Raw genomic sequence first — 138,275 nt, 5'->3', positions numbered from 1 at the left:
ATTGACTGCTTGCAGGCAAAAAAGGAATGTACGGCTTTCAATCTTGATGAGGAAGTGCTTTAATATCATGTCATTCACTTTGCATGTCCAGGAGATGAGTGGAAGGCACAGGAACGAGTGCATCCCCGGTGGAACCTCAGGGGTAGAAAGGTTATCGGGAATTTGGTCCAGCTGCTTTTCGACAAGTTTTTTGCCCCTAAGGGTCACATCCAGGGTCAAACACACACAGACTTTTCTGTGAGTTATCTGTCTCAGTATGTATGGAGAACACATGACAGGAATTCAGTTCTCTCCGATGACGGGGGTGTGATAGGCAATGGGTAATGTTAATTAAAACATCTTTAAAAGGTAATTTATGTGTGCTGGTTGGCATGCTGTTTGTGTAATATATTTGCTATTTTTCAGCAAATGCAGACTGATTATTGACGTGCTCCATATAGATTTCCTGAATGGAGACATGAATAATGCCATTTCAGGTGTCGACTTTTTATATTCAAGACTTTCTAATGCAACCCTCCTTTTTAATTACTTCACAGCACTAGTGAATCAAATCATAAAGCTGTCAGCCTCCACTAAGAACGCAGACCTGCTGCGATAATGATACCTGACTCAAATGACAGCTCCGTGCTGTGTTATTCCTGGGGTTAAGGGTGTGTAACTCCAGGCTCTTCAGCATTGTCTTTGCTCCCAGTCTTAATACAGCCTTGTTTCTGTCGCCCTTAAGAACGAGGCGTTCCACTCTCTATGCATATGCAGCGAGCTGACAGCCGCTCTTTTTCCTCCTCAAGGATAAACTCGACCATTCGACGCCATTAGCCTTGTAACATAAGTAAAACTCTGCTGAAGTGAATGGGAGGAATAAAAGACAGTGGGAAGGGTTTATGGTCATGTAAGGCCATTTTGCAATCCTGTTATGAGCCACATCTGTGTGAATAATTTATTCCTAAAACGCTTGTTTCCAGCAGTCTCAGTCAAATCACTTCATTGTGGAAGTGAAATGAATTTACTTGCATGGCTCCACAAGAAGTGCCTAATAATAGACTTTTAATATTATGCCCCTATTGTTGTCACACTATTCAGTGTCAAATCTACAAAAGGGACGGGATTTAATTAAACAACTACTTGTGGATTTCATCTCCATAGCTATGGCAACATCCTAACATCCCTTGCCAGACTGCAGGTTTGTTCTGCATCACGTTTCATTCATCTCCACTCAAACTGCTGCCGCAGAGATCACAGAGAAGCTGGTTTCAGTTAGAAGCTAGCGCATTTATGTGGCTAATGATATGCTGTTGACAGGAAAACAGCTAAGAAGTTCATCCTCATTACTGTGTCCACGTTAAAGAAGCACTGGGCTTCAGATGCTGCTGGCTCTCAAAATGAAGCCAACAGTTTCACAGCATTTAGATTAGTAAATATGTCTGTGTGTGCGGGAGGTTCTCCACAAATTACTAGAGTGAACCTATAGGTCACCGCTTTGCCATGGTAAACATAAGCCGCTAGAATTGAGCTCAGGAGCTTTCCCACCATCTCTCCGAGGTGGCAAAGGCTCAGCCACCGCTGCATTCTTGTGTGTCTTACCATTAAAACCCAGTGAATACCCCGGCGACAATGGTCATGTGGTCAATGTGGAGGCGGCGGTGTAAGCGGCTCAGACTTGGGCAAAGGGTGATCACTGGAATGGACTCATTAAGTCACAGCTGTTGTGTTTTGAACAATGAGGCCAGGGTGCTTCTCAAACCTCTCCGGCACCCAAACATTGAAACCTCAGCTGAGGATGTTCTGCGGGGTGGGGGGGAGAGTCGACAATAGAGGGAGGCCTGAGTAAAAGCAATTGCATCTTTGTCTCTGAGAGCTTAGTAAATATTTATGTGTTTTCTGTCCATTCTGTGTCTGGAAACGAGTGTGAGGACATAGGAAGGTCTTATTTGAATAGGCTTCCACTTGTGTGTCCTTGTTCACAGACACCAAAATAACATGACGACCATCAATGGAGGAAAGCCTGCTCAAACAAAATGAAATATTTTATTTATTTGCCCCATTCTCTGTGCGGATATCTCATCTGGCTCAAAGTGAGAGTTGCCTTTGAATACACAGGGACAGTTCATCTGATGCTGCATGTCGCCACAGTAAGAGGAAGCCAGAAAAGCAAAGCCAGTGACCTCTCTAAGGTTTGGGGGTCTCAAACTATAACACCCTTCCTCTCCTAACAAAGCAGTCCCCTGCTGCTGCAGCCCTAGTAGTGAGGTGCCAGCACCATTGCAGTAGATTGGATTAGAAAGATGGCTAACTGTGAGATGGAGCCTAAGCTCACCACCAGTCCCATTTCTCATGTAAATGCCACAACAGTTCACGGCGCTCGATATAATAGAATGGATACAACACGGTTAAAAGTTCCTTTGTCTGAAAAATTACTAGCTGTGACACCGGTTGGCCGAGATCTTTTTCTTTTTTAAGTTCTCCACTCTGAAGCACTGGGAGTGCCTGGGAAACAACCAGAGAAATGAGTCCTCGACTCATGTCATACTGTATTAATCTGCTAGTGTTTTCTTAGAGTAGAGGACTCTTGATTTGTTCTGTTTCCTTTTCCCTTTCGTTGGAGTCGGCAGTGTTTGTTTTGGAGCTGACAGCTGACGTTTTAGGATTCCGGAAGCAAGCCCACCAGCAGTCATGAAATCTTAACCTGTAACAACAAAGTTACTTCAACACAGCGTTTATACTACTGGCAACAATGACAGTTAAAAACACGCTGGCAAGTTTAAGTGTAAACTTCTGTTTTATTCTAGCCTCTCACGTACGGTTGAAAGGATGTGGAAAGCAAAGCGTGAAAAAGAGGCTACATAAACAGAGAGAGTGGGTGCTGGAAGAGCCAGAGAGGCTCAGGTTCAGGTCACCAAATCAAAGAATTCACACCTTGTCACCTCGGAAGCATGAGTAAAGAAACCGAGTCTCCAGATGACAGAGGAGCTAACTCCCACTTAAATATTTATTTGTGTTTAGCGGATACCCTCTGCTTCTTCCCAGGTGAGATCTGGCGTGTGAGATCCCCACTGCATGTCTTCACATGACCTCTCTTCACTCAAGATCTGTGTCATATTTTCCCGAGTTCGACCTGGATCCGATCACCAGAAGCCGGCAGAGCGGTTAGTCCTGTGAAAAAATAATTAAACTCAGGGGTTTCACATGTAATTGTCAAAACAAATTAAGGGGCCTTGTGCGTCTCACTATGTTATTTAAAAAAAGAGACAGAGAGCGAGACCATTGTGTGTGCTCTTTCTTTTCTAACTTACTTTAAAACAAAACTGGATCGCTCTTTTTGTTTTTTTAAGTAATCGCAAATGTTCTCCACCACATGCCCTCGTGCTTCCTCATATTCCCATGCTGAAACCTTTCTAAATCCCCTCAAACTTGTAGTTTGTTTAAAGTGAGGAGCAATGTGATAAGACCTCTCCTGAGAGGCGAGAGCCATTTCAGTCAGCTGCCGTTTCAGTTAGGTGCACTGGTGTGTATTGGTTAAGCTGGTATTGGACCATCTCAAATTTGCCCCTTGGTGTCAGATAAGCGCACGCCCCCTTCTACCCACTCTCTAGACTGATCCCCCCCACTCAACCCCCTGCCAATCCAACCCTCGTACATAGACACAAAAGCACACATGCACACACGCACTCCCAGCTGTTTCCCTCCTCTGGGGGACTGTCAGGGCCAACTGTGCAGCCACTGAAATGAGCTGCTAATCCCTGTACAGACTCCCGAGCATATTACAATGCGCCAAGCCATCGGTCCATCCGCCACTGTGCGAGCACGAGCGATTAGTCGCTATGCATGCATGTATATGTTTAGGCGTGTGTCAATCCGTTTGAGTGCCAGCTGCATAAAGCAGCGTTTCTTCACGAGAGGCTGAAAATGATTGTTGTTCTTCTCCTATGTGACCTTGGTAATAGCTATATATCTGCTTGCCGCAGTCTCTAAGAGCACAACCAATTGCCATTTCAGGAAGAAGATTCCACTTCTTCCCAACAAGTGTTTCAGCCTCCGCTCTTTCCCTTTCATTGGAGCAAAGTCATTATTGGTGCTTATGAAAGTGAAATGAATGCGAGCGTAAGGGGATGGATGTGAGGTCATGGCCTCGGGGTCTGTGGGGAGTGAGGATGCATAAACTCATCACCTCGCGCTGATGGAAGCCCGCTCACCTCAAACGACACGTTTGTTCCTCTCCGCTCATTGCTTCTTTTGGTTTTTGTCCTCACCGCACACCCGAGCGCAAAAGTATGAGCAATCTAGCCTCAAATGGTGTTCACAAAAAGCCATAAATAGAACATTTGAAGAAAATTCAGTGTGATTACCCGAAATCAATATTATAAGGAAGTGGAAACGCAGTCTGAATATCAAAGGCCAGAACAGCATGCCTTCCCTTTAACATTTCTCGGGTTTAATTGCAAAGGTGAACATTTCTTTGAATCTGTTAACATTGTTATCGTGGAACTTTTGTGAAATCATGCATTTTTAAAAAGGAGAGCTGATTTAAATCCCCAAATAAGAACTGAAATATTCATCAGTTTGATTATGCTTGCCCTTCGATGAGCTAATCAAACTGATAGACTGAGGAGTCTAAGGAGCCTCTGCATTAACTCCATAGGTGCAGCAGTTTTACATCAAGTTGGCCAAGCTTCGTGGATCTTTGATTGACTGTCCTGTACCAAAAATGATGCAAGACAAATCTAAAAAAATATTACATACACGATTCCATTAATCAATATCACTTATCGATAGATTCCCTATTGATTCTCTTACAGATTCTGACTGGTTCCACTTTGGCTTTGTGCAAATGAATCCCATGCTGTGTGGACAAATGTTTGTGCTAAGGTACTTATTATACATGCTACACACTTAAAAGTAATCCAGTACATTACTTCATTACTCCCAGGAGAAAGTAATTAGTTGCACTACTCGTTACATTACTGTCGCGACACAAAGCAAATTGTCTTATAATTAGCAGTTAATAGTGTAAACCTGTAGGCTACAGCCCCACGCACCAACACAAATCCCTATCCTGATGAGGACACATGGTCTTTCTATCTTTAGTAGTTGGGCATGAACACAAAGCTGAACAAAACTAGCACTAAGAGACTTTAAACCGATCGCCATGGTGATTCTACGGTAGGAAAATGAACAGGTAGAGATGGAGGCTGCAGCCGACAGCTCATCAGTTTGGGATCTGTTGAAGTTCAGGTTCTGGCTGCTGGGCTGAGGTCAGCGTTAACTCAGCTTTCATGTCACTCTGGGTTCTTGATCAGCTGAGCATTAGCACGCTGTACAGCTTGCAAAGGAGTTGTATTAGCAGTATAAAGACTGCACCATTATATTGTATATGACTGACATCATATCCAAGCATCAGTGTTTCCTCAGTCTAAATGGATTTTTAGAATAATGGACATTTTTTTAAAAACTATCTCCCAAACATCAGGTGCTACTTTTCTCACTCAAAAAACAAAACAAAAAAAAATTGGTCTGCTAGTGGAGAGTAACACTAGAGTGCACTAGACTGGAGACTAGTATTACTAGTAGTGGATTAAATAAAAATAAATACACCCAACTTTACCTGACATATTGAACATTACATAATTTTCCAGTACACTGTTAAAAAAAACATCTTAAAAAGACGGTAATATTCTGGCAGCTGGGGCACCAAAATACTACCGTAAAATAACAGAAAATAACTTTCTCATGAAAATAAAGTTATTTTCGCTAATGAAAATAGAGTTATTTTTCATGGGATTCTGCCTTTTCCAAGTGCTTTTAGACATTAAATTAGGAACATTTTAACGTGATCAAACAATGAAATTACCTATAAACAAAGTGAATACGTAAATGTACAGAAATATACAGTTAAATAATAATGGATTGCATGCCCTGGGACAGAGGCGAGGCTGCCATATCACACCATCGGCCCCTCTGGCCATCACCAGTAGGCAGTAGGTGAAGAGTCTTGACCACGGACACAATACCGAGAGTGTCCAAGCCGGGGGTCGAACCGGCAACCTTCTGACCACAAGGCGAACTGCCAACTCTTGAGCCACGATCGCCCTGAAGAGCAATGATAATAATACTTATGTGATGTAACACAAGCTTATAGGAATCATGTTATATACTTTTCCATAGCATTACATTTGAATTCAACAGTTCGATCTTTCAAATAACGGACAGATATTTGTGAAACCATGATACATTTGTGAATCTGTATCTAAATATGCATATGTACAGACAGATACATTTAATAATCATGAAAATTATGTTTTATTAAGTTACAGTGATTTAACGTTAATTTACATTTGAAATGTGAAATCAGTCTATTTACGTAACTTTAATGATATTCTAGAAGAACAGAGCAAAACTGTAAAATGCAGTAAAATACTTTCATATTAGGATGTTTTCCTACAGTGCAGCCGCGACCTTGTGGTTGTTAGTTCACATTCATTGGCCGATGCTTAGCATCATGTTATTATGTGTCCCAACATCCAATGGCATGTCACATTGTTTTCATGGCCACACCCTCACCCCAGGTGCAGAGGCCTATTTCTTTGTTGTGAATACTTTGAGATTTGTATTAATTGCAAGTCCTACCTCTACATTTATTTTTTAAAATATATAATTAGCACAGCGTGCAATGTTTTATGTTTTTATTCCTATTAATTATATTTTCACTTGTTACCTCTGAATTATTGAATCAGACCTAGATGACATGAAATTTTCAGCAAAATTATAATTCAAATACTCCTTTAATTATTCATTATTCTCATTAATTTCCGATCATTTTATATATTTTTCCATAGTATTACATTTGAATTTAACAGATTATTCTCTCACATAACAGACAAATATTTGTGAAATTATGATACATTTCTGAATGTATTTTTACAATCTAAATATGCATATGTACAAAAATATATTTAAAAAACAAGTAAATTGTGTTTTACTATATTTACAGTGATGTTATGTTATTTTACCTTTGACATGTAAAATCACAGTCTACTTATGTAAATGTAATGATATTCTAGAAAGACAGTAAACTGTAAAATATACAGTAAGATACTTTGACATTACTATTTTCTGGAACACTGTATATTAACAGGACGTTGACCCCTTTCTTTCAGTCGTCTCCATAACTTTCATCCTCTCACTGCTCACTCCAAGATTCAGACTGAGGCTGCTGGCTCGTGGTTGGCTCTGACTTTAATCACTTAACCTTTGTTAGCTTATTTCGATTATCTATATTCAGCAGGGTGATGGTCATTTAAGTGTCTGATTATGTATGTTAGGAACGTGTTTGATGTCGTGAACTTTGTGTCTTTGTTCCACACAAACACACTAGCATGTGTTTGTGTGTATTCTTTATTTTCTGTATTTCATGACGACCCCTCTGCATCCTATGGTGGTGTTTTCCTACATCCTGCAATGAAGAAACAAAAGAAAGAAAAGTAACAGAAAATTTAATAAGAAGCAAAAAATAATACGGAAAACAACATTTCGTAACATTTCTTTGCACTCATGGTGAACTTAGATTAATTTTGTATTATTCAAATGTTGCATGAAAACACTGGGTGGTTTTGTCCAGTATAAGCAGGTTAGTTTGCACTAATGTGGAGAATTCCCAGTAAAGCGCTGTGTTGGTCCGGTGCACAGTGACCGTGGTGCTCACGGTCACATTTAGGTTAGATTCAAATTGAGCACATTCATTAGAATTAGAATTTAGATTTGAATAGTATTTCTGTTAATATCATTTTATTATTATATTAATAAAGCAAAAGGTTCAATTATCTTTGTAATTTTTCAGTTTTACTTGAGTAAAAACGTTGCTTCAGCACTTCAACTTTTACTGGAGCATTTTTCTACCCTGGTATTTGTACTTTGACTTGAGTAAAGAAAGTCTGTATTTTTGCCACCTGTGGATTTGGTTTGTGTTCATCAGCAACGTGCACAAAATACGTCCTTTCTTATTTAACATAAGGGTCTCTGCAGAGTCCTACAAATCAAAATAACTGCATTATTTTAATTTTATTGGGCAGGAAATCTTCAGTTCTGACTTTTTCCCCAATAAACAAACTGTAAAAGTCAATGAAAGCTCGGCTGTACACGTTTTAAAAATGTTTCAGGTAGAAAGCATTCAACTTAACATAGAAATAGAACCGTAACCAGGTGTTATTGTGCTAATTCCCTGACAGTTAAAATATTAACGCTTCAAACAGAAAAAATGAAGAATGAACCCAATACATGCTTTTGTTACTTCCACTGAGGACCGACTGTCAAACTACTTTGAAGGAATTTCAGTACCTTGAATTCCACAGATAGCAGACTGTCTACAGGCATAACAAGTGCAATTTTTCACAGCTACCTGTCTGTAACACATTGTCCACTTATCCATCGTCAGGCCTCAAAACTAAAGCATTCAAGTTTCCACCCTGCGCCTGTGACGTCCGGCCAGCCATGACTCATGTAATCCTTTCCTCTATAAGACAAGGAAGGGTGCAAATATTATGAATATTATACATTCGACTGCTTTAATCACAACATCTTCAATCCAAAAAAAGAGAGAAGAAAATCCACATGACTTGACAAAGACATACTCTGTCAGAGAAGCAGAAAGTCAAGATTCCTAACAATTGTTACAAATTAAAGAAAACCTATTTGTCGATTGACATGTGTCTGGCAGACGTAGGTGAGAAAATTGTGTGTGTAATCGGCAATTACTCTAATAACAGTGCTGACATGCACTGGAGGGTAGGGTTTGGGGGCTGTGTGTCAAGTGGTTGGTGAGGGGAGAAGAGCCAGTAAGGTCTGCTGAAAGCCCTGTCAGGGTTTCCAAGTGATGGTTTGTCAACGAAACACTCCTGTTTCAGACAGCGTCAAGGCTCAGGTGGCTCCAGTGGGCCTTTCTACCTCCACATGGTGTGTCTCAGGTCACGCCTGTCCAGAGTGCTGGCCTTTTTCCACCCTTCCTCCATCTGCAGGACATTCCTTCTTTTCCCTGTGTTTACTAAGCTTTTTAGTCTGCTTACTTTACCACCTGAACTCCCGAGCTATATTATTTTCCTTGAAACATTCCTGAATAAATTTCAAATATGACTACCCAAGGCTTCCATTTAGCTTGTTGGTTACACTTCCTCCATTACACAGCTACGCTGGGTTATATTTAGTTGTGGATAAAGGACTCCAGCCCTTTACTGGAGGAGCAATAACAAAGGAAAAGTAAAAGGAAATCATTAGCAAATGTTTGCAAAGGTTCAAAAGCAACACAGACACTGAAAAATGGCATCTGTGTCTTTTTTTCCCCAAATGGTAAAATTTGGTGATATATGAGATATTTACAGATGCATCAATTTGTATGTACCTCACTGTAGTGAGGCTTCAGCAATCCAACTGTATAGTTGGGATCAGTGGTTTCTCACGTAGGGGTCGTTCCCTCCTCAAGAGGTCATGCGAGATGTCTGTCATCTGAGTCATGAAAGGATTAATGGGGCGGGAGGAAAGAAAAACCAAGTTCTTGTGTACAAATCTGTGTCTGAGTTTTTTAATGTTTGCTTTTTGTGAGAAATGTTTAGCAGTTTGACCTCTTTGATCCTGAGGAATATTAGTTATATTTGAAGTTCAGATTAATGTAGTGGAATAAAACCTCCAATATTTTCTCATGAAACACAGTGGAATAGAAAATGGAAGAATAGTAGTTACTTTCAACCAGCAGATGTATTTACTTTTGGGTTTTTTCACCAGAGGTAGTTTGGGAGAAGTTTGCCTTCAGGGTTTACTGAGACACAATACGAGATCCACAGTGATAAAAAAAAGTTAGCAGAACTGGTCTATCTCGAATTTGCCAGATTTCTCTCAGGGCATCTTTTCATGCACTCAAAGGACAAAGCTACTGGGTCCCCTGTATATTATAGTTGATGGACCTTTGTTCATGTGGATATTTTTTATGTAGGAACAAGGATCTAACAGGAAGTGTACCACACACCACAGCCTTTATAGCCTAAGCTACTGTACACTAGATGGATAAAGGCATTGAGACACACCTCTTACTTGTTGAATTCAAGTCTTTCACTGTTATTGCCTCAGAGGTATAAAGCACCTAGCCGTACAGTCTGCCTTTACAAGCATTTGTAAAAGAATGAGTCGCTCTCAGTGAATCGGATTTCAACAAATCCGTTTGTGAAGTTTTTTTTTCTAGATATTCCATAATCAACTGTAAGTTGTATTATTGGAAAGCGGAAGCATTTAGTGTCTCACCCAGGAAGTGGCAGAGCACGTAATGTTGCAGAGCGGGGTCCCCGAGTGCCGAGGCAAACAGTCGCCAACACTCTGCTGAATCAATAACCGCAGAGCTACAAACCTCCTCTGGCGTTAACATCAACACAAAAACCGTGCACTGTAAACTTTATGGCATGGGTCTCCACGGTTGAGCAGCTCCTCTAGGTGCAATGTGTAGATGGCCCAGTACTTTTTTCATGTTGTGGAATTTGCAATGTCAGTTTCAGCTAGTGAAAGAAAGGGACTTCCAATGAACAATTTAAAAATAGCAGCCACGGACAGCGAAAAACAACCTTGAAGGAAAAACTGGTTAATTTCAAAACAGGAAATTGTCTTTTTGAGTTTCTGAATCTTTTTGATCACAGCTCAGATTTTAGTACAAATAATCATCTTACCTCAAACCTAAAATACACCAAGATTTGTAGAAACTCCCACCCTCATCAATAAACTGACCTTCTGAGTCTACACTCACCTGACTTTGTTAAGCTTAATGCCAAAAAGTCATTTGTGGAAGACAAACTATGAAATATGTCACATAGACAAGAAGAAAAGAGGAAGACTTTAGTGCTGATGAGTCACATCCTGTAGGATTTGGTTGCTGTAAGGTGACAAATGCACTTTGATCTACGTCTGGATTATGTTGATGATGTTTTTCTTTTTTTTAAAATGGTAATAAAGTGCACGTTTTGCACTGTACTTGAAGCTGCTATTATTATTTTTCATATTTAATCAGGGTCACAGATTTTTCCAATCCTTAACCAAGTGCTGAGTACTGAAACATAACCATGAAAACATTTAATCAATCTTTGGCTGGAGGAAAAAAGTTTAAGACCGTTCTCATTTGTTGCCTTTTTCTTTCACACAGAATGTAAAAGTTGTGTGAAAACTAAAGCTTGTTAAACTACGATGTTTGTTTTGACTACGATGACCTGGATGACTGAGAACCTTCACAGACATAAAGCTTGTTAAACTACATGTTTTACTGTTTTGCTACATTGTAATTTTTTAAAGCATTTTCTCACTTGAACTTCATCTACTGCTTACGTAACGCACACTGAATTCAATCCATGTGAAATGTTGTGAAAGAAACAAAAACTGGACAAAAAGCTCATTTATTGCTGATACTTGGCACGTGCTAATGTGAATCAAACGCTCTCCGCTAATCAGATCGTTAAGCACATACATATAAAAACACAACATGCGAGAGCTCTGTTGGCCATTATATGCACTTGACAGCTTAAGCATAACTATTATTATACAGGCATGTACGAAGCAGTCGTTCCAATTAGGACATGTAAATGAAAGGGCCTAATAACCTCCTATGAATAATTCAGATGTAACACTGGTGTCACATTGATTTGCTTATACGAAGAGTTGTGTTAAAAACAGCCTCTTCATTATAAATGACCACTGAATTACTCATTTGTGTCATGGCCTGAAGAGTGATGTGGGTTTCAGCATAGTAAGTGCTCATCAAATTATATTCGGCAGGCCATAGCCTTGAAATTATATTCAGTAGGGCAGAGGCTGAAGTTTATTTACTACCTCACAAAGAAAAATATTTGAATATCAAACAAAAAAATCCCAGACTGTATGCTTTCAGGTAGATGCAATGTGCTTTGTTAAACATACAAGCAATCTTTTGAGCTGTGCATACTCGTAAGCTCATCCTACTGTGCATGCATTCATGTCACCTTTGGAAAAATAAGAATAGGTTTGTGGTTGTTTGCCTAGCTTTATGCTCATTGCATTTCATATTGAATTTAACCTGCTGAGTTGGAGCCCATTCAAAAATGCAGTGTGCTGTGCTGCAACTGGAAAGAGGCGATATTGAACCAAGCTAATGTGCATTTCTATTGGCAAACCAATGCACTGTAGAAGTCTCTGACTTGATAACATCATTCTTCTTTCAGTGTTACACAAAAGAATCTGCATGCTTCAAGGTACCCAATCCAAGAAGATCATTCTTTAGAGATGGTGTTAACCAGGCAGAACCCGACAGAAAAAACGGATGAGTTGTTTAACACAAAATGATGTCATCACCAAATTCCCCCTGTCACTTTTAAAAAAAAAAGAAATATTCAGCCGCTGCTTATTCTGCTGCCTCACAAAGATGTCTCTCTGTGCTGATGTGTGTAAGCAGTGCCTATGGGAGGGAAGCTGTCAAGCTTTGATTGTGACAGAATTTAAATAACAGTTGTTGCTGACCTAATTATGGTACTTCTGCATTTGAGGTAATGTGCCTGAACCAGTTGAATGATAAATTAGGAGTCTGTGCATTGAACATCTATCGCGTCTGAAAGCAAACCGAGAAAGTGACGCTGGTCCAAACAGCGCCGGCTTTGCTAACTAGTCTGTGCATTTCAGTTTAAAGCAAAAAACACTTGTGGATCGCGCTGTTACACGACAGGACAATGTGCTTGACTGTGCAACTTTCAAACCTGAAAAAAAGAGGATGAAATTGGAATAAAAACCAGCAAACACAGTGACCGACACACGGAAATAAACAAACATCAACATCAATTCAGCAAAAAAAAGAAGAAAGAGACAGACCAGAGGTGAGAACTGAAGAGAGAGGAATACAATGAGAAGGGGAGCAAGGTTCAGCAAAACCTTCCAGCATGAAAGACCCTAACCACTATATCTCCTCCCTGATAAGACTCAAGAAGCTTATCAGCCAGTAGGTAATTTCAATTAAAAGGGGTTTTGCAAGACAAGTGGTTAAATACCTCAGAGGGAACCTGTCACCACAGGAGAGGTGGCAGGCTGCCTTCACTAGACAGTGAAAGAGTAGGAGAGGAAGAGGAACAGAGTGCTGCATGAATGGCTGGACTTGGCCCCGGTAGCGGCACGTGATGAGCGTTATTGCATTAGCTCCTCGCCAATCACATAATGAACTCTCTGTCAGACGAGACAAAAGTCCGGCCACACCCCTGCAGCACAGCAAAAAGCTAGAAGAATGCGATCGGTAGGATTAACAATGAAGGAACCCTGAAGGGAGGCAGAGAGAGGCCTTTTGCCAGGGAGAGATAGGAAGATTCAGGAGCTTAGTGTTGTCAAATGTTTTATTCAGCCATGACCGTGAGTGCTGCCAAACAGATTAGCCTGTTTACCAAAGGTTCTCATTTAAGAGATAAATCTTTAAATGTTGGATTTGGTAGTGGTGGGAGATGGGGAGGGGCAGCATCTATGTCACACTAAGTGGGGGTAGGTGGGCGGGTGGCTTGGGGTGGGGGAAGGACATCTAACGCCAGGGAGTAACAAAGCAACTGAGAGGTAGAAATAAAACTTCTCATTAAGCTCCGAGTTGTCTGAATTAATGACAGCTGTAAGGAGACTATGATCAATATGCCTCAGAATATCTCTCTCCCCGGGTAAGATGAGGATCGAGCTATCTTCACACCAAGCAGGTTGAATGGCCGATGTAGATGGTGTGCTGGGATGGGTGGGGTGGGGGTGGTGGTGGTAAAGATTTGACTGTTTTCTTTGTTGTAGCTCAGTGGAATTCTTGCCTCTCTCCTCTCCTTCCCTCTTCACTCCTTTTGTTCTTGTCTATTACAGCGGGGGTGATGAGGCTCCCCTGGGCGTGTTCAGCTACAGAAGCCCAATCTCAGAGGATAATCATCTTCAAGATACATCAACAGGGCAGTTGTAATTTTGAACGACTGGGAAAAAGAGAAGCAGAAAAACGGCGAAGACAAAGGAAAAGATCAGAAAGGAAAAAAACAACACGAGTTAGCCACCGTAGGTAGAATTAAAACACCTTTCCTATATAAAATGTTCCCCATTTTTTTTTATCTACATGGCACACTCCCATCACATTTGCTTTCCTCCCTACTGGTTGTGTGCTGAACGCACCCACAGTTTGGCTGTGAAAGCTTCAATTCTCAGTCAACTTGTTAGAAAAGGACCATGCCAAGCATTCCACTCCATTTCCAATTAATGATGCTGCTCTTGGCAGGAAAGTAGTAAATGACTACCAAGAGGGTTGTTTTATTTCCCAAGATGAAGCATACACAGCTTCCGTTTCTCAGTCAAGAATTGATAACTACCTAGATCCTATATGACCCACTTTCTTACTAATGAGAGGTCATCACACACTGGGTATAAATGTCAGGGGAAAATGCTGTCATTTCTGTTGGGCAGTTCTTTAGTGCTTTATTGACCTTAAGGGACAGGCCAGGTATTCCTGGCAAGTGGCAGGTGTGTGAGTTAGGGACCGAAAAGGACAAACTACTGTAGGGCAACTTTTAATGGAACCAATGGGACCTATGTGTGTTTTTGTGAATGTGAGAATGCTATGGCCCCTGCATGTGCACACACACACACACACACACGCGCGCATTACAATAAAAGTGAGCTGGCATTTGGCTAACGATAACACCGTAATAGATTGCAGTGCTGAGGAGCTGCTGACCATTATATTTCAGAATATTCAAGTATTGTCTGTCATTTCTCCACTGACACGAGAAATGGAGCCAACTCTATCTGCGTGCAATGTGACAGCTTTCTCTGGAAATCTCATTGGCCACCTGGCTATCTCGTTCAAATCAATAACAACTCAGCCTACCACAGCTGTAGAGTGAGCCACTTCCAAAATGGCAGCCATATGTCCAGTAAAAGCAAATAAATAACTTGCTCAAATCTACACCAAACCTGGATGTTATTCAATAAGTCTTGCACAGAACAATATTTTCTGCTCTGAAAGGCTACAGTTGTCAAACTGGCTCTAAGAGTGCTCAAAATTCGAGGTAGTGTAGTTACAGAGTTTCAAGTAGGTTCAAATGTGCAAATCTGTGAATTAACATAGGTCTTGACATGGAATAGTGGGGAGTTGTCATAGAGGATCATGAATATTCAAGCTTGTGACCTAGTTTGAAATGCTAGAGCAGGACAGTGGGGTGCAGGGTAAAAATCCATCTGAACTCAAATGTACCACAGCAATGTGGTAATAGGAATCAATGTGGGAGGGATTTAATCGTAATTACTCAATCAACTGTTGAGCTACCTTCTGCTTTGCAAAAAGAGAGGTTTACTCTCCTCTCACGTCTTTGTGATGCGAGCGTGCCGTAAAAAGCAGGAAAGTAACACGCTTAAAATAAATATTTCGATTCGACAATCGAGCCACAAGATGCTGAGCCTCTCACGCTGGTACCCCATCACAGATCCCTCCAAGACAAAGTGTGAACACCCTTCCTCTGAATCATGAAGCAACATACTGAAGTACACAAATGAAAAGTGTTTCATTCTTCCCAGACCATAAGTTAATAAAAAATCCACTCTGTTGGCACCAGACTGTCTGACACAAACTCAAATTGATTCATAATTGAGTTTGTATAGATTTTTATCCAGCTTTTGCTGGTTACATTAGGGCTTGACTAGTCTCATTTTGCAGTGGAGTGTAGAGCAAATGCAACCCATGCTCTGGGCTCACTGTGCACCGTGCATTGCAATAACTTGCTCAAATAATAACGGCCTTTGAAGGACAATTTTGCTCCTCTCTACTCACCAGCGTGCAGCCACTGAAAGATGTATTTAGGGTCATCTTTTCCCCCTGACACAAGGCTGTTTTATTCCTATTAAGGTTTACATTTTGCATTTTGTTAAATGGAGCGTATAATAACATAAGGATTTTTACATCAAATCCAATTCTTGAAAAGACAATTTTTATTTCTTTTAAATTAGTGCAGCTGTCAAAAGCACGTTTGCGTCATCAAAGGTAGATGAGCCATCTGAATCGGTGACAGCTGTGAGGTCACAAATCAAACACGAGAGCCTACGGTCCTATCTGAACACCATCACGTGACATCCCACATTTGTCCTAAGATGACGATGACGCTGATGATTATGCTGAGCAAAATGAGTGACAGGCTCCGCCCACTGATTGCTTAGCAACTGGGAGAGGACCTCAAAAATGGGAGCACTTCTGATCAGAGCGAGTTCAAACTTGACACTGACACTCAGGTCCCCAGCAATATACCCACCAAGACTGAAGTAGATCAGATGATGCTGATGAGACAGATGAAGGAAGCGCAGACAGACATAAAGAGGCTGCTGGTTTTATTAGACATGTTTATTATTGTCTAACACAAAATGAGCTTACAGAAAAGGTTTGAAGAGCATCCTTTTAGTTCTTTCAGGTTTAGATTTTTAGGTTTTTGCTTTTACTGGATTTGTGGGGTCGTTCAAACTACAGAGGATACTGGCACAGAAGCTGAGCAATTACTGCTTTGCAGGAAAACATATTTTAACCATTTCCACCTACAAGTTTGCAGTATCACTTGCATACAAGTACTTTACCTCACTTTCCAATAGGGAGCGTACACATCTATGCGCTCCTGAAAACTGCTGCTCCTTTGATGAAAACAGTCATTTTACTTCACAGAACAAGGGAGCTGCTGGTCTGCCGCTGCCTCAAATGGTTAGTTTGTTTGTGTTATTGTGTAACTTTGGTGTTTAAAGGGTTAGCTTAGAACGTGTTAAAACACCAAAGGCGTCTGGTGGCTTTGAAAAGGGCAATATAATGGCTTCAGTTCCCTTTAGAAAAGAGCCGGTCTGACAGCAAGATAAATATTTTAAGTGTACGCTTGACTGATACAGATAAAATAAATGTTGTTGCTAACAGTGTCCACAGCAATACATTGCTTAGATCTGCGATCTATAGACTGTGACTAAGTGGCTCATTCAAACCCACAGTAGGGACCCTGCTACAATCTGTAGCGATAAAGAGATTAATAATAATAAAAATGTCTTTTTTGGTTCTTTTGTACCTCCATCTGCTAAATTTCCCTTTCTCCCACCTTCTCCTCGAAGACCTCCTCGAGTGTTGTTATAGATTGCAAGAGGCAAGGCTGTTCCTGGTGCCACTAGCTTCTTTGATAATTCAGGATCTCTAGTGCCTGGATTACAAGCCCATTGACTAAGCAACACCACTCATTAAAGAAGTCTTACACAGATAAACCAAACAAAAGTAACCAAAGACACACTGAGATCCCTGAAATTGCCCAGTACAACCACACTTGCCTTTGTTGAAGTCTTACTTGTAGTGAGTGCTTTGTGATTAAGAAAGAGGCAGGCCATTCATCAGACACTGCTGTCCATTCAGTCCTCAGTGGGGCCTGTCATATAGGTCTCTACCCAGCCCTGAGACATGGTCAATCTTCAGCCAGACAGCCACCTCCCACTGCGATAAAAAAAGACTAAGTTTGGGATTTATGGCCGATCTGCCACAGGCCTCAACATCTCCTTAGGGAGGACATAAAACACTGAGGAAAACAGAATGTAAGCAGTAACACACACATTTGTCTTTTATGGCTCGATGTACTGATAATGATGTTTGAGTTTCCATTATGTTCCAATGAAAGGTGAGAGAAATCAAGCCCGGTACCTTGATCTCCTGACCCACGGCGGTAAAAGTTCACGTCTGTAATGTAAACCTTTCCCGCCGGTTCCGATGGGATTAGGCACCAAGGTGCTCATTACGTGCGCCTGCTGAACAATATCATGATAATAAAAAGCATGCCCCGAATCTCGCTTATACAGTGAGGTTGTTTTTCTCATAAGGAGGGACCCAAGGTGGCTCAAAGCAGCTCTTCGGTTGTAAAAGGAAAGTCAGCTACCATCACTTACCCATCCTTTGTATAATATGTCTTTGAAGGATCTTGTGCATATTTAAATAAGGGTATATGTGGTGTGCATTGACAGTGCTTCATTAAAAGACTGAAATATTCCCATTTCATTTGGCAGAATCCCCAGTGCCGTATTTATTGGTTGTCCCTGGCAATACCGTGGAACATTAATAAAGCACACCAATATTATTCAGCTTGGGGGATAATTAGGCACCCCATCCAAGAAGATGGTATATGGCACATAAATTCTATTAATAAGCCATATATTGGTTTAAGATCTAGAGGTCCTGGGTCTAAACTTGTCATGAGAATAGCAGAACATTATAGCACCTTGGTTCTGCCGGGACAAGGACTAATGGATTTTGTCCTCAATTAAAGCTGAGATAGGTAAACATTCCCCTCCTCGCTGCTTCGTTAGACCACATTTGTTTATGAAGGAAAATAGATGACTTCTTTAATATTAATTAAACTTTGCAACGTTTAGCTAGATTTTCTTTAACTGCAACTAAATGCAAATAAGTCACAGATAGAAAATTCTTGGTGTGATTTGGTTAAATTTAAGAAAAGAAGGGTGCTTTTACTGACACTTTTCCCTCACAGATATTTGCTGCTCTGCCTGCATGTCCACCACGAACCTCACCATCCACTTCTCACATAAAAATGCATAAACTCTAAATATTAATGTATGGATATAAATCACGACAAAACGTACATTTCCATAATACCCTCGGGCTAAACGCACAAATCATAATTCGTGACATTTTCAAGTCAGTTAATTTAGCGATGATTTATCCAAAGAAATACACGAACAACTTTACATTCATGTTTCCAGTTAATGAAAAGTATCTCTTAGAATAACTGCTCAATGATGCGCTTGTTTCTTTTTACTAATTGTTTTCGGACTAGGCAAGGAAAATCTTTGCCTGCAAAAAGAAATAAAAAATAAACAAATCCGTACACACATGAAAATACAGAAAAAACACACCTCAAGTTTTAAGCATCACAAGTTTCATGAAATTCGAAATGTTTATTCTCAACATGTTTGTTTAAACGTGAAATTTTAGGGTGACAGCAAAGCTCATTTTTGGGCTGGTTCCATTGTTTGATCACGTGAAGATGAATGAATGAACGAATGAATGAATGAATGAATGATGTTTACCCCTGCGGTACAGACTCTCTCCAAACCTCTGCTTATTGAGGATGGCAGTAGAGCTGGAGCAGAGACACGCCCATGCAAAATCACACAATCCGAGTCAATGTCCGCTCTTTATTTGACCATTCGGGTTATGTTGCGTATTTGCTATGCAGACATTTGCATGTATTGTGTGGCTGTGATTGACTTTCTAAACATCGCTCCCTGGACCAATAATCCTCCAATCTGCAGCCTACACAGAACCAAACTAATCATAGTGGCAAACAGTACTGCTTTACTCACACTGTTGCTTATAAACAGGGGCTGCCCACAAATTGTTAAGCAAACACTGTGCTGACTGCATCCTCAGAGGAAACTGCTGCCACTTCCAGGAAAAATTCAAAAAAGTCTATTGATTAGTGGTCACTGGTTGAAAATAAGTGGGAATTAAAATGAGATGTACTTTGCTAGATTGAGGGTGTAAACCAAGCGAGTAGTTCAGGACATTATTGTCTTCAAAATGCATCCATGTGAAATGCAGCCTTCACCAGAACCTTAATGCTCACCTTAATCTATCTAACACATTTTGATCATTTCATTATTTTTATTGTGGGACATACACATGTATGTTTTACAGCTTTTGTATTTTTCTATTATCCGTGTCATTATTTTCTCCAGCTAATTCCTGGTAAATGGAAAAACACATCATTCATGCTGCTCCGTCTGTGGAGTTGATCTGTTTATAGCAGATCTGATTATGTCACAAATAACAGCCTCTCATCACTGAAGGCTAGATGAGTGCACAGTAGCACATGTGCAGACTGGATCACCTCTGGAGAGCGAGCGGAGTTTCAAAAGTAACAGATATCACTGAAGATGCAGCAAACACAGCAGCAGGTCTGCTTTCATGAGCACGATCATGCTCAGTTTTCCAGTTTCCCTGAAAACAAATGCAGGAAAAAATAGATAAATATGAGAGAAAAGAGATCATTTATTTGGTGACAGGATAAAGAAAAGGTATATTAAAAGGAAAGTTGGGCCTGAGCCCGTCTGTTATTCTAAATTTTGACAAGAAGACTTTATTAATTTTGTATAATTAGCAACATTTACTGTGAAAGATCAAAAGGACAAAACTAAAAGCATACAACTAATTTCCACGCTGGCGGATGAATACACTTTCATTCACTGAGATCTATAAAAATAAAATATGAATGATCTGAGTCATTCGTTACCTTTACAGTATTTGCTGGATGGATCTTTGATGCATGCGATTTGCATGATACAACTGCAGACATCACATCCAATGATTAACATTACATCTGTTTCTACTACTGTTTCACACTTTATTAAGTAACACTGACTTTATTATAATGGGTTCAAAGAGAAAGCTTATTTTATATACTTGTCAGGTCCACCTAATCCTAAATAGCTAGGAGAAATTACAAATGCATCCCAAACACGAGCTCGGGTCTCAGGAGGTTAAATTGATTAACAACAATCGAGTGATCTGTTACGCATACTGATAATTCTGTCAACGAGTGAATGATATGCTTTATCTATGACCAAGTTGTACTTTAGAAAGCTATTCACATCTTGTCGGCTTGTTAGCCACAAACTGCCACATATCTGGGCAGAAATTACAAGTATGGCAGCAAAACTCATCCTTTTTGTGTCAGATTGAGAGATAATATATGCTGACTTATGTGATATCAAAATGATCTGATTAACTGCTCTTCATTGTATACGTGAAAACACTGCTGGTCTGTATTCAGGTTTGGTGTAATGCTCAGGTATCTGAGAGAGCAGTACTTCCGTTTAAATGTTTACTCTGGTTGCATTTAATATGTTTTTGTCCATTAAAATTCTAAATTCTGTGCCTCATTACAGAGCACAGATTCTTTTAGCTATATTTGGTACAGTATATGCATTGCATTTTGCTCTTGCTAGATAAATAAAATAAAAAGCTGACTTTTCTTTCTATATTCTGCACTTTATGTTGTAGTGCATCCATTTATTTACAACTTTTAGAAATCTACACGCAGGATTTGAGCAAATACACGAGGGGAATCTGGGGGGATTAGGCTGACAGTTTTGTTTTATGAAAGACTGTCTACAGTGACAGCGACAGCTCCCTGCAACAGCAAGAGAGCCCTGTTGCACTGTCCTTCACTGAAGCCTTTTATATTATGAGTATGCAGCGTTCCCAATAATCATAGCTTTTGATCCCTGTTTGAAAAGAATGGATCTAAGTGAGAGATGGGTTTTATCTCTTTGAAACTATACGGTGAATGAGGCGCTCACACAACATTCCTAAAATGACTGCAATGAAGTTCACAATGACTGGATTTGCTTACTCCATCCACCTAAGCCCACCACCAGACAGCTGAGTCATGCCTGGCTGCCAAATGGGTTACTATCAGCAACAGTGAAGTGGCAGGACCCACTCAAACACAGGCTGAGCCAAGAAACCGATCTCCTGTGAGAAGAATGCCTGGCTGTCTTCCCGTGTCATGTAGTGGTGCTGATGGGCTGATAAAGATTTTGCCAACTTGATTCTTCGCTTCCTGTGACACTTATGATCAGTCAAAGGTCTCGGAGATGCCGTTTTTTTCCCAGTGTGGACCCAAAGGATCTAAAGGGTAATTGTGACGAGCTGCTGACCCCTGAGCTCGGGTCAAATTTCTTCAGAAAACAAACTATCCAGTGAGGAATCAAAACTATTTCAGCTCCTTAACACTATCTAAGGACTCGTTCCCATGAGACTTATTTTCTTATCCGTTTCCTCAGTCAGATAAACTGTGATGGTCTTACTGACAGCCAGTGATATGGCAGGATGTGCTCCTGGGAGATTTGTTTGCTGATCTTCATGTTGTTAAGACGTTTTTCATATTATTGGAAGACAGTTACTGCTCTAAATGAGAATTTTAACTACGGCTTTATGGCAATGTCAAGCTCAAACGGGTCCTATCAAATCAGGAAATGAGGAGGTAAATGAGAGATCATTTACTGCAAAACTATTTCCGCAGTCGTGCAGTAGATGAAGAATACAGACATATTTGGCAGAGAACAAACTGCTTTCCTTAAACAGTTAAGAATAATGATGGTCACCGATTGATTTAACAGCAGAGTGCCCTCTGACACTAACTGCACAAATACATTCTTACCAAACGCATTAAGTTAACAGATGATTTCCCATGGAACTCTTTGTTTATGGGTCTAATTTATCTGAGATATGTCAACAGCTAGTTTCTCATGTCTGCAGCGTTGTATATTTAAACGTTTTCACACCTTTGATTGATACGAGTGATGAGTGAAATGCGAAGCTTTAATATATGCAGTCTTTATTTCAGATGTCAAAACACACAGATTTCCACAGTGCATGTGGAACATAAGATGGACTGTAGAAAAATATAAATGTATATATATATATAGGAAAAAAAACTTTTTCCAGCATGAGCTGTTTGCACTGTAATTAGTATTCGTTTTAGTCAGTGGTTCTGCTCTTCACACAAACGTAACCTTCCCACTCTCATTTTAAAGTTGATTTCCACAAAATATTCTCACGATGGAACGGCAGCGATGACCTGGCCTGCTGGTTGGCACAGAAGGGGTGAAAGCAATTTTACACTTGTCCCACAGTCTTGTCTTTTATTTAAAAAATATTCTTCTTGTTATTATTATTGCTCCATTCATTTGAAAAAAGCACACATTGTTGATTGTGCCACAGATCGTGCATCTTAAGGTAGTTCCATTTTCAGGGAGTTAGTGTAAAATGACGTGCTAATGGGAGGATAGCACCAGCACTGTCCACAGTTGAATTTCTAGTCTGTATGATGATGGGCATAGCCAGTGTGATGTAATCCAAGTCATGTGAGTTTATTTCTATAGCAGATTTAAACAGACCAAATTAATTTAATAATTAATAAAGTGTTTTTGGGGACTGCACCACACAGCAGGCTGCATTATTTGTCACCAACACGTGTAACCAGATGTCCTTCTTTATGCAGGACTGCACAACATTTTTATCCCTCGTCCCGCCGTCCTGCATGTTGAGACAGTGCTCTACATTTTGATTGGCTCTGCAAGACAAAGACTTTTCTGAAGTTTGCCTTTTATTTAATACATGTGAAGTGAATGCTTTTTTATCCCATAAGTCACAAGATTTTGTTGAACATGATGATAACTACCACAAAGGGTGGGCTTATTTTTCAATTTCACACGGGAGAAAATATGGTGACACAGATAAGTGATTGGATATAGCTCAAGGAAGAGCACACATATATAAAGACTATCACACGAGACCATTAGCACAAACTTCAGCTTCTTTTTAATTCCTACAATATTCACTTAGCAGTGAATAATGCTTGCTAAGTGATTGCTAATTAATCCCACTTAGTCCCATGGAAATATTGCCCCACATTTAGTTTGTCTGGACTTGGTCACCCTACCCACAGCACAAAGAGGTCCAGTTCAGTGACTCCACTTAGCAAAGGTGAGGTCTAGCAGACACTAATCAGCTGCACATCTATTAATCAATGCAGGGTAAACCCTAACGTCACTGTCCAGATGGACGAGTAAGTCCTCCAGAGTTTTTATGAAGCAAAAATGATTCAGATAGATAGAAACCGTTTTTGCACACAAGCTTAATGCAGTGACGTTGGGCACATTATATGCTAAAACAAATTCTGCCCACATGTACATGTGCTTTTTTCGTGCATTTTCTACACATAAATGACATTTTAGGTCACTGAAAAAAGAGCTCCTGAAAGCCTCATTGCAGAATTAAGACCTTCCTTTTCATTTGGAAAAGAAAAACAAAGATTTTGTGTACCTTTAATCTCCTTTATTCTTTTTTGACATGAGGCTGTTGATTATTGTGTGCATTCGGCATTTTTCTGCAATATCAGATATAAACAAAATATTATTGCTGTTAATCTTACTATTTGGAATTTTTACACAATTACATGTACACAAACAGCTACTGGGTCTTTTCTACAGCTACTGGGGGAACATTTCCCCCCTTATCTGATTGGCTAATATTTCAGTAAGGTTAGGCTTATATCACCACCTGTTACTTTACTCTTGACAGTATGGCCAGATATTTTTCAAAAATGATGCTCATGTGGATGTGGCTCTGTAGAAAAAAAAGCCCATCCGTCCATCCATCCATCCATCCATCCATCCATCCATCCATCCATCCATCCATCCATCCATCCATCCATCCATCCATCCATCCATCCAACCAACCAATTCAGGGTTGCAGTTAAGCTGGAGCCTATCCCAGCTATCATAGTGCAGGAGGCATGGTACAGCCTGGGCACATCGCCAGTCTCAGGGCTGGCAAAACCCCTCTTTAAAAAAATGCCTGTGTATGTGTGGACACACAGAGGTTGTTGCTAGGTTAAAACCCACGATAACTGATTACACCATAACCATGTGTAACTAGTTACCTAGCCATGCAACCTGCAAGAAGGTGTAGTTTTTTATGTCCACCTTGAATTAAGTCTGTAGCATATTAGGCATAAATGCCAAACACAAAGCTTCTTGCCTCCTTCCACTGATGAATAGCACTACAGGGCTGCACGGTCTCTCTCAGTGTTATGATTGTGAGTGTGGTGTAATTTAAAATTTTAAATATTAAATTTGTTTCAGTAATGTTTCCAATTACTTTTGTATACAGCATGTCATAAAATAATTCCTCATGCTGGACGCAGGCTATGAGAGTTATGTGCAGCTAAGGTAACTCTTTTTTTATATTTTGTGTATTTGTGCGGGTGACTAATTGTGGCAGATGGTAAAAAAAACATCTTTCCACTGCTGCAGTGGTGTCACGACGGCTTTGAAGGTCTTGGTTTATTTACAATTTCTCTGTTTGCCTCTACGCATTTTGATTTTTTACAGTACCAATGCTACCTTCTTTTATTTTAATCTTTGGATTTGTAGATGTTTTATTGTCAGCTGTGTATTTTTAACAACACCTAACCAGTTCCATGCCTCTCGTTTAAGTGTCTTGGTTTCCTTTGCTGTTGCACTGATTCAATAAATAGAATCATTGACAAATTAGTTTAATTTGTCTTATTTACATATTGCCAAATCACAACAATCGTTACCTCAAGTCGCTTTATATTTTAAGGTAGAGGCGTTAAGACCCCCTATGAGCAAATTCTTTGGCAACAGTGGGAAGCAAAAACCCCCTTTTAACAGGAAGGAGCAGAACCAGGCTCAGGGAGGGGCGGGGCCATCTGCTGAGAGCGGTGAAGAAAGGACAAAGACACGGTGTGGAGGAGAGCCAGAGCCACTCTGGTCTTGTCATTAACATAAAACATAAAACATCATGCAGGCTCATTTCCTAGTCCAGTTATATAATACAGCACAGTCACCATAGACCTAATTATGATATGTATTGTATGTATAGGAGTGTAGTTGGATGGACGTTCACACGCACAGGCAGAAAACTAACAGGAAGGTCCCGTCTGAATTGAAGCTTGCTCAGGTGCCCAGTTGCTCCAGTGCATCACACTCTTGGGTCTTATCGTCGCTATTTTGTAGATTATTTAGAATGTGGTTAATCTTTAAAGTCTTTGAAGGATTACTAAATAATTCACAGACAGGCCTGCATAAATGTAACACCACAACAAATTTTAAAGTCACAGTAAAATAATAACTAGTGGAACAGAATATGTGGGTGAGAAATACAGTTGTTATAAATACAATGTTATGAATGTACAAAACATTTTTAAAAAACTCACCAAGTGACTTGTAAAGTCAAATCATTTGCAATCTTCCAACTCTGTAGTTCCTCTCGGAGGTTTTTGGAGGAAGCTCGAGCTCTTCTTTGCCTTTTTACGCAACCTAATCACCTTAATACTTTCCTAGCAGCAGCAGCCTGACGGAGCGAAGATGAGCTGATGAAAGTAATAAAGTTGACTCCAATTTTCAATCAGAAGTAAGTGGACACAGAATCTGTGATGAACGATTCTTGCCTTAAATTTATTTACAACCCTAAAAAATGAGGACATGTTATAGAGAATTATCTTCATTAACAAGAGCAGCAAAGTATCCAACATACAACAGATGATCGGAGCGCACGGTGTAGTTCTCAGACAGACCATGTAAGTACACATCTGAAGCAGATCTTTCAAGATGTTAAAAAGTGTATGAACAAATTGCTTTACATAAATTAATACCAAGATGTATATAAAATGAACAACAAGGACCTTCAAATTCAGAATTATTCTGGAACAAAAATACAGTGAAACACAACTACACTGAAAATGATCAAATATTTAATCCAAGAAGGCAGAGCAAAATGAAATATGATGAAAAATGAACATGTAGTACACCGCAGTGTTCTTGGATTTACTGCTTGTTAAAGCTTCCACTGAGGATTAGATCTTTTCTTTTTTTAAAGATGGTTGTTTGTACATTTTCTAAAACTTGAGTCGGTGCAAACACAAAGCAATTCTCCTAAACATTTGAAGCAGAACAGATGGGCCTCAATCCAAAGGTCATGTTGTCATATCACAAATGGACTTATGATGCAGACATATGTGGCAGCTCTTTAGAGCTTATGAGTCATGTTGTCTGGGGTGGCAGCTAAACGCTAGCCTTGCTTGTAATCCAGAGTGCTCAGCCTCCTTTGGGAGAAACTGCAAACAGCACCTTGTCAGAGCACATAAGCAGTAACCTCAGCCACACACAGAGCTTGTTAACTGTAATCTAAAGGAAACATATTCATGCAATATGTGATTTAGAAAGAGAATTTATGCTGAGTGAAATCTATTCTTATGCTGAGCCACATTTGTAAAGCTAACACACTTACACATTCAATATTCTTAAAGGAAAATTCCTGAGTAGGTACAGAGATTAAAGTTAATATTCTGTGCTTAGTTTTCATGTTTGATTAGTATTTAATAACTTTAACCTCAATAAGGAATGTTTAACGCCCAGTATCAAAATGATCAAACACTGATTCATGTGAACTAATATTTCTGGCGGGGCAGGGCGCTTTCCTGTAATTACCACAAGTAGTTGTCACTTTTCCATATGTTATATATATATGTTTTGCATGTAAAATTCACAAAGTGCCACAGACGCTCTCGCTATAAAATGCACTGACTCCCAACACGAGCCTCTTCAGGCCCAACCTCCTCCTGAGCATCTAAAATTCAGGGTTTAATCATAGTCTACAAATATCCTTAATCCCTTCCACAAGATCATTCTATAATCTGCAAAAGAAGGACAAAAAGTCTACTTCAAGATGAATTCAGTTGTAATCCTAGCATATTGTGATGTATTAGAACATAGCATCAGACAAAATATTCCTCCTTTATTATGTAAAGCCCCCCTCTTCCCTTCTTATCAATAACACAATGCACCGTTAGAGTAAATATAACCAAAAGTCACTTTTTGGGTTTTTTGATTTTAATGAATGAGCTCCACTCTGAATGTTTCCTTACACGTGGCCTCCTACTCGTCCTTTTCCATCTAACGGTTGCACCTGTTTTTAGGCAGGCATTAACAAATCCCATAATTTGTGCATAAGCACAGAATCTCAGTGCGCTCTGCGTAGCTGCTGCTGTAAAATATCAGCATTAGCCTGGATTTCACTGGGGAAGCCACAGGGTTTAGTACCACTGTCACTTTATAGCAGAGAGGTTCACATATTTGTCCCCGTGTCTGTGCATATTTCCTCCAGGTGCTCCAGTTTCTCCCCACAGTCCAAAGACATGCAGCTCAGGTTAACTGGAGACAATAAACTGCCTGTAGCACAAATGTGGATCTGTCTACTGCAGGGTAGCACAGTGATGGATTGGCAGGTGCTTTTCTCCTTTCATCCAGGGACAGGCTTCAGCCTTTCCACAAAATAGGAATTAGGTACATGGTGGATGACTTTCAATAGCAAGTATTGTTTGACACATGATGGTATAATGGTGTAAGTCACGTTTAGTAAGAATTGGGCTCAGGACAGAACCTTTGCATGTTGTACTTTGTGTTTTTAATGTGGACACAGAAAAAAATATAAAGATAAATGTTTAATAAGTTGAATAAATTAAAGGTTTGGTTAGAATCCTTGCTCCTATATTCTGAAGTAAAAGATCTGCTCATGTTGTGTAGCTACAAATGTTTTTTTAAAGTATGCTTGTAGGAAACAAAGCACACAACACAAACAACACAAAGAAGAAAATATCTTCCTGCTTGTAATTGGACTGACTGTTCTGGAAACTTTCTGCTCCCAAGAGTAATGTCGATTTTATTTCAAACAATTTTTTGAGCACCCTGGATTCATGTTTTTCATAATAATGGATAGTATGTGTATTCCTCATGTACATGTTTCAAACTATTTGGTTTGTTAATTTATGCTGATTAACTGATTCCTCGGTAATTATGCTCAAGTAATTACAACATAAATCTTTTGTGTGTGAATTCCCTGCACAAAACTTCAAGCATAGATTCAGTGACAAAGATGACACATTAAAAAAACAGATGAATAATGTTTAATTTTGAGCAGTACATGTAAATCAGAAATGTTTCTGGGCAACAGAAACATGAGGGGTTGAAAAAAGCCTCAGCCTCGCTTGAACCGTCTATGATGAGGAGCTCAGATGGTCATTTTTAGAGCAAGGATAAAGGGTCCCGCTGGGGGTCTGAGTGCACAAGAACCCATCTGCAGGTCTATTGGAAAAAAAAATGGCAAAAAAGAGTCTGCTGAGGTGGGCTCATCTACATTCCCCTGACACTGTGCAGGAGCCCTGGAGGACTGGCCAGGACATAGGAAGTCATAAATGATTTTCTTACCACCGCAGGTCCTTACTGTTTCAAGAAAATGACCAGAACGTATGAGATAAAAAGGAAACGTGTTTTGAAGCCCCAAGAGTCAGGAGAACGTGCACGACAATGGAGAGCACAAAGAAGCAAGAAGTTATAAGTGCAATTATTGTAGTTCTTATTATTCTTTCTCAGTGTCTGGAAGCTTATGTTAACCATGAAGCTATGCAGTTCTCTATTGAAAAATTACCAAACTGCTTTTTGTAATTTTGGTGTTAATTATTAACCCAGGTCATCAACCTATTACTTTGCAAGGTATTGACAAAGCCTGCTGTGCGCCCCCTCCTCCTTCTATCCCAACAAACCCAAATTGAAGAATCATTGAACAAACTTTTTCATGTAATCATATGCATATTTTATTCATGTAATGATATGCAATCATAGCTAAATCTTTCCGTGTCAGCAGTTCCTGTATGCATGGCCCAAACAGAGTTTCCTGTAACAGAATAGATAAACAGCGTTTGCCAATAAATATCAGAATAAGTGGCTTAATTTAGGACGCTCAAAAATGCACATTTCCCCTTCGTTAAATCCACGGTGCATTTCCACCAACTTAATTACACAGAATCCTGTGCCCTACTTATATCTACACACTATGGTTCCTTCTCACAGGGGGTCCCAAGCAGGCAGTTGTAATAAATATCAGACTCCCCGTGAAAAACAGCTTACCCAACTATGAAGGCAGTAGCTCCAAGATGGCTAAGCTGCTCCCAAAACAGTAAAAGCTGTCACGTATGACTTGTGTGTGGTGATGAATCAGCTGGAAACTAAATCAGAACTGCTAAAAAAGAGAAATTCACATCCACTGTATCATATTCTAATAAACCACATACCCTACCAGTTGGGGGGGATTATGACTGTCCATTTGTCTAGGCCAGGCCACCACTGTTAGGGAGGAATTCTCTCTTTGTGTCTGCACCATGCAAAGTTAAAAGCGATGGTGGTGACTGCTGTAAGTCATTTGTCTCTGGTAACACTGGTTTGTAGGAAGCTGGGACCTCAGCTCTGGTGGATGATACATTATTGCTATCACTTGGCCTTGTTTAATTACATCCATGTATGGGGTCTGGTATCATATTCTTCAAAGCATATCAATCATGGGAAACTTTAACCAAGGTCCAAGTTATTGTGTCATATAATCCGGTGTTTGACAGAATATGTGAAAGAATATTTCAGCAATAACTTAAGAAACAGTATGGTATCTCGGCAGCTAATCCATTAATACGGTTTATCGCAGCCGCAGAATATAAAATGAATTCTCTGGCTTTTTCTTGAACTGCAAATGAATAATGAACAGCATATGAATGTAGATATTCCTTGAAAAGCTTTTGAAGAACATCTACTTTTTCTTCGAGTGTGCAGTTTAATTTTAGCCTCATGTTGTTTATTAATCACACTTCCTTTCATAGTTATCACCGTTAATTTCGCCGCACAGCATTTATGTAAAAAACAAAAATGCATTGAAGCACCTATAGATAATCCCAAAGACATAATGCGTTTCTTTGGGCTCACAGAAATTGTTACAGCCATATATGTTTATTTAGGACAGTAACTTCAAATAGATGCATGTGGATTCACGAGCTTGATAGATTTAAGTGCATTATTAACTTTGACACAAACAGACATATTTATATACCTAAACCTTGTGATAGATGCAAAGAAAATATTCTCCTTGTACCTACCAATTAATACTTAATTAGTACTTTTACATTTTATTTATAGTGATTTTTATTGTGCAATGGACCTAAATTCCCTGCTATGCTTTACGTGCACAGAGTGTGGCTTATTACATTGCTAGCTATGTAATCATTTTGTATTCACTCAACCTTTGTGCCTTTATATTTATATATATAATATTTACAGGTTAAATGCATTATAATTGCTGTGGTGTCATCCAAATATGACTTTACTGGGATCAGATGACAAGATCAAAGCAATTCTTCAAACTGAATTTGCCAAACTGTGTTGTACAGCCATTTGTGTTTGTGCTTATTTTGCCCCCTGTAGCCAATCCAGAGACACATAAACAAACTGAAATGAGCTCTGCATGGAGGCTGATACGTCTCGCTATAACCCAACGCTACACAACAACTTAATGGGTATTTGATAGACTTAATAGACTCATATCTGGTCTGAATTTATGACTAATGTGTTGTAGCTTCATTACTAAGTTTGCTGAAGAAAAGCTGAAACTCGGATCAAACCAAATATTTTTCTGACATGGCAGCACTCTGGGGAACAGCCGGTGTGTGATTGTTGGCTTCTCTGTAGTTTACATATTGTAAATCTAAGAAATTCAAGCATCTCCCTCTGTTAACACAGTGTGCAGTTATGTTGGGAGAGTTGTCCTGCAAATGTTTCCTTCTATTCACGCGGGCCATTTTTCACACGCAACGAGATCCTTGTGTATTTGTGCAACAGTTCTCTTGTCTACATTCGGCAGCTGCAATCTTAAGTCAATGATTTTTTCTCTTCCTTTCCCCAGTTGATGAATTGAATAGGAAAATCCCTCTATGTTTATCCAGGGAGAATATCTCTCAGAGTGGCAAAAATGCAACAAATCCACAATGAAAAGTAAACCGAACCAATCTTTCCCTAATCTCTGCTTGAGAGTAAAATAAAAACTAGATTTTGAGTCTACGTCCTGAGTCAATCGCTCCCCGGATGACTAATGTGTTGCTGGGATAGAAGCTTTGCAATGTGCGATGAAATCTCGCAGGGCCTTTGTGGCTCTCACTTGCTGGACATCCCCATTGAGACAGTAAAGAATAGGTGGTCACAAGGTATGGGCACAATGAAACAGAACTCAGGGACTAGAACAATTGCTTAAGCTGTCAGAGGGTGACAGAAACTGTAATTAATGATATTTTCTATTTTCACGGAAGAGAATGAGCAGCTGACAGAAGCATTATTAATGAGAGCTGCCTTGTTGAAGGGAATAATGGCAGTTTATTAGAAGCAAGACAGATTTAACGGATCTCTCTCAAACAAAGGCTTTAGACACATTGAAAAATGGAGACAATCTGCCTTAAAGATCTAATGGGAGAAAATGTTCAATACAACAGAAATGTCTGTATTGTGATCATATTCTTTTTCCCCTCGAAACCATCTGTTAGGCACGTCAAGAATAAAAGAATTCATTTTTGTTTTTTTCCCTTGATTTTAAAAGAAGTCGCTTATAGCAAAGTCTAACAAAAGTATTTTATTTTTACTATCGCTGCAATTAATCTACAGAAACAATAGCTTGACAGGTACATAGATGGATATTCTTAGTGTTAAATGCAAAACTATAGCTCAATGTCTAGTGAAACTGTCACCTATTAAATCAGAATTATGCTGTTAGAGTGGTTTCCACTCTATATCGAGGATTTCCAACATGATTTAGTATCAACAACTTTGTAAAAGTATACTGCAGAATTTATACATGTGACACAAAGGTATCGCACTTTTGGAAGATTTATTGCGTTCTACTGAATAACATTAGCTTTCTGTTTTTTTCTATTTAGACAGATGTTGTTTAATAGACTGACACAAGTAGGGCAATAGTTTCTATTCACCAATCCAACCAATCACTTTGAGAAAGCATGATGATCCCATTATTCCTCACAGTGTCTCGCGGATTTAGGCAAGATATAAGTATTTTTGAAGTAAAGCAGATAATGGCAATATTACCACGGGGTGAAAAAGATTTGTGTAACATATTCTGGCAGTGTTTCAACAGATCCTCCACTGCTTCATTCATTTCACTGGACTGAAATATGGCTTCGATGTGATACTACAGGCATATTCCACTGAATAGACGTATTAGATGATTTCCAGAAATGAAATGATATCTCCCCCCCGAACCTATATTCAGTTCATGTAATTGATTCTCATCCAGCAAGTTTGACTGTATTATGTTTGTTTGAAAAGTTAAAAGAATTCGGCTAATTTCTCCCCAACCAGGCAATACTTAACCAGATTAGAGTGGCCACTTCAAGCTTTGTTGATGCATCCAAGTGAGGCAGGGCAGCCCAGCTGCAAAAGCTGATCAAAAGAGAGAGGGGGAATGTGATATTAGCATCAAGTGCTTCAGCGAGTGACTCAGACAAAAACATTGAAAAAAACATCATTATTAGACACTTCCTTTACCCATGTTTGGAAGTGAATATATCTGTTTGTCAAGCAGCTGTGTGCATCCATACATGGCATTGATTCGTACTTTAACCAGCATTATAAGGCAATTCCTCTTTTCCTTTTTGCAACCCCTTATTGGTAATATGCTAATGACATCCGCTGTGATTAGTGATTTTCTTCTAATCTTTATTCCACGGTGGCCTGAGCAATCACAGAGGTAGAGCTTCGAGATTTCGAGCAGTGAGCTTCTTCTGACTGCTCTTCCCGTCTGCCCCGACTTGATTTAATCTGAATAATAACTAAAAATTTGGATTCAAAGGCCACTGTGGTGCACCGATGCGCTTTTGCGGATTCAGGAAACACACTCAGAGGGAGACACTTTTTGGCTGTCTTAACCCAACCTGTTCTGATTAAAAGGTGTTTAAAAGAGGAAATCCTGATATATTGCTACAATAATGCTTAAAAGGCAATGTGTGGCATTTTAAAAAATCCTTTGGGAAACATTTATTGGACCATCTTTTCATCCTACAGCCCATGTGTCAAAGTATCCTTGGGCAAAATACTGAATGCCGAGCTGCCCAAGGAGTCCGTCAGACAGTGTGAATGTTAGATAAAAGGGCTTAGGTGCAGACAAAAGCGTTGCACTTTTAGTAGGATGCACTAGTTAATTTTACACCGAGCACTAAATAGGAAACAAAATTAAACACAGCCTGGTAAGACATGTAACCACTGTAAACTTTGGTTATTTAAACTCAGAGACATCTGTACAGAGACATCGTGAACGCAAGAAAAAACGTCCTGTGGGGATTGTGGGGGTACTCTAAATATTTCTGTGGTCTCACACTGTTTCAGGCGTTTCAAGCCTTGTCCATCAAGAACACAGAAAAAAGGATTATATGAATTTTCCAGTTAACTCACACCGTTAACCAAAGAGAAAGTCAGTTTAAACTCCAGCTTAGAACATTTAGGAAGACATCATTACAAAGTTCACCCCTTCCCCAAAGCCAAGTATTGAAATGAGGTCTGCCATTTATTCTAGTAATTGAAATACTTTCAGAAGTTTCTGTTGAAGTCTACCTGTAATAAAGTGTCTTTGAATGGAAAAGACTACAGGGTGCACTTACCAGTGCGCGTTTGCATTGAAATGCACTTGGAAGCCCTCCCTAATTGGCAGCCATCTCATTTGGCTTTGATATTGCACACCATCATCTGCATGAGCAGAACAGGCCATTGTCTGGGGGATGAAGTACAGGTGAGTAACAGGCTAATCGTCAAAGACAGCGCAGGCAATGCTGGGTTCAACATGAAGCCATAAAGTAACTCCAAAGTAGTGTCAATTACAGCTTATATTCATAATAAACTGTTCATCCCGGCGATGTTTCGACTCAGCTCGGGATGAACTGTGTTATATAAAGTGGTAATGTGGGCAGTAAAATGTGACTTTAGACAGCGAGATCCAAGGACCTTCTAATTAAGAGCGCCATCTTCGAGACATCATGTGGAGTGATCTAATGGTGAGTGGCCATGCATGCTTTTACCTGGAGTGTGCTTTATCTACCAGTGCCTCGCAACGGGACCTTAGACCAACCCGTCTCCTGCTTTAGTGCTGAGGTATGAACTGCACGGGTCCTAGCAGCCATTCAAGGACCATTACAACCTGAGTGAAACGAATGGGCAAAGTGTTTATGCCATGTAGTACAAACAGCATCGCCAGTGTGAGCTATCATAGGTGTATCTCAGCTTTGGATACAGCCATGCTGCTCCAGAAGGTGTGGCGATAGAATTCACACCACCTGCAGGAGTGAAAAAGACTTCATGCATCGTTTCGTGATAGGGTGAATTCATGCTATTACAGTCATGCAGGTTTCATCCTCTCTTTAGCAGTCAACTATAACCCATCTCAGAGACGCTAGGTGCTAATTACAAAAGGAAGAACTTGGAAAGAGAAAGCAAACAACAGAATCCAAGATAAAGGATTAAGACAGGTGCCTAATCTTCTGTTTTGGATGTTTTGGGCTTGACAGGCTCAGAGCTGCACATCCTCCTACTTGTAGGTTCATACATTTCACTCTGAACCTGTTGCTAAAAGCAGTGATTAATCATTTAACTTTCCCACAGTCATCCTCGGAGCTTCACAGTGTATGAAAAGCATTAAGAAAAGAGTCGCTGCTGGTGGGATGTGACAAAGCAACGGCCCACTGACTTAACTGAAATTAAATGGACAATTTAAAGCGAGCAGAAACAGAGGAGGAGACCGTGGATTGCTATTTTCATATTTTGATATAATTATTTTCAGTCCACTAGAGAATAAAAGCAGAGAAACCTAAATTAACTCCACGGTAAGCCCCCTTTCTATTCACCTTTAACCCCTTTATATTCCATGCTCTAAAATATCTCCGTAAACAGCTTTAAATAAGCACTGCTTTATTATTTTCTTTGCAAAGGTTTGTCAGACATTTACACAACTATGTATTGGTGTGTCATAACTCTACTGAGGGTTGAAAAATGGATTTAGTTAAGTGCAGGAAGTATTATGTTTAGCTCAGGGCAAAGTGTTCTGTTGAGTTATAGCAGCCGATTACCCACAGCTCTGGTCCGAGGACTACATGGGGTATTTGTTTACACCAAAGGAAATGAAACTATTTCCATTTAACTGCCCTGATTATTGGCCTCCTTTGCTTCATTCCTCAATACATGTGAAATGTTTCCTACTGTTACAATGGGTATCTTTGCTCTGACCACAGCAAATAGAGGAAAAAAAAAAAACCCCTCTGAGCGAGGAAATAAAAAAGGTGTGTATTACGTGAAGCATTGCGGACGAATCCTGTTTTCCATTATGTCTTCGTAACCGAATGAGTTTTTATGCAGAGGTGCTGATGCAATTAGCTGTTCCCCTCCTCACCGTGTGCCAGATCGTGCTTTGGTTTCAAAGAGTCAAAGAAACACTATCTTGCTCCAATTTCTGGAGACCTGTGCTTAATTTGGCCTCCTTTATCTAACAGAGTTTTTCTTTTTCAAACACCATGTGGTTTGATTTTGGTTGAATCCAAATAATGGACCACAATGGTGAGCAACCGGGGGCTAAGAGACTGATGTTTTAACTGTGATACATCCACATTTTTATCTCCCACTTTAACAAGTATATCCTTAAGAAACCCCACTGCTGCAGAGACCATTATCTATGTTTCATGAATAGAAAAATATCAATGCTGGAAGCAGAGAGAAAAATAGAAATGTGGCCCTTGGTTTTTGAAAAGAGCCGAGCATTAGGTTGAGCTTCTGCGACGTGCGTTGGAAACACATATTTTAGCCACGTTTATCTCCATTGCTTGACAAAAGTACTGACAAAAGCTCCATATCTTGATTTCCAAGTGCATATACAGTATTTCGGCATAATCCCTACCAGGAGTGAGTGCCGCGCAGAGAGATAGAGGGAAGGTTGTGGGCAGTGGAAAAAACGATGAGGTTGATCCCTCGTAAGCTGGCCCATGGCCTCAACCCTGCAGCATTTATCTGAGCAGCAATGGTAGTGAATCCATCACCAATCGCACAGATAAAAAGACACCCCTGCTGTCCCTGATTCTACTGCCCCCTTGAGGAAACAAAATGACAAAGGTAATAAATGCATCCAAATGCATCATTACACTCTGCGTTCAAGGTGGTTGTAGGTATCAGTCATTTTTATGAGGCTCTTGTAAAGCACACACTTCAGCTATAAGTGAAATGCTCTTCTCTGCTATTTTGCAACACAGATTATGTGACACGAGTAAAAAGGCAGGCACAGTTTATTCAAAGAAAACAGACCCTGTGCCTTTAATTTTACACACACAGTGAAGTAAAGACAGAAAAAGTGTAAGAAATACACCCCCGAAATCGGTGTTTCGTTTTTTATTGCTGTGGCCATTGTCTTACAGCTTCGGAACAAATCTGCGGAGCAAATCTACAATCTACTGTCTCCTCAATATTAAATTGTTACCCACCAATTACGCGAAGCACAGATGCTTCATCCAATCGGCAGCTGGTGTGCTGTATATTTCCGTTAATATTTCACATTAGCCTGTAGCGCTACATAATACCAGATGATTGCTTGTCTGTTATGGTATACGATGAGAAGTGTTCGGGGCTGCTAATGTGAGACGTCTCTGTTTACCACTTTGATGGATGGCCTCCCTGATAGGACCTGAGTTACGTTCAGGGGTGTCACAGGAAAAAGATGACAGATGGGCCCAGCTGTTTAAGATATCGACACTTTGACCAGACCATGAAGACATTAATCACAGCATGACTAAGCAGCACGGTGGGAGAACGGGTGACTTCTCTTATTAAGACACAAGTCGTGATGGTGGGAAAACCCTGCGTAACACACCGTTCAGTGATCAGAAGTTATAAATATTATGGCGAAGACAATGCAGAAGCGACCCAAGGAACTTGTAACATGATTAACCGTCACCAGAGATTAGGGGCCAGTAATAAAGATAAACGGGGGGCTGTTGATGCTGTAATATGATATCAAGGGATGGCAGCTATCCAAGAAGTCAGTGTCACAATGAAAAACAGGGCACTAATGGCTCTTTGGGATCTGAAGACTCACTCGCACCACGTTGTCTCGTTGATAAAACACAACTGGTACTAGTCTCGCCGGAAAAGATGCTGCCATGTTATTTCTATATTGTGCCTCTCGATTAAATATTTATCCACCTTGAGAGCATCACCTTGTAGTTTAGTTCAAAGACATTTATCCCTGCTACGGTGATTTCTATGATGATCCTCTTTGATACTGACAATTATTTGAGACGATAGTTTCTGTGTTGATATGTTTCTTATACATGTGATAATTACAAGACAGTGATTGGCTGTGTTTTAGCTAAATATTAAGATGCACAAGTCATATTTAAAGTTTATTTAAACTTAAAAATATTTTGGGATTATTTTACTGCAGATTGATTACAGTGCAAAACTTTTCTTCTCCTGTCGTAATTGATGTTAATTTCAATGCCTCCCAACCTGCACAAAAAAGTGACAGAAAAGACAACAGAAGTCTGGCTGACAAATTAGACTTGAAATCGTTCATTAACATAATGTCTAGAAGTTCATTAATAACGCCGTTTTAAATTATTCATGGTCTTGTTTCACTAGATACAGCATGTTTCCTCCTGCTGAGCTCCACATCTCAATTGGCTAAAAATGGTATAAAAAAAAAAAGAGAAGTGAGAGAACGAGGGGATGAAAATAAAGGAAAAAAATGAGAGAGAGAGAGATCACAATGCACACAAAGACGGGTCATTATTTCAGCACTGCGGGGAAGACAGTTAGACACTACTTTGTTCTGTTCAATTTGACTCTGTGCGACACAACATGCAACCACAAGCGTAAACCAGCGTATACCTTATTTTAAAAAACAAACAAACAACTATGCATGTCATAAGTATGACTGTTTGACTACCCACGGAGCTGTGTATTTGCTGCACAGCTTGGTATACTATGGATATCCCACTGTTGTGATCAAATAGTTACTTGGCTAGCATTCGTGAAACTATGGTTTCACACCAGCTGTACCGCCGTTTCAGACATTACAAACTTTGAAGCAGCTCCTAGCTGTTTGTGCTAGCCTACTTTGCCTTTCACCTTTTTTCTCACAGTGCTTTCTACATGAAATGAACATCCTCACTGGTGCACGTTTCACTTACCCAGTAAAGCACAACCCCCCCCAAAGTGATCAGTTTGCTCAGATCTTACAAATGCTTCATTCTATAGAAAAGCACTTTGATGCTACAGAACCCAGTGTCATCAAGGACGGCACTAACATAGTAAACAGCAAGAAACACAATGTTTCTTTCCTCTTCCTGAACTGGAATAAAAGGGGATCTCATTTTTCTTACCATAAATATTATCTCTGGTAAGTAATTTTGTGACTACAATTTGATCAGACATGCTTAATATTCTATTGAAATGCCACAGGCTTTGGCAAGCGCCCACTCAACATACCTGTGCAAAGGAAAGCCATCTTATATTTGAAATGCTGAATAGTGATGAATGAATGGAAAACATATCTGCATGATTTTTCTCTCAAACATAGTTTCATACCGGGTGCTTAGCAACATTGCAGCTGAGCAGATAAAGGAGGAGGCGAGAGAAATCCTCGCTGACAGCTGCTTTCTCCAAGCTTCTCCATGTTGTAAAGATGTACCCTCAGAACTGTATTGAAACAACTGACCCCATTGTTCCCAGTGTAATTAAAGAGACCACAGCTGAAAACGCTGGGCCACATGGCCAAAAGGGGCTTTCCACACTTTTTCAGCATGCTGTCCACTGTAACGTTATGAAGAGCGACGAACAAAAGCTTCTTAAAATCAAAGACTCCGTAACATTTTAATTTATGCATATATGACCTTTTGTGTTGATTTCAAATTCTGCTGCATAAAGAAAAAGAGGTCCATCTTTCACGTTGAAACAATGTCTCAATAAATTTGCACTTGGGACACTAGGCAATTGAAAATGGCCCATTTTTTCTAATCATAAGCACTGCATGAGACTACTTGGTTTTTGTGTTTAGATTTGGTTTTAAAAATGCTAAAGCAGATTACTTGTATTTTTCTCTTTTGTCAAGCTTAGGGAAATTTGGAAATTTGAATAAACAGTGAGCAACTCTTGCAACATACAAATTTGTGCTGCCATAAAGGCTCATTTTCAATTAAACTTCCAATCTCATTTATCATCGTGAAGGCATTTCTCCCTGATTTAACTGATAAATCTCAACAACTGTAACACAGCTGTGTTATGGTGCTGCACAAAATTTCAGTGCCTGCAATCACGTTCCACTCACTCGTCCATGAGCCTCTGTCTGCAGCAGCTGTAAATCGAGTAATTTCACAGTAGCATGAAAAGTTGAAGACAAGCTTAGCAACAATGTCAAGCGAGACACGGAATCACATTCATCTGCCGCTGTGACTATTTGATACATATCTGCTTATGCTTTGAAAACAGACACTATATTCCTTCTACAACCTGAAATACAGAATGTCCTCATTCTGTTAGCCAGATAATGACCCGTCCGACTTCAAAACAGTCTGTTCTAATTAAAGTCCTGGTCCAAAGCGACGCTACATTCCAGGGGCAGCAATCTGATGGAGCGCATGGATTCACATGAACCAGGCACCATCACAGCAGTCTTTGATCTCCAAGGGATTCATTGGATGTCAATCATTCAGCTAAGCTGGTTTTGATTTTTGGTGCACATTTGTTTTTGCAAATTGCGAATGTTTTGTTATTTCCACTAAAGACAAACAGTATGGCATAAATTAGAACGATACAAATTGTGCATGTGTTTATTTGGAAAATTAAAATGAAACACTGAATATTTTGGCTTCACCAGTGGGAAGAATGGTTTATTGCAAAAAGTCACTGATGAGATGATTCACATTGTTTCTGTTCCCATAAGCTTATAATAGTCTTTATTGGAGCTTTTATTGTTCTAGGGCCATGCATGAGGCACCTAATACAAATAACAAGTCTATAATCCAATAGACATGTAATACATATTGTGAACAATACAAAGACAAATACGAGTTGGAGTGACAGCACTGTACGTCCTTCCAGCTGTGGCCTAGCTGCAGCTACTGTTAGCATCTATTAGTCGTGTTTCTGGAGCAGGAATGTAGCATCAAAAAGAGGCACTGCACACTTGTCTCTCACATACTGCAGTGGATTTGTCCTCCTGCTACTTTCAGTTTGAACTGACTTTTTACACTATTTGCAGGTCACAGTGGTTTGTTCACACTGGGACAATGGGGAAAACTGGAATAACACCAGTGCCTTCAGTTATCATTGGCTGTTTCTCTCAAAGTGTGATTGACAGACAAAATAACACATGGGGCATCTTCAAGAAAACAGCAATAGCTTGCGTTACTGTTTTGACTCCAAAGAAGTATGCTAGCATCGGACTGTTTGAAAGACGTATCACAATTTAGCGACTGTTTTTTTTAACACTGTCGAAAAGAAGTTGACAGGTTTTTAGGATTCAGTTAAGGTTCTGCAAAGAAAGACATTAAAGCACAGAAAGTACAAACAACAGATCTACATACCAAAAGCCCAAAGCACATTTGCCAAAATGTTTGGGCTTGGTTTTTGTTTGGGAATGTTTCACATGCCATTTTGCACATTATAAGAAGATTTGATGGAGGATTTGGTCATGAGTGAAAAGGTAATTGCACCATTTTTGGTATGGATCCGACTTCAAGACCACCGCAGACATGGCAGTTTAATTTCAGACTGTTCCAAATTACATTTTGCACATTAAAAGAAAATATGATGGAGAGTTTGGTCATGAGTGAAAACAGGTGCATAGTTTCTTGGATTTGGCTTCACCGCCGATGTGGGAGTTTAAGAAAACTTTACGCTTGGGATTTTAACCGCCATGGTAGTTTCAAGAGTATAATTGCAAAATCTGATAGCATTTTGCCAACATGATGCTTCTGCAATATAATAAAACGGTGATCAGTCTGACTTGAAATTTGGCACAACTCATCCATGTGCTTTCCCAGGAAGGATAAAAGCAGCAATCAGCTGAGCAGGTGTGCGCTGATAAATATCTGGACCAGATGCAGTTTTCTAAATTTGTCCTGTTTAAATAAAATAATGAATTTAGAGGGCTGTGCTGTTTTGGTAGATGTATGTACTTTGGTTATTAAACTTGAGTTCATCTGCTGCTTTCGAACAAGTAAGGTGGTGCTGCTTAAAACCCATTATTGTCGCCCTGTATCTGCAGACACAGTGGTAAAATGTTCTTTTTAAAGGCGGTTGCATACTCGAGCCCGTCATCTTTCACTTCAAGGAAAGGCTATGAAAACAGCTTCATAAATGAGCAGTTAAGGTTCTTAACAGCTTTACAGCACACGTTAAGATGTTTGCCACATAATTACATACTGCGGTGATTTGAAAATAGTACACAGCGAAATTATAATTTTTATCGCCTGTCCCCTCCATTCCTCAGAGGGTTTGTCATTCCGTTAAAAGAAATGATACCAAATCCCTCCAGAAGAAAAACAACCGACTGTGAACCATTATCAGACAAAAGAATTGCTTTGACCAGTGCATGAAACGCCACAAGTTTAGTTCTCCTGTCTCCTGCACACACAGACGTGCTCCTATGCAAACACCAGTTTGAAAACTAAAATCTATATATTCCATAAATTAATGGAATATATAGAGATGAATGCTTCTGAAATTCTAATGACCATTAAGAGTCCAAGAGGTGCTACTATTTTCTTTTGGGAGGTTTGAATCCCTGAAGCATAAAAAATGAACATAACTGCTTAAATGTGTTTTGTTGATTTTCAATGAATCAACCAGCTGTGCCTCTGTGCCCAACTCACCACCCAGATGCCAGAAACTGTTACGAGGTGGACAATACTTCACTGTTCTGTGATTAGCCGATACATCAAAGTTTATAACCTACCACATCAATTTTACTTGGGTAGATAAAAAAAAAGGAAACTGACAAAAGCACATAGTTGCCACGCATTTATCACATCTATTATTAATCAGCTACATTTTCATGTTCACTTATCTTTAGTGGAACATTTTAGTTTTCCAAACCATATATTTCCCATTCTGTTATAATCAAACCATCCTGTTTAATCATAACTTACTTTAAGTTGGTGTTTTTTCGTTGTTGTGTTTCTTGGATGTGGACAGAATGCATGGTGGGCCTATGATGTTTGTATTCACCTCCAGCACCGGTTAGGACGCAAATCATACCCATCACATTATGGAAAAGTGCTCTGAGCTAGTTTTGATCTTTCGATATTTAGCCAAGGTTATCTTTGGCCAAATGAGACTAAAGTGGAGACGCTACATTCGGAGAAAACCAAATGCAGCATATCAGCACATCTCACAGTGGAGGGCCAATGATTTGGGCTTGTTTTGCACCCACAGGAGCTGCGTACTTTGCAGTCATTGATTTAACAGTCAACCATGAACTCCTCTACACCAAAAGATTCTAGAGTCACTGCGAGGCCATCTGTCCGGCAGCTAAAGCTCGGCCCGATTCGGGTCATGCAGCTGGACAGTGACCCCAAGCACAGCAGCAAATCTGCAACAGAATAGCTGAAAATAAAGGAATCAAGCAGTTGTAATTCCCCAAAGTCAAACTTTAAATCGGACAGGATGTTGTTTTATTAACTGCATAATCACCAACGTACCTATAGTTACGCTTTAAGCCAAGCAATTTTGGACCCCGAACTAACCATCCAGTGATCTTCCAAAACCACGATGTGAACAGAATTTAACAATTGTGATTATTTCACAAGTTAAACCCTTCACTATCATCACACCTGTCCATGCGTTTTCATTTATTGTACTCCTCATAAAAAGTTGTATTAAATGTTTGTGTCAAATTTTGCAGGTATTTGAATCAGCCGGAGATCAAATTTGAAGATGTGCCAGCAAGTGTGAAAAAAAATGTTTCTTCCAGCGTTGCTTCACTTTGGAAAAGTCAGTTTCAGCCACCTGACAACCTAAAGTACATTTCTGTACAACAGCACACAGACAGGCTCTTATATGTGTGTGAAACAGACAGATATGTCTTAATATTAACACTAAGGAAGCCACCTTTACAATATGGACTCCCACGTGCTAATGAGATCACTTCCTCCTGCCCAAACTCCAAATTATCACCGTGTCACTGCAATTGATTTGAAATAATGTTATTCATAATGTTACAGCAAGGATTGATAATTTCAGCAGGTAATAGACCTCTGCTACAACAACCCACACATTTCATTATTTTTAATTAGACCCACCTTTTTAGTCCATTAGCACCAGCTGCTACACCAGTGCGTTCAACTTGTGAACCTCTTTGCTGCTGATTAACATTACCATCCTCAGACTAAAGGCCATCCTGTTTTTCAGCATTTTCCAATTCAGGAATAATAGAGAGATTTCAGCCTTTCTCCCCTTCACAGCATACTAGATGGGCTGCCAGTACACCAAGGGACTAATAGAGACACAATTCTGGGCAATTTGCGGTACCCCCTTACCTGAATCTTCGCAACAGGAAACAAAACTATAACTCCCAAGCAACTCCTAAACAGAGAACATTCATTGTCAACACAGTTGGGCTATGAGTCAACCAGGGACTATTTGCTGTAGGCCAGCTCTTGCCATCCAATAAGTAAGCATCGATAGCAAAATCACCTCTGCATTAAACAGTGCAAGGGGATCTGGTGATGTTTTTTTATTTATTTATTTTTTCCCACACGGTGAGAAAGTTGCTGAAAGGCTGTAAGAACAGAGTGTACTTTCAGCTAAAGAAAAAAGATGGGACGTACAGACAATTGTTGTGAAAATTATGATAGTTTGTGATATAATCACAAAAAAGGAATGGTTCCTTTCAAGCTTTGGACACAAAATCCCACATTTAGGAAATATTTTTGAGTCCAAAGCATGTACTTTTGAAGTGAAAGCAGGTAGGTGTCACCATAGCAACCAGAAAAGCATAATTTTTAACAGACTGGCAAGCTCTGTATTTTATTCCAAACCATATTTTTTCTAAACTAAACCAAGTAGCTGTTGATGGCGAAACCAAGCCAAGCAACATCATAGAAATACAAAAATCATGTAAACGATGAGTATAAAATATTTGATGTGCATGAATAGGGCTCGGGTCTGATGCCTAGCTCCCCCGCCATCGCTCCAGCCTCAAAAAACTTTTTCCTCTCTCTCTTGTCAATACATATTAAAGCAAACTGATGGAAAGTTGTGTTGCTGGACATGAAATTCTGTTGGGAATTTTATGCCCAGCAACACAAATCAATAGATTAAAGGTTGAGACTATTTCACAAACTACCCCGCGGCGGGGTTACATACACAGTGGTAGCCTGGCCATCAACAGTTACTGATTCCCAAAACATTACAATGATTAGGCAGAAAAGCAAAATGCAACTACACAAAAAACTGTAACATGCCAAGAGACCTGTGCTATGAAGCAGGGTTTAGGCTTAGTGGGGTAACTTTAGGGTTAACATCCTATCCTGCTGTGGCGCAGGTTATGTTCGTGAATAGTGATCGACTGAAACAGGTATGACTCAACAGTTCTTTGGAAAACTGGAAGACTTCTTGGGCCGCAGTGTGCAGATAGGTGACGATTTTAAATAGTGATTAAATTCTTTATCTTTCCCTGATAACATTCATTGATTTTTTTAATCATTTTTGTCCTTGGCTGACAGCATGTTTATTGTTCTATAACCATTAATATGTGACTGTAAAAACAGGGCACCATCAGGCCTTAATATCAATAGACTCTCTTACCCACGTCTAAACATCAATTTAACCTCCCAAGACCCGAACTCTTCCACGGCATTTTTAATTTCTCTTTCATATTTGGGCTGATTGGGACCTGATGAATGTAAAAACAAAGAATTACCGGATTTTTTTTTTTTAACCTAATTTTTGTTTCTAAGAAAAATAATAGCCACATATGACAATATTAGTTTAAAATTTTGATACAACAGTAGCAGCATAATGTCCTCGTAAGTGCATATCAGGCCCTTGTAGAGCAAAATTGAGTATTTTGGTCTAAATAACCCAAAATGTGATGTCCACATATGTGGACGCAGGTCCTAGGAGGTTAATGGAATAACAGTATAATCCATCATATTCTTTTGTGTCTTAATGATAAACCTCTAATACTAATACTATCCTTGTTTTAAAAGGTTAACACTTTATTAATATACTAGGCCTTTTCTGGTCTCATTGACCAAAACACTTAAATTGCACACACATGCAGTACACAAACTCACACCGCTCCTTTGGCTTCAGCAGCAAATTAGCTTTAGGCCTTTACTATGTGTTTAACGTCTTCATATTTCTATAATTTTATAGTTTTGTCTTAGTAAAATCAGTTGGTCAGCTGCCACTGTACTAATCAGCATTTCCAGTTAGGCACATGAATGCACATTTAGGTAGTTTTTATATATGTTTTATTTATCAAAAAAATAAAACAGCCCTCCAAAAAAATAAATAAGTTAAAAACCCTGAATTTTACGGATTATATGTCATCTACTGGACAGCATCTTTAGTTCGTTTTTTGTTTTGTTTTTTTGTTTTTGTTTTTTACAACATTTCATAAGCTGACAAATTATCCTGGTTATGGCACCGCATTTTCCCCTCACATCCGTACTTCTTGTGTTTCAAAGAAAACAGACATACATTTCTGGTTTTAGTCTAAACAAACCGATTCAAGAAGAATGTAAGCATTCATTGTCAAAAGTGGCATCTGTTTGCTGTACGTAGGCTGCAAAACCCAATAGTGTGACTGCTGCTCTATGTCCGGGTGAGGTCAGCGGAACAATCAGCTTCACCTCGGGGAACGGCCTGTCATCACCTGTGTAGTTTCTGCAGCACTAAGAAGCAATGATGTTTTAACAGCAACTGCAGTGGGACGTATGGATCTGGCAGACAGCAGGTCACTGTGACTCTAAGGGAGGTGACGGACCGATTTCTGCGGTGCTGGATGGAGTATTTCGCCAAAACAAAAGCCACCACTGCTTATGTTGGAATGAGTCTTGTGGTAGCAGCGTGTAATATCCTCAAGTTGTCTCTTTTTTAAGGCTTCCTCTGTTATATTGTTTATTGCATTATTTCCAAGACAGTGATGGCATTAATTTGCTTTTCTACTTGGCCCTGTGAAGTTAAGCAGTTTAATTTCTTTCCATTTTTAGGTCCGACCCTTCTTTCATCTTTGGAAAGCCCCCCAGGGAGATGTGTCTCTGCTACTGACCTCTCTCCTGTCTTGAACATGAAAAATCTTTCTGCATACAGGCCTGATTATGCAAACACTGAGTCCGTTCCTCAAATGGGAGATGACTTGAACCTGCATAATTTCCTGAATATGTATTTTTTTTTTTTTGGTTGGATGATGAATAGGGAAACATGTTGTTGCTCATACCTGCCCAACTGTAGCTCATCCTTCTTCCTGTTACCTTGGGCCTAATTTAATAACCAAAAACTCACTCAGCCAACTGTGATCCTACTGTGCACCCTGATGGCAGAAATATGTGTAAACACCTGCACTAATTACCTTCTCAGGCAGATTATTTATGAAATGCATTAAAGCATGTGTAAAACGATTCATTGGTCAGAATTCGGAGCAATTTTTCACTCGACCATCCAAATATCTTCCAGCCCAAGGGAGGCAGAGCACGTTTCCAATGAAACTAAACGGCATTATCACTTCGTGACTGTTTATTTTCAGGATTGTTTGCGCTGTGGAGACTAAACACGATTATCAAATAGACAAAGATGAGGATTGCTGTGTGCTTTAAATCAGACCACACTGATTGTTTATGTTAGATGCAATCTCCTTAATGTGTTTATCATCCTGTGGACATTGGAGGCTTTTTCTTTTATGAATTTGACTAAATTCAGTTCAGACAATACCTATTTCTTAGGATCTGTATCTCTCGTTAATAACCTTCGCCTAGATATGCTTCTTAAATATTTTCTTTCATGAAGTTTGTCAGACTGTATTGACTGCACTGCAGGTGCTGGGTAGAGGACAAAATTAGCACGGCACTCAGCCTTGAGTGTTCAGGAGGACTAATTGAGCCAAAACTTCTCCGAGATAGACATCTCTGATTACATTACATCAGTGAAATATTCTTGTCTCACAAGTGTGCTGATACTGCAACGACAATGAACGAGACAAACTTCCATAATGATTAACAGTGGGTAATGATTTTACATATCTACTAATTTTCCATGTTTGGTTATCTTGTACCAGAAGTTACTGGGAGGCAGCCAAATTGATCGCGAAAATTTGTATTAATTTTCAAGCGTAATGATGAATGAATCAAATTTGAAGAGTCTAGTCAAATCCATTACTATCTCATCAGTGAAAATGACAACAGATAATAGATTTCCAGACCCCGCCGTTCAATTGGTGAATCATTTAATATAGTTTATACAGTTTAATTAGATCCACTGATAGCCTTTCAACAGACACAGAACGGTAGCAAAATCTCGCATCACGCCCAGCTAAAAATGTAAAATCTCAAACGAGCGCTTCACTTAAGCTACTGAAGGTTTTGCTTTACTAGAAAAGGTTTAAAGACATTTAATGACAAACAGACAAACCTCAGCACAGCTTCCTAAAAGGAAGGAGATTTAGCCACAATCTAAGCCTCTGACTGCGAAGATGGTGGCGAGACTCAAGTTTGATGCCACTGTGCGAGAAACACTTTTTATTTCTTCAATGAGATGAAAAGAGCTGGTTATCTCAAGCCGATCTACGGGAATGAGATCAGATCGATTCACATACTTTTTCTGGTGCATGATATCAGCACACTTCCAATCAGTTTATGATAGGCTACTACTGTTTGCCATGTGCACCAACCCACTGCCGTGCATCCCTAAATGCTGGAGCCACACTGCTAAGAACTGCTGAGCATTCAAAACAAATAAACAGCAGCCGGCAGTTTCGGTTAATGACAGCACGCTTTAGCAAACCTTGTGAGCAGAGTCGCGTTGAGTTGTTTTTTTTCTAAATTGTGCTTTATTTTTTTTACATTTGAATATCAGGGCTGATTGAACAATAAACTGATGTTTCGCTCAACTGATAAAATCAGAAAACTGCAAAATCAAAAAGTCCTGTGACAACTGAGCCGCTCTGATGTGTGCCAAATATATTTAAATTGCTCTACTTCTTTTAATGTTGGTCTACTTTATGCTAAGACCTCGGTGCTGTGTGTAGGGGAGGGGGGATTTTAAAGTATTGGGTCAGCCTTGGTTGTGGTAGATACTCTGGTAGAGTGCTAATGGACTGTGATCGGGATTGGGGGCAAAAGTTGGGCTGGGAAATCCCTAAAATCAATTTTATACTCAAGGGCAATCCAAAAATGTATGCAGCACCCAATTATTTAATATCTGAATGTTGTAGAATCTTAAAGTCCCATTTCCTGCTAAGGGCAGCAGTTACTGTACTGCAAATCATGAAAATGTGTTTGCCTTGACTTTGCATTTATTAGCTGGGTTTATTCGTGCTCTAGCAGGTGACAGCTAGTCGGATGTGACAGAGTGCAATATTATCCCTCAGACACAATCTCCGCAATTTCAGACAGCTACATCATGAGAGGATGATGTCTTTGAATTATTGATGCATTGTCAAGGTTGAGTGCATCATGCTTTTTAAGGGACTGCGAATACAAGGAAAGGGCTTTTTTTAAGAAAAGGAATACTTCAAAGTCTAACATCCCACAATTAGAGAGATATTAGTACACTAGAACTATATAATGATTACCCCATCTGAGCACAGCGAGGCTAAGAGATGTAGCTTTTGATGACCGCAGAGAGCCGAAGAAGGCGACTTCTGACGGATCCTTCTATCTTCGCCTTGCAGTTGTAGCATTTGATTCATGAACGCTGTGGCTCATGCACAGGAGAAGTGTTATAATTAACTATGAGGGATAAATGCATCACACGGCGATTATCCTAATTACTTGAGATATTCTGGAAGTTCACTATAGCATCAGAGCTCTTCTCTGTGTATTTGTTTCATATGGGTCCCTTGGAGACACTAAAACACAACCGCTGTTTTATTTAAATGCAGAGCACCTGAAGTTGAAGTAATTTATTGCATCCACAACTTCATTTACAAGAGGAAAACATCAGTTTCTGCTTGCACAGTTTAAAGAGTTGTGTCACTTAGTGGAGACTCTATTTATTTAAAAATCTATCTAATTGCTCTCACACAATTCGCCCTGTATTTTTAGCGCTTGTAACCCAATCATCACTCCCTGTTCACCTGGCCCGTAGACGAGCCTGCAGGCAAGAAGTCATTTGAAATGTGATTTAAAAATCTGTGAACTTATCCTTCAAAGTGACTCTTTATATTGAACTCACAACAACTCAAAGTTGCGAGCATAATGTGTCTGTGTTGTCAGCCATATTAACAAAGTGAACACACCATTAAACAATGTCATTAACCACCGACTCATGCTAATGTCTTCGTTTAACTATCAATGACGCTTAGCTTACTGGTCTGAAAGGGAAATCTGTTTTCTGGATTATTAGTCCAAAATAGAAATTCAGTGAGCACTTCGAATGTTGTTGTGGTGCTTGAGAGGGTGGGGCACTGCAGTTAAATTGAATTGAAATAATTCAAATGGCAAGGATGGGCAGTGTAGGACTACTTGTGATTGTGTTTATTGATGTATTTGTGAGTGGTTAGCACGGAGTCAATGAATTGGGTGTTGCTTTTATACTATGTTCTTTGCAATATCCCATTTAGCATGCCCATCTAAATGCTAATAAGAAAAAGGCTGTTTTGGAATTGCTCAGTATAACTGATGTGGTAATTCACTGATTGCTAACTAACTGTAACTTTGTGGCAAGTTAAACTTAACATGACACCTGTAACGCTTTGTTTTTATGAAGATACTTTTGCAGCAACTATCATCGCTGTATTTTGAGGCATATATCAGACCAAAACCTTGTCATTCATCTCTTTTGAAGCTTCTCCACACTTCTTTCTCACCACATCGCTCAGATACCTCCCCACAGAGGCGACAGGATGCTCAACAAATATGACCCTGAAAACAACCAAAGAATATTTTTAACACGTTTTTGTTGGCACTGTAGTGACACATGTCATTATGACCTCAGGTCACGCTGTTCTTGCGCGTTCTTGACTCTACCCAGGTGAAGGATCAAAATCATAATGCTTAGTCGGAGGCCTTAAATCCTTCAGCTAGTTTAAAAAACATTGTTGTCGGCTCCTGTGACTTTAGTTTCTTTGTGACATTCTCATTCAGTGGCTATATTAATCAGCCTCAGCCCGTAGGCCCAAACAGATGGCTTTGATAACTCGCTTAAAGCGGTCCAAAACTCTGCAGATAGCGCTACAGTAAACTAAACATCCATCTTTGGCTCTACGCGTTCCATTCCCCATGCAAACAGAGTCATTATACTCACGGCTTGGGGGAAAGATTCCCTGTCACACAGCCTAACCCTCTTCTCTCAAGGATTTGGATCCTTGTCAGCTGTATTTCTTAAACTAGTCAAGTGACACTAATGTTAAGTGAGCGTTACTGGCTCCAGCCACCTTGAATATACAGACATTTAACCCGACTTTTTTTGTCATCTGTTCAAAGTGACATTAAAGCAAACTTTCAAAATCTGTTTCATTTATTCATTTATATTTTAAATTGTTTATTTCCTTTAAAGCGTCGCCTATCGGACTTGAATAACGACGCAGTGCTTTTTACGCCTCTGTCAGCCTGCATTTATTTTAGCACGTTTGCTCAAGGTAAGAGGAAATACAATCACTGCATGGCACAAAATTTTTTTTCTTTTCCTTTAGTCACAGCCTGTTTTATCTTGAAGAATTAGAGTAAAAATAGATACACAAAGTGAGCTCCTAATTAATTTAGGGCCTTTTTGGCTGTGTACGCCTCGTTCGTTGGGTTTCCACTGATGACTTTAAAGTACAGTCAGTTTAATTTAATGCTTTGCTCATCCATTTCATAAGAACAATTACACATCTATAGCACTTTTGATAGATAGCCATCTCATTTCAAGGTGACTCGAGTATTTGAGAAGTAATACTGTATTTAATGTAGCTTCACAAATGACACTTCCAAATTGCTAAAATGTATGCAGTGGCTTAAGACAGCCGGCAGTCCTTAGTCACCGTGAAGTATGTCTTAAATTTAGCTGGTCCTGTATTCAAGGATAAAATTATTTTGGCATTTAGAAGCGAGTGGTTCTGCTCAGAGTTTTGAAGCATGTTTATTGTTATTTTTGTGTATTTTGAGAATGTGGGTAATGACTCAGCAGCCTGGAGCCCAGCTACAGTCAGTGCTGATTAAGCTTAGATTACTTCGTCGTACGGACACACTTGAATGTTTCCATCTGTATGTCTAAGATTCACCGGAACATCTGCCTAAACTCTTTATATGTCATTGCCTTCTCTTGGCTAACATTCATTTTCTTTATTTAATAAACGGCTGTTGTTTATCACACACTGATTCATTGTCATTCAAGTGCTATCCTGTGCAGCAGTCTTCACTCAAAACCCCCCAAATAAAGTCTGTGATTCATTTATTCATCTCATCCTTAATAACTCTTTTTTTTAGCTTGTTTCCTCTGTTTCCTGTAAAACACTCTTTATAAATAATTCTGGATGAACTTGAGTTGACCCTCTCGAAACACAGGTTTACAGTGTACTGTACAAAGAACACATTTCATCGTTACTCATTTCTCTTTGAAGAATCTGAATGTGAAACAAACAAAAATCACAATCAAAATGTAAAATCAGTATAACGCCGCCACCACTGAGCACCGGGGTCTTCAGCAGACCCTAACTGTCACAGTGTGTTAAGCATATGCACACCAGACGCTTATGTGTCCCGTTACAGCAAATAGTCTAAAACACAGGAGAGCAAAATATAATTAGTGATTTTTCTTGTTTCTGAGGTTTTGCCAATATTTTGCAAAGTACTGCATTTTGTGAGTCTTGTCTGTGTTTGTTCATGACAAAAGATGCCATGTAATATTAAGTATAAAGAAATATAGTTGAGAAAGTGAGCATAACAAGAGAGGATGAGATGAAAGCATTGCTCTGATGCTTCAGCCACCCCCAAGTCCTCATTTAACTTCATCAGTCTGTCTGCTTTTCTTACTTTTTGGTAAAAGGCAGCTTACACAACACAGTCTTTATGCACCATCTTTGTTTGGTCAGACTCACATACACTCTTTTGAAAAGGAAAATGCACCTTTTTCAGTTTCAGGGTTTTTCAGGGTTTATAATCTTCAAACAACCTCAGTAGAACAACATATAACATGTTACACGGTGTCATTATTCTTTTAACAAAAGCCAAACCAAACTGAAGAAGCAGTGTGTGAAAAACTAAGCATAGCCCATGCTTCACCGGCACCTTTAGGACCAATAATAAATTTGCTGTATTACTTTATCAGTCTCTCACATCACTGTGGAGGAATTTTGGTCCGCTCTTCTTTACAGCCTTGCTCGAGCTCTCAGAAAGGACTGCTGCAGCATTTCAATCGGGTTGAGGTCTGCACTTTGAGCCACTGGAACACCTTGATTCTTTTCTTTTTCAGCCATTCTGTTGTAGATTTGCTGCTGTGCATGGGATTTATTGTCCCGTTGCATGACCCAATTTAGGCCAAGCTTTAGCTGTTGGACACATTTCACTCTAGAACACTTTGTTATACAGAGGAGTTCATGGTCGACTCTGACTGAAAGGGGCCCACGTTTTGCGGCTGCAAAACAAGCCTGAATCCTCATCCCCCCACCACCATGACTGACAGTTGGTTTGAAGTGTTTGCACTGATATGCTGGGTTTGGTTTTTGCCTAATACAGAGCTGTGCATTATATGGTCTCCACATTGGTCTGTTATGTCCAAAGGACATTGTTCCAGAGGTCTTGTAGTTTGTTCAGGTGCAACTTTTCAAGCCATAGCTATGCTGCCAGGTTCTTTTTGGAGAGAAGAGGCTTTCTCCTGGCACCTCTTCCAAACAAGCCATACTTTTTCAGTCTTTTTTATCTGTACTGCCATGAACTTAAACATTTAGGATGCTAACTGAGGCCTGCAGAGCCACAGTTGTAGCTCTTGGGGTTTTTTTGCAATTTGTCTGAGTATTGCATGAGCTGACCTTGGGATGAATTTGCTGTAATGCCTAATCCTGGGAAGATTGGCAACTGTCTTTAACATTTCTCACTTGTAAATAACCTTTTTTCACTTTCAGAACAGTGTAGTGAATTCCACATTTTACTAACAAACAAAAAATCCCAAGTCCGATCCCAGGAGGAGATGCAAATCCCTTTGTGGCTGCGTCAGGAAGGGAATCTGGAATAAAAAAACCTGCCAAACCAAACATGCATAGCAACCCACTGTGACGACCCGTAGTGAATAAGGGACCAGCCAAAGGTAGCAGTGGGACTGTAGAATAAGGAACTTAAGTTTGTTTAAAAATGGCCTCATAACCCTTCATGGGTTGATGGGCAGCAACAATGGCTCCTCTAAGATCAATGCTGATGTCTTTCCTCCTTGGCTTTACATTAACACACAACTGAATGCTCTGGACCCGAAAACTCAAACCTTCTCCTCTTACAGAGGTGCTCACACTTGCTGATAATCAGTTCATCAAGTGCATTTAGCAGCACCTGGCTGCCTGTTTATCCTCTGAATTCCTTACGGGTGTAATGCTTTGTACATTGTGGCTTCGTTTTTGTTGAATAAATAACATCACGGTGTAAAATATAAATATCTCATGTTCTAGACCAGGTTATATCTTATTATATCCTGATATGTTAAAATGATCGAAATGAAAGAGTGTGTACTTTCTCGTTCACGTGACTCTATTGGTACACTATCAAATTCTCACAAAGACAGTAAAACATTTGCACCTCAGAAAAGTTCACAACCACAACCAACTTCAGAAAAAAAACAGCGTTACAGAATTACGAAAAGCACCGAAAAGATGTCTGACGTAAAAGATTTGGCTGTGCACCTTTAAAAGCAATTCCTTTTTCTCTGTTGATTGTGAGGAGCTATACACCCACATAATAAAACTGCACTTACACCCATATTTTAAAAGATTTTTACATGCGCAATTTGTTTTTCATGGCAAAAGCTGCAGCTATTAGGCCAGTATTCAAATGAGGCATTTGGCAACAAACCATATTTCTCTCACAAGACACTTGCGTTGTTTTTCCCCGACCTAGCTGTATACAACTATTACAAGTACAAATTGGACACAGCTTCATGGAATCCTGAAAACTGGGCAGAGAGTGACTGGTGGGCAGATGGGCAGTGGATAAAGTCTTTTATTTCCACCATTGAGCAGCTCTACACCTTGGATAATAGGAGCCAATTCAGTTCAGCCCATAAAAAGGTTTATCAGTTCCTGTCAGCATGCCCTGCAGGGGTGAGGCGACAAATAACAAGGTAGTGAAAAAGAAAAGTGGTAGGAGTCCAGCTCCCTAACCTGTTCCCCTGTGCCAATGGCCATCTGCATTTTCAAAAAACTCTCATTTCCGCTCATGACTCGAGATAGGAGATTGGAGAGTTAAAAGTCATGTTTGAGCAGCATTAGAAGGAGATACTGAGGTCACGTGATGTGAAGATGCTGCACTCCGTGCATCTTAGCAACGTCACAAAATGTCAAGCACTTTGTAGGCTGCCTGGCAAAAGAGGACTCGCTGTGAGCGTTACGTTTCACCGGATGGTCGATTTTAGAAAATGATTCAATTAAAATTAACATCGTATTTACTGATGTATACAAAAAATAAAGATACAGAGTTACAAGTTGTGTGTTTTAATCATTTGACTGAAAAACTGCTTTGGCAACAAGGTTAATGTTCTTTTGATATTTATATTGCTAAAATAAAATGAGCGTATTTAAAATGTTTAATGATTCGGTCAAAGAGGTACACATAGTCTTCTGCACTTCAGAATATTTATTTCTGGGAAATGATTCTATTCAAGTGCAGGACGATGAACAAACCGTGTCAAATTACAGCCCTCATCCTGATTTGACAAGCTTGTCAGATCTAAACTAAATTTCTGTCTCTACCTGTATATATATTTTTAAAGTGACCTCAAACCCAAATAAACCTGGAGGTTCTCTCCAAAAGCCAAAAATAAGGTTTCACTATAACAGACTAGATTTAAGGAATTACTCAGTTTGAAAAGAAATGTTTTTTTCTGTCAAAATGTAGGCGACTTTCACATGATGCAAAACTTTGATGATGGAGAAGAAGAAATGAGACAAAGTTTGTTTTGTTTTTTTTAATTCTACATTGCATTTTATGTACAGCAAATAGTAATTATATATATATATATATATATATATATATATATATATATATATATAAATTGTATCTATCTGTATATATATATATATACACACATATATATGTGTGTGTGTGAGAGAGTATTATTTTTTCCCCCCTTTTGAGAAGTGTTGGGAGCACAGTCGTGAGAGCTCCTCCACTGCGTTTGCCTTATGCTTGCTGGAATAAATTGGTACCATATGGCACGATGACAGGATCACTCAATCTTCTGTGTACCTGAACACCACATTAATCATTTTTTGGGGGATATTCTTTCCCTTTCATCACACAGGAATTTCCAAATAGCCCCTGCCTTTATTTCTCTCACACATGTAGTGAATTTACATAAACAGAGTACACTCTGCCCTTGTTATAAGCCAGACTATTTGCCCAAGTTGGAGCAGGAGCAAAACAAAATGTTAAGGTTGGGTGTCAGGTGAGACTTTCTTCCTCCTAAACATCTTGACTTACTTTGATTGTGAAACGTTTAGAACGAGGCGCATTTTTTAAATAAATCTTTTCAGATAAACCATAAAATTATCCACATGTGTGTATGCAAATAAATCTCACACATCGCTTTTTTATACAAGTAAATAAATAATAAGTGAATTTTTAAAAGATTTCCACAGATGATCAAATGTTTGCACAGATTTTTTTTTTTTATCAAAGTAATAATCATAACTGTTACTTTAAATGTAATTATTTGCACCTACCTTTATTGAATTGCTATGATGAAATTCCACATGTATGAACATAAAGCTCCTTCCACTAATTCAGCCTAAGAGTTTATAGACAGAGAAAGGTGAAGTGAGTAAAAAAAGGGTGGAGTGGCCCAGAGGTGAGAGAGACGAGAGAGAGAGAAATGGAGAGAATGAAAGAGGGAGAAGTGGGACAAAAGAGAAAGAGTGGTCTTTATAGCAATGTCCGCTTGATGAATCAGACATGTCTTATTTGTTGGCTGCACTGCCAGGGAATTTGCATTGATTATTTTCCCCTCAACAGATACATTTAAATCAATGTGGCACAGCACAGCCAGAATAGTGTGAGAAAATGTGCTAGGCACACAGTGAAGCCCGGAGCTTTAACCTTGGTCAGACAGGAGGAGCCACAGCTCCCCCTTCATGCCAAACAGATGAGATCAGGACTGAAAGCAGGACAGCACCATCTCTGATCTCCCAGTGAAAAAACAATCCCCCTCCTTCCACCCGTAATAATATTTCTACGGGCCAATATGTCTTCATTACACTGCAATTTTTCATATGCAGATGTGCCAACTAGTGTTTTCCCCTAGTTTTACAAAAGGATATATTTTGCTTTACACATCACAGTTTTGCTTTTGTTCTGCTTTTTTCCCTCTCAACACTTCTTAGAGGTTGCTTATGAAATCATGTTTTTATTGCTTTGTCTGTATTTACACATGCTTTGTATTTATAGTTTTTTTCCCCCAAGAATACAAAGAGGTCAGCAAAATTAGTTTGTTGTCATTTAACATTTACAGGAGGAACTGCTTTATTCGGCTCCGCATATCCATGTAACTGTATCTGCTTTGCAGTGGTAGGCATCAATGTGGTTTGACAAATGCAAAAAAACATTTTCCAGGCTTTCCTTATTTACAAGGTCCAGAATAGACTGTTGCATATTTTCTAAATGTTATATTAAATGTGAAATCCCATCTTTAAAACACAGCTCAGGTATGATTTGCACTGCAAGTATTTTTCTTTCCTGACAAAAAAGCAGGGTGTCAAGACTTCTTGAAATACGCTGTCAAAGATGTACTTTTATTTGTAAAAACGAGCTTCTCAAAGACAACAAATGCTGTATTTTTGTGAATAAATAAGCACGATTTGCATCATCCTTTCACCACTCTATGGTGACACATACACTGTTGCTCAGTAAATGTATTTGATCATCTGGTATTTGCAAGCGAAAAAGTAGGTTAGGTTATTATTTACTATCACAGATGCGCTGGCTTTAATGCAGACCCAGTGTGGATCACTGCTAATGCTCCATCACAGGGTCAGGCTTAAATAACACTTTGATTGAAGGTTTTTTGTCTCCTGTAATAAAGTCCTGTGCTGCCCTCTTGCAGTATGTTAAACTATGTGATTGCAGGGTGCCAGCAGCGTGACATTGTGAAATTAACATGTTGCAAAAGGCAACGTCTATTGTATGTTTCCAGTTTAAGAGAAAATCAGTTTTTCATTAATGTTGTGCTTTTTTCTTTTTCTTTTTCCCCCCATTTTCCAGATTTGTAAGCTGTGGGCTCTAAATTATGAATTTCACATTCTAATTGGATTGGCTATTTTTAACACGCATGCCCAAGATGCACACATACACCACAGACCACTCCTGCTGCCTCTCTTTTCCTGTCTCTCTCATTCCCCATCTCATTGATAATTTCTCCTGGAGCTTCAGCCTCTCACAGTGAGATCAAAGTGCCTGTCACACACTGCCAGTGGAGGATGGTTCAGGAGCATCACCCTACAATATATTATTCCTCTGTGGATGATGAAAGAGTGTGTACTGGGGTGGAGATGACGCTGTTACGAGGCAAATGCAGCAGGGGGCATGATATTAGGCAAACCAATCCACTCCTGGGCTGACCGTTACATTAGGGCTCTAAAGTTAAATTAACCCCTGAACGTGTTACTGGCAAATACGCCAGCATCTCAGAGAGATTTACTGCAAGTGTAAATTTGCTGCTGCGTGCGCTGCTACAACAAGGACCTTCATTTTAGAAAAAGAACAGGAAGTGCAATGATTCATATTTTGAGCCCGTTTTGATAACAACTGGTGGCAACAAATTATGCAAAGTTTGCTGACTATTTTTTTTCTTGCGTCAAGTTGTTTGTTTGATTTTTTTCCTCTTCGAAGAAAAAAAAGAAAAGAGAGGCTTTCCGATATCTCCTGACTGTCTCTCTTTTCTCTGAAAGGCACATCTTAAGTCTGACTAAAGCATACACTCGTCTCTCCCCTAGGGTGCAGTGGCAGCGGTGCAGAAAAAGTGAACTGCCGAGGACCCCACTGTTTAGCAAACACTCCTACTGAGGGGAGGAATTAATTATTCAGAGCCAAGGACCAAGGCAGCCCCATTTGATTGCACCACAAAAGAAAGGTCAGAGCTTTTCATATGAGGAACCTCCTGGTTGTGCATCCTGTCAGCTGAGGGGACGTGTGTAGGATATAGGGCTGAATGGCAGCTTGGCTAACGGCTCAATTAAAGGGACACAAATTTCTAGGTGAGTGTGTTCACCAGATATGCGGCAAACAACAGGTACAATGCAATTTCACAAAAAAAATATGATTAGCAGCAGAAGAGAAATGGGTGATTGTGCCAACTCTGCAGGAGCTGGAGCAGAAGAGAAAGAAATACGCCTATTTTATTTAGGAAAAAAAGAAGAATGCTGCTGGTGAGAATAATTAAAAAGTTATGACCACTGAAATCAGCTTTTGTATAAATTTGAAAAAAAAAAATCATTTCATTTTCCTTCTTCGCAAGTTAGCAAATGATCCATTACCGTTTGAATTGTTAATAGGCAATAATGGACTTCACATTTAATTAATAACATATTATTTAATTTTGTGCAAAATGACCTTCTAAAGACTGAATTATTAGCTTTCAAATACTGCAAATACAGTGTGGACACTTGTGGCAATTAATTGAGTCGGTGAAAGTTTAGTGCCAGGCTCCCCATAGTGTGATCGTCTGCATAATCCGATCGAATTTCACCAAGAAAGGCACGCGTTTTTTTCCCCCAGTCGTGGTAAAATGCCTGATTTTCATCGAGTCCCTTCTCTCCACTCTAAATTCACAATGCTTAGCTCACAGAACAGACCATGAACATAGCAGTGCCGCAAAATCCAGCTACAGCATCCTTGGGGTTTATGGAGTAAATCTGCTGTCAAAGTAGAATACTGTTGAGGCCTCTTGGTCCGTTACTATAGGTTATAATCTCTAAAAACTATGGACTAGTGAGCCCCAGCAGGGTGGAGGATGGAGCCGGGAGAGCAAATTCTACAACCATGCAACAGGGGGTGCCTCTTCACTCACTATTGGTGAGTGTGCGCTCCACACCAGAAACCGAACACTTCTATTGGCTCTCTTCAACACCCTGTGAGCCAATCGTGTATGGCCCAGCTCAACCATTCCATAGAAACCAGGCCTGCACCAGTAATGACATCAACTACTCCATTGAGCTCCAGTCTTCACCCAGTAACTCACACTATAGTGCTCAGTGTGTCTGCAAAAGGTCAAAAAGTAAAATGACAAAAATGTGAGGAATGCAACCTCACAAAATCAGCAACCTTTGAATGTTTTTAGTATTTAGTATTTAGTATTTATTTATTTATTGTCATTGTCAAGAACAATGAAATTGCGTTTGGGGCTTCCATACAACCCAAAAAAAAAAAGAACATAAATATAAAAATGTTGTGTAAAAAGAAAAAAAATATCGGTGGTCTAATTGCAGGTAATCAGTCAGTAGGTTGTGTGTGCTAACTGTGGTGTCTTCACCTTAACAGTATGAATTAGCTCATTGATTTATGCTGCTGGAGCATTATGGCTGAATAGACAGATACAGATAGTAAAGGGGATAGGTCCTTTCTGGGATGATTTCTTGCAGATGGTTCAGCCATTACATCTTAGTCTCTCAGACCATTAATTTCCCAGGTAATAAACCCCTGTGTTGTTAGCAGGTCCCCTTCCCCCCTGCACCCTGTGCCGCGGGATGCAGCCGGGTGTAGCTTGTGAGTAGTTGCCAAATGGAGATGACAGTTTGCTCCATTGTTCATCAGTGAAACCATGGAGCCATGCTGAGTCTATAGCACATGGATGAAAAATTAAACTCAACACCAAAAAATTAACGTGTTGTAATACAGTGTGTTATTTCCCCCCACAGAGATTTCTATCACTGCTTCAGGTCTGCCTCGAACGCGTCCAATAGGGCTTGACAGATATAAGATTTTGCAGACATATTTAATATTGAAATTACAGACAGATGAAATTTTGCATCAATATTCTAAATGTATCAGGACAGAGAGGCACAGGAAAAAGTAATTAGACATAGACACCAAAGTCTTGGGCGAAGCCTCATGTTCTAATTTAAAGTTTTTATTTCCACTTTCTAGATTTAGAGTTTCTCACTTACAGTAATCATGCAGTGTCAACGGAGATCTCTGTATCTGCTTAATTATTAGCATACAGATTTTTCTTTTTCTTTTGATTGTTTTTCTGCTCTGCTTCAATTTCTTCACAGAGGTGAGAGGAAATATTAAATTACTTTTCCCCCTTTAATATGGGCTCACTAACTTCTGGATGCATCGCATGTTTTTATGAGGGATCGCAAACAGCACAAGGTCTAAACTTACCGTAAGCACCTACAAATTCAGCTGCATTGAAAAGTATTATATCCTTTCACTAAAGCTGAGCGGGTTCGGTTCATGTTCTTTTCAGACAGATGTAGTGCAGCAAAGAAAGGCCAAAGTGAGAATTTATTCAGGATGGCCCAGGCATTATCTGCAATAGTGAGTGAGTGTAACCCTTATCAACTTTGAAGTCAGGGAAAATGCATGAGTCGGTGGGAATGTGAACGCTTTTCTTCCTGATAGCACAAGTATTTCATCACATTTTACACCAGAATATACTGTACTGTTGGCTACTTTCAGTGCTCCAGCAATCCAAAGGCTAGCAATCGACTGTGCCAAAAAAAGAAAGAGAGGGGGGAAGACAATCTAACCTTGATTGTCAAACACTCCTTTGCTGTGCCAGCCTCATGAACTGAGGCAAAACAGCAACACAATCTACCCACTCATAACACAAGCGAGGATCTCTGGAGCAATAAACTGATTCTGAGAGCTCTCATCAATCTTTAATCCTTCCTCAGGCTCCGTGGGGCCGCAGTGAGTAAAAACCTCCCTGCAAAACCAGAACGAGGCCGGAATCTGGCACATTCAAGGTTCAAGCAAAGGCCTGGAAGACTTGTTCATGGGGCCAAATCAACTGAGGAGACCTTTTAACGCTTCATATCCAAGGGCTGAGACATGTGCCAATACTCATCACTTGTCTACAGCAAAGGTTTTAAGGGAAGGGTCATCAGAGCTTTGTGGTAGGTCGGGAAAAAAAATATGTTACGGGATTTTTAGAGGACGTATTTAACCTTGGTTATCTTCTCTGATACAAAGAAGATTACGTATACGTAAAAATCCGAAAATACAACCACAGGCTGTATTGAAATTAGTAAATACATTCACTTTGCAGTGCACTAAAACGAAATGGACCCGGGTATTGACAGCAAATAGTTAATCATTAGTTGGAAGGAGCATTAAAGTAAAGTTGCCTGGTGTTGTGTGGGCTTTGGCACTACATCCCAGCATCCAAAAGTCAAGGACACATTCTAAGCTGATACGAGAGAGGACAATCTAAACAACTATCTGTGTCATCGTACCAAAGCCACAAACATAGCAGCTGCGTGTAGCCTGTGAGTTGTTGCCAAAAGGATATGACAGTTCGCTCCACTGTAGATCAGTGAAACCAAGGAGCCTTGCTGAGTCTAGAGCACAACGATGAAAAATTAATTCAGACACCGAAAAAAATTAAGTGCCTCAGGAAGAGTGTGTAGTCTGTCCCCAGAGGTTGTTCTCGTCCCTATTCTGAGTGGTACGGGGCAGCTTGTAATGCGACCTAAGTAAGTGTCTGCTGACTGAAAGTCTGAGCTTTAGTCCCACCATATGTTTTCCCACCAGTATTTTACAACTCGGTATATCCGAGCAAGTGACTACAATGCAAACGCAGCGTATCGAGGTGGCCTTAAAGGTCTGCTGAAATTAGCGCGTGTATGTCTGTTTAAGAGGAAGGCTCAAAGAAAAATGTCCTGCTTCCAGGACACACAAAAACATTGGTTGGACACCATTTGAAAAGTAAGGCCACGCAGTGAGTGGGCTTTGGCACTAGCATCCAGAATCTCAACGTCAAGGACACAAACGAACAGGATATGGCAGGGGCCAGTCTAACCATCTGTATCGTCACACTAAAGCCGCAAACAAACCTGTTTACTTTTCATATTAGACAAAATACCAAACTCTCTAGAGTAAAGCCAGACAACCTCCACTGGCCTTTCTAGCTAATTTGTATCTAAACTTGCCCCGACATAGCTTGGTTTTCTGTTGAGGCTCGTCTCATAAAGATATAACAAGTTAGACTGGGGAGGCAGCGGGAGGGAGTCCACGCTAGTTCACCCACTGCAGAAGCAAAGCAGGTGGCCAAGTTGGTGACAATGAACAGACAGCATTGGTGGCCTAATTTCTTCATGTCAAACAACACCATATGGCTCCTCTGCTCCCCTGTACCTATTTAGAAACTGCGTCCGCATAAGTATGCAAGTATCATAGTCTTCACAATTAATTAAAAAAGGGAGGTAAGAGGATGCACTTCATTGTATATACTGTAAAAGATGTACAATTAAGGAGGGGGAAAAAAAGAAAACATATCCCCCCAGGTATTTAGGCTTTATGCATGCCACGTCCTTGAAAGCAGCAAAGTTTCAACAGACAGTGTTCTTTTTTTTTTACCCCCTCGACACATCCTCAAATTTTGCATAAAATTGAGACAAGGCCTCTTACAGTTGTAGAGCACTCGTTTGGAAAAAAAGTGGAATATATTCAATTAATCCCTCTGACCTCTGGTAAATGTTTCAGAAGATGACAAGAAATCCTTGCTTTCCAGTCGTCCGCACTTGATCGCAACTTGAAATCGGTTTACAAAAAAAAAGTTGTACATTTGTTTTTTATCACTACATTATGTAAAAACACACCGCTTTAGACGCTGGAATAACAGTTATTAATGTTCAAGGATGAGTCAACCTTCTCAGCATTTTCATAGATAATAGTTTGAAATACAATGTCTTTGCTGCTGATGTCAACAGTCAGCCAGCTAAACTAAAATGATATTTAAAACATATCACCAGAAAAGCTTTAATGATGTTGGCCAGTGATTCTGTGACAGCTCTGCTAACAGAAGTGAAAGGCTCTGTTTATACCCAACCATGTGACTAATGGCAGTGATTGCTGACACAAACTTTCTCAAAGCAGAGGTGGTGACAGGTAACAAGGTAAACTATGTGCACGGAGACAGGCCGACTCCTTAAGTGGCAGCAAAAGAATATTGCGCCATATGGTTCCATATGCTGCACGCAGCACTGGAAGCAGATCCATTACAGTTTATATTCAATGCAAATTATTTAAATCCCATAACAGAGTCTGCTGTTTTTGTTTTGGATCATATCTATTTCATTAGGTGTCTAAAATTCATTAAAAAATGGGTTTATACGCGAGTGGTCCCACTCTCATTTAACGTGTGTGCTGCACCATTTGTGGCACCACATAAGAACTGTTTCCATTTAATGTTTTATTCCACAAAAAATGCTCACTTATTCAGATGTGAGCATAAAAACAGGAAAATATGAAATGAGAGACCTAATCAAAACATATCCAAAGTTGTAACAGTTATTATGCCTGTTATGATTATAGCATTTAATCCAGTTAATTTGAATTCCATTTATGTCGACCCCCTCGGGATTATTCCCAGGTGTCATCTTAACACAGAAATAAGACCGCAGACAATAGCAGAAAGTTTTCAGTGAGAAAGAGTTGAAGGGCTCTTGTCACCCCCCATGGGTTCCCAGCAAAATCTTTCAGCAGGGGACGAATAAAGCAGAAAATGGGTTTGTGCAGCATACAATAGCACACAGATAACTAGAAGGACAAGTATTGAAAATGTCCAATGGGGACGAGTTTGCAGAAATGCCTTGGTTCTGCACGACTGTGGAATGCCTGGTTCTTAATGGCACACTAGTGGGGGTCACCATTAAGTGACAAAACAATATCAGTGGGGAAACATTTGCATCACGGTGTACAAATATGCAAGTTGTCAGGCATAGAAAGCCTGGCCTTTTCACTGTGACAGCAATCCCTTTAGGTGTGAGGCGAGTGCAGTTCAGTGGCGCAGGGGACAGCAAGAGATTTGGTGGTGGGGAACCGGTGGGACTGCGGAAGTTGCATGCAGTGAGGTGTGTGTCAGGGCGCCAGAGACAAAGAAATGATTACACACAATGAGTGGAGCAGAGTACATGCTGACACTAATGCAGTCCGAGGGGAGACACGAGACAGAGCACTTGTGACAACTGTGAGAGGGTGACGCTCCTCTGACAGACAGCATCGGGGGTAACAAATAAAACAAATTTGGGTTTTTTTGGTTTTTTCATTTGCTTTTTGTTTGTTTGTTTTTATAAAAACTACAAATAAACCTGAAACAGGCCGCATAATCGAAATGTTGCCTCAACAATGTGACATAAATGAATAAATCTTTTTCAGGGTTTCAGCTTAAAAGGTTACACATCTGTACAGTTGCAGTACAAACAATGTGATTTCATACAAAGAGCTGCACAATCACGTGTGTGGTGAACATAACAGCACGTCTGAGGCCGCCATGTTGCTGCAAAATGTTAAACATTTGAATCCTTCTAATATTTAAATGATTGACTGTTTAAGGTGTCCTTGGCTTCTAATGTTACAGCACTGGTTAACGTTACTTAAATAAAGAAATGTACCAAATGTTAATGTCAATAAATGTTACCATTAAGGAAAAAGGAGCTCAGACAGTCTGACGTAGTCAGAAATATACTTGCTATCTACACAGACGGGCTCCTCTTATATACAATAACATAAATGGTTCTTATATTGCATTTTTCTGCTCCACTTGAGCACTCAAGATGCTTTATACAACATGCATCATTCATACATTCAAATAAACACTTTTTTATGTGTCTAAGTGCTTTCTGCCTAACATTCACACTCGGGCTAACGCACTGCCAGCAACCCTGGGTTCAGTATCTTGTCCAAGGATACTTGTATACCAGAGCAGCTGGGGATTGAACCACCAACCTTTCAATTAGTAGATGACCTGTGCTACGTCCTGAGACACAGCCAACCAAACATATCACGTATATATTGTAGGGGACCGTGCCAATAGGTTATGGAGTACACAGGACAATAGTTTAATTCACAAGTCATTAATATGCTTAATACTAAGCATACTTGCATTCAAGCTGTAGCAGAGAAAATCTCCATTATTTCAAAAAGATTTTTTAAAATCGTTGTCAGGTCTGCAATTATGGAAAGTACAGAAATGCACAGTCGCTACTGTACAGATCAGATGGCAGCTTTCAAGTTGTCTGCTTCACTGAACACAGCGAACGAACCTTCACCACCTCTTCCAAAAAGATATAATTGTAATAAAAAACATGCAGCACAGCTGTAAAGTACTTTGTTTGAGATCGGTAAAGGCAGTTCTAACTTTACTGCAGCTCTGAACACTTTGCTCAAAGGATGTGTGTCATAAAGACTTTACAACTTCTAATTAAATTTGATTCGGAACAAATGAGAATGTTGCACCATCATGAAGTCTGACAGCACATTACATATGCAGCCCTATTATTGATTTTACTGAGTCTACTTGTGTGAGTTCCTCTGGGCCAGCCTCCATCTCTTTATGACAGATGGGGATCCTGATGTGCTCCTGACTGCATCTCACTTAAGGGGTGTGCTTAGGTGCATGCTGTTTGTTAAAACAACACCTGTCTGCGACTATGCGTGCGAGCAGTATTCAAGAACTTCTGTACAAGTACCTATCACCAAGTGTGACACCACCGTGGCTGAAATTGTGGCATTTCTGTTCCAAGTCACCTCATCAAGCATAATTTAACTGAAAATCAAACAGCAAACAGCTCAGCTTTGAATACTTCATGCTTTAATAAATATGCGAGGAAGGATTTCGAAAACAGTTGAAGAATAGCAGATTGCAGTGACCTAAATAAATAGTTCACATCAAATTCACTGCATTCCCAGGAACTAGAAAAGTGTAATTTTCACATCAAACCCGCGTCCTCTTTCTTCAGAAACACGAGGACAGAATGAATAGAAAAGATTATCGCATTGCACAAAGATGCTTTAAAGTACCCACATAACACGCACAGCAGAGTGGCGTAACCTCTGCAGATTCTTTGATACCACACGCATATTTCTGAAAAAAAAAAAGCCTATTCCTCTTTCCACTTTTCTTCCTTGCTGAACACGTAAAAATGCAACCATGCATCAACTCAGTAAACACCTTACTCATTGCAATAAAACAAAAATGCAGCAGCCAAAATACATTTGGACTTTAGACAAAGCCTCAAACTGTGAGTCACATCGTGATGCAACCAGAGAAAATATTATTCCAGAAACTGAAATGAAAAAGTTGAGCGGTCAAAAGAGAATTTTAAAACGCATGCTGAAATGATTTCTCTTGCTCTGTGCACATATCTCAGAAAGCATCTTTGGACAGTGAGAAGAGAAGTGATGCTTGCAACTTTCTACAACACAACTTTAGTCTACAGATTTTATGATAATGACTCTTTATATAATGATCATTAGAATATTTGAAACCTCTGGGTTAAAGTTCCAGACATTAATCACTCTACATGGTTTAAACAACAAGCTGCATGAACACCTTTATCCTCTACACCAAATTAGGGAACTATTGTCTACGTTACTGAATGCCTAGTGCATTCCTTAAGGAAAGTTTAATCTATTTACAAATACTGTCATACAGTAAGCCCAAAGGCAACAATGTCACGCTGAGAAGAAGAATTACCTCTGCAAGTGACAGAGAATTTCTATCAAAACATAATGATATTCTTTATTTTAAATGCACACACAAGGCTTCAAGAAAGGACTAGCCCTCCCTAAATGCCAGTCAAAGTGTCACTGTAAGCTCTGCTCTCTTATGACTCCTGACTGGGAGACACTTTTGGGAAAATCAACAAAGGAGAACTCTTCATCATCTTGGCAGGTAGGTCTCTTCACAAATTACCTTTTCCCCTCCATCCGTCACACAAGGGAGTTCACCTGCATCTGTAGCACAATGCTCTGCTGCTCGCTTCTTTAACATCCCACATCTCTACAGCTCATCTCATAAAATATTGCTTCATTATGTCTTGAAATAATGTCACAAATGCTCCACATGTGAAAGACACCGGGGAGAACACACACACACACACACACACACACACACACACACACACACACACACACACACACACACACACACACACGTGTATATATATATATATATATACATATATATGTAAATATATATGTATATATGGTTTATGGGGTTTTTTTGGGTTTTTTTTTTGTGTGTATATTAAAATTTAATAAAGTTTGAGTCATAAATATATATATATATATATATATATATATATATATATATATATATATATATATATATATATATATATATATATATGCAAAAGTCCTATTGCACTTATTTAGGTTTCTCCAAACCAGTGACCTACTAAGCACTTGTTTTTTGTATTGATGGACACTAAACACAGCTGGTGAACCAAAGGTTGCAATCATGTGGTTTAATTTGCCCTTGAAAACAGGCCTGTGTCAGCCTTTATCCAGGTTGCTCTACACCTCTTTCACATACCACATCCAATGAATGAGAAAGACTAATAAGCAGCAAGCATCACCCAGTGGACTTGTCTAATTGGGTCAATCAACATCATCACCTCCTATAGCAGGGAAAGAGCGAGAGCATTCAGTATGTCAGAGGTGCTGCTCAGACCACTGCAAATGAACAGGCAGACGCGTGTGGATATTATGATATGGGTCTGTGATTAAAAGAAAAAGTTTCTGATAGTCTGGCGGTGACATTGCATATCTTCTTGGCCTTCTTTCGATCTGACATCTCTTTACGCAACTCCCCCCCCCCCGTGCTTTGAGAAAAGGAATGTTTTAGTTAAAATGTGAGAAAGATACTTGCATGTCCACAACCCCCCTGTGGTGGACTCCCATAAGACTTGTGATTCTAGAGCTTCTTGTCCAGTGCTTTTCATGCCGATGGACCAAATGTGGAGGAGTGCAGCTGCCATTCAGGCAGCGTAATATGCAGTGATGCATGTGTTTTTCATAAGGCTTTTACTGCTCGCTTCAAATTGAAATATTGCATCAGAATTGCACTCGTACTTAAAATACAATCAAAGCACCCGAGGCTAGGTGTCAGCACAAGATAAAGATGACAGAAATTACTGCTTGGTAATTCAAACATCTTATCTGTTATAACTCTGCTTGGCAAGAGTTAATCTGACATTGCAGAAAGCTGTCATGAGTGCGACTTATGCTGTACTGTATGAAGGATGCATGTACATGATGATAAACAAGTTTTTACGCACATGTTCTCACTATATTTTTTTAATGATCTGACCTAAATCACATAAGATATATGTTTGTTAGACTAAAGAACAGAAACAAATCTTTAAACCCATTCCAAATATTTAAAAAATGCTTGTTTACAGATTTACAGAACTGTTACAGATTAAACCAGCAATGTTTGAACAGCCAACCACAAAAACAGTGTGAACGAGCAGAAAACGTTGAAATGGAAACTAGACAATAGGCAAGCTAGGCAACCGCATCCAGTTTGGGCCAGGTTTAGAAACATTGTGCAACTGAAGCACTGGTGTCATCAGTAAAAAAATGACAACACAGATGGCCCTGCTGTCCGCAGGGGAAACACCATACAGGCTGTACTGGGTTTAAATATAGCATAAGCAATCATATCGGAAAAGTCGGAAACAATTAATTACTCCAGTAAGGTATTTTTAAAAAAGTTTTCACTTCATACATTGCAGCAAATTAAAATGTGTTTATGGAGCATTTTATGGAAGGTGAACTCCAAAAGAGGCAATTTCAGTAAGACATTGGTCATAAAACCTGAAGTCACCAATGTGTGTGTCTCTCTTTGTGTGTGTGTTTCTCTATGTGTGTGTGTTTTGAGCTTTTATCTATCTATCTATCTATCTATCTATCTATCATCTATCTATCTATCTATCTATCTATCTATCTATCTATCTATCTATCTATCTATCGACATTGGGTGTTTATGAGATGATTGTCTAGGGGCTTGTATATCTTCTGTCCTTTACAGTAGCAGACTGTAGGTTTGACCAGTTTTCCAGGGTGCTTGGTGGGTAATTTATATTCTTGTATGTCCTTTGTGGGGCCATACCTTCATTTGCCAGATTCCCTGTTGTTCTTGTGGCTAAAGATATTCCTTTCCCTTATAAGTAAGTAAGTCATAGACACAATTTTATTAATATAGAAAAGTATGTTGAAATATGCAAACCAGAGCAAAATAGTATAAAAGGCACTGATCAAAAATGACTGCTCTGGACTAAGTTAATATAATTTAGTTTTGTTATAAAGATCGCAGCTGACAGAATCCAAACTGTAGCCAAACAGACAAAAAAAAGCAACATATTTTTTGTTTTGTTTCGTATTGAATGACTTAAAATGTCCTCTTTCAGTGCTTTGCACTGTGTTACAAATGTGAGTAATAAATATTGTGTTAAGTCCATGTGGAGAGCAGAAAAGCTAGACAAACAGTCAGTGTAAAAGTGACTGAACCTTCCTGACATCTGATTGCCACTGTCAGCCACAAGGCCCTTAAATTTTTAACCAAACCTTTTGTACTCTAGAGCAGTAAAAAATTAATCACTACTCAACATGAGAAAATTACTCTGCCTTCTTTTTATTTTTTCCCTTTCACTTTGGCTGTGGCCATTAATAGCGCAGTCACTGTTGCCCGGACAGCGTGTAATTCCTTTTGACTTTCCTTTCCATTTGCCTGGAGGATAAAGTAGTTTAAAACATTTCTGCACACAGAAGCATGGCTAACAGGTAATCTATCTAATTATGGCAAGGGAGGGGTTCCCCTGTAAAATATTGAAGAGCTTCCATAACCTTTGTTTCACCCTTTCTGTACACAACCCCCTAAAACAGACATAGTCTTAATGGTAGGTTGGGCCTAAAGGTTGGAAGTGCAGACAATTCAAGCTAGCCAAGTGGAAGAATAGGAGCTGATCAGCTGTTTGTTACCATGGTGTCATTTCAAAGACCGTCCAATATCACGATAATTGCATGAGATAATTGAACTGCATGATAAGAAAAGTAAAACCAATACAATAGCCCTGCAGTATAAAGTATTGCTGTTGGCATGTTGGGGAGATTTTGATTTGATGTTGGACTGCATCACACTCTGATGAGCTTCTGTCTGAGTTTCCTTCAGCAGGAGGAAAGAAACAGTCAGACACTTGTATTTTAACTGTAACATACAGAGATAGTACTTTTGTTTTTATAATATGTAAGAGAGAGTGCTATGTACAGTTTTATTAATTTATTTAAAAATCTTATTAATATTAATTATATAATATTAATTAATATTAAAAAAATACACAATCTTCCTTTTTATTATCTGCACCTCAGATAATTTACTGTCTTACATGTACGTGTTGTAGGCAAATATTTAGCCTATTGGGGTGGTTAGCACTCTTGTCTCACAGCAAAAAGATCCAGGGTTTGAATCTGGATGGGGCCTTTCTCCCGTCTTATTAAATGCATGTTCTTCCTGTGCATGCGTGGTGTTCCTCCCGGTACTCTGGCTTCCTGCCACAGTCCAAAGACATACATGTGTTGGGTTAATTGGTGGTTCTAAATTGGCTGTAGGTGTGAATGTGAGTATGAGTGGCGGTCTGTCTCTTAGTGTTCGCCCTGCAAAAGATTGCCTGTCAAGGGTGTTCCCAGCCTCTTGCTCTGCAGCAGCTTGGATAGGCTCCAAGCCCCCAAGCAACCAATTGACAAGCGGTTAAGAAAATGGATAGATGGATGGATGTCCATTATACATCCATCACTGTTTCACTGGAACACTGGAGAGTGCTGAGATAATGTTAATAAACACGTCATTGACGCGAGGTTGATCTGCAGCCTTACTGTAGTGGAGGCAGGAACAGAACACACCTTTTCTCTAAGCAGTCCATCATAGCATCATTGCCATAAGCTGAGAGACCCAGAAAAATGACAACTTGTATCTACAGATTGTCCGGTTTATTGGAATAAAGAAGTTTTCTTATTCATTAGAACATTATTGTGATAACAGTTGCTCCATGTGTTAGTGAAACATGTTATGGTTTATTAAATAGTCCACAAAAATACAAATTCACGGTCTCACTTCCTTTCTTATTCTTAGCAAGTTACTATACTATGCCCTTTGACATGTCCACAGTCAGGCATTAATAAACTCTGCACAGTTACGGCCTCCAAGAGGTCCATTCATTTCTGATAATGGAAACCTCATCAGGGACTATCTTTCACATAATACATATAAACCATCTTCACATCAGGTAGCTACTGATAATTTCATACTTTGCCCTTGTTCAAGATACAATAGTCTGAAGCAAATTGGCAAAAGTAATGTTGTGATTTATTTATAAATGAAAAATAAATGTTTGCTAAATAATAAACGATGCCCAATTCTCCTGGATACACTATGAAAAACACTTATTGTCTATAGCATAAATAACAATTTCAAGTGTTCTTCCAAAGGCACTGAACTGAAATAAGCTGCATTCAAAGTCAAAACTGAAATTGTGCAAACCAGATTATGTTTCATGGGTAAAAAAACTGAAAAAAAGCAAAAAACTTGCATCAACTTGAGTTCTTTGGAAACTTGAGTAAAAACAGTTTACTATCCTTTGTAGTCTGCAGACTCATACATTTGTTATTATATAAATGTATTATATAATACATGTTTATTATTTAAGCATCTTTTTAATTTTAAATCATTTAATTAGTTTATGAATCAAATTGGGTTATTTATAAATCCTTTTTTATAAACAGTGCTAAAAAAATATCCAGAGAAAGCAGCACAATCGTGCTTCTGTCCTTTTAAAAGCTGCGTTTCAGGTTCAGAGTCACATTCTCTTCTTCCAGATCAACATTAAAACAATGCAACCGTGGCGCAGACAGCTCGTGCACTTCAAACACCTTCTGAGCCTTTTTGATGTGAAGCACAGGAGTCATCCTAAGGAACACTTCACCTCAGCTGCTGTGACCCTATTATCCATAAAATAAAACATAAACGAGGAGCATCTGAGCTCATTAGTAAACTATGATTAATTTGAATTTTTTGGGTAAAAATAGCATATAGATGTGAGTTATTTGAATTTCTCTGATTTATATTGTATGTAATGTTAATTTGCAACCTATTTTAAACTCAAAGCAAAAAATATTGCCAAATTAAAGAAGTGATGTTTTTAAAAGCCTGTCACCTTGAAATGTCAAATTTTTCCTTCTTTGCACTACGTATTCAAGAACAGTTTTTTACTACACCAAAGCACTTTGCAAAACTTGCCACCGTTATGTGGATTTGAGCTGTGAATGATCCTAGAACTGATTACCTGCCTAATGGGACTGACTTTGATTAAGAACATGAATTATTTACATTATTATCCTTCACAGAATCCATGGGATTATTTAGGTGGAACTGATGCGACTCGCATAACAATCTAAATGGTTTCTGAACTGATTCTAAACCTGATTTTACATGAAATACAACCACACCCAGAGAAACACTCGATATTTACTAGCATTAATAGTGACAATAATTCCCCGGTAGAATAATATTTCCTTTCAGATGGTGGTGACAGTAATTTACCTAAACAAAATCACTAAAAATAAACTAACATTTGTGTTATTTTGACTTTTTGATATTATCCTGTAATAGGAATGCTTGTTCAGGGATCTTGTCAGATGTAATAACTTTCAAAATAAAAACATAAAAATCAGTTTTATTGTTCTATTTTATTTAACCCTTTCATGCATAGCGGTCACTACAGTTACAGCTATTCAAAGGCTGTTTTCTTGTATTTGTGCCAGTGTTGATTGTATACTTGCACATAAACCACTACATTGGACACTGATGTGTCACTCCATACCAAATTCATAAGTCAAAACGTATGTTGTCCACCTGAAGTGGACATGTAAGTCAAAAACTTTTTTTCATGCCTAAAGATGAATGAAAATCTAGATTGAGGTTGTCATAATTCATGCATGAAAGGGTTACGCTCAGCACTAACACCAGAGCAGCATCATAAACTAGTCTTAAAATATCATACAGTTCTTTCCACACTTTTACGGGGGAGTAAGACCAGGTTTTGTAAGTGTTGCTGGGGTTCAAAGAGATCAGCCGTAAGTATTTGACCACACACGAGGGGGGTGGGGGGATCTTTCTTGCTAAGATAAATGAAGGAACCTGGTATCAGCAGGTCATGTGTAATAAGCATTTATGATTAATGTCTTTAAAGAAGAATCACCTAAGGGACTCTTTAAGCTGATTAGGATACCAAGCTGTGATATGATGAATGCTCACTTTTGAGTAAAAATACACACTCGGAGTCCTTTGCATATGGGAGACCTGCTTGCTTGCCTAATTGCCTCAGCCTGCAAAGATGATTCATTTGATCTTTCCGATTGGTTTTTGTAAGTGGAACAAACGGAGAGCCACAAATTTGAAATAAAATTTCAAGCTTTATTATTAATGATGTTTGGCCGCTATTGGTTACTACGAAAACAAGTCTTTATCCTGGTACTGTACCACACTGCATTTACAGTATATATGCTCTTAACTGATTTCTATTTTAATCTGGGATATTTTTACTCTGTGGTATGTATTGGAATTAAATCAAATAAATGTATCAGTCTGACTATACAGTGTGTGTGCTTATTTTTTTATTTGCTTGTGTGTGTGAAGTATGTGCATAAATCCCACAGGCCTGGAGACGAGTCACTGGTACCCTGACAAGCACTGCTTGCAAGTGAAAAATGTGAATGTTTCAGACACCTTTTGAAATGTGTTGGTGTTTGCAGGGGGAAGGCACAACTTTTACTTTGAAGGGTTTGCATGTTGCTTTTTTCTGAAGCTTCACTATCCAATGGTGAGTTGTTGATGAGTGTTTGCAGACATGTCAGTGTCTGCAAACTATTTCCTGCTGACCAAAGCAATTACAGAAATGTTTGTCCTTGCAAGAGATTTCACTGAGCCACTTCCTGCAATGATTTATCAACCAGTTGGCTTTTCTGAGCTCTTTGACTTTGGCCTAACATAAACAAATAAGTCATCTGGGCAATGCTTATAGCAGCTTTTATAATAAGAATAAATAACTTCTCCAATGCAATATTTGATTAAAATATGAAAGGACAATCAAGTAAAGTGTTACAGTGAAGCCATTTTTTTTTGTACCAGCAAAAACAGGAGTTAGTGAAATGTGTGACATGTTTCAGCGCCTCGAAAAAATGCTGCAAAAATTCTTGATGAGTAAACCCAAGTTAAAATTATCCTCTAACATCTTTACTAAGACAAAAAAAGAAAGAAAAATTATACCGGAGCCCAGAAATCTGCCAAGTTGCCAAGAATCACAGATGATGAGGAGCTTAACAACAAAGATCAGAAAATAACTCCCCAGAAAATGATTCTGACCACTTCCAAGAGACAGAAAGGAGAGTGTGAGTAGATGACTGACAAATATAGCGTTTATATTAAGCTCTAGTATTAATATTTTCCATGGATAAGGAAAAGGCTTTTTAAGATGATGATTATCTTCTCCTGAAACTAATTGTGTCTGTAGCTTTCCCAACAGGATTAGCAGAAAACACTTTGCATCTTCACAAATATAGGTGTTTTAAATCGAGAGATGTCTCACAGTCAGGTTAGTCTCGTTTTGTGACAACCCATTTTGAGAGAAATTAATACCCTCTGGTGTGAATTTGCATCACAGGGAAGAACAACAATGTTGCAAAATGCTCGTATTAAATATTCGGATTACAACAGATTTTCTTTGTTTTTAAATCTCTGCTTTTACAAATATACCCGTTAATAAGGAAATCGTATATTTAATCAAAACAAATTGTTGTTCTACCTCAGAGAAAGAAAAAACAAAACCACTCACAAGATTTATAATATGGACCCACCTACACACACACACACACACACACACACACACACACACACACACACACACACACACACACACACACACACACACACACACTGACCTTAAACATGAACATTATGCAGAGTTCACACATACAAACTTTTGTTACTGCCTCTACTGTGAATACAAATGTAGCAAATTTATACCTTTGATCCACATTACTGTAATATCACTTTCACACACCCTCTCTCTCCTCCCGCTTCCATTTCAAATAAGTAAAAGAAAAAAAACCCAGGATGTATTGTTTGTTCATCTATTTCTCAAAATGCCCGGCCTCCTGTTGGTTGTGAGGACTGGGGTTCTTTGACCACCGCCATGACTGCAATTCCTCCCACACAGGGGAGAATGGCATGACATTTACCAGAGCTGCAAGGCGGTAAAACATCTTTTTTAAATGGCAGGGCTGGAATATGCAGGGCTGAAAGGACCCACGCTGGGCCTCACCTGGACTTCTTCACACTAGCTTGCTAAGCTCATTCCGATAGGGCAGTAATTACAGGCACGGAGGCAAAGCTGAACTAATTCAGACAGGGCAGACCAAATGTTGGTATGTTTACTATTGGAGCACCTATTCTGTTCAACTGTAATCAATAAATATGTGATTTTTGTAACGGTTGCACTGATTTACATAACTGTGCAGAACAATCAATCTCTTTATGACTTTATGAAATTATTTCCCAAACATTTCCACATCACTCATGGTGGGTTTTAAGATGGAAGTTGAGGAAATTATGCTTCAGTTTTCAAGTTTTTTGTTTTTTATTTAACTGTGAACATGCCAAACTATACACAAGCCCATAACAGTGGGAAATACTCAGTCGCAATCAGGCCTGCCATTATTTGGGGTCTTACACGCACGGTGAAGTATATTTATTTCCATCGACAGACATTTATCCATGAAAATATTGTTGGTGGAACACCACTGGGAGCAGTAACCTCCAGCTCAGAGGCCATATTTTCTGATTTTAATTGGATGTCTTCACAGCGGCGTTGAGAGAAGTCTCCGCTGCAATACAAAGGGAAAAACTGAGAACACCACTGTCCTTTCATTATTCCTGTAAACACGACAATTGCTCTACAGCGACATGAGAACTTTTGTAAACTCTGACTACCCAAACTGCAATTTGAAGGTAAGGAGGTAAGGTAATGAAGGAATCGGTTTTCCTACTTTGTCTGCTCTCTGAGAAGTCTGCTTGTCTGTCAGTTCACTTTGTTGCTTAAGCAATTTCAAATATCTGAGACAGCAACCAAAAACATCATCTCAGCAGGGTGGCACTGAAGCAGTCATAATCAAAATCACATCACAGCATCGTTGATATGAAAGTTGACCCCCCTGTGAACATGGAAATCAATCTCTTTGACTGGCACTGAGATTTTTTTTCCCCATTACACAAGAACAAAAACAGTGCATTATTTTTCTTTCAATCTCATTTTTTTCTTCTTTTTTCATTAAATGTACTTTCTGAATTGTTTAAATGTATTTGTTTCAGTAAAACCAGCAGTTTTCTGTTCTGTTCTTCTTCATCCTTATACATTATCTGAGTAGCAGACGCCAGTGAGATATAAACTGGAAGGCGAGGTGGCGATGGCAAGCAATCAATTGAAAAAGGAATATTTCGATTGCTTACATTCGTCTTCTTTCAGCAGGTCCGTTTAGGGATGGGCATAGCAGATCATCTGTCTCCATCTCACCTATCCCTACCATCCTCTTCTGTAACACCAAACTCATCCATGAATCTTTTCTGTGGTCTTCCTCTTTTCATCCTGCCTGCTAGCTCCATATTCAACATCCTCACTATTCCTCCTCCAAACTACACTCCACGTTGCTCAACCTGAGCTGTCCCTCTGAAAACTAACCTTATCCATCCAGGTCACTCCAACTGAAAATCTTAGCATCTTCAGCTTTGCGCTCAGCTTTCTTTCTTTTTGTTTGTACCCCCATGTTCCGACTATACATCACAGCAGGCACTCACTACCATCTGGTAAGCCTTTCTTTTCATTCTTGCAGGTTTGTTACATCAGCATTAAAAATATATCCTTAATCTGTTCCTAAGACATAAATGTAGATTTATTATATTCTCCAGCTAGCCTGAACTTCACTTTTCTTCATCGTGCAGTGATGGAGTATAAAGTATTTGTATAGTGCTTTACACATCCAGTCATTCACACACTGGTGATGGCAGCTACGTTGGCAGAGGCGAGGCAGCCGGACACTGGCGCCACCACCACCAGTAGGTAACGGGTGAAGTGTCTTGCCCAAGGACACAACGACTGAGACTGTCCGAGCCGGGGCTCGAACTGGCAACCTTCCGATTACAAGGCAAACTTGCAACTCTTGACCTACGACCGCCCCGTTGTGAAAGCATGTAAAATAAATGTTGTTAAAGAACATTAATATATAAACTATAAAATTGATTATTGATTTGCTACAAGCAACATTTAAGATAATATTGTTTTTCACATTTTTAAAGTTTTGTGAAATTCTTGTTAAACCCACAAAGATATAAAACTGAGCTTTTTTTAAACACCCATCTTTTGAAATAACATCTTATATTCTCCACAATAAATTAGACCCAAGTCTAATCCTGACCCTCTGCTGACAAATACAGTCCTATCAAGTTCATTTTGCTAACTTATGCACTTAATGGATATGCTATAGAGTTTCAGGTTCCTGCCGTTGCGGAAGTTGGAGGCCTTTAAAAGCCACCATGAGCTAGTTATTTAGCACTGATCTCCCTCCTGGCTGTAATGAATCTTACCATGGGGTCTCTCTGAAAAGGAATTCAAATTGTGACAGTTTTAGTAAAAAATAAGGATAAAAAAATCTTGGAATGGATTTGCATCAGTGTGAATTAAAAACACAGAGCGAATAGAAATTAAATGAAACCAAATAATCAGCAAGTACTGAATAATACTGAGGAATAGTGAATGGTGCTCAAAAGCAAATAGTCATCAACAAAGGGACTTTTCTGGCTCTTATTGTCATGACTAAATATATTTACTGAGCTTAGTTGTCACTGAACAGGCAATCACTTTGATACTGCATCAGATCAGTAATGAGTAATCTGTAGGAATACTTGTGTGACTTATGAGCCAAGTGTGAAAGGCAAATACACTCTGTGATACTACAAGTATCACAAGGAAATCCACGCTTCAAATCATTTCTAACTTTGTCCAACTTGGCTGAAGAGAAAAAAAAACACCTTGTATTTTAATTAAAGCTATGTATCATAAAACACTCCATATGGCTATAACCACTATTAAGAGGAAGTGTATACGAGTCCATTTGGATGTTGCATGATATAGTGACACACAGACTCAATTATACTGAGCTGTAAAATTTTTATTCTGCCAGAAAAATCTTTCGGCACGAAGACTGGAACTGCAGCCTAAGATAATCCATAAAAAAACACATGAAATGTTAATAGATTTTAATGATTGATGTAAAGATAATTGGAATGTCAGAAATGAAGAAGTGTAGGGGAACAGAGGTGTTTTGGAGCATAATAGTTGAGCTGGTGGCAGAGGTTCAATCAAGTTTGCCGTTGCAAACTTGATGCAAAAATGACTCTTCTTGAAATTCTGTAATGATGAAAACGTGAAAAATCAAACAGTAGTTGAAGTATTTTCTCTCTTTTTCTTGACCCTGAAGCAGTACATGAAAATGAATAATATCATCCATAATGTAGTTGCAGATAATACTATAGCTCAGTAGTATATGTTGTAAATGCTGTAAGAAATAATGTTATCCTCAGGAATTTGCAGTCAGGTTAAAAAAAATCTGAATTCAAAGAGAAATTATTTTATTTATAATAATAAAATAGTTTAAAAATAATTTATGGGAGAGTAAAAATCTTCTACCTTCCTAACCCCACAGAGGCAGGGCTATTATCACAATTTGTAAAAAATACTATTTCTGTGCAGAAAAATGTGTAATAATGAAATAATAGGTCTAAAAAGTTGAATTTATTCAGTCAAACACAGATGCTGTAAAAAAGAACCATCAGATGCTACGATGACCCTTTAGCGATAAAAAAAACTATACTGGTAACTCAGAAAACCATCCTTCAAAAAAAGCAAAAAAACATAGATGTTTGAGTTAACATATGATAACCGCAGGTCATATCATGTGATCACATTATTTTGATACTAGGAAACGACTCCTATCAGGACAGATATGTCACATCGTGGGGAAAAAACTGATATATTTTTTTATTGATTTGCTCCAAGGGGACAAATAAACCCTGCTAGCAAACTGACCAAAATGCACAACACAGACAGACCCACTGAAAGTGTAACATGTTCGGGATTCTGGTTTGATTTTTTAACTTCATTACACACATATCTTAACAAGCATGCATAAACTGACACCCACTCGATAGCCAGGGGTGAAAGGAAAAACATGAACTCGTCTGCATTTAAATTAGTTTCACTCTCTAGCCATTTGAATGCAATAAAAAGTTCAAGTATAACTAAATTGATAACAATCCCGTGGGATGATAAAAGAGCCCTATGTGGCCAGTACATGTTTGGAAACTGGACAATCTGTCAGGGTCCTGGGACTGGGCGACCCAGGATCCCTGAGCAGTCATGTATTATATTATTATTATTATTATTGCTGTGTATTTTGGTGTTGCTCCCCCTTCCCTGTGCTTGTGTATATGTGTGTGTGGGTGGCTGAGCACTTGTTTATAGGCGGCGTCAGGCCTGGAGGGTGTGGCCCTGCAAGGGGACTGGCCACACCCGAAGCCACACACCTGCTGCTGATCAGGCCTCGTCGGTGGAGCTACTTAAGAGAGTCTTGGAGCTCCCACCGACGCGGGATCATTTCCTTGAGACTCCACGTTAGTCGTCCCATTGAATTGAGTTAATGTGTGTAAGTGTATGCCCGCGGTTATTTGTGTCCTGACGGCTGCGTCTATTGTTTCCCGCAGGAGGAGCGTGGAAGGCACGAAGAGCAGCGAGCACCGGGGGGTGCTGACACGGGAGCGGAGAGCACAGAGACACGAACTATTCACGCAGAGACACGACACGGGAGTCTGGGAGAACACGGGGATTTATTGTTGTTTTTGTTCCACTCTGTAAATAAACACACTGTTTATACATAGAGCACCGCGCCTGGGTCCTCCTTTCCCCACATCCCCACGGTCTGCCAGCCAGACCGTGACACAATCGGGGCTATAAATACATGTTTTAATTTTGTTTTGTGTTTTTATAATGTTATTTTCTATAGACTTATAGCCAATAAATGTTCAAATTCAAAATGATATATAAGAATGCAGAAAATATTTATACTGTTTAAGCTGCATAGCTAGCTACCATCCATTGAAAACATATCAACCATATTGTCCAAATTGTTTCAGTCATTGTTATACAGCTGACATTAGCAAGTTAAATGTGTTTGAGAGATGTTCATTGGCTACCTTTATTATCTGGGCAGGACTCCACAGTGGGTGCTGCTGGTGAGCATGCAGTTTGTTTGTTTTTTGTAGTGGTTATGTGATATATTATATATATTAAATCATGATTTTTTTCAGTCTCACTTTTGTCACAGAACATCAAAGCCTTGGAAATGAACACATTAAGTGAACATTATTATTATTATTATTTTTTAATTTAGAGACAAGTACACACAAGTTGACCTGACTGCTGTAGCCACATTTCTCTCAGAAGGCACAATATAATAATTTTATGCCGTTAATAACAAGCAGGATTGTTCTGCTCTCTTCCTGCCTCTGGTCAGCTGTGTCAGGGTACAAAACAAAACCAGGTCAACTATTTCAATTTACTTTCCAAATTAGAAACAAAATCGTTGTTAACAGCAACACTGATAAAAAAATAATCTGAATTGAATTCCTAATTAATTTCCAAATCCAGAATCAGAACTTAATCATTTGATCCACAACTAAGAAAACACACATCCCAACCTCATACTCATCCCAATCTTTAAACATTCCCATTCTGTTTTGTTGTTGTTGTTGTTTTTTCAATAGGTGATTTCTGTGTTTTCCTCTTTGGTGGACGACGTTCAAGGGCAACACGTGACGTCACAGACACTATAAATCGGCGTCTTGTGAAAAACTATAATTCGAATCTAATTAAATATGTAGCATTACTTCAGTAGTTACTTCAGGAGCTGGTCATATTTGGTGAAACCACACTGTTCCTGAAAAAACTGAGTGAGTGATTTCACTTTAAAAGAGCGAACAGGATTTTTGGTGGTGCGCTGACAAAAACACACCTAACTTTGACCAGGAGACGAGAGTACAAGTCTCGCTTGCACTTGCACTCTCGCTTTTACAAATGACCTATGTATGTTGTCTGGAGGAGGACAGTCGAGGTGAATACTGAGACCGCCCTAAAGAAGTTCCCCTAAAAACTATGAGGATGAACCATAAACGAAGTAGAGGGAATACACAAACATCAGCGGCTTACAACTAAAAAGAAATTACTGTCAGTCACAGAGAAAAACTCCTCCTTAAACATTTTGATATTCTTGCCATGTTACTCTTCTTGTACTGTACAATAGCACTGCAGAGCACAGTGGCAGGCTGCACAGGGGTGTCCTACTTTAATAAATGAGCTCCAACTCTTGCTCCAGAGCATCAGAACTGCAAATTTCCTTATGTAACTGCTCAGTGTTGTGACAAAGTAAATTTGAGGCAGGTTCAAAGTTTGCACTTACGAGGTATAAATGACCTCGCTTTAACACTGGGCGACACCGATGCTGGTGACTTGACTACATCTACCTGTAAGTGGACTTTTTGTGTGAACCTTTGATGTGTAAAGAGCAGCAAACAGATGGTTTGATGCGATGTTGAAGATGTGCTGCCTCCAAGCCTTTTTGGAAACAGCGTGAAGACCTAAAGTGAAATTCAAGCATTCAAAACTGTAACTTTCTGCACTGCCTTTGCAAAAGCTTTGATAGTATGATCAGTGCTGGTTGTTGAGCAGTATTTTCACAACACCAATACTATTAGAGTCATTAGGGGCCCTGCTGCGGTACAATCTTTAGTTTATCCTGAGGGTGACCATTTGGGAATTGCAGGAACACAACTAAGCTGTAAAATTACATTCCATAGATTTGCTTAGATCTCGTCTTGATACAAAGTTGAATTGCTTCGTGAAAGTGTTTTCCACCGACAATAACAATTAGTTTTTACAGTTGAGCTGCTCAGAGATTTGTTGTTATGTTTCCATGACTGTTTAAAAGACTTCACTTGATGTTATGGCTCCATTCTAGAGACATTTTGTTGAGGGACTTTATGGCCCGCTGAGCAAACAATCATTTAAATTCAATTACGACTACGAAATGGCACAGCTGAAAACAGTCCTTTAAAAGGTTTGTTTTCGTGTAGTCTTGACCTATGTTCAGTGACTATATCCAGCACAGTATATACAGTATATTGCACATGACAGTGGATAAACTCTTCAGTGCATGTGCAGTGAATAAAATGGAATCATTAGCACAAAGCTCAGCATAATGAGAAATAAACAATAATGGGATGAACCCACTGTGTCTCTGCCCATCAGAGAATTTCATAATTAGCAATTAGCGGCCATTGTATTATAGTAGGTGCAACTCAAAGCTGGCTTAAGTGTCTACACTCACTTTGCTATCCTGAGGCATTGGAAATAAAATATCCCACTGGATTCAAACTTGATTAATGTCTTTCACGAGAAGGACTGCGATGGCAGATTAGCTATGATTATGAGTGGCTCATTTATTTTCAACATGTCATTATCTTTTACAACACTGACGAAGCAAATGGCCAGAGTGTGTTTACGAGTTTCGCGATCATTAATAGTGCGCCCTTAAAAAAAAAGCAGATGAAATGAATCAGAGGAAGTCCAATAACCCTAAAGCTTGATGTCTTTCCAATCAGAAATATTCAGAGTAAAGAAAGTTTGAAAGAAACATGATTTATTTCACAGAAGATGCATTGTTTTTGTAAACCTGAACACGCCGCTATTTCTCTGCAGTTTCTTCCGCTCTCATCGTGCTCCTGATCCGACAACATTATTAAACATCTCGTATCTTGTACTCCTTAATTCTTATGTTTTCACATTATCTTCAAAAACTTAATTAAGAAAACAAAAATGTTTAACAGCGTTTTTTCCTGTATTACTAGGTGTCTCGTCAGCCCACCGTTCTGGTAAATGTTGATGAGCCTGTTGAGCAAATGTGAATAATTGATAACTGTTTTCCAGTGGCCTGATTGTCACAAAAAACCAAGACAAATAGAGCGAAATAGAATCATAAAATATTCACCAAAGTGTTGGCTTGAAAATGATTAATTCCACAGTCATTTTTACAAGGATGCAGGTGTCCTCGCCCAGACAGGGAGACTTGACCACAGACAGCAAATACTAAAACCACTGAAGAAGCGTGTGATGTTCTAGCTTTGCCCTCTTCAAACTTTTCTACAGACGAAGAATGTCGACCAGATACCATCAAGTGCATTCGGGCCTCTTAAAGTGCAACAGGTAATAGCAGTCAAGAAGCCTTCAGGTTAAGGTTCAAAGAGAGTTATCTCCAGCAAACGTGAACCCTCACTCTCGCTCTGACATTTCGTCTAGTCTCTGCTGCAACACATTTTTGCGCTGATTGTACTTTGGTGTAGTCACAAACACTCCAGCAGCTCTTCTAGTGAACATCTTCACACCCACAATTGTTGCATCACAAACAATGAGCGTTCAGTTCCAATGCATGCTCCAAGCTGAACGAGACACATCGGAGCATCTTCTTTCAAATATGATAAACTGCATTATTATTATTATTATTACTACAAGACGTTCAATAATGTTACAGTTCTAAATAAATAAATCAAGAAAATCTTCCCATTCAGTGGATTTTGGCAGATCTGGTACCCCACCCCCATCCCCGCTCCTCCTCCCATTTGTGATAGAGATGGTTTGGAAATAAAAGATGAATTAAAGCTTACTCTTTATATCACGATGACATGGTGCCATCTACTGTTAATAAAGAGATGATATTGCTCGAGGTTCATATGCCTTTGAAAAATATCAGGAAAGTGGAACCGTGATTCCAAATTACATATTTACCCAGTTTTCCTTCCTAGAGCCCTTTTTATTTGATGTGTGTGTGTGTGTGTGTGTGTGTGTGTGTGTGTGTGTGTGTGTGTGTGTGTGTGTGTGTTGTTGATGTATGGGAGTTTTTCTTTTCAAACTGTGGACTCACACAAATCTCAGTGTCTGTAAACAGATGTAAAAATGACACGAAGCCATTTTCAGTACAACATGTTTTCACAAACAGAAATATGGTTTCACGTTGTAATTGTGTGATCATGAACTTGACTGATCTCTTTCTATGTTACAGTTCTGTGAGAACGGTGGACAGTACTTCCGGCAATGCTCGGCGTCGCCACAGTCGACTCACAGCCCACCACAGGGCTTCTATATGAGCACAATTTGTACAGACGATCTTTCTGTAGAATTTTAACATTGTACCTCCTTCAAGTAGCGTGCGCTGCTGCCACAGACAAGTTGGATTGTGGGAGTAAGGTATTCATTAGCATATCAGTGACACAGATTAACATATATTAACATACATTATGGCTGAATTAATCATGGCATGTAGTAGAACTTGGAGCGGCATCTGAAAACAGTGTGCTCTGAAGTCGATTCAAGGAAGAAAGCTCGCTGTTCTTGCATAGTAATCTCAGGCAGCTCAAATAAGCCCATAGAACATGTGATACCCTGTGATATCTTGGCTCTTTCATAAAGCTTGTTCATTGGTTTTTTTCATATCCAGTCTCTTGTTTTGGCTGATCTACTCATTAATGAGGGATTTGGGTTGTAATATAGTTTTACGTTTTTAAAATGCATTCATATAGATATATTTTGGCTTTTAAGGTAAAATTGCTTTGTGGTCACAAACGATAGCGTGCCTTGGTTAGTATAAAGCTTGTGAACAATGAGATTTTTCACATATTATTACAATTGTAAATTGGGATACTCCACAGAATTTGATACTGGAACTCCATATAAACGGGCTGACTGTTATATTTTTGTGGTTTAAGATACTAAGTCTTTGCTTTCAGTTGCAAAAAGTTGAAGTCCCAATCAAAAGAACCAAAAAATGGGATTATGGGTCAAAAATTGCAGAACTAAAAGATTTAAAATGAAATTCTTCATGAACATAAAAGGTAAAAAAAACCCTTAAATGTCACATCCTGTCCCTTAAGGGCAGAAAAGTTATAAACACTTTAATCAAGACATGCTTGATAAGAATAACACATCAATCTTCCACAAGTCTTCCTGCAGCCACAAATCCAAACTCCTCGTAGCTAAGGAGGAGCAAAGCCACAAAATGAATTGATAAATAAATCGAGCCTTAAAAGTGGGGTGGGGTGGGGGGGATTAAACTAACACATCAAATGTCACCGATTCATTTATCAGCATTTTGGTCATGGCTACTTTTGTGGTGCGCTATCTCAGTGAAACACACAGCTGGGGTCCTATCTAGGTATGAACACAGATTCTGCCTTGGGCCCAGGTAGCACATTTAGTTTCTGCTCGTGGAGATGAACACTAAGCAGATAATGCTATTCCTTCCAATACTTATCATTAACTTTTGACTGCCAGGCATATTGTTATAGGCCTGATTGAAGCGAGGCCATATCACTGGTAGTATGACTCCGGTCCGGAGCGCCTGTTCCACTCAGTTAGGAGTAAAGCAAATAGTTTCCTTTTAAACACTACTTAAACAGCTCTCAGAGTGCTCTTAAAATCGTAATGAAAGCGTCATGCACGAATCTGGAATGCAAGCGCCCGAGTGGCCAGTATCACTTGAAAAGGGCCATTTAAAAGGCAAGCCGGAGCACATGATGGACAGCTCCTTCTCTGTGTTGCCAGGTGAAAAGGGGCTGACAACTTGAATTATATGGTTATTACACCAGTCCAGTCTGCCTCTATGGACCTGCTGACACCACCACAATAAACACGACCCATCACCCACCAAGCTTTTTGCCGGGCAAAGAGTAGATATAATGAAAAGCAACTCTTTTTTATATATATATATTCTACTGTGAATATCTACTGCAGGTAAAGCATGAACTTGGGCCTTTTCTTTCCCTGACATCCCCCAGCAGCAATTCAGCCTAACAAGGCACAGCAGCACAGTAGGAGCGGCACAGTGTTTTAGCTTAAGTAATGTCAAGTTAAATTCTGTAAAAAATCAGGCAAAAGAGATGTGTCTATTTTCATTCCTCCGTTTGCAATCAAGACATAGTGATACGCATGCTTATTGCTGGCATGATTTACAGTCGTTTGCACTGATATGACACTGTTGGGGAAACTGAACGATTCAGCCAAATAAACTTACTTACAGGCAAAACAAACAGACAACCTCTCCTTGTGCCTTTACCTAATTATTCCTTCTTCTAAAGTCCTAATGAACTCCATGTGATAGATGTTTATGGCTGCTGCAGATAGTTTATTTGGATTTTTTGTGTGCTTGAATGCTCGTCAATGAAATTCAACGTGAGAAAAGGAAAAACTTCTAAGTAAACCACTGAAGATATCGGCATGAGAGGACAATGTCCCTCTAATCCTTCTAGTACTTCCTGAATAATTCATGAACTGTCCAAGTGTAACTGCAGTTTTAGAAATCATTACTTTATAGTAATTGATGACCTAAAGGGCCTTGTCTCACACTATTAGCCAGGTGAATTAAAACACCCTTGCTACCTTACATACTCCAGCATTTAGGACCACATTTTGTGTACCACAAAGAAAAAATTGTGTGCATAAAGGCAGATATGCATGTAACCACAGCCAATTTCACTCCTACATTAACACAATACAATGTGCTAAGTTGACAATTACTTGTAGAAAATGCGGTTTCTTCCTTTTCTTTTTTCCTTTTTTGATGCGAAAGTTGGCGCTCGTTTACAAAGCAGGAGTAGGGATGGGTATCGTTTAGGTTTTATCCGATACCGGTGCCAAATCGGTACTTTTAAAACGGTGCCGGTGCTTAAACGGTGCTCAAACCGGTGCTTAAAGAATGGAGAACACAAACTTTGTCCAAAAACCTCTCATGTTCAGCTGTTTTTTGTAAAAAGATAACAATGTTAGCCTTTTCTGCAGCTATGGGGCATATATGGTATCACTCTTGGCTGGAAGCAGTGCTTAAACAATGGAAAAAAACACAAACTTTGTCCAAAAACCTCTCATGTTCAGCTGTTTCCCACTTTTTCTTTGGTCATTTTAGCCTTTTTGTCCAGGGTGAAGGGAGCATCTGCCATCAAACAAGAAGACAGCCGCATGTAGCTATGATGATGTTTGTTAGTTCACCTTACCTGCATTAATGTAATGACGTGGTTAGCCTACTCAACGTAATTTACACTCGAACAACATTAAGCGACTCACGCAGAGAAGAACAGCTGCTGCTGCATCATCATCCTCATCATTTCTGCTACACTGGCAGGGCTAGGGGCCAGGACTCTCCTCTTCGGGTTTTTGGGGGATGTTGCTCCGGGTCCGATAACTGGCAACCCACCCAACGTGCACAGTGTGAGGTCTCGCAGCAAGCTATCAAATACGGCGCATTTCTCGGCTTTTAAAAAAAACGCTATGCGTCGCCAGGTGTTTCATCAGATTTGAGGTGTTACCTCCTTTGACAGTATCACAGTATCAGCTTAAAGCACTTGTTGCTGCTGAGTTTGCATCTTTTGCTGTGAAGTACAGCCAGACTTTTGACCGCTTCGCCTTGGACATTTTTAATCTGTAGCTCTGCTCTAACAGAACGTACGTACCTGGCCCCGCCTACTATCCTGGGAAACGTAAAATGATTGGCTAGAAGTGTATCACAGCTCAGGAAAAAAAAGCACCGAAATAAAGCACCGAAATGTGCGCTGCTTTTCGGTCTGGTTACTACCGTTTATGTCAGAACCGGTGCCATCATGGCACCGGACACCGGTACCCATCCCTAAGCAGGAGTTGCAGCTATGGTAACTGCACGAGTGGACCCAAGATATGTTCTCCCCTGCCGATGCAAATACAGACATTTTGGCACAGAACTCCTTGCATTATTCAGGTCTATCTATAGAGGAGATTAAATGCATAAAGAAGTGCACTGCTGTTTCAAATGTGGAAACCTCGAAACATACTGAGGGTGGGGGTGGGGGGATTTCCTGTTTCTTCCTTCCTTCTTAAGGACTCGTCATTCAGTGAGCTGCGCATGCTCCTCCTCAGATAGGTTTATTACTCGAGGCAACACATGGGATTAATAATGCATGTTTTTTGACACGATAAAACAAGAAGGTGCAGAATCAGAGAGCCGTCTATAAATTTAAGATGTACTTTTTACATTGATTCTCTCATACTAGACTAAATCACTACAATGGGGACATCTGGAGGAATGGTAATTAGACATTATGTGAACTGTTGTACATGTTTTATCGCGGTGATCTCAGAAAGTGTAGGTTTTACTTTCACTGCTGATATTCTGAATGGATTGCTTGCTTTTCTCAGATAATGCACGCACCTCAACACTCAGCAGATCGTTTCTTAAGATATTGTAAAGTATGCTTTTTGGTGTAGCTCTGTGTTTTGAGTAACTCCTCTTCCTTAGGGGAAGGATTTATACACAGCACAATGCCAGAACCAGGCAAAGGACTGACAGCCTTAGAAATGGGAATGTCAGATAACTGGCTGAGGTTTTTATGCCAGTTTTCTGGTTGCATTGAGTTCTGTTGTTTTGGCCGGGGAATACTGAGGCCGTAGAGAGATTCAATACAGACATTTTGTTGATCATAGATGGTCGGGTTGACATTTTGACACTACTTGTACAAGTTTTGTCTATTTCTATCACTGTCTTGTCAGCTGAAATGAGAAATATACTGAAATATGAGGTGATCCGTTAACGGTTGGGTAACCATGAGTGAAGGTCTGTCAATTAGTCGTCAGACTACGGAGTGTCATTAAATAGTCAATGTACTAAAAACTGAAAGATCTATATGATTGATTTCTGCATGCTATGCAATTAGAACTGGCATTAAGTGTGTTTTAGGGTAAAGTGTTTCTGATAAGTAGGTGACATTAAAGACATGAGATAAAGTCAGATTTTTGAGAATTCTTTTGACATGAAATCAAACTAAAAATAAACACAAATACCCAAAATGACTGGTGTCAGAATAATGTTCCCACATTACTCTGTGGTCTCCTGGAGAATGAGACTAAGCATCCCCACATAATTTGACTTCATGTCTGCAATTTATGAAGCAAAGGATGGGAGGAAGGCGCACTGACTGAAATTAGATGCCATGCTACAAAAACGGGGCCAGCATAGGTTGCCAATGAAATCACTGTATTCACCTTACATCATTTGACAGCAACAAAATGGCGACAAAGTATCTCTTCAGCTCCTAGAGGTCACAGAGGATGGATGCACCACTAATCTCTGACACTCGCGCTGGGACGGTGGGGGAAATCGACACAAACTGGGGCTTTAGATAACTTCGCTATCCACCAGTGACCTCAAATGCGAAGGCATCTCTGAGCCCGCTGTGCTCTGTCAACCAAATCCTTCTTACTGCTTGGTGAGTTCAGACAGGGAGACGTTGCCTGCCCCACAAGGATAAATCCCAACCAAGAACGGGCTATATATTAATCTGATATTGTCTTTTTATTGTTTGGGGAATAATGCTGTGGAAAGCGATGACTGATCGGAGGGCTTGAGAGACTTTTTTATTGTCAAACTTGTATTTAGAGATGTGTGAATGTTTCTCCAGGGGGTTCAATCACACAAAGCCAAAGAACAAAAGCATCATCTTCCTCAAGTCTTTCCGACTTTAAGAATAAGACCTAAAAACGCGCTAAACCTGTTTGCTGTTTGCACACATTGTAAACTTCTTCACTTTCTTTTTGGAGCAACATATGACACCGCTTGAACAGCTTTGTGGTAAACATGCAGATTTGTCACCAGCTCATTGAGTATAGTTCACGTCAAATTGAGCCCACAAATGCCTCCAGTAAAGACTCTGGCAGAGGGATAAATAGTGCGCTGAATGTATCTGCCACTGCACCCCAAGAGGGAATATTATCAGGAAGGTTTGTGGTTTCATTGATTTCAAGACTGCAATCATCCCCATCTCATGTAGTGGGCTGAGAGAGGATAAGTGAGTCTGCAGTCAGTGGAACAGCTCCGTTTGACAGTAGGACACGTTTGAGATGACTTCAGCGATAGCAGTCCACTAAGGAAGTTTCAAGAATTATTTCCTGTAACCAAAGAGTGCCAAAAAAATCCCACTTTTGTTGTAACAACTGATCACATGAAATAAAATCTGTCCCCTCTTTAGTTTATTGAATTTCCTTCCTCGTGTATTTTTATGAATTGATGGTTTTATTCAGGTTTCAAAAATCCAAGTTTTTGATAATTAGAAAACAGAGTGCATTCAGAGGACGGCCCCGGTACAATACTCTACAATAACACAAATGCAAAACAATCAAAGCACTTCTAATGGCCCTGACTAGATGTTATCTCGCCCAACTTTGTATTGCTGCTTTCAGAAATAAAGTTCAAACCATTAAGCAATTTGCAGCGAGGGGCAGAGCACAGAGAAATAAATTGAATTCACACTTGCTGTGCTTTAAAGTTCTCCTGACAGATGGAGAAGAATTATGCTTGCACCGTTTTACTGAAAGAATAGGTTCAGCGAAAACGAAAGCTCTGCCATATTTGGTTTTCAAAAAGGCTTAATGGATGATGATGTTAACTTCAACGCCCTTTCCTCCTTTTAACCTGCCACGACAGCACGGAGATTTCAACTAGATATGCGAAAACTAAAATAAAAGAAGGGGGAAAAATCGATTGTCCTTCTTCATCTTTCATTCATCATGCGTGTATTTAGGTTTTAGGTCAAATCTAATATTGAAAGTAAGCCACAGAAGCCCTCAATTTCTTGTTGCCTTGATACCTTTATGATTATAGCGAGTTTATAAATAGGCTGCGTGTCATCCACCGTGAAAATAAACATGATGAATTAATCAGTTGTGCTTTAATGGATATGTATGGAATTGATTCAGACGCTTGCTATGTCTGTGAGCTACGCTGGGCCAGGATTCAATCTAAAACCCTCTGCTGGTAGGATCTTTAGACGTCTCCTCTGGCATTGTTCACATCCATTCTTACCGTTTCTCACTGGCACAAAGAGAAAAGGCTCGAGAGTTTTGTTTTATACAGAAGCTACATTTTTAAATCCAAGTGAAAAAAAAAAGAAAGTTACAAAACCTTGGATTGGTGAGCAGTGGAACGTTTAATTTACTGATCTAAAATTTTAAAGATATATATTTCCTTTGGGACTCCAACTAAGGTGCTCTACAACTTTATTTTTCTTTTCATCAATATTAAACCTCATCCTCTGATGCCAAACTAAATGGTGATAAATAATGCATTTGAATTAAAATGCAATGTAACACAATGTTTCATGTAACACAAAATTAGGATTGTTTTAATCACAACATTTTTTAAATGTAATCGGTTAAAAAAAGAACAAGCTGTACAGTTTACCTCTGGAAATTGGATTTCTCAAATGTATTCTTTTAAATGTTTGATTGTCTTGACTATCCTCATGGAACAACATAAAAACAGGAGATACATGCTAGCTTTTCCAAAATGGCCTTTCCTTAACCAAAATCACATGCATGTGCAAATCCACTTTTAACCACTATAACACACACAAAAGCTTTCTACATCCCAGACAAAAGACCCTGCAAGCAACTTTTCACAGCTAATGAACTTGCGTAACTAACAGTACTGCAGTGACAATATCGCCAGTCAACACAAACAATCAATCGGCTCTGCAGCAATAACACCGAAAGGAAGTGCCTCCAATTTATCTTTATTAAATCAATAGGGATTTGATAGCCTTACCTGCAGTGGTGCGCTTTGCCAAGTGTTGGAGCTGTAAGTGTCTAGAGCATTGGGACAGGGGGAGATCTCTGATTCACTTGTTGTTTGTCGGGTATGGGGTAGTTTGCTGTGTGGCTGGAAGCGACACTCCTAAGGGCCCATTGTGAATAGAGGTCAGGATAATAGACACAGTCACACAACAAAGACTGATAATCCTGTCTCGCCCCACAGCTCCCATGTTGCAATCAGACATTTTAAGGGCAGTTAAGTTGCAGCGAGGGGCGGCTGAATGAACTGCGGTTAGGAAAGACTCCCAAGCTCCCATTATGGACTGTAACTGGTGTCAATTCGCAGCAATTAGACCACTCAGATGTGTCAGTAGACAGGCCTCAAATTAATAAATAAATAACGTCAACCACAAGTGCTCGCTGATATAGCCTTTTGAGTCATTTGAGTCTCCCAATGGTCTGTTTCAAAGCAGAACACTTAGTCCTTCAAAAAGTGACGAGGTGTACCTCCTCTTTCCTGAATGACCTTTGAGTGAAAATAGTCCTGACCGAGCAGGCTGCTTAAATCTGCTTCCTCTGCTCATTAGAAACATCTGTTTAAAAAGGACCAAACTCTTTGTGGCGGTTCACTGACGGCCCAAACTGCTGACATCAACTAAAAAATAAATAAATATAAATAATTAAGAGCTTACTACATGTTATATTTGTGCAGCACATCAGTTAAATCTGATAAAAGCAGTAGCTATAACCCGAAGAACCCGATCCATTGGGGGAGATAATCAATGAAGACACAGAATATATATTTTTATATCCTCCCTAATAATAAAAGTGGGTTATGACACGGACCAAGGTTGTTGCCTTAGGCCTTAGGAAACAACAGCAGCTAAAGACTAGCCTCGGGCTCACCGCTGTATATCCTCTATAAAACAATTTTTTGAGGATCATCACGGTCTGGGGGCACAACCTTTTAGTTAGCCCTGTGTATTTGTGTCACTACTCATTTTTTCTGAAATTAACACACTGTAGGAAAGTAAATAGCAGTCGACTTACCCTAGCACAAATCAATGCAAAGTAATTCTGAAGATAATAATAATAATAATCAGGTCTCACAGTTAACTTTGCGGGTGTTTCAGTCCAACATTATTTGACAAAACCCCACAAAATACTGTTTTATTTTAAAGTCTCATATTATGCCCCACACAGAACAAAGAACACAGATCTCTCAGCATTTGACTGGGTGCACTCAATCAAGAGGAAATCATTACTTCAGAATAAAGGGTAGCTATGCTTTGCTGGCTGACTTCAACTGAATACCTCACCTTTCAGCAATGCATAAATAATGTTCCAACTGTCTTTGATCTGCTGAAGGTGATAACTTCACAAGCATGGGCATGCTCCACTGATATAACAGCCTCTGCCCTGTCCAAATATGTGTCAACAAGCATCACTCTTACAGAGATGAACTGATGAGGAAAAAAATTAATGAAGCAAGAGCCGAGAGCAGACTTTACAAAACCAAAGGAAATAAAATCATGATCACTGTGATTGTGAGGGGGGAAAGAATTATTTTAGATTGAAAAACAAGGTTATTTTTTTGATTGATTAAAGCACAGATTGTTACTTAATTACTTCTATTTATCGTTTGTTGTTTACAATGTCCCAAAACAGTAAAATAACCTTTGTGTCATATAATCACTGCATAATGATAAACCTATAAATACTTGGACATGAAAAGCTACATTTAAAGGATTGTTACCATATGTCTGTTGACACTGATTTATTGAGAACAAATCTATTAATTTCTGAAGTTTTTATTCTTATTTCAGCTTCGTAAAGTTACATCTTAAACTATCAAATTACCAGTGAAGTACCAGTGAAGTCTAGTCCTTGGAAACCAATACCACAGAGCTAATATTTGAACTGAAACTGTGGTTAGGCATCATTTTTGTCCCCATTCAGCCTAAAGGAAATCTCATTAATACTGTTGTCAGCATCTTTTAAGTGGTCATAGTGGACACTTTGGATTGCGGTTCTCCAAGAAATCCCAGAAGCCTGTAAAAGCCCTTTTCTGTGTCAGCGGGGCAGATTGGGTGACTTTTCCTGGACAGTCAGACACCCTGATACAGCTGAAGAAGGGAGAAAAAAACACATAGTAAAGTGAGCACACAAAGCACTCTCCTGAGAGGTCAAAGCGAAGACAAGTGCCCCTTTCAGACAGAAAGAAAAATAAAAGCCCGTGTGACTTCCAACAAGCCTGCTTTATCCAAAGTGCCCAAACTGTGTGAAATGAAGGGTCACCATGTAATAATGGTGATATTAGAAATTGTTATAATTGCCTCTCATTTCCATTTCAGATTTAAGCTGTGAAAATATGTCCAGTAATGGCCTAGCCCTCCAATTTATTTAATCCTTATTCACATGAAATGGCGAGGAACACAGAAACTATTCAACTATGTTTAGCACCATACATTCTATTTTTATATCTCATGACGTGAATACTTAACATTTTAAGTCCACAATGAATGAAGTGCTGAATACTTTGTCCAACATTTGAGAGCTCTAGTAAAATATCTACAAGAACAAATGCATCTTTAGTTCTCTTTATATTGTAGGGAATGAGGTTGAAAACAGGTTGGGGTTAGCCCGGGGAACTTATTAGCAGAGCCTCCTTGGTGGGTGAACTTAAAGGGAAAAAGGAAGAGAGGCTCTTCCTCAGAGTTGGCTCCAATGCCATGAGCATCCTCTGCTGGTAAAGAAACACTTCAAACAACCGGCCTGAAAAGAAACGCACCAGAGAGGCTCCTTGCTAATTAATACACAACATGCATGAATAACCCATATGAGTGTACTCGCTGTTCAAGCTTATATTATAATCACATCTTACACTGCAGATTACACTAATGAAGACATACATAAAAGAATAGTGTTGCACTCAATATCACGATCTATGCAGATGACAGTGTATAAAACCTTTTTTTTTCTCTACATCAGCAGAGGCTGGGGAAATCACGGTGAGTATGCATGAGCCCGTTACTAATAAGAGTCAGTAAATAAATGACTGACAGCACATCACAGAGTCGGGTAAAAACATTAACAATTATCATTACTCTCATTTTAGCAATAATACTACAGGCAGTAGTCACATTACCAACTGATAGTTATTTATGATATTTAATTCAAAATACTATCAATAAAATGTTATTTTAATACCTCTCTTAATTGGCCGTTATTACTGTTTACTTAACCCTGTAACACAAGTGTGTCATATTTGGTGCATGTGTTTTTGTGTTTTTTGGACCTCCACATCATCAAACTAAATATTAAATATGTAAATATTAATTTCCCCAATTATTTGTTAAGACAATACATCACAAAAAAATCCTGGACGCAGGAAAAATAATACAAATTTAATGATTGAATGATATTTAATTTCTTTTTGTCAGACGGTTCAATAAACAGGCCGGTTAAAAAGAAAGAAATTTCTGGTAATTATTTCATTGTTCAAGCTTAATTTAAAAAATGACGTTAAACAGGAAAAAGACGCACATTTTAGTTTTGTACTATACAGTAATTCAATGGATAAAACACGACACATGAACCTGTTATTTTATTTCTTTTTATTTTATTTTATGATAATAAAAAAAGTAAAGCAATAAATTGTCACATTTTATCAACCTATGCAGGCAAAATTTTTTGCATTATTTTCTTAAAATTAATAAAATTTGTTTTTGATGATATTAGTTGCACTGCAACTAATATCAGTTGCGGTGTAACTGGTATTAGTTGCAGTGCAACTGATATTAGCTCACCCAGCACACATCTGTTCTGGCGCCTTGCACTGCTTTTTGATAATTGTCTGAAAATGATTTTGTTTTTATTTTAATTTTCAATTGTTTGTTTACCCACATCATTAAGATTTTATCACACTATATTTGAGTTGTCCGATAAACCATATTCTTATAATCTAAACATTTTGCAGGTTCAAAAAATTTAAAAACCTCATTTCTGAACTCTTAGTTCAACAAACAAACATAAAGTTTTCCATTTAAAATGATAAGTGTACAGGTTAAAGAACAGGTTAAACAATGGACACAGAAAACAACCAAAAATGGAAAACTTCACACGTCTCGCAGAGGTTATAACACATCCTGTACTGTATTCCCAGGATCCATGACAGAATTGCTGCCTGAACCATAAAATAGATTGCTGGGCCAAATAAAAAAACACCATGTGGGTACAATAATCACTCATTGTCCACAGATACACAGACTGTGGCAGTAATCTTCAGAACTCCTAAGTGGGGAAATACAGATATTTGTAAAAGCACTGAAGGGATTAGGCAGGGTTTTCTACCTCCTGCTGTACATGGACTGAGTCATGCTGAGAACACCAGGAGCTCTGTTGAAGTCCGTTCAGGACGGAAAGGATTTGACCTGCTTGCCGCATTATTCTGATATGACCCAAACAAAAGCCATCAGCATGAGTCCAGGGTAGGGGGTGCACTCTATTTTTGTCTCTTACTCGTTCCTTTTTTTAAAATTTTTAACATTTTTTGTTCCGATAACTCAACATTTAATAAGGCAACTTAGACAGAGATAACTGGCTGACCTAGTGTTTTTGTTTATTTATTTTATGAATAAATGAAAATTACATGATAAACAGAGCTGAGGTGTTTTTTATTAGATGTCTAGTTCTAATAGACCTAATTTGAAGTAAATATTTTTCTACAAGTCCTTCTTAAAATAAGTTACTAAACCAAAACAGCTTTATTTTGTAATTTTTTATTATCATATTTCTTCTGTTTCAGGCATACAAACATTCTCAGTTTCTATAGAATAGAATAGAATAGAATAGAATAGAATAGAATAATCCTTTAATTGTCCCTCAAGGGGAAATTTGGTTGTAACAGCAGCCAAAAAGACACATACACAAACAAACAGTACACAGGACACAGAACAGAAACATACACAATTTTTCTTACATATTTACATTAAGGACAGTGGTTACTATATACAGAATACTGTACAGTTATTAAATTAAATACAAATAACTACAGATGAGAGGCAAACCAGGTTGTAATGTGAATCGGTTAATTAACTTATTGCAGTTACAGCATTGATGTAAACATCTATGTTTGTTGGGAGCAGTTCTGATTGTACAGTCTGACAGCTGCAGGGAGGAAGGACCTGCAGAGACGCTCCTTCGTACATCTAGGATGCAGCAGTCTGTCTGCAGTTCAGCAACATTTACATGCATGGGGTGGGAGACTCTGTCCATCAGAGATGTTGTTTTGGCCAGAGTCCTTCCTTTAAGTTTCTGTCTTTAAATTGTAAAAACTGAAGAGGTTTTAAGTCAGGAAATTAAATCTCTTTCAGTAACATAAATAATTACATTTGAACATATTCTGGGATTTATGCCATTTTTGTGGTGTGGGTATGGGCAAGGGGACGTTTTTCTAACCCGCCAAATGAGTAACGAGGAAACACGTGCCTCTCTTAAAATTACAAAGATAAAGGTAGAGTATAAACATTAGTCATGTGTGACAAATTAGGGGAAACATGACAAACTCAGCTCTTCATTTATGCCTCGACTGTGTTTAAAGTGTGGGGACCGTAGCGACTGTCCGCAGCGCGCTGGGTTGACGATGTCACCACCTCCAGAAGAAGAAAATACTTTGTGTTTTTCCAGTTCCTCACCACTTTAATGAGGCTTGTGTCTGCTTATAATAAGCCTGTGCATGAGGTCGTGCAGGCTAATTGCAACAAAATATCACACAAATGTCTAATATAGCGTAATGCATGTTTGTGTATGTACTGGAGTTGGATGTGCAGATATGCAAATCTTTAAAGTTCTTTTTATTTGTTTGACATGAACCAGACTAAGCATTTTAACTTATAGTGTGTAACTGCAGTTAATGACAGATTCTAAGGACTATTTTTTGCCAGTGCATAGATGTGAAAAATACGTGGCTTAGAAATATTGTGCACAGTGGCCATGACAAAAATACCCTGCAGGAGATTTAGGTGTCAGAATGAACCAGTTTGTCTCTCAAATTGGAACATCTCACTGGGGGAGGCAGAGAGCGGACATCATTTAGATATGGGTTACGTTTGAAGATGCTTCAACATTTAAGGGTAATAATTTTGACAGTGCCTGCTTGAAGGTGGTGTGTGTGAGGATGTCGTGATAGCTCTACTTCCTTGACTAGCAGGGATTCCTTTTCTGAAAGAAGCAAGCAAAGGTTCATAGTGCTCTATAGTGAGAGAGGCACTTAGTGATACAATGTATACATTTCAGTAAATCAGGAAGCTTCTATTGTCTCTCTATATGACCACAGTAGCATCAATGCAACTTTCTCGAAAAGCAATCTGGGACAAAAATGTATTTTTGTTTCAGATCAGTTTTATCTGGAGAGCATGCAAGAAGTTCAGTGTTTGTAGTAAATGGACCGAGACAATCTTTGTGCAGAATTCTTCTTCCGAGGGAAAATACTGAACATTATAAAATAACTCTGACAATCAGAATACAAACAAATGCCTTTTGTGCATCCTAAACATTTGTGGTTTAACATTTTGATGCCTGTGTGGAACTTTTGTGGAGGTAATATAACAAGAGCTGAACTAGTGGCCGTTCACTAATTTTGATCATGGTCTCAGTCATACACGCCTAAAGGCCAGAAACAACTGGGGGTCAGCTGAAATCAGCTGCAACTTGCAGTTGCTTTGGCACGGTCAGCCAAAGTTTGCATGGAAAACTTGTCTTGTCCTCAAACATTCACTAACCACTAGCAGAGTAGTTTTGAAACTTTGGCCTTGAGAGGTCAAAAGTAATGCATCATAAGGATACACCAGCAAATAGAAAAGCACTGCAAAATCGCACAAAACACAACAGAAAACATTTAGAGGCGACAGTAATAAAAGGATGAAACCTTTAAACTTTTTTTTTGGAAATCATGCTTCATGTTTGTCTTTTAATACAGTCTATGTTTTTTACATGAGGTCCCAGCAAGGTTTACCTTTGACCTATGAAATGTGAGCTTCAGTTTGGAGTCTTTCCCAGCTCACTCTGGGTGGAGGCGGCTGGCGAAATCTCGTGTGTTTGAATTTTTCCTCAAAAAACAAAAACAAAGTCTGTGGCTGAGATGTGATTTAGTCTTGTAAACACTTCACTTCATAATAATGAAAGATACATAAAGGAGACAGTAAAGGCGTTGTAGCAAAGCACTCGCCATCTGTAGCTCCTTTCTTAATCTTTTAAAATAACACAATGACTAAATCTTCTCAATAGCAAATAAGTCACATTACCAAAGACCTCAACTTCTGTTTTACTTGTGAAAGTAAAACTGCAATATGTTAATAATTAAGGCATTATAAATTTATTATTATTATTTATTAATATGCACTCACTAAGCGTCATTAAATCTACATGTATTTACACAAACCCACTAAAAATGCACACTGCATGAGAGCAATACTTTAAAACTGTGCAACAGACTTTCGAAGAGGCTGTCCTCAAACCTATTAGTTCATACTGGTTATGTACACATACAGCTATTAACCCTCTCAGTGATTCTCCTGAGTTAATTCCTAATGAAAAATAAATTGAGTTGCTCCCTACACTTTCATAACATTCCCTCCTCAAAATAAATGGGCTCCTTTATGAGAAAAGACATACTGTTGTTAATGATTTTATAAGCAGGGAGCCCACCTGACATCCTGTTTTCTATTACTGTTCTTTATTCAATTTGCAAGGCACGCTGCAGGTGACCTAACCTATAAAAGGGCACTCCAAATTAAATTATCAGAGCTTCTTGAAATTTTATAAATTCAGAATCGGCCTCACAGAGGGATCTCATACCAGAAACTAATGGCTTCACCTTTAGCTTTGCATAAATCAATTGCACCAAAGGTTAGAACACATCATGCCAGGATGTATCAATGCAGTTTTTAACATCATAACATGCAGTAATTTTGGAAGTGCGAATGGCAGGTGCGTGAGGTCGTGTGTGTGTGTTTCTTTTCTTATTTATTAAAGTTCCAAAAATGTGAAATTTAATGCAGATTTCCCCAGATAGTTTAAATCTAGCACAAAGAATTACCATTACCAGTAGAATTACCAGTAGGCAGTTTCTCTTGCTGATTTTTTCAGCAATTACGTGTATTTGAATCCAGTTCGGAAACAAAACAAAAACCACGCTGATCGTATATTTTGTATAACACAGCTTTGTCACCTCAATAGGACCCCCTTTATCCTCGAACGAGCACAAGCTCTTCCAGTGTCATTTTGTTCCAGTCGCTAACCTAACAAGAGGTTGGTGGCAGGAGAAAAAAAAGGGCCAATCAGTAACACTTGTTGCACCTGAGAACATGGAAATTTTAGACTTCTCTGTTTGAGAAAATGAAAAACATTGTCTTGTAAAGAAGTCGGGAATATGGATAGAATCATTCAACTGTGTTCAATCTGAGTCAGGACAAATGCTTTTATGAAGCAGTCGAGCATGAAGGAAATTCATTTGTAAATTGCACCCGATCTTTGGAAAAAATTCCTTCTTTTTCCAATTCAGGTCCAGATGCAGGATCGACACAGAACAAAGTCTTTTTCATTTATCCAGCTGTAAACAGACTTCAAAAATGGACTTGAGCAGTAATATATTAAAATACACTACACAAACCGCGTTGTGCATTTTAATATACTTTGCATATGTTACATTAGAACTGCACATAACTAAACATTTCTGTATGTACAGCATATTAGAAGCTATTAAATACTTCGAGAAATTTGGCAGGTGGTTTTTTTTTTAGTTAAAAAAAATGAATGAATTGAATTGCATCAATTTGTATATTTGAACAAATATGTTTTAGCTTTGAGCTCTGCAGAAAGAGATGCAGTCAGAGTACCGAGGTCTTCAAACACTTTTTTAAGTGAATGAAGAATAATGAATTATATTTGTGCAAAAATCAGTGGTTTATGGAGGAGCAAGTAAAAAAAATGGATATATTCTTTCCAACTATGTAAATATTTTGTCCTTTAAACAATTAAACATGTTCCTTACATTGACACTAGGGGGCTCTTTAAGTTTCACAAAGATTGTCTATGGCACAGAAGGACATTACATTGGGTTCTACATTTTGCTAGAACCCCAGGTAATAAATGAAAGACAAAGAGGGATATTTAACTATTAAGCCTCGTGAACTTCTGGTTAAGAGGTTGTGTACACTGATGATGTTATTTTTTTTCTTGGTTAAAAGAGGTGAGAATTTACTCTATTTCAAGGATCTCCACTCCCATGAGAATTACGAACTGACTCCAGAAAGGTGCCCTGTTTCCCCTTGTGCAGGTATATTTAAAGTCTACTGACTGCCCGGCATTAAAGGTAATACACATATTAAAAGGAGCGAAATATTCACTGTAAAGGAACATAGAATAGATCAGGGCAGTCCTTGTCTTAACTAAGGGACCTCAGTGCACTCATCTCATACGTCTGTTGTACACACAAACTTGAATCTGATTACAATTATGCAAAGTGGTGTCAAGTATGCCAATAAATCACACACTTCCACTTTGATGTTAGATAGACGATCTTTTCAGACAGTTGCCTCACTGAACCTGAGTGCTCCTGTAAACAAACGAAAGCGCGTGGCCCAGAAAAACCCCTGTAGCTGTTAAGCTTGAGGTTCAGTGCTTTTATGCTGAGAGGTTTGCCCTATTCATTTGTAAACAGTGCACGGCTTTTTTGTTTGTGGTTGGAAATTCAGTGACTCTTTTTGAGAGCAGCGTTTTAATGTCATCCATGCAGCACTGAGCAAGATTCAACTTTCAGATATTTGCACAATTAGTCTGTAAGTGTCCTTGGGAACTTTTCAAGTTATAGACAAAAGCTAAACATTAGACCTGTGTTTATTTAGGTTTATGTGTATAGTTTAAGTCCTTTTTTCCTGGATTACCTTTCTGTAGTATTTTAAATTTTAGCAAGGGCGTGTTTAAATTTTAATTGGTTCTAAAGTTGTACAAATATATCTCTCAGTGTTTAAAATTAGCTTGATAACGGTCAAGCCTTTGACTCCGTGACACCAAGAGGAGGGAAATGCTGCCTGCTGCTCGCTTTCTGTAGTCCACACGTGACAGGAAGCCAATGTCAACCTGACTCCTGTTGACCAGGCAGCTGCTTTAACCCATAGCACTGTTATTCAACTCTATCTAGCTCCAGAAGAACAATGCGGTGCGTGGGTGGTAAGGGCACACGTAAACACCGTGAGCTGTGCTGGAGTTTCCGTGTGCCTTCAAATATGCAGGAGCAACAGTAATAAGGCGAAACGGCAGTACAACGAAGGTCAGAGTTTTCCTGCCTCACAAGAGAGAATCTTGTTTCTTGTTTGTTATTGGTTCAACTATGACCTCTGTAAGCTGTTTATTAGCAGCAATTGAACTTTATTTAAATACTACGCATTTACTCATGAAGCAAGTTTCAGCCTGCCGAATCATAAAATCATTCACTCTATAATAATAATAATTAAAAAGAGCTTGGATAGATTGTGCGAGAGCTTTAATGCTGTATGTAAAGTGTATGGACATAACAGACAAAACCATGACAGAAGGTGAGGATGAACGGCAACAAGGATAAATGCAGAAGCCAAGTGCAAGCACAAAAACCATACATACACTTTGTCCCACTTCTGGAATTTTTCCTTTAAAAAAGGGAAGAACATGCAGTAAAAATGTGCAGACCTCACACATTCTTCACGCCACACCTGCACATGCTTTTACAGAGCAAGCCGAGCTGCGGTGAAAAACAATGTGAGACCCCAATTCCACATTTTTTATTATTATCGTCATCAATTTTTACACATACAAGCATACCTGTAAGAATAATAAAAACCAAATATGAACATAAACCATCCACAATTTATGAACGTCATTGATATTATTTGCAGCCTCTTCATAATTATACTAATTATTACTATCATGGTAGCTAATTATTGGGGCTAAAAATAGCTTAGCCATGCTTAATGGTCTGTTTTTTCTTGTGTGCACTGATGTAGTCTGACTATGCATTATTCATTTATCTTGCCAGGGCCCTTTGTTCTGAATTTCACAATATATCCTCTGTAACTTTTTTCCCAGAACTGAGACCACAAAATCAAAACTTCCATTTAGGCCACTACACTTCACAGGCAGGAGAGAATTCAACTCCTTTTATGTGTTATTTTTATTGTTATGTCTAAGAAGCTGAAGTGAAAACAGTCATTTTGAATGGAAATGATGTCATAAGGAAATGTTAACATCTATTCATGGCTAAAGATGGGACTGTCAATAAGGCTTGCTCTAGTAGCAATTTACTCTAGATTGCAAACAGGTGTGTCGGAAGTGCTAGAGTCAGTCTTTTACATTATAAAGATGTAGGATGAAGCTACGAGCGACGGTTTATACCGTCTGAAACTCCACTCTCCTTAGCTTTGCATTGAAAGAAATTTGAACAGTAGACTTAAGATTCAACAAACAACAGCACAACTTGAAATATCATAATAATAATAATTAAAAATTTGACCTCATTTTTCTATATAGCACTGATTCACTAATTCACAGTAACCTCAGCATGCTTTATATTGTAAGCGAGGGACGCTACAATATTAGAAATAAATCCCAGCAATCACACGATCACGTGGCGACAGTGAGAAGGAAAAAAAATCATTTTTAATAGGAAAAACATCCAGGAGAACCAGGCTAAGGAACGTGGTAGCTACCAACCGTGGCCGGTTGGGTGCGATGTAAGTGTTTAGATAACTGCTAGCAGTTATCTAAACCAGTATCTAAACCAGTATCAAACCAGTATCTACCAGTATCATTTCTCTTCATAAAACTACTTATTGTTTCTTCTGTTTGCAAAAAGCTGCATAAAAAAGAGGGCTGAAGGCTGGAACAGATAGATGCTTAATCGGGAAATCAAAGCTAGCAAGAATACAGCCTTACAAGTGTTCGTAGTTCAACAGAGTCACTCTTTAGAGGTTTGCTCTCATTTAAGATCAAATCAAATACTCCATCAGTGAAATAAATATGGTCATATAGCACTACTCAGACATGGTTGCTACTGTGTTTGAAGGACTAACAGCTAGCTAACTATCATGCTAGCAAACTGTTGACGTTATCCTTTTTTTTGTCTTCTCTACGAAACTCCTTTCATGAAGCTTGCTAGCTTCGGACTGAACAATATAAGCTTTAAAGACTTGACACACCATGCAAATAAAACTCTTTTTGGACTCACCTATTCTTAATGCACTCATTCACAGATCATGTAATTTCAATGAATGAATTCGCAGCGTTTATTCTTCCAAACCAAGCTTGAATTCTTCAGATTTTTCTTATCTGAAACAGATATGACCAATCAGACCACTCGTAGCTCAAAACGGGCACAAGCAGTGACTATACAGTGACGAGGAAATACTAAAATAATACTGTTTTACCTCATAGCTAGGCGCTGCTCCGGGTCAATCGGCCCTCTGAAATGATTTCCCTCATCAGATGTGTTCCCAACTCTGCCAACAAGAGCTCAAACTGCCCCACTGGCACCTGAAAAATGTATGAATGCGGCCATGATACAGCTTCAACTCCTGGATCAAACTATGAAGTTCTCCCTGCTGCTGCCTTCTCTTGAGAGTTGGATGGACCCAGAATGTGTTCCTTCCTTTTGCTGCTTAGAAACATCACGACCATCGCTTGATACAGTTTTTTATTTTTTTCACGGTCTGTTTTTTGAGGAAAGCTTTTCCACAAAACCACAACAAGTTCGGATCCAAAAAATTCGGAATTTCGGGTTTGCTTTTTTTGCAATGCGCTTGATGTGTAACGGCCTTAAGACTCACATTTAAACTAACACTTACCATTGGCTGTTCATCATCTCCCATATTGTGATAACCATTCCCTCCTTAAATTAGTTTTACCACCTCAAAACATTTTTTTAGATTTACAGTTCACTGGCTATCAAAAGAATATGATTCAGTTAAAGCCTCGTCTCACGAAAACCATTTCCTGATGCATCTCACTCCAACACCAGACAGCACCTTGTGCATAATCGACATGCTAGTGACATAGTGACAAAACTGCATTGTTTACATGGAAATGACACCAGTCTGAACCAGTGTTGGTCAAGTTACTTGAAAAGAGTAATCAGTAACTAATTACTGAGTACTTCCCCAAAAAAGTAATCCCGTTACTTTACTGATTACTTATTTTCAAAAGTAATTAATTACTTAGTTACTTAGTTACTTTTTAAAAACACGATTTACAATCTGAATAGGTGATAAAGCGATAGATCTTTCAGCACAATTCTACTTTTTCTGCATAATTCATCATACAAAATGTAATCAAATGGAAAAGTCTCTTTTTAAAACTTGTTTTATTAGTTTTAATCTTTTAACTTTATGCATCAAGCAAAAATTTAATTATATTATATTTGTTTAATATTTAAACCTATTTTCTGCACATTCCAGCACATAAAATAAATATCTATCTATCTATCTATCTATCTATCTATCTATCTATCTATCTATCTATCTATCTATCTATCTATCTATATATATATATATATACAGTGGGGCAAAAAAGTATTTAGTCAGCCACCGATTGTGCAAGTTCCCCCACCTAAAATGATGACAGAGGTCAGTAATTTGCACCAGAGGTACACTTCAACTGTGAGAGACAGAATGTGAAAAAAAAAATCCATGAATCCACATGGTAGGATTTGTAAAGAATTTATTGGTAAATCAGGGTGGAAAATAAGTATTTGGTCAATAACAAAAATACAACTCAATACTTTGTAACATAACCTTTGTTGGCAATAACAGAGGTCAAACGTTTACTATAGGTCTTTACCAGGTTTGCACACACAGTAGCTGGTATTTTGGCCCATTCCTCCATGCAGATCTTCTCGAGAGCAGTGATGTTTTGGGGCTGTCGCCGAGCAACACGGACTTTCAAGTCCCGCCACAGATTTTCTATGGGGTTGAGGTCTGGAGACTGGCTAGGCCACTCCAGGACTTTCAAATGCTTCTTACGGAGCCACTCCTTTGTTGCCCGGGCGGTGTGTTTTGGATCATTGTCATGTTGGAAGACCCAGCCTCGTTTCATCTTCAAAGTTCTCACTGATGGAAGGAGGTTTTGGCTCAAAATCTCACGATACATGGCCCCATTCATTCTGTCCTTAACACGGATCAGTCGTCCTGTCCCCTTGGCAGAAAAACAGCCCCATAGCATGATGTTTCCACCCCCATGCTTCACAGTAGGTATGGTGTTCTTGGGATGCAATTCAGTATTCTTCTTCCTCCAAACACGACGAGTTGAGTTTATACCAAAAAGTTCTACTTTGGTTTCATCTGACCACATGACATTCTCCCAATCCTCTGCTGTGTCATCCATGTGCTCTCTGGCAAACTTCAGACGGGCCTGGACATGCACTGGCTTCAGCAGCGGAACACGTCTGGCACTGCGGGATTTGATTCCCTGCCGTTGTAGTGTGTTACTGATGGTGACCTTTGTTACTTTGGTCCCAGCTCTCTGCAGGTCATTCACCAGGTCCCCCCGTGTGGTTCTGGGATCTTTGCTCACCGTTCTCATGATCATTTTGACCCCACGGGATGAGATCTTGCGTGGAGCCCCAGATCGAGGGAGATTATCAGTGGTCTTGTATGTCTTCCATTTTCTGATGATTGCTCCCACAGTTGATTTTTTCACACCAAGCTGCTTGCCTATTGTAGATTCACTCTTCCCAGTCTGGTGCAGGTCTACAATACTTTTCCTGGTGTCCTTCGAAAGCTCTTTGGTCTTGGCCAAGGCGGAGTTTGGAGTCTGACTGTTTGAGGCTGTGGACAGGTGTCTTTTATACAGATGATGAGTTCAAACAGGTGCCATTCATACAGGTAACGAGTGGGGGACAGAAAAGCTTCTTAAAGAAGACGTTACAGGTCTGTGAGAGCCAGAGATTTTCCTTGTTTGAGGTGACCAAATACTTATTTTCCACCCTAATTTACGAATAAATTCTTTACAAATGTGAATTCATGGATTTTTTTTTCACATTCTGTCTCTCACAGTTGAAGTGTACCTCTGGTGCAAATTACTGACCTCTGTCATCATTTTAAGTGGGGGAACTTGCACAATCGGTGGCTGACTAAATACTTTTTTGCCCCATTGTGTATATATATATATATATAGATAGATTAAAAAAAAAACACCCAGCACGCCCCTGCGGGCGGTTTATCCTTCAAGCTCAGGTCCTCTACCAGAGGCCTGGGAGCTTGAGGGTCCTGCGCAGTATCTTAGCTGTTCCCAGGACTGCGCTCTTCTGGACAGAGATCTCCGATGTTATTCCCGGGATCTGCTGGAGCCACTCGCCTAGCTTGGGAGTCACCGCACCTAGTGCTCCGATTACCACGGGGACCACCGTTACCTTCACCCTCCACATCCTCTCGAGCTCTTCTCTGAGCCCTTGGTATTTCTCCAGCTTCTCGTGTTCCTTCTTCCTGATATTGCTGTCATTCGGAACCGCTACATCGATCACTACGGCCGTCTTCTTCTGTTTGTCTGTTTGTATATATATATATATTTGTGTTTACACTCACTCTTTCAAATAGATGCAAGTAACTAATGTTTTTGTCACTTTTTATGGAGTCAAACTTAAAGTAAGGTCAGTACTTCCACGCTCTAAACGCTGCATGCTCATACTCTCTCCTGCACTGGATATATTATCCATTGTTGACTGCACACAGCTGTTGTAACGAACGTCGCACTTGCTTAGGTCACTGTCATGAGACATTCTCGCAAAAAAATCACGGTTTTAGTAACACAGTAACGCAGCGTTCCTACGGGAAAGTAACGGTAATCTAATTACCGTTTTTGCAATAGTAATCCCTTACTTTACTCGTTACTTGAAAAAAGTAATTGGATTACAGTAACGCGTTACTTGTAACGCGTTACAAGTTACAAGTAACGTTACAAGTTGCGCGTTACTGCCCATCTCTGGTCTGGACACACCCACTCCCACACTGGGAGTGGGTGTGTCTGGTCTCAGCAACGCTCGTGCCCAATGAAAAGAAACCTCAACGTCAGCCCTGAATATAAGCATTGCTGTACAGGTTCATCAAATACATCAGCAAAATATATCCTGACTAAACAATCATGATGAATAGACATAGTTTGTTCCATGGTAGGGATGGGTATGGATACGATTTTCACGATTCCGATTCCATTTTCGATTCTGTTTAACGATTCGGTTCTTTATCGATTCTCTTATCGATTCTTTTTAAAAAAGGAGAACACTAAGGTCGATTAGCTTAGAACTTTGTTTTATATCTTCTCTTTGAACAAGATAGAAATTTAGGAGTAACATGGCCTTACAAAGAGATCCACAGCCTACGGCTCTTCAATGGAGTGTCACAGAGTCCCCAGGAAAAGAAATTGTAAATGTAAAATAATAAAATAAATATTCTTCTGTAGCAATAACAAAGTATAACATAAATTATTCTGTAACAATTGTAGCAAGAATATCCAGTAATGTCCCTGCCTACAATTAAACACATTCACTTACCAAAAATCGGGGGCATCTGTTGTGTGGCAAATAGATGCAAGCCTTTGACCACAAACTCGCGCTAACATAATATGCACTGTTAGTTGATTATTTACCTGCCGCATTAACGGGAGAGGACGCGCAAACGTTACCGCTGCTGCTGGGTTGAGATTCACGAGTCGAGCGGAATTAAAAACACGACATTCATTTAAGGTCATCGTGTGTTTTGTGAGCAAATGCTTTTGCATATTTGTAGTGTTTCCTCCCTTAAATGAAATATCTACTTTGCAAGTATTGCAAGTTGCCCTGTTGTCATCCGTTCTCGTAAAGTATAATCAAACTTCCTGCCAGGTACGTAGCAGGAATAACGCGGTGACGTTATTCGGGGCGACTGGAATCGATAAGGGAATCGTTTGCAAAAATGGCAAACAATTCCAAGGAATTGAAACAGTGGGAACCGGTTCTTGTTGAGAACCGGTTTTCAATACCTATCCCTGTTCCATGGTGTGCATAATCCTGCTACATGAATTAAGATTTAATGAGTTTGTAAGAGAGAGTTTCTAGTCTGCACAAGGATTGATTGAAACATCTAAGCAGACTAAAATAATTTAAGGTTTCTTTTTTTCTGGTCAACCAAATAGTTTCTGAAATTGTGGCGATTGGTCCACTTAAGAGGATATTCTTGATCCTCTTATCTACCCCTGACCAAAAGCTGCCCAAAATAAATGGAAAATTTGAACCAGAAGAAAACTTACTTTAGTGCTTGATGAGCCCAAACTCAATCTCAGTGCATCAAATAATTGTGCTGCAGCTGGTAACTCGAGGCATTGGTGACAGTCGTCAAAATAGCAACAGGTTATTTTTTAAATTCTTATCATGGTCATATTTTTCTAGGCTCTTTTTATTAAGTAGTGCCACCTATATGTGCCTTCAGTGTACGTTCTAGAGGGTTCTCCACACACAGCAGCTGGTAGCTCTGAACTCAAACAGAGGGCGTACTTTGTCTCTCCAACGCCATGTCCTGAAATATTCAAGAGCTCCAAGTTTATGAGACAGTTGCTGCCATCTGTGCCCCAGCGTTCAGTCCTCCCATCATGGCTGAACATACGGCCAGCATCAGAACAGATATCTATGAGAAGTATCAAAATAGATTCTTCACCCTTCTTCGTATTGCAAATCTCAGTATCCCCAATGGCACAAACAACACTCTTCATTTGCTCACACTTGCACACACACAGAAAGCCGTGCAAAATACCGCAACCGTAGAGTCAAAATTTCCATATCCATGAGAGAGGAAAGGAAAGGAGGAAACATTTACACAAGACTGCCTTGACACATTTGAAGAGCTCTTTTCTCTTAGATGTCTTTTTTACAATGTCATTGTGGAGCAACCAAGCTCCTGTGGGCTTACTGAGTTTCTTACTAAATGAGAGATTTCCTGAGACAAAAAAGCGGAGGAGGAAGGGTGCAATCAGTCCAGGTTTGTTCGAGGCAACATCACTTCCTTCCTTACCGTTAGGAGAGTGTCAGAGTGAGACATTCAGATGTGGTTTTCACCAAGCCCTTTCCCAGGACAGTAATGCAGAGTGATTCTAATGGTGTCATTCAAAGCAGCTGCTAAACGCCTTGCCTAAGCAATTCAAACCGCCTCCACAGACTGCAATACAGTCAACAAAGAACTTATCTTCCAAGTGAAACTATTCATCACTGAATGAGTTTGTGTGCTGAAAAAGTAGAGGGTATTTTGAAAAGACCTCAGACACCTGAATGGCCACTTTTCTTTTTGGAACCATTGTCACTGCATCACATTTTAATTCACCTGTTCTGGAGCAGCACTGCTAGTTCAATTCCACCTTAAAACAGCAATTCTGAGGGCCGATGTTCATGGGTGAGGTGAAAAGGCGCCACTGAAAATATCTGCATTTGAAATGAGCAACTCCAATTGAAGACATTTTGTGTAGGTCAGTGGCCCACACGCACCAAATAACCTTCGGCCCCGCTCATTTCCCTCACGCAAGAAAGGGGTCACTGCTCCATGACAGTCAAAGAACCTGCGATACAATGTGTTGCTTAATCACTTCTCTCCAAAGACAAACTCGAAATGTAGCTTCATTCAATGACCTGTTTATGTTACCATTTTACACAATATGACAATTAGTCTGGCAGTGCTCATAGAAATCCAACGTGTATAACAAAGTGAACAATAGCCAACTGGAGCGTATTTCAACAACTCTATAAATGGAAAATGGTATCTGCGCTGTTTTAGAGGAAACGTGGAAAATCGGGCCTTTTTAAGTGAAAGTCCAAAAAGAAAGACTGTTAATAGAAATTGCAGTGGGACCACTGATAAGAACCAGTCAACACTGGCCAATCAACATTTCCTTTCACTGTGTTTTCTCAAGAGCAGGAGCCCCGATGCATTAAACACACCACCAAAGAGTCTGCATCTCAAGTTTAGTAACGTGTGTCTTGGAAAGGATAGCATGTGTAAGATGATACGTGGAAGACACAGCTCTGGAATGTCCGTGTGTGAATTTGTGTGCTAGCGCCTGCGGAAGGGAGGGGGTCGTCCTTCAATGAAGTTAGCTGGTGTTGTTTAGGCCTGTGTTTACGTAACCTACTGTATGTGGTCAAGTGAGAACAATGGCACGCAGGCCTCCAAAATGACAACCTAAGACAAAGTGTCAGCAACGCTACGAAAAAGCGACTCAATGCAACTAAAAGTCCTTTTATATTTAGTGAAAAATGGAGGCAAACGTGTCTGTGTGGCTGATGACTCGACCAAGCTGCGTGTTTTTCAAAGCAGATTAAAGAGCAGGACAGGAAGGGCCAGGTTTAAGGAAACAGGAAAACTGATGCAAGGAAATGAACGACGTCACCAGACAGCCCACTGCAGTCTACGATCAAGTAAAATCCAGACACAGCGCAAGTATGGATTCTTTGCTCAAGTCACCAATGAAACTTGTACTTTTGACAGGTACGTGAGCTAATTTATACTCGACGGGTACCAGATGTCTTACTGGGAGACTGTTTTAAATGTATGTCCCTCAGAGGGGTCCGCATTATCAAGTATTATTAGTTTGGAAAGGTGGTTTTGTTTAACATAAATTTTCTCTTCAACTTTATTTCTTTTGGGGGGGTTTAACCGGTTTTTGACAGGTACGTGTTGCTTTTCGGTTTAGTTGAAGTTTGATGGATTGCATGACTGACTCTGCAACTTTTAGGAATTTGGAGGTTAACATGTTTTGTTTTTTATATAATCACACGTCTTCAGGAAGGTTTGGAATAATAATGTTGTGGTGTAATTAAAACATACACAGTGTGTCTCTTGTGTCTACGCAGCGTGGCTCTCGAGTCTGATGGGCCCATGCGTCCCCTCTGACATTTGTGTTTCTTGTCACACACTTGCAACATGTAAGACCTTGAATGGATCAAACAAGGCCTGCTACTGTAATCACGGATACACCGGAGACGGAACGACATTTTGCAATGGTGACTACACGCACGCATACACAAATCAACCTTTATATTAAAGAGCACACGCAGCGAGACTGTGGAAGCCTCGACTATTTTAGGAAGCCTTTGTTGCTGTGACTGCGTGTCGTAAACAACAGTATTAGGCCTACGTTTTGAAACAAGCGGGCTAATTGAACATTTTTAGAACATTACACTTGACGGAGCAGAGCATAGATGTGAGGCGTTAAAAATATAACTCTGGGTGGGTTAAAGCTTCTTATGACGGCTCTCGATGGCAAAAACGTTTGTGTCAAAACTTAATGAGGAACAAGGCACTGCTATGGTCATATTATCAGTATAAATCACTGTGACTTGTGCAGCTTTTCTCTTCTGGAACCATTTATCTCTGATTATCTCAAAATAGTCCACAGACATGAAGCAAATTAGCGACCTAAGGATGCTCGTGTGCAAGCAAACAAGATTTATTATTGTAATTCAGCTTAACTCTGGCCAGTTTAGAAAACGTAGGCAAAAGGAATGGCTGAAAAAAACTTAAGGTCTGTGTAAGTCATTTGAAGTTAGTTTTCTCGTGTTTGTTTGTGTATGATCGACTCGCTGTGCTGGCTTAAAACAGCTAAAGTTAGGGGGGAGGTTTTTTAGAGTTTTCTTGCCTAAAAAGTTGCCACAGAGTTATTCACCAAGGGAACAGTGTGAAGTGGAACATACGTCCAGATACAGCTTTATTAGAAGGATTTTAATGGCCTGCATCGCCTACAGTCGGCATTGTTAGTCCTGTTATGTTTCTGGGCTGTTTAGAATTCCTGGAACCCCTTTGGTTTCCTGGCCAAATCTGACCACAATCACCGCTTACATAGCCCAAGGGCCAAAAGTAAATGAAAATGTTAGAGGGGTTTTTTTTGTTGTTAAGGTTACACTGAAGCCAGAGACGTAAAATTAGGACAATATTAACTAGCAAGAGCATTTCAGACTGTGTCTGCTCATGCTTTATTAAATCTGCATTTTTACCAAAACTGTTTGGAAAATTCACATGAAACAAACAACAATTGTAGATTTCACACAAACAGGAAGAAAAGGGTCATCTTTAACTTTTAAGAAGTAAGTGATGATAGGAGGGTAAAATGGATCCATAAAAACAGGACATTCAAGTGAATCATGAAGTATGTGGGTGAAAAGTCTGTGAGGATGACAGATAAAGGATCACATGTGCTATGGGAGTATTTCCTCTCTGACTATGGTCACCTTTCTCGCTGAAGCAGAGGATTTCCCTTACCGGACAGATTGTGTGCCAAAGGTACAGAGGAGAGGAAGAGCAGAGTGTCCATCATACGTCGACAAGTAAAAACAACAGTGGAAAGTCTTAGCAGGTCCTTGTCAACAAGGGGCGGAAGGTGTGTTTGGAAGTAAAAAAAAAAGCTGGAACAGCATTTTCTATAATGAAGCAGCATCTTCAGCAGTGCTCGGTTAGCCTGGAAAGCAAAATATTTTAGGTAATTTGACTTCCATGAAATCAAACACAGGCAAACAACTGCAAATCAGTCACAAATGTGAACTATTTAAACTGCGTGCAAGTTACACCCAGCCAAGGCTTTAATCAAAAGAAGACTAACATCTCTGAGCTTCATCAGCTCATCCACACCACAGCCTTCAGGATCACGATCACATTTGGGCATTCCTGAAACAGCAATCATGGATCAAACTTCAGAGTGTACTTGTGTTAACATGCGCTCAAAGTAACTCAACAACAATGATACTAAAAAGGATCTGGGAAGATGTTATGTCGAGTTTTATGGTTTAATATATAAATTGATATGAAAAATGGGTTGCTTTTTTCTCTCCATCCAGTACAATTTCAACAAATTTAGGGGCAAATGCATAAGTTCAAGTTGGTTCTTGAAATTTCCAAAAATGCTGTCTTTGTAGTAATTTTTGTATTATTTTTGTGACATTTTGAGTCAAAAACTTAGAGAACACTTTGCATAGCATATGGTTAATCATGGAGGATTAAATTAAGATTTCATTTTCAAAAAGTAACTGAGTCTGAGTATTTCAGTGATTTTTAAATTAATGCTGCACATTCAAAGAAGAACTGATTTATTGTTGATTCATTTCTCATTAGAGTAAAATGCATTTCAGCCTCAACACAAACCTGGACAGGAAATGAATCTGCTGAGACAAGATGGAAATATGATATTGTAACAGTTTAAGAATAAAAAGTAGCCTTTTTCAAAATGCTGTAACTTTTAATTTGTAAAAAAACAAACAAAAAAACATGAATTTTAATGCAAAGCAAAAATGCAAACTACATCAAACTCCTTTCATCTTTGTTCTAGGTCATCTGTTAACCAGCTGGTTTACCCACTCCATGAGTAACAGAGTAACAAGCTGAATCTACTTTGCTTATTGAGGATGAAAGATTTTGAGCTCATTTTAGCGTTTGTATTTCCATTTCCTCACCACAGATGATGACGAGTGCCAGAACGTGACTAATATCTGTGGGGACAGGGGCCAGTGTACCAACACAGTGGGCAGCTACTACTGTAAATGTGTCTCTGGATACAAATCGACAGGACGGGACGAGTTCCTGCCCAACGATGGCACTGACTGCATCGGTAACGTCTGGTTGACCTGTTCAGGATTTAAATATACCAAACTTTGTTTTGATCAGTATCATAAAGAGTTATAAAGAGTTATAAAGTTTAACGAGGTCGTGAGAATGAGTTATCAATGTGTAACATGCGTGCAAGAACTGCTGGTCACATATTTGTATTTAAAAAAACCAACCAATTCTTATTTTGAGGTAGGAATGCTGCCTAGACAAACATCTGTAACTGCATTAACTTTGTCAGCGAGCAGCCAACGTAAGGGAACATCAAACTGCTTTGCTTTAATTGAAGCTGAACTCTTCATTTGCATCTTTCAGATATTGATGAGTGCGAGTCAGAACAGGTCTGTGGACCAAACTCAGACTGCCATAATACAAATGGATCTTTCAATTGCACCTGTCAGCGTGATTACATCCTGACTTCAGGCCCTAAGCACTTTCATCCAGAGAGCAAAGTTAGATGTAAAGGTCGGTATGAGGATGGAAGAGCACACACACACACACACACACACACACACACACACACACACACACACACACACACACACACACACACACTGATCCTTACATTCAAGGACATACATCTTTTTTCATCTTTCTTTTTTTTTACTTGCTTTTACACATCTACACACAACCCAGACACATCCATTATTGTGTGTGTGTGTGTGTGTGTGTGTGTGCACTGTTCGCTCGATGCAATACACCGAGTGAACAGTGCAATACTGAATTGTTTGATGTTTTAAGTAAAGTTGATGATAAAGAGAGCTGCTGTTTTTTTCTAAATGAAAGGCAGACTGGCCAAGTCATGGTAGTGAATTAAAGATGCGCTTTTGCAAACTGTTTGTTTTCCAGAGCATCCCCAGAAATACTGCCATGACAACACCGGCTGCGTGACGCAGGTTGTCAATAGAACATTGGAATCTGTGAGTACTCCTTTCTCACAATTTTAACCAAACGGGGTAAAAAAGAAAGGATAAGATGATGCTGCCCTCTGTTGGCGAGAAGGAAGACAAACAGAGGGTGGAATAGGAAAACGGCTGAAATGACTCGAGATTGTATGATAACAAGGATATGCAACACCAGCCGCTATGATCCAAACACAACCTGCAGTTTCAATCAGCAGTTTCGGTTTGGAGTCCTGCCCCCTACTGGAGAGTAAAGTTATAGCAGGACCAGTTAATGGATGTCATGTAGCACATTTTGTGTTCCTTGTTACAGGAGAATGGGAGAGATTTAATTAGCGTGTGGTTAGGTGATGATTTATGTAAAACTGGCTCACTAACGTGATAATGAAGCTGAGTGTAATCCGTCGTTCATGAACTGATGTTTATAAAGAAAAGCAAAAAATAAAATAAAAATAATTCTGAAGGTCATATTTGGGGATTTACTGCATGCAGCTGTGATTAGTTTGAAGTTAAGAGGAGTACGTGAAAATTTTTTAGCATCTTTTCAAGTAGTAAAAACACTTGACACAATTGCCGCCTTTTGTAGAGAGTCTTCACGTGATTAGATATGTGCACACGTGTGAATAGGATGAATAGGATATGTCACGTTTTCATGTAAAGTTTGGTCGTTTCACAGCTGTGATCCAAAAAAACATAACAAGGACATCTATCAATCTAAACATTTCTCCGCCACCAGATGAGCAACCTCACGGAGCCCCAAAGTCTACTGAAAGAAATTGCCAAGCAGACATCTGGTGAACTTACTTCAGTGGAAGTGATTGCATATGTTGAGGCCTTGAGTAGATCCGCATCAACACTGGGTGCCGCGGAGAAGGATTACGCTGTCAAACCATCTGCCATCAACTCAACTCTCTCAGTAATCTTTGTTTACCATTCTTGTTTCTCAGTCAACAGTTGGAAGTCTGCCTGAAGTGCAGCTATGCTTTGAACTGGTTTAAGAAAAAGTGGCACTGGTTGCAGCCCATTGCCTTCTTAACAGTTACGCCTTGGAGATACTATTACTTTCTGCTAATGTGTCATTTTTATTATTAGCACTTATTATTTTGTTGTTGTCCCAAAGCTGACAGCAAAATTACCCATTAACCAATAATTTTTTAAACACAGTGTAGCTGCTGCTTGTATTTAATGAAAGGCCAAAAACAGCCAAACTGATGTAAACATCCCATTCTAATCATACCTAATTGGAAGCATATTGCAGTGCAGACATAACATGCATTACATGCTATATTATTGTGCACATGTTATACTCGAAGCAAATCTTTTCAAACAGAAATTAGTAAATGCAGTAAACAACCTGGTGGAGAAGGATGAACTGGTGGCTTGGACCAGAATGAAAGAAGAACGTCGTGAGCATACCATCACCAAGCTGCTGCATGTTGTTGAAGAAAGCGCTCTGTCTTTGGCCAGCAATTACAAAACTCCAACAGAGCTTGAAATCAAAGCTACAGATATGGGTGAGGCTTTCAGTTAATTGTCACTGTGATGCATTTAATTCCTTTATTTGCTTTAAAACCAGACAGGGCGCTCCTACGTTTGCTTAGAAGTTTCACTGTTTAAAAAAAATCATCTGTAAACATAAATGAATGCCATGAATTAATTCACCCTAAAATTCAATGAGCGGTTCAAAAACACAGAAAAAAATTACTAAAGGTATCAAAATACACAAAAGGCAGTTATGAAAAAAATAATATGAATTTTAATACAGCATATGTATTAATTAGATATGGTAGTATAATAGTAGGTGTTGCCCGTTATTATTATTTTATTTGAATTTTCAGTCGGTCATCAAATTATTTAAATACTATTTATTTATAATTTTGAACCTCATGGCTTCATTTCACTGTTTTATTTTCGAGAAAGTGAAACTTCACCCTCGTGCAATGTTGAATATTTTTTGGGGGGTACGGGTTCTTTTTTATTTATTTATTTAATATCTGTCCTCCTTTTGTGTGCTTGTTGTTGCTTTGGATCTGTCTCCTTTTTTCTGTTTCAGCAGAGAGCTATTCTTCCAAGTCGTAATCTCTTTTTAGAGCCAAATAACATTTTCATCCACTTTAGCTTTTAGTTTCTTCTTTTCTGTGTCCCAAATAGCTTTCCTTACAGTGTGTTATGATTTGGTTTATTTTGATTGGTGTTTGAACAGCAGTGATAGTTACAGTGTGCCTGATAAGACTCAGTAACTATCACTGGGCTCAGCTCTCCAGTTTGGCGAGGCTTTGAAATGGAGAGGGTTATCCCTGACCTCTTTTTTTTTTTTATCCTCAACCGCAGAAGTGAAACTCTTCACCTTCGAGGCTCATCACACAAAAGCCAAACTGTCTGCTTCCATGGGAGGAGATCATATAAATCTAACACTGAAAGTGAGACCAGAAGAAGACCGAAACGGTAAAGTAGCTTAAAGCCTAAAAGGAAAATCAGATGCAATCTGTGCCAAAAAGAAAAGTTTGTATAAATTTTTTTTTTCCTCAGGAAGCGTGTCAGTGGTGTTTGTGCGATATGACAGCATCAGTGACATCCTGAAGCCGAGCAGCGACCCAGGTGTCACTGACTACTCGCGGTATGCAGGGACGGGGGAAATCACTGTCAACTCCCAAGTCATTGCAGCAGCCGTCAAACCTGCTGACGTTTACCAACTTGACCATGTCACCTTCACTCTGAGACACAGTGAGGTACAGACTGCACAGAGTGCTGAGGCAGGCTACATTGTTTGCTTTTTTACTTCTGCATTTGTAGAATGTAATGTCAAAACATATACTGTTTCAGAAAGTCGCTGCTCCTCTACACATGACTGCAGCTTTTCTTAAGGGAAGCGATTACTAGAGATTTTCATTCATTTTTATTCTCTATATAAATTCAGTCTAATCCTTTTGCTCAATTTGATCAGGGTAAATTAAGAGCAGCGATTCAAAATAGTTTATGTTACTCAAGGTTTTTCATTTCGAAGCGTCGTGTGATAAACAAGCTAAATACGGCGTTAAAAACAAACATTGCTGCTCACTTTTGTGCCACTTTAAACTTACAGCTAAACTTTCTATTCTGCAAACGAGTCATTTATCAACATTAGCTAATAGGATCTTGTTCAGTTCTCTCGTCAGTATCTCATCATATATATCCTTGTCAGACTGGGGCGTTGTGCTTTTGTTGTGAGAAATAGCTTCCTCAGTCCCAGATTGGGTCTGGCAGTAACCTGATAACTGCTAGAGTTTCCATTAAAGTCAAATTTGAACAAACTCACATGGGAGGAACAGTTAGCGCTTTGTGTAAAGTTTTTATGAAATTTTAAGATTTCGCACCGTGTATTTCGGCAATGACCTTTCATTTAAAGGGAATAGCTGAGGAAACGTGACGAGATTATGGAAAAACGTGGGTAATGAGATAAACAGCCCTAAAAATTAATGTACTGGTGTTTTCTTTTAGGATAATTAAAATGTATGAAAAAGTAAAATCATTATTTTTGTTGCTCCCTTGAGTATTAAGGCTAACAAAGGATGAGTTGATTTATTTTCGAGCCGTGAAAATTCTCTGTGAACTGCCTTCTTTGAAGAGCAACAATCAATAATTTGGGCCCCTTTTTTGTGCAGATACTTTTTACTACTGAAGCAGATTTTTTTTTCTCCTGTGATGCACGGGATGCTTTTTTCTTGCCTGCACCTTTTAAGTTTTTAAGTAAGGACTTTGAGAGTATAAAATACACAATTTTAAACGTTGATATACAAACATATTGTCCTGGTATTTTCTTTTAGGATCATTAAAACATATAAAAAAAAGTAAAATCATTATATCAATATATTATATCATTGTAAAATATATATATTTGATACATAATCATTTAGAATAGGCCCAGTGAGCCCAGCAAAAAAGCTCATGTGCCAGTGATTAATGATCTTCCCATTACATTTATTTTCTGTGCTCTTGCATGTCAATGGCAATATTAACATGAAAACTTGGAAAAAGCAAAGCTCATAAATAGTGTTAGAATCAATAACAGAACAACAGACCTTCGATGGGCTGTGATGATTTCTCACAGCTGTTTTGATGAGACCAGCTCTGGGATCAGTTTAAGCCCCTATTGATTTGTTATCCCAAAGCAGCGAGCTGCAAAAACTAATAATAACTCCACAGTTAACAGTCTTTGTTCCTCTCCATCCCCTGAAGCCCATAGACACTAAAGCTGATGTGACGAAGTGCGCCTTCTGGGAGTACGAGGCGGATAGCCTGCAGGGCCGGTGGGCCACTCACGGCTGCAAGACAGTCCACGTCAACAACAATGCGACCACTTGCTCCTGCAATCACCTCACACACTTTGCTATCCTCATGTCCTCTGGGCGAGCCAACGTGAGTGAGCATACACTAAATTACAACAGTGAAATATGGAGCAAGATCAAGGAGTTTTTTAACAGCTTTTTTCACCAATGTTTCCACGGTTACTGAGGGAGAAATTTCATTTCATGCAAAATAAACACTATGTTGTCTTGTTTTTAAGTCATATATTATTTGCTTGGTGGACAATTAGTCGCCTGTTAGCTGAGAAATTTAAATATGTGGATTTATCTGTGAAGATGATGGAAATTTCTACTAAATATTTTGAAAGCGCTGCTTTGTTTACAGTAGAAAGATAAAAAATCAACTAAAGCCAAATGCAGAGGAAGTCTGAACAGGTCCTAGAGGCAAGGTGACTCAGTGCACATGTTTGGCATCTATAAGAGTTATCCACCCACTACTTTTTGAAACCTTCTCTCACTTTATTGTTGGTTTCAATTCCAATTTAAATTGTTTGGTGAATTTCACACCAACAACGAGGAAGTTACTTTTTTTTAAACTGACAACAAACCACTTGCCTATAATATTTGGACCAGTATCGCCCCAGAACGTCTCCAAGCACAACATGCTGCTGTAACCCCAGCCTGTGCCTATGTTATGCCAAATGATTCCAAGCAGAAAAGACAACAACTCGGCGCTCCATGAAACTGTGAATGAAACGCCTCCCTTTCCATTCGCTTCTCAGCTGGTGGCCCACTATACCATCCTGACCCGGATCACCCAGCTGGGAATGATCATCTCGCTCATCTGTTTGTTCATGTGCATCTTCACCTTCTGGTTCTTCAGTGAAATTCAGAGCACCAGAACCACCATCCACAAGAACCTGTGCTGTAGCCTCTTCATGGCCGAATTCATCTTCCTGATAGGAATCAACATGTACACGCATAAGGTGAGGATGCCCTTGACGTAGTGAAACGTGAAATATCATGAAATATTGTCCGTTTGTCAGCTTTAAATCTGGTGTAAATCTGTTCTTATTCGACTTGCAGATAATTTACTTTATGAAAATGAAAATAGAAAGTAACAGTACATCTCAACATACACATTGAATAAAGATTGCAAAATACACTTAGAGTATATGAATACTGTACCACTTTTTTAACACAGTTTTATTTAAACTAAAATTGTAAAATCTCTGTCTTTCTCTCTCCCGTCTGTTTCTTGGCAGCTTTTCTGCTCTGTGATTGCAGGGCTGCTGCACTACTTCTTCCTTGCGGCCTTTGCCTGGATGTGCATCGAGGGCATCCATCTGTACTTAATAGTGGTTGGCGTCATCTACAACAAAGGCTTTCTGCACCGTAACTTTTATATTTTCGGCTATGGAAGCCCAGCGGTAGTGGTGGCCATTTCCGCAACACTAGGCTCCAAGTATTATGGCACAGATAAAGTGTAAGCTGACAATATTTGCAGCTTTTTTATATATATGTATGTGTGGATAGACAAAGGGTCGTAAAATGACTTCTTCATTTTTCAAACTCATTCAGGAAGCAAGATAAACAAGTTACATTAATTATAAGTACAAGGGGACATAGATTAAATTTGGCCTGGAGGGACATGAAGGAAGTTGAAGATGGTTGTGCCGTGGGGCAGAAAATAAATTCTGAAATGTTTTGGGTACCACAGAGAGCTTGATAAAAAAAACCCTAAAATAGTAGCCCTGTTGTTTATTAGTGTAAAATGCTATTACAAAAGACAAGAGATAAGTTATGCAAAAGACGCGTTGATTGCTTTTTTTAGGGGGTTTTAGGGGTTTTATCCTAAGATAAGAAAGCTTATGTACAGTATTATTATAATTAACATCAGGGAATTTTACACTAAGGTGGAAATCATAATTTGCTAAAATATGAATCAAATGTATTAAAATGTTATTAAATATTATTCCATCATAGGTGTTGGCTCAGCACAGAAAACCACTTCATATGGAGCTTCATCGGACCTGCATGTTTGATCATCCTGGTAAAATCATACATCATGACTCATGAATGTGTTCAAATAAGCAAGTAAAGTAATTTTTTTTAATAACAGATATTCATTTGATTGTTGTTTTTCCACTAAAGGTTAATCTCTTGGCTTTTGGAGTAATCATCTATAAGGTATACCGGCATACTGCTGTGAAAAAGCCTGAAATCAGCCACTATGAAAACATCAGGTAGGATTATCTTTACTCCCGTTGAGTAAGTTGGAAAAAAGAAGGGGAAAAAAAAGAAAGTCAAGTTGTAGGTTCCTTATCTGGTGGATTATTAGGGTATCATGTGGTGCCTTTGCAGAATTAAATTACAGCTGAGTTCTTTGTTGATTGAGAAAGGAGCTTAGCCATGTGCAGGGTGTTTAAATCGGTGCTATCTCCCTCTCAGGTCCTGTGCCCGTGGTGCCTTGGCTCTGCTGTTTGTGCTCGGTGCCACCTGGACGTTTGGAGTCTTGCACATTCTCAATGAGACAACCCTCACTGCCTATTTGTTCACCATCACCAACGCCTTCCAAGGGATGTTCATTTTCATCTTCCTCTGTGTGCTGTCCAGAAAGGTAACATCAGCTTTTTGGGTTTTTTGCTTTTTGCTTTTTTGAATCAAATAGAACAAATAGACCCCAACAAAACACATTTTATATAGTCAACTGAGAATATTAAGGCGAAGATATTAAGGCTATATGAAAAAAGAAACCTGTGTGTGAGCAAATGTGCATTTTGGATTAGGATTTAAGCATCCGAATATGCTCAGTTTGTTTGGGTTTGCCATGTTTTCTCTCTCCCCAGGTGGTCAGATTGATGCATAAATCTTTCCCTATCAAACATTTAATGAACTGACTGAAACTTTTCCTGTTAGTGTTTTGACAGGTCACAAACTAGTATACTTGTGAAATATATAAATTAGAGTTAAAAGTACAAAATATCCAAGTGAAGGTTTATAAATGTATGAAAACCCTGTAAATATGTTAACAACACTGGCACAGCTCACCACTGTATGGATTAAACATACATTGTATTATATCTAAAGCATATTTCTGTTGTGTGTGTGTGTCTTTTCAGATTCAAGACGAATACTACAGGCTTTTCAAAAATGTCCCCTGTTGTTTTGAATGCCTAAGATGAATTAATGCAGCCAAAGCCAGACCATCTGCACTTGTATAATAATAGTCTATAGTACAGCTTTTTAATATCCTGTGACTCGTGCTTCCACTTTTGGGAAAAATGGTGTGGGAGGATTTTAGTACAGATGTCTAATAAATTAGAACATGTAGCAGTGGTAGTTTCAAATGTCTTGTTTGCTTTTTAACAGACTGGAATCATAATTATGCAGCACACTTTTTGTTTGATTGTTTGTTTTGTTCCATAAAGTACATAAAAAGCCAAACAATTGCATTGCCTTTTACACAAAAGCAATTCTTATGAGAGTAACAATAGAATAAAAATAGTTTGCATATGTTCAGTTTAATTGAGTACCTTTACCTTAGTGCCTTTATAAGCATTACACTCCAAATAATCAATGCCGTGTCCGTCTTTGTTCTCATCTTTTGTTTGAAATTGATTGTAAATTATTAAAATAAATGTGTCAAAGCAAAACTTCTCTGTTGCCCATTTCTTTTAAACCGAAATGCAAAATAATCATTGGGCTTGGTTAATGCATTCATCAGCCTTCTTTGCTAAATAAACACACTGGTAAGTGGACAGGAAGTCCAACATGAATGGCTGTGTGTCCTGTCCATGCGCCACAGTAACAATTGGATAGGCCAATGGCCCCATCTAGTGGAGATTATCAGGCACACTCGTTCTTCCATAAACTCAGAGTATTTTTGCATTATTTATCTGCATGTTAAGAAAAAAAAATGTTGTAATGAATTAATATGTGTTATCTCCTCAGCACACAGCATTCCTTAACTATCTGTCTCCTAGGCTGTGGGATCTTTTAATGAGGTTAAGAAACGTCAGCCTGGGGTCTAGCAATTAAACACATTTACCAAAAATTTCATTATTGTCTTCATGCTAGTACATTTGCATATGTCATGACTCTACTAATAAACTGAACCTCAAACTTTTGAGTGAAACAAACGAAAGTGCTCTATTTTATAGAGCCAGGAAACGCTCTCATGCTGCTCGTTCATTTCAGAAGTGGGGAGGGAACACTGTATATTGCGTTAATTATTAATGTATAGGACACATTTATTGATTGGAGGGTGCTAGCAAGATATATCCTACAATACCTATATTACTGAACAAACAAGAAAGCAGTGTGTGTCTACTACAGCCACCCAACAGTCCTCAGACTATCTGAGAAACTGTATGTCATTATTAAAAAGAGCATGTGGTAATCTCTGGGGCTGCATAATAAAGCACAGGTGAAAGTGAAAAAAAAAAACAGCAGTTCCTTAATTAAAGGAAGTATAGTAGGGCGAGTTTTTTCATCTTTATTTATTTATTTATTTAATGAAATAATAAATAACCATCTAAAATGGTAAAGGTGCTCTCACTGGTGACACAGTAGGCACTGCCCTGGGAAACGTATAAGTACACATCAGGTTTGTGTTTATTTGTTTCACACATGGTTCAACAGAATTTCGTTTCCGACACGCAAACATCATTCCCATTAATATAGCACTGCACCCATGAATGGAAAGGAGCAGGAGGAAGAATAAATTCTTATTGACACCTGCCCCCTATCTGAATACCAAATAGTGGGCACCTACAACCCAAAGAGCACTCTAACATTTATCGACATTTAACAATGCAAAACAAAACAACAAAAGAGTAAAATCAACAGTGTACAAAACCACAAGATGGCAAAGAAGAATTGTTCCTTCCACAATTAGCCCAAATTACTTTTGTGTTCTTCATATTGAAGATATTGAATTCATATTGAAACGCATTTTAAAACGGTGCATATTTGTACAACTCTTGAGATTATCATGGAGAGAGCTCCATATTCTTATGCCTACAACTGTTGGACACATTTGCCAAACTGATGCTTACAATAATAATAATCCTTCTACTGTCCCCACTTCCTGAACACAATACAAATAAACTTTGTAACTTAAGAGGTAATGTATTATTATTTTTTGCCTTGAACATCATTAATAATGTCTGTGAGGTCACTAAATCTTCTAACTTCAACAATTTCGATTTTATAAACAGATTATTTGTATATTTAACATTATGAATCATTCGTAACATGCTGTAGAAAATGGGAGCAAGCAAATCTTATATCTGTTAGTGTTCCTCACGTTAGCTCTGCAGATCCGTTAAAGCTTATGGGAATAAGGAAACACAGCAAAGAGACCTGAGAAGTCCCTCAAACGCTGCACTGCAGCAAGTGTTGTGGCCTGTGTCGAAACCCCTGAAGGTTTAAAGCTAATAAAGTTTGGAGCCAGACGTCTGTGACTGACAGGTAGATACTAATATATCAGTCTGCTAGGCGTGTCTGTGTTAGTGCTCTTTTGATCATTTTAATAGAGAAAATAATATAAAATTACAGCTTTTTATTTGTTTAATTGTAGCATATACAAAAAGTCTTTGGTCCAGTATTTATTTCTGTTTTATTTGCAGGTATATGTGCATCTGTCCAACGTGCTAGACTCTTGACAAGCCTGCCAGTTGCAGCTGATAACTGAGCACGTAGCTCTCTTTCTAAATATATTTACTCGTCTGGCTCAAAAAAAACAAAAAATCCCCAGGGTGATGTCACGGTGGCCATATCCCGTTTATGAAGTTTGTGACCTTAACTAGAACTTTCATTATTTTTCTTATTTTTAAATGCACCTATTTAGTCTTAAACGCTGAAACAGTAGGATATTTTAAATCTGTCAGAAGACATATGGAATATAATTTTTTCTGTGATTTTGGTACAATGTTGCCATTTTTTATTTCATTTGAATCTATGATTGTAATTGCAGTTGAATCTAAAACCATAACTGGCTGCCACTCAAGTGTGTTAACAAACATTATTTAAAACACGTTTGCAAGCTTCAAGACAAAAATATGATATTCCATATCACCCTAGAGGTGAAATAAAGACTGGGTGTGATTGCACAAGACAGACGTGCATTGTGAAATGTGAGCACGACCCTCACAGTTCAAACTTCACATACGAATAGGGATGTTTGTTAACCCGTTTAGGCCAAGGCAGAATCTTTAAATCTGTAATGAAGAGCGGCGTGTGTGTGTGTGTGTGTTTGGTGTATTATGAACATATTTGAAAACCAAGCGTTTCACTGATGTCTAAGAAGTAAAAGCACAAACCCGGGCAGCAAACAGCTTTCTCCCTTTACTTGAGACACGAATCTCACTGCATATTTCGTTTTTGACTGAGCAGCGGAGCTTTGAAAAATGTGTTTATTTCTTCTTCTGAATGATGAAACATTTACATTTTCACAATGTTTATCTGTGATATAAAACATATAAATAGGTTTTGAATATATAAATTATTTTTAAGCCAACTCAACTATTTTTTTAATGAAGGTAACCCACATTCACAACTGTTGTAAAATATTCAAAAGGATAACATTGATTTATATATAATGCTTTTCTACAGACACACTGATTTTGGGCACTGGGGTATCTCGTAAAAAGACACTTTGACACTTTGACCAGAGAAGCCGGGGATCAAACCAGTGACCTTCCCATTAACGGACGACCTGCTCTGCCCCTTAAATTATCTTTGACATATCATTTGTGTCGCTCTGACAGCGCCACGGGTTAGCACGGCCTCACTTCAGAGAGGGTGTGTTTATTTTATTATGTTCTTTGGCCTTATCACACGTCTGATGTGCTCTGAAGGATCAATGAGTAATGACAGCTCATGCATATAAACGGACAGCTCTGAAACCTGATCTCCACTCCTCTCTCACCATGCGGGGTCTTGTCTTCTTCTTCTGTTGCCTTGTGGCTCTGGCCAGTAAGTATCATTCACTCAGTTCTACTTGTAGGAGGATAGCACCCCCAAACTTAATAATCTTCTAACTTCTCTTGAGAAGTTTGGGTAAGAACATCCAAAAAGTCCCTTGTGAGTGTCTTTTATAGAATTGTTGTACTGTTATTGTCAGGATTCAGGTTTATTCAAGCAAATACTTAATACCTGGATAAGATTAGAACAGAATAGAATACCAATTGATTTAGTTGTCTCTGCTAACGATACTGGACTATTCTTCTGGAGTTTTCAGATTAAGTGTGTATTAGATGCCATGTGTGTCTTTTAACATCTTAGAAAAACACTGTTGTTACTCTAACAAGGTGCCTGATTGTAGCATTATGTTGTGTAGCATTGACGTAGACTCATAGTGTACCTTGCAGTGTGTTATAATGCTTACACTATGTTTGACTTTCTTGCTTTTAGCTTGCCAAGCTGCTCGTTATGGTGAGTCTTTTTCTTTAATCTTAATCATAAATCCATCATATAATAATAATATTCTCTTCCAAATGCTTTAAGTTAGATGGTATTTAACTTTAATAAAAACACCTTTCAGATCTCACCCTGAATCACAGGAAAACCTACGAGTACAAATATGAAGGAGAAGTGAAATTTGGATCCGGCAAACCCAACCGAGCCGAGTCTGGCGTGAGGATACAGTGCAACATCAAGATCTCTGGTGAATCTCCACAAGTATTCATTCTTCAGGTGAGAGTCCCAGCAGACAGTAATATAAATCCACACACTGGTTACTTAAAGTTATAAATGATGCGCATTTCATCTTTAGTAGGCTTGATTACTGTAACAGCATCTTTACAGGTCTACCTAAAAAATCAGTCAGACATCTACAGCTCATTCAGAACTCTGCTGCTCGAGTCCTCACTAAGACCAAAAAAGTGGACCACATCAGTCCAGCTCTGAGGTCCTTACACTGGCTGCCTGTCCGTCAGAGGATAGACTTTAAAGTTCTGATGCTGGCCTATAAAGCTCTGAATGGTTTAGGACCAAACTACATCAGTGACCTCCTGACCCAGTATGAACCATCCAGATCCCTCAGGTCATCTGGATCCGGTCTTTTATCAGTTCCCAGAGTCAGAACCAGACACGGAGAAGCTGCATTCAGCTTTTATGCTCCTTATATCTGGAACAAACTCCCAGAAAGCCTCAGATCAGCTGAAACACTCAGTTTATTTAAATCCAGGTTGAAGACTCACCTGTTCTCAGCTGCATTTGAATAAAACACAAAATCCAAAAATTTCAAAACTTACATTTTAACTACTGATTTTATCTACTGTTCCTTTTTTTCATTTTAAATCATGCTTTTGATTTCTTTTTGTTTTTTAATGTCTCTGTAAAGCACTTTGAATCACCTTGCCGTTGAATTGTGCTATATAAATAAACTTGCCTTGCATACACAGCAACACAATGTTGGCCAGTTAATTTGAAACTTTATTTATAAATCCACCGAATAAACATTATGTAATCATCACTATAGATTCTTCAGAGGTCAAATGAGTAGACACTACTGAGGCTTCAACACCCTGACAAAATGATTTCTTTAAGACATTAAAGCAGGTTCTACTCTAATTTCAATGTTTGCACACCTACAGCTGTGCGACGCTGGCTATGTTCCAGCATCTTTCTGTCTTCTGCTTTACAATGTTATAACTACAAAACTGTGAACTTGTAAGCTAATGATACTACATACAAATGACAATGTCTGCACACTTTTGTAGGGTCACACGTTATTCGATGTGTTTTGTTGCTCAAATCTGAAAAATATTTCTTTTTTCTGTTCGGGCTTCAAGGTTTCAGACGTGACCTTCGCAGAGCTCAATGGCATCACAGGGAAAAGTGATTTCAGTCAATGCCCCAAGCTCAGTCAGCGTATTGCTGCCCAGCTCGCCAAACCTTTCAAGTTTGAGCACATCAACGGCCATGTTCGGCAAATCCAAGCAGCTCCTGACGTCACTGAGACCACTATTAACATTGTGAGAGGGATGCTGAGTTTCTTCCATGCAACTGTCAAGACCTCACCAACTGTCTATGAGCTGGAGGAGGTAAGTCATCAGTTTCTGATTTTTTTAGTCTACCTCATTAGTAAGAATGTCAATAACACAAGTTTTATTTTGCGTATAGGTTGGAATACATGGAATGTGTCCGAACAACTACGCTACTGAAATTAACAAGCAAACAAACAACATGAACGTCACTCAGGTTGTGGATATCGACCACTGCAGAATTAAAGCAGCAATGCAAAACGGAATGGCCTTTGCTGTCCTCGACAAAGAGACCAAACAGGTTTGTTTGTCTCGTCGTAAATGCAGCTGATTGTGCGATTTTAAATTAAATCCAGCAAAATCATCTCCGTTTCTGTTTGCATATGCTCCAATCTAGAGAGGAGAATCTATGATTTCTACTGTGCAATACCTTTACACCATCCAACCAACAGAAGAGGGCGGCATGGTCAAAAGTGCTTATGCCCTCGAGCAACAGCACTTTAGTCCCTTCAATGTGAAGGGCGGTAGTTTCAGAATGGAAGCAAAGTAAGACAAGAAGGCATCTGCATGTTATACCTGCTAATTAACTTTAGCTGCTGCATAACAAATAAGAAAAACCTTCTCCTGCAGGAAGGAAATGGTACTGATTCGTGTGAGTGAGGGAGGCAAACCTGCCAACGTCGGGCAATTGCAAAACAGGGGCGACATCGTGCACAAATTAGTGAACTCCAACGCTAATATCCCTCTTGTGATGCAGGACCTCGCAGAACCAAAAGCTAAGGTAGGGATCAACTGGTGTAGCAAAATTTCCACCAGAATACAACAAAAAGAGTGAAATTCTTCATAGTTAAACAGCTAAAATCAGGAATAACTGATGAAAATCTCTGCCCCTGTTTGCAGGCTATTAGAATGATCAAACAGTTGGCTGAGGATCATAAAAATCAGATTAAGAAGGAAACAACTGAGGACACCTTAAAGGTGTATCAGCTTTTGCGAATGCTTCAGGACAGGGATTTGGATGAGATGTGGGTGGAACTGGCAAGAAACAATGAACACAGGTGAGTGTTTGTGAGGTGATTACAAAAAGTAATAATGTAGCAATTTATTTTTTTTTGCTTTTTTTGTCCAAAATTCATGGATAACAATAATGTCTGATAAAGAGCTTGCACATACTTAAAATATATATTCTTGGAAATACCAAAAGTGGACAGCTGAGACATAAACCCTCTGTCGGGTGGTGGTCAGACACATTTGTTATGCACTGAATGCACTGTGTAATACAATTGTGATTCAACAAAATACTACTTAGTTATACTACTGCTACTACTTTAGTTATTAGTTTTTTAATACCTATTTAATTGGAGTTTGGAATTTAATGGAAATTCATCTGCATTGACAGACATATGTGTAAAAGTTGCTACATTTTCATGCTTCAAGGCACTAATACTCGTTGAGTATGCTCATTTGAATGAATGCGGTTGATGGTGTTGTAAATACAGCCTCTAACACGGGATTTACGACAAACTTTATGAGTAAAGCTGCAATAAAAGTATCATTATTAAGTTATTAGTTAACTTTTTGTGAATATCTTTGTACCCAGTGAGAACATGTTTTTTTAAAGCTCAAAGTGAGACTCTTTTACGGATAACCTTTAAAAAAGCTTTTCATTATGAAGAAGAACATTTTTCGAGGCTACCTCTGAAGCCTGATGCTGATCCACTTCAGCTGATTATCCTTCGACTCAGTTCAGGAGGGATTTAGTGCAGCGCATTAACAATGAGGAATAGTTTAATATTATGCGAGGCATAAATGTAACAACTTAATTAAAACCTTATAAATATCTTTTGTAACATTTTGGTATACACCTTCCCTTCATCTGTGTATTTGAAGGATAATCTTTATCTGAAGTATTTGTGTATGTATATTAGCTCTCTTCTCTCTTCTTTTTCACTTATTAGACGCTTTTTCTTGGACATGGTTGCCGAGATCAACGACGACAGAGTCCTCAAATTCCTGCACAAGAGATTTATTTCAAAAGACGTGTCTGCAAATGAAGCTGTGCAAACCCTTCTGATAGCTATGAATCATCTCCAGCCCAGAGCTGAGCTGGTTGAGAAGGCTAAAGTGAGTTAGCAAAGCTGGATGGTGATCACGTAACAAACAAAAAACAACAACAAAACGATCACCTAAATGACATGTCGATCTTTCGCAGGAAATAATGAACATGGAATTCATCAAATCCAATCCTCATTTGTGGACTGCTGCCATGTTTTCTTTTGGCTCTCTGGTGTACAAATACTGCGCATATCATTCACCATGTCCACAAGCTGCTGTTCAGGTATTCACACATCAACAGGTGTATGCTATGTAATGAGAAATTATCTGTGCAATGGAGTGTTAAGGTTTTGAGATAACTATTTAAGTAATATTTCAAATTTAACTAGAAAAAATCATTTTGAGCTTAAATATTGAAATAATACTACTTCAAGTACTGTTTTCCCCCAAATTAACCATTATAATTAGAAAAGATCTGAGATTACAGTCGAGATCATCCATGTGTAAAATGATAAAGCAAGTCAACAAGCATTTTTGAAAAAAATGTTAAACATGTATTTGTTGTTTTAACTAGCCACTGCTCAACCTTGCCAATGAGGGCCTGAGAAACCACAATGAAACTAAGATGTTCATCGCTCTGAGAGCTCTGGGCAATGCAGGTCATCCAGGCAGCATTAAAACCATCACCAACTTCCTCCCTGGAGTCGCTGCCAACCCCGTAGACGTGTCGTGCCGTGTGCAGAGCGCTGCTATGCAGGCTTTGAGACTGACAGCTCGCAGAGATCCCTACAGTGTAAGAACATTACATGACATGCAGTTGTTGTTGTTGTTGTTTTTAATATATGCAGATAACTTGCGTTTAAAATGTCACATTTTTTAGGTCAAGTGAAGTATTTCATTCTCTTAACTTAGACCGGTAAAATCAAGTGGAAAGCGTCTTCAGTTGTCTTTCAGGGCTCACTGAAACTGAAAAGAAACTGTGCCAGAACATAATAGTTTTTGTCCTAACAGTAGCTGGCAAATGTGTGAGCTTTGACCATGGTTTCCCCAACAGCTGATTATTATATTGCTTATGTTTTCAGGTCCAAGAGATTGCCCTGAAAGTGTTCCTGCAAAAGAACTGTGCCCCTGAGACAAACATGATGGCAATCATGGTCATGTTTAACACAAAGCCATCAGCGGCTCTTGTCTCCACACTGACTGCACATCTAGAGAGAGAAAAAGACATCCATCTCGCTAGCTTTGCATACTCTTACTTGGAAAATATAGCTAGATCCAAGACTCCAGACAATCACAATCTGTGAGTATAACAATAAAAAAAGGGGCTGTATCTTTATCGGTGTTGCTTTTGCTGGTATATTTTACATGATATCTAATTGTTTTTGTGTTTTCTGCTAAAGTTCAATTTACTGCAGTCTGGCTATGAAAAGCCTCGCTGCCAAATTTGGACGTCTTAGCTACAACAGCAGATCATTCCGAATGGACATGTTTGATGGTGGGTTCAAGTTCACCAATAATTAGACCACTTTTGAGGACTTTAAGTAAATACATTTACACTCACATATGAAAATGACCATTTTTGCTTTTCCAAATGCAGATGATTTACTGATGGGGACATCTGCTTCATTTAATATGTTGGGAGGTCCAACAAGCGTCTTGCCCACTGAGATCATATCACAACAAAAGTATTTTGCCATCGGTAGAATCATGAAGCTAATGGAGGTACAGAGTCATATAATATCCTTCAAATAACGTTTCCCAAACACAAACTGTAATCCTGTTATTTCTTTTGATTCCAGTTTGGTATCCGTTCCGAAACACTCAAGCAGCTGATTGGCCCCAGCATTCCTGGATTTAAAGGCGATTTTAGCTTCAGCGACTTTCAGGCCATTTACAATGTCGTGAGTATTACATCAAAGACGTCAAGGGAAAAATATCAGCTGTACTATGACGCCAATTGATGTGGGTGTCCACTGTGTCGTGTCATTTTCAGCTTAAAAACTGGGAATCGCTGCCAAATGATAAACCGATCATTTCTGCCTATTCACGCTTGTCTGGACAAGAGTTTTTCTTTGTAAACATCCAGAAGGATCTCCTTGAGTACATCAAAGCGGTGAGAATAAATTGGCAGAGACATTGCTGATCTATTAAAGACACATGATGCCTTGATACCTCTTACAAGATGCTGTCCTGTGATTTTGCATGTAGGCTGTTAGTCCTTCTGCACCTAAAGGAACCCCTGTGTGGGCTGCCATTGAGCAATTGCAAAAAGGACTTTCATGGCATTGGACGAAGCCTTTGTTGAATATTGAGGCTCGTTTGTTGCAAGCTACCACCCTGGGTTTGCCAGTGGAGATTGCCAAATATTATCAAACAGTCACCGGGATCACCATTAACGGTGAGGAATAAAACCTTATAACAAATGGCAATCACATTTGTTTATTATTGAAAAATGTACTTGGGCTAAACATTTGTGCTTCTTTATGTGTGTCTATAGCTAAAGCTGCAATAAATCCACCACAAGCTCAGCATCTCGGAGACCTGATCAATGCAGATATTTCACTGGAATCTGAGGGTGTCGTGGGGTAATTTAAATAGATAGATACCCAGTGTATTTGGCAACTATCATCAGTATATGCGACCAAACAATTTTTTTTGGAGGTGCAAACACTAACTCTATCATTACACTTTTTATTGTAGATTCACAAAAGATTTCTGGATTTTCCACGGGATCAACACAGAGCTTTTCCAGTGTGGTTCAGAGATGAAGAGCAAAGCTCCCGTTGAGCTGCCAATGAAGCTTTCTGCCAAGATCAATGTTGGAAAAAGAGTTTTGGAACTTGACATGCCCGCTTGTAAAAATGAGTTTGAACTCATTTCATTCAGGTATGTCAAGATCATGATTATGTCCCTCTACAGCTCTAAATACATTTACTAGATCAATTACCAACCACTCTCATTTTTTCTTTACTTTAGTCACTGGAGTGTGATTCCTTTTACTTTATATAAACTGGTCACTCCACTCCAGCTCACACTGGAACTCACAGGAGCTAAAACACAAGAATGAGTGCTTTTCATTCATTCAGATTCATCAAGAAGCTAAATGTACTAAATAAATCCGACATTTCCATTTTACAGCTCCAATCTGTATGCAGTCTCAAGGAACATTGGAGATCCAGAATCCCCTAAAAGGACACCAATGATACCTGATGAATTTAACTCCCAACAGGTACAGCCAACACCTTTGGAAGATTACTGTTACACGTTCATTTATTGAAAACTGGCAACAACTTCTTCTTGATTATTGTTTTTCCTTCAAACAGCAGCCAACACCAAACAACTGGTGGCGAAAGGCAAATATGTGTGCCAAGAGCAGCATGTATGGAGTGGGTGTCTGTGTGGACTATGACATCAGGAGACAGTATTTTAACAACGAATACCCCCTCTACTCTATAATGGGATTCACCCATGCGGCCATCAGAGTAGTCCCAGGTATACACAGCAAGTTCAGTGCACCATATGCACAGATGACCTTTATGTCGTGCTTCTTCACTCACATGAGACACATGAGACTACTACTTTTAAATGTCTTTTTCACACATATAACCAACAAGAAGGCCTGTGTTAGGTTATAAAGGTATCCTGTGCTCATGTAACCTGATGCACTTTTTTAGCTGAGGCGACCAAACCTGTGGAGAAAATCCACTTGGAGGTTCAATGCAAACCCGCCAGTCATCCATTGACCATCCGCCATCTGTATGAGACTATGAGGAGGATTGCACAGGTATTTGAAGACTTCTGTAACGTTACATGTGCATCACCTCTTCCTGTCTTTTATCATTTAAAACTTTCCTGTTCCCATGTTGTGTTTACAGGAACGATCCCAGGAGCAATCAAATTCCGCATCAAATGAACGGGAAACCCGTAACAGCCAAGAAATCATGATGGATGTACGTTAAATAGGCAAAATACAGAGTACTCTGCATTTTAATCTGACATGCACTAAAAATAATATAATATACGTGACATATATGTATATGTTGACTTTGCAAAAAACACTTCCCTCAGCTTTATTTCATCCATCTACAATAATTCACACTCACTTTGGTATTACTATAAATTTAAGACATAACATGATTAATATAAAGTAAGTACTGTCTCATATCTTAGGCCACAGCACCTCAGCCTGTGGTCAGCATCAAAGCCATTGCCATGAGTGGTAACCAGAACCTTGAGGGTTTCGATATGACCCTGTACAACCCATCTGAAGGAGACACTCTGAAGGCCCAAATGATCATGTCCCATATCGGAGACGCCGCCAACTGGAAGATGTGTGTCGACGCTTCTGCACAGTCTCCTGCTAATGTTAAGGTAGAAAACCTATGAAAGCAAGACTTTCTTAGTGATTTATCTTTAATTTGATGTGTAAACTGCCAGGACTTCATTTAATGGCATGGCATCAGCAGTTAATGTGTCCTGGTCACAATCATTGTCTCAGTAACTAAGGTTTGGCATGTTTTTTATTTATGTCCACGGCCTCCTTAAATCACTGGGGAAAATATTCCTTAGCAACATTTAAAAAAAAGGCTGGTGTCATTATGTTCCCATATTTCTGCTCTCTAGACAATAAAAAAGAGTAGTTAATAAGCAATGGCATGCTACTTGGAAAAGTTTTAAAGAGTAATATTACAACAGTTTGGCATTAAAAAGTAGCAGACCTTTAAGCTGCTGAACATATAAAAATCTTGGAGTAGATAATGATGTCCTTATTTTTTAATAACATACTTTTCCTTCTTTTTAAATGTGTCATATTTTTTAAAAGAAAGCGCTAAAGCCATGTGTTTGTTTGTGGAGTGGTGCTTCAACGTTGACTGTGTTTGTTCTAGGCAATGATTAGTTGGGGAGCTCAATGTAAGCCCTACAAAATATCGGTGATGGCTGCTGCTGCACAGTCCCCTGCTCCCAGGCAGACACTTGAAGCCAAAGTAGAGTGGGCCAATGTGCCAGAAGAGATGGTGAATTACTGCTCCAGGTGAGTTTCTATAAAATGTCCAACTTCTACCAAGAAATAAAAGCTGTGACAAGTTAAATGATTATCATGAGGAGAGAAGATTTGACATTCTTATCACCTTCTCAACCAACTTCCTTGAAATGTTTTTTGTGTTAATGGATTTTATCCACTCCAGAATGGAAAGATACATCCCAGGCATGGCTTTGCTTTACGGCTTCAACCAGACATCTGAGAGCAATGCCAACCAGGAGGTTTCTGCATCAATTGTATGTGCCTCATCCGACAGCATTGATGTGACCATCAAACTTCCAAAGGTTTGACAGGAAATATTGACTACATACGATTATATATATATAAACCTTCATACACTGTAGCTAATCATTCACTGATGTGTCCTTTCTTCTGTTTCGTTAAAAGTATACAGTCTTTCGTCAGGCTGTTCCACTTCCATTTTCATCTACCAGTTTCTGTGTGGAAAACACAGAAAGAAACGAACAAGCCTAAAAATGTGTAAGCAAACGAAACATGTCTGATTAGGAAAACTGAGGGTTCACTGTAATCGGCTGAGTCTTTTTATGTTAATCCTTGTGTGTTAGCATTGGTCTCTGTGTTTGTGTGTGTGGCAGTTGATTAATTTTTGTGAAAAGAACAAATGAGGAGCTGTGCCACTTTTGCTTACTGTCTAAAATCTGTTTTCTGTTGCAGAAGGACATCAGAGCACAGATGGGAGCCAGATGCCTCGTCTCACAGTGATAACAGCGCGACCAAAAGCTCACCACAGTGATGAAACTGAGGAGCATGAAAAATGTATCAGCAATCTGTTAGATGTCACCAGTTTGGAAATAACCTGTAAAGGTCCTGATTTATTAATTTGAATGCATGTTATTATTTGAACACCATCAACTGAACTGTGTGAATTCGTACCTATGAGTACGCTCACTGTGCTTGAGTTACACTTTGTTTTTTCTGATTCTGCTACAATAAATGTTTGTGCATCCAGCAATGTGTCGAATCTTTTTTCTATTTCTATTCTATTTGTACATTTAAGTGGCTAAACTGTAGTTACACAGTAGCTGGAGCTCCTCTGTCTCTTGATTAAATGTAATTAGCAATATAACCGAATATCTCACACATGCCATCGCAGTAACGGAGGCATAATCCACGCTTATTGAGGCGGCTTTCGGCTAAGTAAGAGTGCAATGAGCAGTACTGATGAAACCCCTGGAAATCTTCTCTTTTAAATTAACTTATAGTTAGAGTCTTAACCATATTTGATAACAGCTGTGCAGCCTCTCTGGCTTTGTTTGAAAAAGCAACTTGAAAAGCATTATATAAGAAATTATGCTCATCATTATTCCTTGCATCAGTAAGGCCTCCTCAGTATTGGGGCCCGATCCTTCAGACTGTGAGATAGCTTTTTCCCGAAAGCCATCAGACCCCCCCCCCCCCAGGTCACTTTACATCTCAATTGTACATTTTTGATTGTTATTAACCCTTGTTTACCTCACCTGTATATTTACTCCCCTTACCTCAGTCTTAAAGTGTATATTCATTCTTACTCTTCCTATATTTTACACTTAATGGAACTGGAGCCTCGTTGTCTCGTCTCTCTATATACTGTGCTGTATAGCGGACAATAAAGTTTACTTTGACTTTGAATAATAGAAGATGATGTGAGCAAAGCAGAAACCCTAACAAAATTAGCTGGTATGTAAGGTCCACATCATGTTGG

At 39.1% G+C, this 138,275-nt stretch overlaps 2 protein-coding genes and 1 long non-coding RNA gene across 3 annotated transcripts; 2 read left to right on the top strand and 1 right to left on the bottom strand.

Moving 5' to 3' along the window:
• Positions 1 to 29,145: 29,145 nt before the first annotated feature.
• LOC101470939 (uncharacterized) lies at positions 29,146 to 92,766 on the bottom strand. The gene is made up of 6 exons (XR_191443.2): positions 92,679 to 92,766; positions 56,570 to 56,634; positions 34,542 to 34,660; positions 34,128 to 34,237; positions 32,845 to 32,913; positions 29,146 to 29,323 (listed from the first exon to the last, which is right to left on the bottom strand). It is a non-coding gene; the product is annotated as an uncharacterized LOC101470939 (long non-coding RNA).
• Positions 92,767 to 112,083: 19,317 nt separating this feature from the next.
• Positions 112,084 to 124,140, top strand: adgrl4 (adhesion G protein-coupled receptor L4). The gene is made up of 16 exons (XM_004561480.4): positions 112,084 to 112,194; positions 112,560 to 112,709; positions 115,154 to 115,303; positions 115,615 to 115,764; positions 116,149 to 116,219; positions 116,938 to 117,117; positions 117,532 to 117,715; positions 118,533 to 118,646; positions 118,731 to 118,930; positions 120,417 to 120,596; positions 121,267 to 121,470; positions 121,750 to 121,970; positions 122,471 to 122,537; positions 122,639 to 122,730; positions 122,936 to 123,104; positions 123,607 to 124,140. Exons 1-16 carry the CDS (start codon positions 112,149 to 112,151, stop codon positions 123,667 to 123,669), a joined length of 2,241 nt encoding a protein of 746 aa, XP_004561537.3. The 5' UTR covers positions 112,084 to 112,148; the 3' UTR covers positions 123,670 to 124,140.
• A 3,220-nt stretch (positions 124,141 to 127,360) lies between these two features.
• vtg3 (vitellogenin 3, phosvitinless) lies at positions 127,361 to 137,542 on the top strand. Its single transcript, XM_004561479.5, has 28 exons — positions 127,361 to 127,465; positions 127,904 to 127,924; positions 128,034 to 128,185; positions 129,286 to 129,537; positions 129,617 to 129,778; positions 129,875 to 130,023; positions 130,108 to 130,258; positions 130,378 to 130,535; positions 131,436 to 131,601; positions 131,690 to 131,815; positions 132,107 to 132,325; positions 132,615 to 132,832; positions 132,933 to 133,027; positions 133,130 to 133,254; positions 133,332 to 133,433; positions 133,526 to 133,645; positions 133,741 to 133,930; positions 134,030 to 134,117; positions 134,233 to 134,418; positions 134,671 to 134,761; positions 134,856 to 135,024; positions 135,207 to 135,316; positions 135,408 to 135,482; positions 135,703 to 135,903; positions 136,419 to 136,564; positions 136,719 to 136,857; positions 136,961 to 137,053; positions 137,249 to 137,542. Exons 1-27 carry the CDS (start codon positions 127,420 to 127,422, stop codon positions 137,045 to 137,047), a joined length of 3,744 nt encoding a protein of 1,247 aa, XP_004561536.4. The 5' UTR covers positions 127,361 to 127,419; the 3' UTR covers positions 137,048 to 137,053; positions 137,249 to 137,542.
• Positions 137,543 to 138,275: the final 733 nt, after the last annotated feature.

The sequence above is a fragment of the Maylandia zebra genome, linkage group LG15, assembly GCF_041146795.1.
Source record: "Maylandia zebra isolate NMK-2024a linkage group LG15, Mzebra_GT3a, whole genome shotgun sequence".
NCBI classification, from domain to species: domain Eukaryota; kingdom Metazoa; phylum Chordata; class Actinopteri; order Cichliformes; family Cichlidae; genus Maylandia; species Maylandia zebra.
Note: the sequence above shows the minus strand (reverse complement) of the source record. Positions and strands in the feature narration are given on the sequence as shown.

Excerpts from the sequence above, each read along its gene's own strand:
- adgrl4 (XM_004561480.4), top strand. The coding sequence starts at position 112,149 with ATGGATTCTTTGCTCAAGTCACCAATGAAACTTGTACTTTTGACAG. Across the intron at positions 115,304-115,614 it reads CGATGGCACTGACTGCATCG|ATATTGATGAGTGCGAGTCA; the intron begins GTAACGTCTGGT and ends TGCATCTTTCAG. Across the intron at positions 122,538-122,638 it reads CTGCATGTTTGATCATCCTG|GTTAATCTCTTGGCTTTTGG; the intron begins GTAAAATCATAC and ends TTTCCACTAAAG.
- vtg3 (XM_004561479.5), top strand. The coding sequence starts at position 127,420 with ATGCGGGGTCTTGTCTTCTTCTTCTGTTGCCTTGTGGCTCTGGCCA. Across the intron at positions 127,466-127,903 it reads TTGCCTTGTGGCTCTGGCCA|CTTGCCAAGCTGCTCGTTAT; the intron begins GTAAGTATCATT and ends TCTTGCTTTTAG. Across the intron at positions 130,024-130,107 it reads AGTTTCAGAATGGAAGCAAA|GAAGGAAATGGTACTGATTC; the intron begins GTAAGACAAGAA and ends CTTCTCCTGCAG.